At 41.5% G+C, this 122251-nt stretch overlaps 4 protein-coding genes across 5 annotated transcripts; 2 read left to right on the forward strand and 2 right to left on the reverse strand.

Annotated features, from left to right (window-relative positions):
- The first annotated feature begins 3920 nt into the window (after positions 1 to 3920).
- Positions 3921 to 10665, forward strand: LOC124136140. The gene is made up of 4 exons (XM_046501952.2): positions 3921 to 4105; positions 4837 to 4948; positions 6579 to 6723; positions 8349 to 10665. Exons 1-4 carry the CDS (start codon positions 3965 to 3967, stop codon positions 8710 to 8712), a joined length of 762 nt encoding a protein of 253 aa, XP_046357908.2. The 5' UTR covers positions 3921 to 3964; the 3' UTR covers positions 8713 to 10665.
- Positions 10666 to 13107: 2442 nt separating this feature from the next.
- LOC124136136 (digestive cysteine proteinase 1-like) lies at positions 13108 to 30113 on the reverse strand. Its single transcript, XM_046501949.2, has 9 exons — positions 29977 to 30113; positions 26886 to 27044; positions 23364 to 23533; positions 22019 to 22259; positions 19657 to 19849; positions 19055 to 19248; positions 17051 to 17142; positions 15279 to 15630; positions 13108 to 14071 (listed from the first exon to the last, which is right to left on the reverse strand). Exons 1-9 carry the CDS (start codon positions 30017 to 30019, stop codon positions 13884 to 13886), a joined length of 1632 nt encoding a protein of 543 aa, XP_046357905.2. The 5' UTR covers positions 30020 to 30113; the 3' UTR covers positions 13108 to 13883.
- A 2294-nt stretch (positions 30114 to 32407) lies between these two features.
- Positions 32408 to 38397, forward strand: LOC124136137. Its single transcript, XM_046501950.2, has 2 exons — positions 32408 to 32478; positions 35875 to 38397. Exon 2 carries the CDS (start codon positions 35875 to 35877, stop codon positions 36667 to 36669), a length of 795 nt encoding a protein of 264 aa, XP_046357906.2. The 5' UTR covers positions 32408 to 32478; the 3' UTR covers positions 36670 to 38397.
- A 16284-nt stretch (positions 38398 to 54681) lies between these two features.
- Positions 54682 to 109061, reverse strand: LOC124136135. 2 transcript variants are annotated; one of them, XM_046501947.2, is made up of 2 exons: positions 108538 to 109061; positions 54682 to 58202 (listed from the first exon to the last, which is right to left on the reverse strand). In XM_046501947.2, exons 1-2 carry the CDS (start codon positions 108836 to 108838, stop codon positions 55939 to 55941), a joined length of 2565 nt encoding a protein of 854 aa, XP_046357903.2. In that variant the 5' UTR covers positions 108839 to 109061; the 3' UTR covers positions 54682 to 55938. The 2 variants fall into 2 exon arrangements, with proteins under 2 accessions (XP_046357903.2, XP_046357904.2); XM_046501948.2 differs by lacking the exon at positions 108538 to 109061 and adding an exon at positions 58943 to 59090.
- Positions 109062 to 122251: the final 13190 nt, after the last annotated feature.

Below are 122251 nucleotides of genomic sequence, written 5' to 3' on the forward strand. Positions count from 1 at the left end.
GCACAATAATAGGACTAATAAATTTATATTTTTGGTTTTGTTATTTTGTTAAAAAGAAAAAAAGTCAAAATGTGAAGTTGTTTTAAGAATCTTCTGAGAAACTTACAAGATCTGGGAATCTAAAGAAACAATGATAAAATATGTCTCAGCACAATGTCATTCAGGCCAGTAAAATATCATAGATGGTTGTTTTCATCAGTTCAATAGTTTAAGTAAATATAGTTTAAATTGGCGTGATCATGTTCTGTGGTATGGTGCATGTACAGAAACATGTCATGACGAAATGATTGGAATTACATTGGGAAAAGTTATTTTATTGTGAAATATGTCAGAGTGCCTTGTGTCGTGTATTTTATCACATATACATATGCAATGTTTGTTAAGCTTATTTGAAAAAAAAGATTCAAGAATTCATTTAGTCACAAGGTGAGGTGAAATAGGGTTTAACATAACGTCCAAGATTATTGGACTTATATAGAAACGTTCATACAAGTGTGTGTGCGTGTGTGTGCGTGCGTGTGTGTGCGTGTCTGTGTGTGTGTGTGTCTGTGTGTGTGTGTCTGTGTGCATGTACTAGTACTAGTACTAGCCTGGACTGATGCCGATTCATAGTGCTAGCCCACTGAGAAACCATGCCACAGTTTAACATGAATACCCCACTCCGACACAGTATACTGACTCTGACCTGTCCTTGTTTTAGCCCCTTAATGCCAAGTGCCAGACAGGGTAACAACAAGTACCATATTTTAACGTCTTTTGGTATGACGCGACCAAGGATGGAACCCCGGACCTTCCACGCTCTACCATTTGACCAGGGAGCGGTCCATTTAGTCACAAGCTGTCTCAGGCTAATCAGAGACAAGGACGCTACTTTGTTGTCCATGAAATGGAATATCATTTGGACATGTGTTCCAGTTTCTGTAAATAATGAATAGTCTTATTCATTAAATATGCTTACAACTGTGCTAGTTGTCATCTCGAATGTCCAAGCAACCAGCCCTTTTAGACATGGAAGATACAACTATCCTGGGCCCACTTGCACAAAGCGGTCTTAGCACTAAGATGATCATAACTCCCATACTTTAACATAGGCTTACAATAGTCGTAGCGCTAAGATTGCTTTGTGCAAGTGGGCCCAGGTCATGTCTGGCTTCTTACATGCATCTTTTGACAATTCCTGCAGCAACACATACTGCTCTCTGTATGGAGGTAGACTAATCTTTTTCATAATTACATATACTGATGGACATAAATAAGGAAACACTTTGTTTTAGACACAGTAAAATTATATGCTATCATGGATTTCCAGCATTGTCTAACAAATACGCATTGGAAACAATGCACACAAACCCATCTCAACATTTGATTCTGACATGTGTTGAATTTGTATGCGTGCTATACAGAAAAGCTTATTTCACTATATATTTCATTGTTCCCTTATTCGTTTCCATCAGTATATCTTCAAAATAAGAAAAAATCCAAATGGAACCCAGAACAAGGCTTAATTTCAGCTGCGGCAATCTAGACTAGCCAAAGTCATCCTTGATTTGAGTTGCATTCCTTTTTACCATATTCTCAATGGTCTGGGACACAGAATAGTATGGAGATTGTATGTGGTCATAGGCATTTACTACTGTGTCAACTGTCTCAGGATCCTTATCAAAAGTCTAGTAGTATACTATAACACAGGCAGTTGGTCGGAGTTCTGTCAATCGATACATGTCGAATGTTACTAGCCTACCCAACCAAGAAGTTGTGCATAAGACGTTCTGTTACACCGACTCTTGGGTACTAGCGATTGGCTTTTAGTCCCGTTTCACCATTGAGTGTAAGAAATGAGGGTGCCAACCCCCTCCTCGAATAACATCAAATTCTTCCCTCTCGTCCTCATTGTTCACCCCGAATACTACTGAACAAAAAATGGAAAGTCATTGAGAAAATGGTTCGATTTGAAGTTCAATTACTGAACAAATAATAAACTACACTCTTCAAAAAATAAGAAACGCATAGTTGAAAAATAAGGATATTTATTAAGCGGATGTAAAGATATCTACAGAGAATATGCGTGAACACAATCAGATGAAATTAGACACAGTGATCGACAAAAGCATTGTCGTCATTGTCAGCATTAATTCAGTTCAGTCATTGCACATGTGTAGCCACAAGGGGGCGTCATGGTCAGCACCTGGTCACACCACCTCTTGCAGCCGCCACTGCTCGACATCTTTGGCACAGTCGTCGGATTTTTTCGTGGGGAATTCTTCGCCTTTCCTACTGTAAGGCGTTGGCGAGTTGTGCCAGTGTGTGGGGGACACTGGTGACGTTGACGGACGCGTCGATCAAGTTCGTCCCACAAATGTTCAATCGGGTTAAGATCAGGCGATTTGCACGGCCATGAAAGGACATTGATGTTCTCATTGACAAGGAAATTAACTGTTGCACGTGCTATGTGGGGCCGAGCGTTGTCATGTTGGAACAACTCCCTCTGGCGGTCGAGGAGGAGGTGAGGACGCAGAATTTGGTCGATGTATCGGTTTGCTGTAAGATTGCCCTGGACAACCACTAACTGTGATCTACCCGTGTCGGATATGGCTCCACACACCATGACATTCCCTCCACCAAATCGGTCCACCTGTCGAACGCAGTTCGGCGCAAAACGTTAATGTCTACGTCGGTATACACGTTGTCTTCCATCCCGTCGTTGAAGAAGAAAACGTGACTCATCGCTGTACCAAACGCGTGCCATTTCCTGAGATCCCATGCCTGTACTCTGTTGCACCACCGGACACGTCGTTGACGGTGTAGACGTCGCAAGACAGGTCCAACTTTTGGTCGTTTCGCTCGAATTCCCACTTCCATCAGACGATTTCGGATGGTTTGGTCGGAAATTCTTCGCATACCAGGCACTTGTCCTGCAGTGTCGGTTGCTGTAGCAAATCGATTCCGAAGGTGATGCAAACGGATGTACCGATCCTGAGCGGGGTGGTCACTTTTGGTCTTCCACTTCTGGGATGATCTTAAGTCGAAATAGTGCGGGTATATCGATCCCATAGTCGAGATATGGTGCTTTGGTGAACGTTGAAGTGTCTAGCAACGGCAGACTGGGACTCCCCTGCTTCCAAACATCCAATTTCGGTCAGCTGCAGTTTATGTTGGCATTTTTCGATCTCCGTTCACGTTAGAAAATTCGCAATGAACTGATGAGTTTTGTACGGTCTTTTATAGTCAGTGTCTCTACTCTTGTTTCCAACATTTTGCACGTGCATTGTGCTGAAAACATTTTCTGAAGGCAATTTCCGTGCATCATTGCATTTTTGCTGATAAACGTTTACAAAAAATATTTTGATATGTGTTTGCGCCAAATGCACAAGAAACATGACATGATTAACGGGAATCCAACATAAGAATTGTCTTTATGACGATTGCTGGGGAAAAAATATCTAATTGAAATTCTCAAAACACCTATGGGTTTCTTTTTTTGAAGAGTGTATATGATGGAATTTTTTACGTACATCTATATTTTTTTATTAAAATGTTTTGGTACTGCGTACCAAACACGATTATCTGCGTACAGCATGCCACACTCCTGAGTTCCGAATACCCTCTGAATAGACCCCCGAATCCCGAGTACCAAAAGGGGGTTGGCAGCCTTAGATATAGGCTACCCGTTTCACAAGGCGTGCACCGTCTTCATAAATATTACGGAAGGCACGGCGTAGCGCCGCGGTCAGTTTGTTGAAAGGACCACATGCTTAACTGTTTTCCAACTGGGGTGCCTTGTGAGGCCTACCATTTGTGACGTCACAGTGCTTATGACATCACAGAGCGATCCCGCCCACACAGTGTGTCACAAATGATATGATGTCACCATCGAAGTAGGATGACGTCACTCATACATTTACGTCACAAAGAACAACGACATCGCGCCAATACAAACAGACAGGGTAGAGGTCCCCAATCAAACATGCCATCTCCTGCAGTCATGGCGCCTGTTGGCACCATGGTGGGGACACAAGTCCGCCAGGACTGGATGATGGATCCGACAAGACACCCACGGCGCATGTTCAGACATTCTTTGTCCCACATCAAAGATCTTTCGACTGATGTAAGTCATGCATGTTATCTGTAGTCATGGATACGAACTTTATGTTGCCAGATAGATGTATGCTGGGATTCTATTATTATTATTTTTTAATCGATCTATCTAAATAGGCGACATTTGTTCCATTTAGAGTACTGAATTCACATACATTCTTTTTCTCTCTGAAATATATTACCTATTTTTCTTCTCAAGAATCCACAACACGAATTCTAACACATATTGGGATATACCATTTATTAATAATCTCGGGGGCACGGGTGGCCCAGTCGTCTAACGCGTTCCTTGGGCACGCCAGAAACCTATGATTGTGGGTTCGAATCCCGGTTCGCCCCAATTATGTTTCTTAGTTTGTTAGCACCATACCAGTGTTCGTGTGTTTCACCGAAGTGGTAAACGTCTGAGACCTGCATCACCTCGGACTTTCCTCCCACATTAAGCTGACACGCCGCGGTATAACTGTAATACTCTTAAAAGCGGCGTTAAACCCAACTCACTCACTCACTATTAATAATCTCAGTATTTGAAAATGCAAAATTGCCTACCGGACGGTTTTGTTAAAGAAATCCTTTCAACTAAAAATGTTCTTTCCGGGTTACCATCAACATTAGTCTGACGTAGATTTCATACCACTGGCAGAATGCAGGATTCTACAATGTCATAGTAGGGTTGGAATTAAATTGGTCCAGTCTTATGTTGAGTTGCACCCAAGACCCGTGTACTGATGCTTGCTTCAGGAGCCGGGTATGTACAAGGTGTACTGTAGGATGTGTGAAATGAAACTGCCCCGCAAACCCGTAAAGGAGGTGACGAGCCCACCAGCGCCTAAAGAGAAGGTCGAATTCAAAAGTAAGACTTGTATTCCAGGACCCGCAGTAGCGCTACGGCTGCCATAAGCCGGTGTTTAAGTATGAGAGATACGCAATCGTCTTAGCACAACGAAGGCCTCAGATTTGCACATTTCATCGTACGTGTTACGTCCACAATGTTTGATGCTACTAATATAGATTCACGCTGCAGCATGACTATTTGAAAAATGTGACGATAAAACTCAAAATATGTAGAAACATGTACTCTTGCTTGATATCGTATGTTATAATATGGTTTATAAACATTGCAAATTGGACATTAACATTGAAAAATGTTCGTAAATAGAAGTTCCATAATGGCTTTCAAGAACCTTATCCCTGACATACATCGGGACTACATTTCAACAAACACGTATTAATTTCCGTTACTATTTATTTGTTTGTTGTTCAACGCCGCACTCAGCAATATTCCAGCTATATGACGGAGGTCTGTAAATATCGAGTCTAAAGAGGTCGAATTTAAAAGTATTCGAGGTGGGGTTGGCACCCTCATATCCACTGATTGACACCATGAGCATCGATCTACGCAATTGGGATACGATTACATGCATCAACCAAGTCAGCGAGTCTGACCACCCGATCACGTTAGTCACCTCTTACGACAAGCATACTCGCCTTTTACGACATGCATGGGCTGCTTATAGACCTATTCTCTTTGGTAAGTAAAAAATACATTTACTTTCGAAAGCCGTTGTGTGAGGAGGCAAGCCCCAACCACCCCACCCCCCACTCCCAACCCCTGTTAATGTAGCGAGGCAGTTAACATTGTGGCAGAAACACTTAAGGAAGGAGATTACCAAAATGTCGGAAAATATCCGGTAAACCGCAACCTAACACCTATTAAAAATCCCCGATCCGATTTAAAAAATGGCCGCCACGGCAGCCATAGTGGGTAAGTGGTGCCGTTTACATGTCAATTTTACAGCAATTTCTGTGTGTTTCGTGCTGTATGATACGCAGCAAGTTTATTTTACGTATTTCACTGGACCGCCGTTTCCTCTGAAACTTAACGGCTAATATGAAGCTTTGAATACATTATCTTAGAGACAGGGTCGTCATCACAACTTACACATGCATTCAAGACGAAATTTACCATGTTATTTGTACAGGTGTTTCAGTGTTCGTGATGCGATCATCATAACGCTTGATAGTTGCTGAACCATTAACACGATAAATAAAATCCTGTATATATTTGAACATGATTGTGCTTCTTTACATATGTGTTTTTAAATTATTTAGAATCTAACCCTCAGGTGAACGTCGTTGGCAGGGGAGGCCAAGTCGTCGAAGGCGCCGCAATTCGATGTGCAGAGTTGCGTCCCTTGGGTACACCACAAACCCCAGTTCGCCCCGACTATGTTTCTTGGTTCACGCATGGTAAACGCATAAGACCTGCATCACTTCGGGCTTTCCTCCCACATGAAGCTGACACGCCGTGATATAACTGGAAAACTGTTCAAAGCGGCTTAAAACCCAACTCACTCACTTACTCACTCGCTCAGGTGAACTCGCTTTTGACTTTGTTTATACAGAAAGAGAGAACCAGTAAATTATCACTTTTATGTTTAATTTGTGATGATGATGATGATTATTATACTGATTATTGCCAGTGCCGGCTGCCCCAAAGCTCCCCGCTCCCCTACTTCACGACCAGCTGAAGTGTCAGTGCTACCAGAAGTCTCTGAAGGTTCTCCGTGACATCCAGCACTCCACCACGCCCCTGGGTCGGGACAGAACCAGTTGTGTGCCTGACAAGTAAGATGCCCAGCAAGGGTTTAATTCTAGACAAACATCCAACTTCAGATATACCCATAATTCATCAGAACACTTGAGTAAGGGAAATCCTCTGAATAGTCTTGTTCTGAAGTGATGAAACCTAACAGTATAACCAGCATACATCGGGGAAATCAAACACGTTGCTAAACCTTCTGTGGAGAATGTAATATTCATTAAGATAAACTCCATTGAGGTGTGTGTGTGTGTGTGTGTGTGGGGGGGGGGGGGGGGGGAAGCTGTCAAATATTTGAGTCGACACCCTCCAATATCGCCTCCTGCATAAAAATCACATTCTACATGCCGTGGGAAGAATTCAAATTTAGGTGCGCTGAGATAAGGCTTACGTCGCGTTCAAGAGTGTTGCACTTATATAGCGATTGGCATTCACGTGTGTGTGTGTGTGTGTGTGTGTGTGTGTCTGTGTGCTTGTACTAGTACTAGTGTGTGTGTGTGTGTGTGTGTGTGTGATTGTACAAGCCCGGCCTAATGCCGGTTTTATTGAGATTGACTCCGAGGTCACCAGTCCTTGTTTTATTCCCATAATGCCGAGCGCCATCAGGATAACAACAAGTACCCTCTGTTAACATCTTCTGCTATGACCCCTGGCCTTCCGCTCTCCGGGCAGATGCTCTATCCACCATACCCATCCTATCTAATTGTACGTGGTGATCGCCTAAGATCTGCATTACTTGGGTCTTTTTTCCACATCAAGCTGACACACTATGATATAAACCAAATTCATTCATTCACCGCCTCCGTGGTCTAGTTGATAGAGCGTATGCTTGGTGAGCGAAAGGTCAGGGGTTCGACGCCCGGCCTCCTCATACCAAAAGACGTTAAAAAAATGGCACTTGTTGTTGCCCTGCCTGGCGCATTATGGAACTAAAACAAGGATATGTCTGCTAAGAGTCAGTATACTGTTTCTGAGTGGGATATTCATGTTAAACTGCGGCATGGTATCTCAGTAAGCTAGCACAATAAAACCGGCATTAGTCGAGACGAGTACAAACGGACACATACGCACACCTGCGCGTGTGTGCACGTCGCAAAATACGTGTAATAATCTTTAACGCGATGTAAACCCTATTTCATCTCACCTCCACCACGATGCTCATGATGTCAATCACTAGTCATGGCATCTTTTATCATAAGAACAAAACGTCTACATGTAGGACATATGTAGGATTGTACAGAATTTCACTCAAATATGTGCATGTTAAACAATGTGACCTGACAATGTGATCATGAATTCCGTGTCACTCATCTATGTTGTTATTGTCAGCAGCTTGGAAATCCCCGTGACGTCACTGGGTAACACCCCGCTTTTTCAATCTCTAACACAAATGAGTTCTCTGTCAGAGTTACGACAGGTATCGTAACTCTGAACGATCTGCGACAGGTTTACGATAGTTTCGAAAATCTATCTTATTTTAACCTTAAAATATCTTATCTTTGAACGTATGTTGTTAAGATTTATCTTAGCTAAGATCGTTTCGAAAATCTAGGCCCTGGTCCAGACGTGATTATTTACCGCCCGTCATATAGCTGGACTATTGCTGAGTGCGGCGTTAAACAACAAACAAAAACCTCCAGCACTGTTGCAGGTTGATGAACATGTTGTGGGGCAGCTATGTGTCGAATGAGCAGACGCAGCTCCCCCTCTCCACCCTGGTAGTGCGCTGGCAGCTCCGGCGTTACATCCCCAGTTACGACATGCGCGAGCTCCACGCCATCCTGTCCTGCTTCGGCAACATCACCACCATCTACAAACAGAGTCCCAACAGCGCCATGGTCATCTTCGACGACATCTCCTCCGCGTGCCGAGTGATGCAAACGAAACAACTGGGACAGCTCCGGAACAAGATCCATTGCAGCTGGTGGCATCGTCTAATGACCAACAAGAGCTTCTATGTCGCCAAGAGGGGCGTCAGTGTTAAAATGGACCGCTATCAAAAACTGTTGAATTAGTTGGATTTTTTGCGTTGTTTGTTGTTTTGTAGGAAACAGATATATAAATTATTCATTGCTGGGCATGGACACAACTCAATACTAATGTGGGGTAGCCTAGTGGTTAAAGCGTTGGCTCGTCGCGCCGAAGACCCGGGTTCGACGCTCCTAATGGTGTGAGGACCATTTTCCAGTGTCTCCTGTCGTCATATTGCTGGAATATTGCTTAATGTGGCGCAAAACCATACTCACTCACTCACTCTTATTTATGTTGATAATTTGTGGCCCTGGTCCCGTTCGTCAAAGCGATCTTTGCGCTAGTACAGCCGTAAGTCTAAGTTAAGGTCGTCTTAGTGCTGCGATCGCTTTGTAGAACAGGGCTCTGGTTTTAACCAAAACGTCATCCTTTGGGCGATACACGCTCGTGGACGTATGCTTCAATCTCAATAACATCAGATTTTTACTCCGATGCAGTACGTCTCTCCTTTCAAGGAGAAAAAGATCTGATTTTAATGAGATTGTGTGTACATTAACACGAAAAGATGTCCCCACGTTTGTTGTTGTTTGGTGTGTGTGTGTGTGTGTGTGTGTGTGTGTGTGTGTGTGGTTAATAGTAGTTGTGCATCCATTGGTCTAGTATGAAGGTCAGAAGTGTCTGATGATCAACTGATGACGGTTCATTCGCATCTGATGATGGCTTTTTAAATCGTGACCTTTAACCGTTACGGTAGATGGATTCTAATTTACCATGTTACGGTGGTGAGGTTGTAATTTACCATGTTACGGTAGATGGATTCTAATTTTTCATCTGTGATATTCTAGTAATTTTACTGTCCTTTGTCGACAGATTTTAATGTCTATCTTTATGTATTATTAATGTACAACTTGATTTAGTCACGATATGGCTGAAATATTGCCGATGTGACTTTAAATCCTAACTCACTCACTCACTAACTTATTTTTCATGTTACGGCAGTAGGGTTGTAATTTACCATGTTATGATAGTAGGGTTGAAATTTACCATGTTACGGTAGTAGGGTTGTAATTTACCATGTGACGGCAGTGGGATTGTAATTTACCACGTTACGGTAGTTGGATTGTAATTTACAACGTTACAGTACTGAAGTTGTAATTTACCATGTGACGGCAGTAGGATTGTAATTTACTATGTTACAATAGTGAGATTGTAATTTACCATGTTACGGTAGTAGGGTTTTAATTTACCATGTTACGGCAGTAGGGTTGTAATTTACCATGTTATGATAGTAGGGTTGTAATTTACCATGTTACGGTAGATGGGTTGTAATTTACCATGTTACGGTAGATGGTTGAAATTTACCGTGTTACGGTAGTAGGGTTCTAATTTACCACGTTACGGTCGTCGGATTGTAATTTATCACGTTACGGTACTGAAGTTGTAATTTACCATGTAACAGTAGTAGGATTGTAATTTACCATGTTACATTATTTGGGACACTATTAGGCGCTATTCTTCAACAACACGATATTTTAAAACTGTTTTGGAAAGATTTGATCATTGGAGATAGAGAACCTACCCATTGAAGGTGACAAGATAATAAGTTTGCAATTATTTGATTAATATGCCCAGCTTGGAAAAAGAGATTAAGTGAAAAGTGAAGGTTAAAAGAGATAAGGTTCAGTGTTTATAACATATTTAACGATATATAACAGGATAATGCTAAAATATAGAAAATCATAGAAAAGCAATTCGGCGGTGTTTATTCAATATCCTTGATTTTTTCACGTTTCTGCTCATGTCCAATAAGTTTACGTGTATACTTTAGAAACATCACTGGAATATACACACAACATTGTTTTCGATTCTGTTGTCTTTTTTCATGAGAACGTACATGTTTATTTGTTCTACTCTGCTATCATGTATTGTGTTTATTAATATTCCATTGTATAAATCGGAGTAAGAAGTCAACTGCATAATAAAATGATTAATGGACACGTCACGTTTTTGTATGTCCCTAATTGTATAAAAGCACTGGATGAAGATGTTTTCTTGTTGAAACAGAAATATCAGTCAGTCAGTCTGTCAGTGATGACAAAGAAAGTGCCAAGGCATTGTTGCCTTGTACATTCAAAGTGAGCTGGAAGTCTTGGGCCATCATGTGAGGAAAGTGTGACTATTCTTTATCAGTGTTGGTTGGTTGGTTTGGTGTTTAACGCCGCACTCAGCAATATTCCAGCTATATGACGGCGGTATGTAAATAATCGAGTCTGGACCAGACAATCGAGTGATTGACATCATGAGCATCGATCCACACAATTGGGATACGATGACATGCATCAACCAAGTCAGCGAGCCTGACCACCCGATCCCGTTAGTCGCCTCTTACGACAAGCATAGTCGCCTTTTGCGGCAAGCATGGGTTGCTGAAGACCTATTCTACCCCGAATCTTCACGGGTCTCATTATCAGTGAGTGATTGAGAAGGCTAAATGTAACAAATGAATTGTACATGCCAAGCTAGATATGCTTTCAGCTTATATTAATCAATTCATTTACTTAACTAAAAATCTGCCAGTTTTTAATATGAAGTTTTTAATAGAATCTAAACTTTGGATTTGATCTGCTTTACTCAAATATGAATTTCCGTATAGCATTGTTTGTTAAGAGTAAGCATGTTGGAATAAATACATTTCATTTCGAAGAACATAGTAATTTGTACACACACAAAAAGAGTGTAAAGCATCTTCGGTATAATATCCACAGAAACAAATTTTAGTATCCACAATATGTATTTTATACTGATCTGTGTTAAGATCGCTGCAGTCAAGCCTGTGGGGCCTGTTTACATAATTTAAATCTCAGTGTATAGCATTATCTCCCCTTCCATGTGTAACGGTCTCTGCCCCGTTAGGTTTTCTGGTAGTGTATTCCAAAGTTGTAGCTGGTATAAATGAATCTGTATATCTTTTTGTTTTACACTTCACTGTTTGAAGATTAGCTTTATCCCTTAAGTTATAATTTGTGCTTTCGGAAACTGTATTAGAAATAAACCTACAAAGATATTCAGGTGAGAGATGATTATTCATTTTGTGAGTGAGTGAGTGAGTGAAAGAGTGAGTGAGTGAGTGAGTGAGTGAGTGAGTTGGGTTTAACGCCGCTTTAAACAGTTATATCCCGGTGTGTCAGCTTAATGTGGGAGGAAAGCCCAAAGTGATGCAGGTCTCAGACGTTTATCATTTCGGTGGAACCCACGAGCACGGATATAGTGATGATAAACCTAGAAACATAATCGGGGCGAACCGGGATTCGAACCCACAATCATAGGTTTCTGCAAGCCCAAGGGACGCAACTCTGCACAGCGAATCGCGGCGCCTTCGACGACTTTGCCACCCCTGCCCCAGTTATCTAACTGTCCGAGGAGACAACTCGGTCGTTTTTTCCTTATGGGTTTCTAACAATCTCGTTAAAATCAGATCTCAGTTCTCGCTATCGCTACACAAGATCGGGTTTCTAATGACAGACCCTATTGCTATTTTCATGTAGGCGGATCCATAAATAAAGAAACCAAACCATTAATCGCTTTATTGAGTCTGAATCAGTGGGCTGAGAGCATGTTTTGTTTGTTTATTTGTTGTTTAACGCCGCACTCAGCAATATTCCAGCTACATGACGGAGGTCGGTAAATAGTTGAGTCTGGACCAGACAATCCAGTGATTGACATCATGAGCATCAACCAAGTCATCACCCGATCCTGTAGTGGCCTCTTACGACAAGCATAGTCGCCTTTTACAGCAAGCATGGGTTGCTGAAGACCTATTCTACCCCGAATCTTCACGGGTCTCATTATCAGTGAGTGATAGAGAAAGGAAGTGGAATGGGGCAAATTGTTGCATGTCTCACACGTTTACTACTTTGGTGAGACCGGCTCGGCAATGTTCCGCATCTTTATTCAAACATATAAAGTCAGAATGAATACAAATATTAGTCATTTATAGTGTAACCATAAAGTTCTAGATATTTTTTGTCATTAAACAGTATATCACGTGATTAATCACGGGTTCGGGTAGCTCGGTGGGTACCCGGGTACCCGACCCCAGTACCCGAGTTACCCGTCCCAGCCCTACGACAAACCTGGAAACATGATAGGGGTGAACCGGATTTCGGCCCCAAAAGTTTCTGGCGTACCCATAAAGTACTGTATAAATATCAAATCCTTTTTATGTAATATGACAAATTGCTTCTAGTTTGATCATAATTGTAACAAAGTAGTGTAGCGGGTCTACATAGTGGTGACCACAGGAACAACCAGGGCTGTCAGTTATGAATCTGTTGAATTCATGACCATTTACAGCGTGAGCACAAGGGCCTTGCTCTTGAACATCTGTGTTCCAAGTAGTGGGGTGGTATGCCACACACATAACGTACAGTACACCGACAGATAAAACATATGTTTATTTTTCAATTCTACAAACTGTACAGATTAGTATAAAATAATCAATCAATTGTAAAATCAAGAGCACTACATTTTACTTTGAGCATTACAAAGATGAATGCAACTACAAAACATGTTTGAACCAATTTCTAAAGTTTTCATAAAAACTAAACTTCTGTCAGCCATTTTTTTCACCACTTTTCATCATTCATAAAAAAATCCATTATTTTTGGGCACGGATGGAATGTTATGATGGTTCTTACATTATGTACAGATATAGCAATGGCAGATAAACTGTCCAACTAGAAAATACTATGAATATCCGGACAAAACAAATTTCTGAGACAGAAAGAGTGAGTATAACCATCAGGTTTTCATGGGATCTAATTCAGAACAAGTCGCTCGTATGATAGTATACGAGGTGTGACACAGTGAGAACAGTCATCATGACTGCCCAGACATATTTCTCCAGTACCTATTGTTCTGTGATCTCAATATTCTTGCACTGATGTGGCCAATGGATAGCAATTAAAGCACAATATGGTGCTAATGGTTTTCATGAATGAAAAACAATAATATCTTGAATAATATCAGTACAGCTATTTTGTACATAAAATGTAAATGTGCCTTTTTTTCCTGAGGACATAGTTACATAGTTTTGTATTTTTACTTTTTATCACAAATTTTAAAATATCAACATAATATTAAATAGTGATGGCACTAAAAGTTGTAAAAATATATACAATGTTAATTTGTATGTACATGTGCAGTTTTGTGTGGTTTATTTGATATTGACGAATGTTGGTGCTGTTGCCACGCCGCAGTTGTTGTCTTTCTGAGCCATGAGGACATAGCCGTCGTTCCCCCAGTACGTGGACCACGAGTTCTTGATGAGCCAGTAGGCCTGGTTGTTCATCACACCATAACCCACAGCCAGGACAGAGTGATCCAGGGAATCAGGGTCGCTGCCTGCAAACACCAATACCATTAATAAGAACCTAATAATCTATTTTATATAGTGCCGAGTTCTAGCTAGGCTGTTCACAGACGCTTTAAATTATTATTACCCCGATCAATGGGGTAAATCTCAGCTCCCTGGGGATCATACAACCCATGTTGCATGTGAGGCGCTAGAAGGTAGGCCATCTCCTCCTACTGGGCAAGGGCGGGTCCAGCATTTTTAAAAGGGAGGGGTCCAAAATATCAAAATCCTCTCTCAGATAATTTACCGCCTACAACATACTACATTTGCTTTTCAAAAATGGGGGAGGGGGGACCCGGGTCCACTGGATCTGCCTATGCTGGGTACCCATTCACTGCTAGGGGAACAGACACATGTTTTGAACAAAGTAACATGCCTATGGGAGAGATTACTGGGTATGAATACTGTCCTAAGCATCGTGTTCCAAGTGTGGCTAAACTTGCATTCAGCATGTGATTTGAATAACACATCTCCCATACATTGCTTTGATAAATGGTTATGTGAAAATATGTTATGTTACCTAAACATGCTAAATAATTATCAAATTGATTTTTGTGGCATGTTTTTTTGATATGGTAATTAGGATACAACCAAGAGAAATTGGTCCCTTTTCTACCCAGGAATCCCCTTTAAAGATACAAGCATGAGTAAGGAGGATCTATTCTAAGCAGGAAACCTCAATGATAAATGAGGACCTATTCTACCCAGGAATCCACATTAGGGTACAAGCAGGAGTAATGAGGACCTGTTCTTCACATGAACCCCCTTTAAGGGTACAAGCATATGTAATGAGGACCTGTTCTACACATGAACACCCTTTAAGGGTACAAGCATATGTAATGAGGACCTGTTCTACACATGAACCCCCTTTAAGGGTACAAGCATATGTAATGAGGACCTGTTCTACACATGAACCCCATTTAAGGGTACAAGAAGGAGTAATGAGGACCTGTTCTACACATGAACCCCCTTTAAGGGTACAAGCATATGTAATGAGGACCTGTTCTACACATGAACCCCATTTAAGGGTACAAGAAGGAGTAATGAGGACCTGTTCTACACATGAACCCCATTTAAGGGTACAAGCATATGTAATGAGGACCTGTTCTACACATGAACCCCATTTAAGGGTACATGAAGGAGTAATGAGGATCTATCCTGGACACAAGGGGATGGACAAATGATAAAACTTACCACAAGCAGGTTCATAATAGACTCCATTAGCGTAGAAAGACAGGGACTTGTGGGAGGCATCAATGCTGACAGAGACTGGACCTTCATTGGCAATGGCCACTCTCAGTGCTTCTTGATCATAAGGTGTGACATTGACGTAGCCGGACAGCTGGACAACAGGTGACACTTTAGTGCCATGGCAGGTTCCATCGGCACCGAGGTAGGGGCCGTACTGCTCCTCCGAGGTGAGACCCCCTGTCTTCATGATGTACATGTAGGACCGGAAGTCCTCGCCCCCATCACAGGCATTGTTGCCCTCCCCCCAGGAACAGTCCATCAGCTCTTGCTGGGAAAGGCGCACCAGGTTGCCAGTCTGTGGGGACAGAGAAGGGGGTGAGTCACTGATAGAAGAAAAACAAGGGAGTCCTTGATGTGTATTTTGTCAGTATTTAGTTGAGTGGGTGGGTTGGTGGGTTTGAGTGAGTGAGTGAGTGAGTGAGTGAGTGAGTGAGTGAGTGAGTGAGTGAGTGAGTGAGTGAGTGAGTGAGTGAGTGAGTGAGTGAGTGAGTGAGTGAGGTTACCCTCTGTTTAGTTTTATTCCAAAGTACCACAATGGGGGACATCAAGAATGGTACATGTAGAGAACTGAAAATGCTTAGTGATGAGTCTGCCGCATAACAAGCCAACGCATGGACCAGGGAACACAAACAATCTTCAGTTCTTACATTAGGTTTGGATCAAGGACTCTTTCTGTTCCTTCATAATACCCGACCCGTGAAGATTCCGGGGTAGAATAGGTCTTCAGCAACCCATGCTTGCCGTAAAAGGTGACTATGCTTGTCGTAAAAGGCGACTAATGGGATCGGGTGGTCAGACTCGCTGACTTGGTTGATGCATGTCATCGATCCCCATTGCGTGGATCGATGCTCATGATATTAATCACTGGATTGTCTGGTCCAGACTCGATTATTTACAGACCGCCGTCATATAGCTGGAATATTGCTGAGTGCGGTGTTAAACAACAAACAAACCAACCAATCATAATACCCAACATTGAAAAGAAAGAGTTTCTACACATAGATAGATCACATGTCTGTGCTTGCACTAGTCCGGACTAATGCCGGTTTTACAGTTGCCACAAAATAAGATAGATACCCCACACAGACAGAGCAAGTATACTGACTCCGAGCAGACCTTCTTTGTTTTATCCCTTTAATGCCGAGCACCTTGCAGCGTAACAAGCACCATATTTTAACATTTGTATTGCAAAATAATGCTATACAGTGTTTGCATTGAATGAAATTCCAACTTGTCTGCTGACATTGTTGTGTTTGATTATCTAATGCCTAAATACCCAGAAAAACGTAATTTGATTTCTGTGGCCATTTTTCTCAATATTACAAAAAATTGAATATTAGTTGGCAATGACACACATGAGGTACTGGGAGACTTTTTTTTGCCCGTGTCTATACGAGTAGGCAAGTGAGGAAGTGAGGCAAGTGTTTCAGCAACACTGCAGTCAACTCAAAACAGGAAACACCAATGCAGGGTGTAACAGGATTATCATATGGGCTATTCAAGTTTTCTTGACATATTTTCCTTGTGAAAATCATGTTTCACAAAAAAATATTCTAAACTAGTTGACATCAGACAGGATCATTCTCATCACGTCAAAGGACAGATGTTCAAAATGTTTGGTCGTGTAAAAAGGAACTGAAGATGCACTGATTTGTAGTTTTCAAACTGATTATCTCCCCTTGACCATGGCTGAACCATCTCACAGTGCCCCTCACCTTCAGAAAGTTGGCACCTTCGATGGTGCCAGTTGTACCAAAACTCCAGCAGGAACCACAGACAGCCTGGTCTTTGACTGGAGTAACAGCACCTGAAGACAGAAGATGTTACATCATCATGTCAATAGTTCAACTGTGACCAGGTCGGTGGAGGTCATGCATCAAAACCTTTTGTTTGCAGATGGTAAATCTCACACTCCGTCGCAGTGGTGACTCAGCATAACACCACTGCCACAGGCTAATTTGCATATCACGTGACCGGACTTTTCTCTTGTTTGTAAACAAAAACGCTTTTTCAGAAATCAGTATAGAACGGACTAATGCAAGTATTTGGGGGCGCTTTACATATTGTTTTGCATAACTATATAGATATGCTACTACAACTGCGACAGTGAGTTGCATGACAATATATATTTATGCATCAAAGTGACAGTGTTGCTAGCTCTCCGTTGGGCTTCGATGACAGCACGTGGAGCCGTACAACTAATGTAAACATAGGATAACTACGCAAAAACAAGTAGATTTTTACGTATTTGCATACTTTCTCAATGAAAGTTAACCATTCTTTGACATTTGTTTATGAAAATGTGTAGACTTGTCAAACATGAAACGGATGAAAAGCATATGCAATATCTTGAATGGACTGTGAAAGATGTGACGAATCGTCACATGGCGCTGGCCTGTGGCAGAGGTACTATGCTAGCTGGCTGCCGGCCGCATGGAACTCTGGGTAGGAGAGTGGGTAAATCTGTGGGACTTATATATGAAACATATGTCTCTACACCTACAATGATATTCAGTTCTTCACCTTTAGTAAAACTCTCCAACAGTCATCAAAAATTGTACCAAAGTCTTAATTTTCATTCTTTTTTGTCTTAATCCTGTTTCAACATCTCTTTATGTCACCATATTTCTACATATATTTCCCCTAGCAACTACCTTTATTCTTATGTTCTGACAGTTACATAAATATATGTGAGACACCAAACGGTTAAGAATTACTTCACCTAGCTTGACTAAATCTTAGTCCATATATCGTCGAATTGGTCTTAGGTCTGTGTCATATTTTTCTGAACCCCATCCCCAATTTTTCATGCCCCCCTATAATAAAAACCTGACCCTAACTAATGTGTTAAAATTTATAACTTTTTATTTGGAAAAAATAGAAGTGCGTCACACCAAGCCCCCCGCCCACATATTATAGCTTCAGTGTCATTTTCTCATGATCCCAAAATTAACAGTCCCTAAGAACAGCCAAAAAAGACCATTTACACTCCCAATATTCTCAGGTTCATGTCAAATTACAGATATAAACAAAAAATAACACAACATTGGCAAATACTTTGCATTCATTATATGCATGATAAAAACCTGGAATACATGTAAGCATTGTTTGCTATATATTTATCTGTAATAAACGCCATTTTAAAAACATAATATCCTGTATTTTTTTCTCATGAAACACATTTGTATTTGTTCATATCTGTACAGGTGGTGAGGTGGAAATGGGTTTAATCGTCACGTCCAAGATTGTTGCCCTTACATAGTGAGGTGCATGCATAGGTGTGTGTGTGGCTGCTTGTACTTGTCCCGACTGATGCTGCTTAATAGTGCTAGCACATTGAGACACCATGCCGCAGTTTAACATGAATACCCAACTCAGACACAGTAAACTGACTCCGAGCTGACCAGTCCCTGTTTTAGCCCCTTAATGCCGAGCGCCAGACAGGGTAAAAACAAGTACCATCTTTTAACATCTTTTGGTATGACATGTCTTGGGATCAAACCCTGGACCTTACGCACTCCGGGCGGATGCTCTACCTCTAGACCACGGAGGTGATCCTCATATATTTTAAAGCCACAGCCATAGTGAAATACAGGAAGCAAAATCGTTTATCAAATGGCATGTTTCGTAACAGTTATTTGACCACCCTTTCAAATGTTTCCCCTTCTTCTTTGCGTCATGTGGTGACTCAGTACTTATAAATCTTTCCAACTTCTTACCAAACAGCCTCCAGTCCACCTGGTCGGGGACGTCCTTCAAGTTGTACTTGGTCTTGTCGAAGGGCAAGCCTCCGTGGTTGCCGGGGGTGTAGTGGTAGCCGTTCATCAGCTTCATCTCTTCATCGGTGCGATCGGCCATGTGGTTGACAGACAGGTGGTAGCTCAGGTTGTTTCGGTTCTTGGAGTAGATGAATCTGTAGACAGAGTGCGGCATGTACTGTTGTTCTCTTGCCATAACTTGAATTTATCAACACTTCTTGCTGTTAGGGTGTGATGAAAGTTTACATATTTCTGATCAATTACAACAGATTAAGTTTGGTCAGCCCATTTGAAAAACATGATCGGTTCAGTCTTTTTAAACATTTCAGATTGTTCTTCTCCCCTTTCCCTCTTCAGAGGCACCTATGGCCGAGTTGTCTTTAGTGCCGTATGTGGACTTTCATTCCATGACCCACATTAACCTGGCTCATCATGATATAAATTAATCACTGCTCAAAGCAGCGTTGAAACCAAGCTCACTCCTCACATTCTCTCCAAAACTTTAAGAATTAAAGTGATGAAATAAGTAACACATAAACTCATGTCTAAAGCAGCCCACCCACCTGACATTTTGTCTGAAGATATGTGTTCTCTGTGCATGTTCCTTGTCAGACACGTAGCTCCTCTTGTGCGTCTTCTTAAAGGTGTCAAACAGTAGATTTGTATGGCTGTCATCGTGGTGGATAAACTCCCTCATTGGGTTCATGTTGAGGTGATGACTAACTCCAGGCCCGGGGAACCCACCACAGGACAGATCTGCAGGGGAAGTGAAGCAGATACAGGACTTTACAATGAAGACTTTGTCAGCGGATAATTAGAATTGTTTGTTTGTTTGTTGTTTAACGCCGCACTCAGCAGTATTCCACCTATATGAAGGCGGTCTGTAAATAATCGAGTCTGGACCAGACAATCCAATGATTGACATCATGAGCATTGATCCACGCTATTGAGACACGATGACATGCATGAACCAAGTCAGCAAGCCTGACCACCTGATCCCGTTAGTCACCTCTTACAAGAAGCATAGTTGCCTTTTACAACAAGCATGGGTCGCTGAAGACCTATTCTACCCCGGATCTTTATGGGTACAGTTAGAGCGAGCAAGTATGGGTTACGCCGCTTTTAGCAATATTCAAGCAATATCACGGAGGGGGACACCGGAAATGGGCTTCACATATTGTACCCATGTCGGGAATCGAACCCGGGTCTTCTGTGTGATGAGTGGGTACAATATGAAATGCGAGAAGCCTGTTAAAAGTGTCTTCATATTTCTCATTGCCATGTCCCCTTCACACATGCCATCACATGGGTTACCATGGTTACAGGAGTGAGTGAGAAAGTGGATGTTGTGGCCAGAAGCCCATTATAAGTGTCTTCATATGTCTCATTGCCACGTCCCTCCTACACATGCCATCTCAAGGGTAACCATGGTTACGGGAATGAGCGGATGCTGTTTTAAGTTGTCAGCAATAATTCACCCATTTAATTACAACCTTTGAATAATCCAGTTTGGATCAGACAGAGCAGGTATACAGCAGGACCACCAATACTTGCTGTCTGGATGATGACCCACAACAAGCCAGGTTACCAACATGGGGGTGAGTTTGGTTTAACATGTTTAACATTGATCTGAACAGTATTCCAGGAATATCATGGCATGTCAGTTTGCTTTGGAAGGGAAACCTGACGCGATGCAGGTCTCAGATGTTTACCACTTCAGTGTAATCCGTGAGCACTGGTATGGTTCTGGATTTGAACCCATAATCATAGTGAGTGAGTGAGTATCGCTTTACGCCGCTTTTAGCAATATTCCAGCAATATCCCCGCGAGGATACCAGAAATGGGCTTCACACATTGTACCCATGTCGGGAATCGAACCCGGGTCTTCGGCGTGACGAGCGAACGCTTTAACCACTAGGCTACCCGACCGCCCCCATAATCATAGCTAACAGATGCAACTCCACGCAGACACCTTAGTAGTAGCTCCCTAGACGACTGGGCCACCGGAGTAGTGGCTCCCTAGACGACTGGGCCACCTGTACCCACTGCTAATATGTACCCATCACGCAAGACCAAGATATTTAGCTTGACAATCTTCAAATGATCTAATGGTTACCCCAAGCCTTCAAACAATGTGAAATAATACAAAAGAAATGGAAAATTTGGTTTGCAATATCCTACATTAAAAATGTGCGCATGCAGATTGATAATATGTTATATCCTATTTGTGAAACAGTTAATGAACATTGAAGTACTCAACATCATCCAAAAGGTGAGTTGAGTTTTATGTCGCTTTGAACAGTATTCCAGTTACCGTATTCGACGTAATAAGCGCCCAGGGCGCTCTCAAAATTAGAAACATGAAGCTCTTATATTATTTCGGTAGAAAAAACAGTGTTGAAAAATAAATTTCATGGTTTATGCTGACAGCCTGAAATGTTTATATAGAACATATATATTTTTCCAGAATTTAATTGCCTATAATTAAGGATGCATATGACACATGAGTGTGTATTATAAGCGAATAAATAAGTCTTGTGTATATTGATCTATCCGAAGGGGTGCTAATTGGGATTGTTCACTAGCCAGTATATTAGCAAATATCGCCATGGGCGCTTATTAGAGCGGGGCGCTTAGTACGTCAAATATGGTATATCATGTTATATCATCATGATCATGGCATGTCAACTTCATTTGCGATGTAGGTCTCAGATGTTTACCACTTTGGTGAAACCCATGCACTAATATGGCACTGACAAACCTAGAAACATAATTGGGGTGAACCATGATTCGAACCCACGACCATAGGTTTCTGGCATGCCCAGGGGAAGCAACTCTGCACAGCAAATTGCAGCATCTTTGACGACCGTGTGGCGTAAGAGTAACTGATGTGCCTTATTCAAGTTCCCCTTATATCAAACTTACTCTTTGGTGTCTCGAACGTAGTCTCCTGTATAGCCATTCCACCTTTGTAAGATTCATAGTCGAGGGAATATTTATCATAATGAGACCCCAGCAGAGTGTCATATCCCATCATTTCATATCTAACAGGGTATTTTGATTTGCTGTCGGTGTACATCACATACACATTCTCCTTTGTGCCGACAACAGTTCGCTTCATCCACAGGTCAACCTGTACACCGCTCAGCATTTTAGTTTCGGAGAACTGAAAGAAAACAACGTCAAAAGTTACAGGCTGAAAGGACAGACAACTTGTTCTCATGCAATGTCAAATCGGTTTGAGCTGTGACTTTCTCTTTTCAGAGTAAACGGTGTATTTCTCATGGGTTTGTGAGTAAATGTGTTTCAAGCCATATTACCATGGTTACAGCTAAAATAAAATACCAATAAAAAAAATGATGACAGCTGTCGTACTCGTTGTAATAAGGACTGTGCTCCATCAAGTGCCTCCTTACAAACATCTAGACCCATGTAGCCTCTACAAAGACTGAAAATGTGTGCAACAGTCAATATTTTTGTGTGCATATAACCAACTTATTACAAACAACTGCAGTGCAGATGGGGTATAGAAATGCCTTGTAACTATTACCGAAAAACTTTTGTGTCACCAACGTCAAAAACCAAACATAATTCATTGTGTGTGGTTATAAGCTAACAATCACCACTCCTTGTCAATTTTTTAAGCTCCCATGGCACTTACTACAGGGAATATGGTACATAACATTGATTCATAATGATCAAATCTAGGCAAGGCAGTTGTCTATAGAAACGTCCCCCACTTTCAGGTATTATTAAACAGCCATGAAACCATCCAATCCTCACTTTAGTCGTCCCTTTGACACAAACACAGGGCAACAATAGGGCATAGGGCAACAGGGTCTGGCTACATAACAGTAAACATAATTTGCGACAACATCTGTTTAAGATATCTGTTGGCTCCTAAAAACTTAAGTTTGGCTCCTCAAATATTCATGTTAGGAGCCGCTTGGCTCCCTAACACATAACAAATTTAGACTAGAGGGCTGTTTATTTTGAATCGGACACCTTGCTTGAAGAGACACGTGGGAATCAATTCAGAAAGCGTTTATATTTCTATGTCAGAACATAAAAGGTAAAAATGGTAAACACGGTAAAGGTAGCAGTGTCCTTTATCATGTCTATTGTAACTTCTAAGTCGAGTACACCACTGAACAGTGCCAAATAAATAGTAAAAATGTTAATCTTGTACAAACATAGGAACAGTGTTAATCGTCCAGCAGCAATGTGGGTAAATGGTAAACTTGTCAGGGGTGGCTTTGTGTGGGTTTACCTTGAATCCTGTGAGATCTGGCAGAATTGACTGTATTGTAGTGACAGTGTCATTGGTGCCATTAGTCTGGAAGCACATCTCTGTATTTACAGTGTAGTTGGACATTGGCGCCAGCTTGTAAGTAATGCCATACTTTCCCACATCAGCTCTCAGGATTGTGACAACACTACCTGAAATAGGGACAAGAAGTAGGGCTGGCTAAAAAAACATCAATAATTGGAATTATTGTCGATGGAAAGAAATATTAACGATAATCGATACGAAAATTGTCATTGATAATATCTAACATAAACTGTTGTGATGAAATTAACATTTTAGGTTACCTAAGCAGATTTGTTTTTGTCCATTGCCAAAGACGGAAACCAACTGATTTTGTTATACCTTAAATGTCCACAAAGTAATCCATGGGTATTATGCCATCTTTAGCAGTTTTCAAGCAATATAACGGTGGTGGTCATCAGAAATGGGCTTCACACACTGTACCCATGTGGGGAATCAAACTCAAGCCTTCAGTGTGACAGGCAAACACATTAACCACTTAGCTACCCCACCACCCTAGCTCTGACTTAGAAATCAGGGTGCAACTGTGGTAAATATTGCATTATGATATTAACAGGTTGGTATGCAATAACAAAGAATTATTCTGAATTTGTGCTCAACTTATAGTACATTTTGCATATCTAGTGTCTATCATAATATGACATATGACCTAATATTGACCTGTTTTTACAATGACGTTATCACTGAATCACCAACAGTATTTGTTTTCTGGCACTAAGTGCACTATTATAAGCATGTATACCCCATGAAGATCCGGGGTAGAATAGGTCTTCAGCAACCTATTCTTCACGCAAAAGACTTGGTTGTCATTGTATAACAATTGCGTGGATCGATGCTCATGATGTCAATCACTGGATTATCTGGTTCAGACTTGAGCTGGAATATTGCTGAGTCCAGCGTTAAACAACAAACAAACCCCTAGATTGACACCAAATCCAGCACACAATTCCATCATTAAGGTTTGTTTGGTTTGTTTGGTTTGTTGTTTTACGCCGCACTCAACAATATTCCAGCTATATGACGGAGGTCTGTAAATAATCAAGTCTGGACCAGACAATCCAGTGATTAATGTCATGAGCATCGATCCACGCCATTGGGATCCATGACATGCATCAACGAAGTCAGCGAGCCTGACCACCCGATCCCGTTAGTTGCCTTTTACGACAAGCATAGTCACCTTTTACGGCAAGCTTGGGTTGCTGAGGACCTATTCTACCCCCGGAATCTTCACGGGTCCATCATTAAGGACTGAATGAATGTTGTTTTAGGCTGTGGTCAGCCACTCTATAGTGGTATCACTAAAGCCTGTGAACAAGCCTGGATACCACAAACTAGTGGCTGACGTCATGAGCAACAACCCACCCTGTCCAGGTGTGATGCCAAATAAATAGCAAGGGCTAAAACTTTAACTACCTGAGCCATTGTCCCTGTGCACTTTAGATAATCATTAACTGTAAGATAACTACAGTCAAGTCTCGTTAATCCGACATCGTTGGTTGCACATGATTATGTCGGATTAACGAGTATGTCGGATTAACGAAATTAAGTGATTTGTGAGCGAAAATCGGACATCTTCACGATAGATAATAACCGTGTGTACCTTGTAATAAAATCATTAAAAACGAAATATTTTTATTGTTATGTTGTTTATTCATTCATTCCTTAATTTATAATTAATGACATTGCAATAATAATAATAATTTTCCTATTTATACGTAACAATAGAGACATTACTCACTGAATATATCACATCAACCACACACGTTTCCTCGTGTAAATGCAAGTGCTACTGTCTTAACAACTTGCTTCATCTACTTAAAATAGTCTGTCAGTGTTTTCTGTTTCTCACATTTTGAAGGCACATTTCTCAAAGTCCCCTGTTCGCTTGACGTCTAGGGCTTGTGGTTCTTCAGCATCAGCATTGTCGAGGTGTAATTTCATTTGCTGTTTCTTATAATAAAGCTTGAAATTTTTTATGATCCCGGCATCTAGTGGCTGAATGTGCGATGTGGTGTTTGGTGGCAAAAAGTGACATTTCACATTAGTTGTGTCGACAGTAGCATGGGATGGGGCGTTGTCCAACAGCAATACCACGTGGCGTCGCTCCAATCGCATTTGCCGATCCAAGATCAGTAGCCAGGCTTTGAATATTAATGAAGTCATCCATGCTTTCTTGTTTACATACCAGTCGACCATGTTTTATATACCTGTTCTTATTTTAAACTGGCTAGAATGCACATTTATCTGGTTTCAATCTGTAAACTACATTTGTATAGCTTTGTACATACAGGTTTGAATAGCTTTTCCTGTTAATTGTTAAAGTTAATCTCTGCAGCCAGTGCGTGTCAAAACACGGGGTTGTGTACTCGCGGGCAGATGACCACGGAGTACGCTGACCACTGTGTCGGATTAACGAGACTGATTAATGAGCGATTTCGGTAATTCGTTGCAAATTAGGTTTGTCGGAGTCGGAGTGAGAGAATGTCGGATTAACGGGACTAAATAGCACTGAATCAATCGGTTCCCATCATTTGTGTCGGATAAAGCCGAGTGTCGGATTAACGAGTGTCGGATTAACGAGACTTGACTGTATATACTATATGTATTCAACACAAGTTAACGAACACCCACAATAGGAAGGCTGTGTGTTGCAATATACGTCAGCCCTGATTAACTATAGTCATGTGAAAAAATGGGTGTCCCTTAACTTTTTTTGAGTATTTATTTGTATATATCATAAAGATTGAGTTAGGAAACAAACAAAGTAGAGTTTGAATGACTTGAAAGCCAAACACAGAACTTGAGCATCTTATCATTAACACATTTCCCACAGAAGAAGCTTTCTCAGATAAATTTTCAACAAATAGCCTTCTTTCACTATTTACAATCCTATCAGGCAGATGGTGCACACTGGAGTGACGACAACCGCATTAGTTCACCCCGCGGCTGTGTCAGTACCAGGATGTACATGATTCATATATCTGTCACATCCTGTTCAACAACACACAGGCAGGCCATCACAACAATACTGTCTACCATGCAAGACAGAAGTGTCCTGACACGAGGCAGTCAACAGAGGCAAGATCTGAACCAGCACCACCTCCCCATCATAGTGCAATGCAGGGATTGAACACGGCAATCTCCGGGGCCAATTTCAGGCCTAGACATACCATGTTATTTGCAGGAAATGTTGTAAAACATTCAAAATTTGAAAGTATTTTTTGGTTTCACCATAGCTTTTATCGCCATCACAGTACTGTCAGTATTTCCTGCCACATCGTACATTTATTGCATGTTAATACAGACAAACCAGTCAATGCCATGTTTAAAGAGAGCAAAAAAAACCAACCTGGACCAACAGACAAGAACTTTGGATGAGCTCAATATGTGTTGAAATAAGAAACAGTTAAACACATAATTGGATTTGTTCCTAGACTAGTGCCAGTCTCCTATATGACATACCTCCATAGTAGTCGATCCTGCTCCTGTTATTCTTGCTGTCAAAGTAGGCTGTGAAGGGTTCATTGATTTCAGCATACGGCAGTCGGAGGACGCCATTAATGATATAGGTGGAGTTGAATGTAGGTGGAGTGGCTTTCACATGGGCGGAGGCACAGAGGCCTAGGTATAACACAAACACATATGCAATAATATCATCACATCCAAACATGTCAGCTGCAATAATATAATATGCTAAATCTCAAACATAGAAATGTTGTGGTTTGTATTACCTGGTCAACACAATACTTAGCTTCTACCTGTTCTACATGTTCTATGGATGACTGAGAGTATAAAAAACACAGAATAAAAATATCAGACCTGCAACATATTGGAGCATGTGGAGGTTTTGCGGGTAAGAGATCCAGATAAGTGAGTGAGTGAGTGAGTTGGGTTCAATGCCGCTTTTAACATTATTCCAGTTATATCACGGTGTGTCAGCTTAATGGGGGAGGAAAGCCCGAAGTGATGCAGGTCTCAGACGTTTACCAATTCGGTGAAACCCACGAGAACAGGTATGGTGCTGACAAACCTAGAAACATAATCAGGGCGAACCGGGATTCGAACCCCAATCATAGGTTTCTGGCATGCCCAAGGGGCGCAACTCTGCACAGTGAATCATGGGGCCTTAGACAACTGGGCCACCCGTGCCCCCAGACCCAGATATGCCGTGTATAATATGCAAAATAAATCACCATTATCCAATTAATTATATTGCTCCATACAAATGCACATAAAAATATAAAAAAAACAATAGTATAACAACCCTGTGCATAATTACTCCCATGCAGTCTTTCCAGCTTGAATATCTGTGTCTTCACAGATCTACATAGCCTACATTAACTCTACTGCAGTGAATAGTGAACAAAGGCTCAGTCATCATAAAGCATCTTCCCAAGCCTGTGTCAAAGCCTAGTTTCTGGAAACAAGACATTGATAAGAAGGCTGGTGGACACTCCTGCCTTGGGAAGATGTCGTAACGTAGATGTGTACATCGCTGTTGTGAGCCAATGTGACACACTTGGGGCAGCACATGAACACATGCAAACTAGAGCCCTGCATTCTAGGCACTACCCATTGGTTAACAAATACCCCACCGACTGGACCTAAGGGAGTAAAAAGAAATTGAATACCTAAAATATAACTATCAATAGTTGAATGCATCTTCCCGAGGCAAGGGAGTTAACTGACCATAAAAGTCCAGTTTTCACCCTTGATAAACTCGGCTGGAATTCCGGAGTTTCATTTTGGCTAGTTTAATGAGTCCATGCATAGTCCAATCAAAATCATGTACAAATTAGACATCCAGGCCGTGAGCCCGATGGATTTCAACAAGTAGATTTAGGTCGACTGCAGGATTTGAAAAGCATGTGTACGGTCAACTGGGTGTCAACAGATATTTTTTTCAAATCTTTTCATGTTTTTAATTAAGGGGCTAAATTGATTGAATGCACTTCGCGAGGTAAGATCCATTTTATAACAATATAGATCTTGATTATTGATCAGATCTTCCTGACTGGGATCCGCCATTTTGTTTGAAGCAAGTGCAAGTGATATGAGAGGTGAAATCTGATTGATCAGTAGGAGGGACATAGACAATGAGTTCACACAGTAGCAGACAGTGTTACATGATCCAATCTCATTAAAATCAGAATTAGTTTTTGCTGCCGCTAAACAAAGATCTGAGGACATCCCATTACGGGTCACGTCAGAACGACCTTTCACGAACTTTGACCGACTACTGAAACGACTAACAAGAAGTTGACATCAGCCAAATAAAAAGCATCTTTCTCGAGCTTTACACTGCACTCGTTTCAACCTGTCAACTTCCACCTCAGACTATGCTTGAAATATATGTTGACACAGTTCTCGATTAAAATTTTGAAAACTGAACAAACGGACATTCCGGAATGACCAAGATATGGTTGCGATTGCATGGCAGTGCTTCCCACGTACTGTGCAACACCTCCTCTGTTCGCATGTTTATCCCAGGGAAGCGAGAGATAGACGATAAATTTGATGGAATCAGTCGTACAGGCCTTAACTGTCATTCTGAATACCCCATGTACCCCATAACGTTTTCGAGGATGCATGATTTGAATACACATTCCGACAGTCACTTTCATGATCTGGTAAGCGACGCTTTGATTGGTCGGATGAAAGGTCGTTCTGATGTGACCCGTAATGGATGTCCTCAGATCTTTGTTTAGCGATGGCAAGAACTAAGGTCTGATTTTAATGAGATTGTACATAATCCTGACTGAAACCTATACTGTGATAATGGGATGGTTGTTAATGATTCATACTACTTTGATACTGTAACTATGGTAACACAAGCATATTGCACAACTACTTCATTGTTAAATCGCTCATTGCCTGCTGGCAGTTTTAGAAATTAGTATCCACAGAGCTAGTGAGAGTAGAGGGCCACCAGCCCTGAACATGTCATGTTCCCGAGGCAAGAGAGTTAACTGACAACAAAGCAATAGTTAAGCTAGAAAACATAGTTTAGAATAATATATGAGTGAAAGCCCAACACCTGCTTCAAATTTTAACCGCAACCTTAATCCAGAGACCATATACCGATTGGTATATATGGTGTCTGCCTAACACTGAATATAAATATGTGCAATTTTGCTTGTTCCATATCGTATTTAGTAGATATTGCATAAATGATTTTTTAATACTTGCCATATTTTTTTTTTAAATATTCGCGAGATGCGTAAGAGAATGAAGTTTTACCAAGCTGCAAATCATGCGTGAATGTACAATCTGCCCCCAATTTTCATGACACAGAATGGGGATAAACACGGTCGCAAAAGTATCTGAAAACTCAACTCAAAGATGCGAAAACGACCCACCCCCATCGGGCCGGGCTTGTATAATTCCAATAGCATATATATTATACCCTCGATTATATCATTGTCACTCTCGCGTACAATTAAGGTTTTAAACATATTCTTCCAAATGATCTAGGTTTCTGTACCATAATCCAAGATACCACCACTACCAAGCAACGAATGCAGCTATAGAAACTGTACAAAATCTATCTTACCTGCGACTGCCAAAACGATCACAACCTGCAAGCTGCTCGCCATGTTGTTGAGTGAAGTCACATGACTAGTCACGTGGCCTTCGCGTTCTCGTCATGTGATGACTCACATGCCGTGGGCAATCTGAAAGGCTTGACGACTGTAATCAAATACACACAATGCTATATATCAGTGTAAACGTTTAAAATCACATATGTGAAACCGAAACCGTTTAGGACAGGAAACAAAGAAGTCTTATCTGTGCGCGCCCGAAAATCATTGTTTTAAAAGAGAACATATACACGAGGCTTGTTCACAGGACTTTTTAGCGAAATTCATGCATACCGTTTTCATCGAAAGCCTAAACCACTTCAATCTCATTAAAATCAGATCTTAGCTCCTTTGTTTAGCGGTAGCGAGAACTAAGATCTGATTTTAATGAGATTGAAACCACCTGCGTTTAGCTTAGACAAACACGAGATAGAACCATTTGTCATATCATACATGTATGTGGGTGATTCTACCAAAAGTGGCAATACTGACACACGCTTTCATCACAAATTGAGTCAATAAATGTATTTGTTTAGCATGATAATTGTAACCTATGTTAATTTGTGTTTATAAAGACAAACTCAGCTGTGAAGTTTGCTCAATATTAATCTATACAAACATGAAGAACATAAGAAATCAATATCAAATGTAATTACCACAACATATATAACTAATACCATAAATCGTAATTAGTTTGATTTAATCTCAGAATTATTTCTGCACACACTGTAAGTTGCAATCCGGTCATTTAAAGTGTGTTGATATAAAGTTTGATTATATATTCTAACCAAAGGGGAAACAAATATGAATAACTCACAAACTTTATACTGTACATGCTTCAAAAGTGTTTTGTTTTATATATAATACATATATAAATATGTTTAAAGCAAAATGAACTTTTCACTAATACCACCCAAATTAGAAACAAAATCAACAGGAACTTGAAATTATTGATGCATTATCCTGCATTTATATAGACAATTAAGAGAGACTGCAAGCATGCTGTGGTAATGGGATCGTTTTGGTAATGACAACACAGTAATTGTAATGAGAACACTGTTCAAAAAATAACTTTCAGTTTTCATTTAACATGTAGGTTGAACATTATCACTGGTTTCAGACCCGTGAAGATCCGGGGTAGAATAAGTCTTCAGCAACCCATGCATGTCGTAAAAGGCGACTATGACGGGATCGGGTGGTCTGGCTCGCTGACTTGGTTGATGCATGTCATCGATCCCAATTGCGTGGATCGATGCTCATGATATCAATCACAGGATTGTCTGGTCCAGGCTCGATGATTTACAGACCGCCGTCATATAGCTGGAATATTGCTGAGTGCGGCGTAAAACAACAAACATATACAAACAAGGGTTTCAGGTAACCCAAACCTGTATCAATATTTAGTTTTCACTGTAAATATAGACACCATATTCTGATATAATGTGATTTGTCTAATAATTTGTCGCCCCACCCCCTACGTCTCTCTCTCTCTCTCTCTCTCTTAATAAAAGAGGTTTTATCGTCTGTGCTTATTGACATTGAAGCACGTCCTATTGTTATCACATGGATATTACCCAGGTGCAGTAACCGTGTTCGTTCTATATATTGACGCCCGGTAAACTGCGGCCCGTTTTTTTTTTTAAAGTTATACACTCGTGTTCCAAAAGTTAATCGGGTACACGGCTTTCTCCGTTATTTCAGTGTGGCACAGGTCTTTTTCACATCTGCTGTTTGGCACGGGTGGCCCAGTCGTCTAAGGCGCCGCGATTCGCTGTGCAGAGTTGCATTCCTTGGGCACGCCCCAAAACCTATGATTGTGGGTTCGAATCCCGGTTCGACCCGATTATGTTTCTAGGTTTGTCAGCACCATACCGTGGCTCGTGGGTTTCACCGAAGTGGTAAACGTCTGAGACGCCGCCATATAACTGGAATAATGTTAAAAGCGGCGTTAAAATACAACTCACTCACTCACTTCATTATATAAGACGGGATGAAATGCTTCTCGCCATTGCGATACATGTAACTTTTGTTTGATGTTTCCATGCCTTCTTTTACTCCAGTTTTGAACACTCATTTTAACCCTACTGCATACCAGTTGGAAAAAAAATATATGATATTCCATACGTTTCGCGATTACATTTTGTTTTACATAACGTTCATTGTCATCATTTAAATAAAACCAAAAACAGGTACACTTTAATCTATGTCAAGTATGTAATGAGGTGGCATTGTGATGAAATGCTAAACGGTTGCAATTCGAGATCCTCCGATCCCGTAAACTTGGCCCCGTCCCTCATGTCGCAAGTTGACGTAGCGCACAGGGAGCTGGGAACCAGCTTAAGCTTTCGCCGATCTATGACGTAACGTGTCTATGACGTCATTATATTGTCGCTTCCGAGCAGAGGTTCAACATTGCGCACACGGACTTGCATAGTTAATGGTATTGTTCACGGGGATAAATCAGAGACGTAATCGTAAGTATGCACCGAGCGTGTTCCTTTCACTAGAAGTTTCTAGGGACATCACGTCGAACTCTTAATTAAAGCCATGCATCTAATGAAACCAATGTTATTGACAGCTGTACTGCCCCTTTTAAACCTTTGTAATCAGTCCAGCAGTCTGCGGTCTAGTTGTACAGTATTCGCCCTGATGTTATCTTGTCATGCCCCGATAACAGGTTACCTTTGTCGTTATCAGTAACAGACGACCTTGAGAATGAACTAACCTATTGAATCTGAATATACAATGACCGACTTTCCCTGCACATACACGTGTGTACTGGCATGGGTGTTATATACCAATTTGTTGACTTAGGCATTTATTTGTATCGATGTATTCACAGTTGATCAAAGAACGAACGCAACAAAGTGATCGTGTAGTTATGCTTGGGCGCACAAGTATATTAGAACATAAACATGCAGGAGACATATTAAGTTGTGTGACATACTCCCAAAAGACTTTGTATAACTACATCTTTTCATCAGGCTCGCTGAGTTGGTTGGTGCATGTCTTCGATCCCACTTGGGTGGATCGATGCTCATGTTATTAATCACAGGATTGTCTGGTCCAGACGCGATTATTTACAGACATCGCCGTCATATAGCTTGAATATTGCTTAGTATGGCGTTAAACAACCAACAAAAGCTACTACTACTACTTCTTCTTCTACTACTACTACTACTACTACTACTACTACTACTACTACTTCTACTACTACTCTACTGCTTCTACTACTACGTCTATTACTACACTACTACTACTCTACTCCTACAACTACTACTACTACTACAACTACTGCGGCTACTACTATTACTACTTCTAATACTACTACTGCTGTTACTACCACCACCAGTACTACTATTGCTACTACTACTACTACTACTACTACTACTCTACTACTACTACTACTACTACTACTACTACTCTACTGCTTCTACTACTACGTCTATTACTACACTACTACTACTCTACTCCTACAACTACTACTACTACTACTACTTCGGCTACTACTACTACTACTACTACTACTACTCTGGTACTTCTACTACTACTACTACTACTACTACAACTACTACTACTACTACTACTACTACTACTACTACTACTTCTACTACTACTCTACTGCTTCTACTACTACGTCTATTACTACACTACTACTACTCTACTCCTACAACTACTACTACTACTACAACTACTGCGGCTACTACTATTACTACTTCTAATACTACTACTGCTGTTACTACCACCACCAGTACTACTATTGCTACTACTACTACTACTACTACTACTACTCTACTACTACTACTACTACTACTACTCTACTGCTTCTACTACTACGCCTATTACTACACTACTACTACTCTACTCCTACAACTACTACTACTACTACTACTTCGGCTACTACTACTACTACTACTACTACTCTGGTACTTCTACTACTACTACTACTACTACTACAACTACTACTACTACTACTACTTCGGCTACTACTACTACTACTACTACTACTACTCTGGTACTTCTACAACTACTACTACTACTACTACTACTACTACTACTACTTCTACTACTACTCTACTGCTTCTACTACTACGTCTATTACTACACTACTACTACTCTACTCCTACAACTACTACTACTACTACAACTACTGCGGCTACTACTATTACTACTTCTAATACTACTACTGCTGTTACTACCACCACCAGTACTACTATTGCTACTACTACTACTACTACTACTACTACTACTCTACTACTACTACTACTACTACTACTCTACTGCTTCCACTACTACGTCTATTACTACACTACTACTACTCTACTCCTACAACTACTACTACTACTACTACTTCGGCTACTACTACTACTACTACTACTACTACTCTGGTACTTCTACTACTACTACTACTACTACTACTACTACTACTACTACTACTACTACTACTACTACTACTACTTCTACTACTACTCTACTGCTTCTACTACTACGTCTATTACTACACTACTACTACTCTACTCCTACAACTACTACTACTACTACAACTACTGCGGCTACTACTATTACTACTTCTAATACTACTACTGCTGTTACTACCACCACCAGTACTACTATTGCTACTACTACTACTACTACTACTACTACTACTACTACTACTCTACTACTACTACTACTACTACTACTCTACTGCTTCTACTACTACGTCTATTACTACACTACTACTACTCTACTCCTACAACTACTACTACTACTACTACTTCGGCTACTACTACTACTACTACTACTACTACTCTGGTACTTCTACTACTACTACTACTACAACTACTACTACTACTACTACTCTACTACTCTACTACTACTACTACTACTACTACTCTACTGCTTCTACTACTACGTCTATTACTACACTACTACTACTCTTCTCCTACTACTACTACTACTACTACTAGTAGTACTACTACAACTACTGCGGCTACTACTATTACTACTTCTAATACTACTACTGCTTCTACTACTACTTCTATTACTACACTACTACTACTCTACTACTACTACTACTACTACTACTTCGGCTACTGCTTCTACTACTACTTCTATTACTACACTACTACTACTCTACTCCTACAACTACTACTACTACTACAACTTCTGCGGCTACTACTATTACTACTTCTAATACTACTACTGCTGTTACTTCAACCACAACTACTACTAGTGCTACTACTACTACTACTACTACTCTACTACTACTACTACTACTACTACTACTACTACTACTACTACTACTACTACTTCGGCTACTCTTACTACTACTTCTATAACTACACTACTACTACTCTACTACTACTACTAGTAGTAGTAGTACTACTACAACTACTGCGGCTACTACTTCTAATACTACTACTGCTGTTACTACAACCACCACTACTACTATTGCTACTACTACTCTACTACTACTGCTGCTACTACCACCACCACCACCACTACTACTACCACTACTACTAATACTACTACTACTATCATCTTTTTGTTGTTGTTGATACATGTTATCAGTGTACACTTTATGAATATTTTCTATCACTTACCTACTACCAGAGCTACTGATGCCTATACCACATAACGATGAAGCGTGCCAGAACCTATATATAATCGTAGGTTCGAATCCCAGATTTGTTCTAATTACGTTACTTGGTTTGTCAGCGCCATTTCCGTGGTCGTGGTTTCAAGTCAGACCCACACTGCTTCGGGATTTCCCCCTTATGGGAAAATAGCACGAGTTATGCCGTGAGATAACTATGGAGTATCGCGTGGGCCATAATCAAAAGGTCTAAAAGTGACGTGTGACGAACCCCTGCATTTCTTCATTCCAGATGTTGACTGCGATAGAGACTCAGCAACGCCGGGCTAAACTCAACCGGAAGACAACGAGCACTCTGAGCGTCACCTCTCAATCTGAACTTGATAATAATAATAGCGCCCAAAACAAAAACAAAGTAAAAATTAAAAAAACAATCCAGCCTAAGGCAGTCCCTGCGAAAAAGTCAGGGAGCGCAAAAAAAGAAGTCGCAAAAGACGAGAAGAAGAAGCCAAAGAAAGAAAAGAAGAAATTTGGAAGATTCTCTGTATCACTCCCTTCGGGTGTGCCCAAAGTCATCAAAATCAAGGGGCCAGGCCTTGTCCACAGAAAGAAGAAGTACTTGAATAAGGAACTCCAGGTTGAACCAGCTCAGCCCTTCACCGAAGTCATAGGAATGGAGGAAGTGTTTGTCAACAGGGTTCATCTCTATGACGAAGAGGCAGAGAAGAAAATTCAGTTGAAATCGCCGGGGCCAAAAACACCCGAAAACTATGGCCGCAGTGTGGAGTTTTACAGGCATATCAACGAAGCGCGAGCCATCTATGTTGGAGCTGCCACTCGGTGTGGGGTCCAGCTGCTGACGGGGCGAGTAGTCGGGGACATTGATGATTGGGAGAAGTACTGTAGTGAGAAGACAGAGATGGAGAAACAGTGGAGGAGAGAATGCCGGGAACGCGACAATGCGCGGGAAAAGGAGAGTAGGAAGGTCGATGAGGGGGAGGGCACCTGCTGCTTTGCTGTGGGAAGGTGTGGACAGTGGGTGAAGGCACAGTTTAAAGATATCTTCCCCTGCTGTCTACCCGGGTGAGGGTGTGGTGGAGTGTGTGGACTACCCATGTGTTGGGAGGGCCTTGTGTCAAGTGTGTGGAACATTCTAGTGTCCAATGTCTGGGAGAGCCTTGTGTCAAGTGTGTGGAACATTCTGATGTCCAATGTCTGGGAGAGGCTTGTGTCAAGTGTGTGGAACATTCTGATGTCCAATGTCTGGGAGAGCCTTGTGTCAAGTGTGTGGAACATTCTGATGTCCAATGGCTGGGAGGGCCTTGTGTCAAGTGTGTGGAACATTCTGATGTCTAATGGCTCGGATACCATGTGTCAAGTGTGTGGAACATTCTGATGTCCAATGGTTGGGAGAGCATTGTGCCAAGTTTGTGGAATATTCAAGTGTCCAATGGTTGTGAGAGCCTTGTGTCAAGTGTGTGGAACATTCTGATGTCCAATGGTTGGGAGAGCATTGTGCCAAGTTTGTGGAATATTCAAGTGTCCAATGGTTGTGAGAGCCTTGTGTCAAGTGTGTGGAACATTCTGATGTCCAATGTCTGGGAGAGCCTTGTGTCAAGTGTGTGGAACATTCTGATGCCCAATGTCTGTGAGAGCCTTGTGTCAAGTGTGTGGAACATTCTGATGTCCAATGTCTGGGAGAGCCTTGTGTCAAGTGTGTGGAACATTCTGATGTCCAATGGTTGGGAGAGCCTTGTGTCAAGTGTGTGGAACATTCTGATGTCCAATGTCTGGGAGAGCCTTGTGTCAAGTGTGTGGAACATTCTGATGTCCAATGTCTGGGAGGGCCTTGTGTCAAGTGTGTGGAACATTCTGATGTCCAATGGTTGGGAGAGCCTTGTGTCAAGTGTGTGGAACATTCTGATGTCCAATGTCTGGGAGGGCCTTGTGTCAAGTGTGTGGAACATTCTGATGTCCAATGGTTGTGAGAGCCTTGTGTCAAGTGTGTGGAACATTCTGATGTCCAATGTCTGGGAGAGCCTTGTGTCAAGTGTGTGGAACATTCTGATGTCCAATGTCTGGGAGGGCCTTGTGTCAAGTGTGTGGAACATTCTGATGTCTAATGGCTCGGATACCATGTGTCAAGTGTGTGGAACATTCTGATGTCCAATGGTTGGGAGAGCATTGTGCCAAGTTTGTGGAATATTCAAGTGTCCAATGGTTGTGAGAGCCTTGTGTCAAGTGTGTGGAACATTCTGATGTCCAATGTCTGGGAGAGCCTTGTGTCAAGTGTGTGGAACATTCTGATGCCCAATGTCTGTGAGAGCCTTGTGTCAAGTGTGTGGAACATTCTGATGTCCAATGTCTGGGAGGGCCTTGTGTCAAGTGTGTGGAACATTCTGATGTCCAATGGTTGGGAGAGCCTTGTGTCAAGTGTGTGGAACATTCTGATGTCCAATGGTTGGGAGAGCCTTGTGCCAAGTGTGTGGAACATTCAAGTGTCCAAGACCAGTGTAAAAAGTGTGTTTACTGTGTTTTACGTATATTTAGTATGCCGTAAATTCAGGGCCCCTTGTTTGGGAGAACATATAAACGTGTCTGATATATTCAAGTATACTTAGAGTACAATGGATGGCATTTTAAACGTTACGGTTATGAAAGCTTTGATGACCGAAAATAAAACATCTGAACAGAAAGCTCTTCCTCTTTCATTGTCTCATACGTTGCATGACGTCTTAACCCTTTGCAAATAAGTCATTTCATTTAATGTTTCCTACCTATTAACTGCGAACATATGACACATATTTTAAGGTAATGGACGTTTCGTCTCATTTTTTTCAATTCACGCGCTGTGATAGCGATATTAGACTTGTACAATTCACACTTCATATATACCGTAATGTTATTTTCTTTCTAGTGTTCAGGTTACCAATGGTCGTATAAGGCAGTTCACATACAGCATTGTCCAACGCAATTACCTCCCGCTGGGTCACTTTAGGTACATGTTCATCGCACAGATATATAAACTGCCGGACAAAAGAAAGTCTATGCTGGATTTGACTAAACAGTTTACAAACGTTATCGAAACGTTACTGGGCCGAAACACAACTATGATACTCGTATGAAATACATCTCCACCGAATAACCAGTTCTTGTCTGTTTCAATTTTGCCACCATCAAAAATGGGTGTATACTTTATTTTGCCCGGCAGTGTATTGTATATAGAACTCAGTCGCATGCACCGTGAGTTGGCCAATGTTGTTTTATGTCGCCCTAAAAGCATTAAATGTATATCCCAGCCTACTTGAGAGGTTTGGGGTGGACAGGGGCAGATCCTGGCACGGCCAAGGGGGAGCAAAATGCAAAATACAGTAAACTACGGTTATAACGAACCCGCTTATAACGAACTGACGGATATAACGAACTTACTTTTTTGGTCCCGACTATTTGCTGTAGTTATGCTGTATATGTGCTTATAACGAACTACGGTTATAACGAACTAAAATTAGTAGTCCCTTTGAGTTCGCTATAACCGTACTTTATACTGTATACAGGAATATGTATACAGTTTTTACCATAAACATGTTACTGTGATGAAATGAGATTGAAATCAATATAGAGTTGTTTACGATTGGCGCAGCATCATGGCATGAAAGTGGGACTATATTTCTCATATACTTTATTTCAGAAAACGTAATCAATTGTTTCATGGTGTCACTACAGTCTATAATGACGTCATGGATTCTACAAAGTATTGATATTCCTCTCTTGTCCCCGTAGTGTCTCTTTTTCAGAAATCGGATCTACCATTACCATTACCCTAAGACGATTAAACGCGCCAGGAAGAATTATTATAATTATTTAACTGTACTCAGACTGAATCTGTCAAAGACAAACAAGTGGTCGATATCATGATAGTATAAAACCTAAAGCAGTCTCGCGACCATACCGTATGCTGTTTCCTGTGTAGTGAAATACTTCTCATTTTGGGTCCAGATATATAGGGGCTATGCTGTATTAATATTCGCTGAAATCCTCTGTATGCTGAAGGTGATTACACTTATCTGTTAGGTATATCATGACATTTTGCTACTGTGTTCGAAATTGCCTCTGCCCACAATTCCGAACAGAAGATGTTGGTGCAAACTTTCTTGCAACAAACAGAATTGGTTTCGAGAACCCAAGGAAGCCGAGAATACAATCTGATTTCTGATTCGTCGACCGATAATAGTTTAGTGCCGTGTACATGTTAGTGGGCGTGGTAGAGCGCTGCATAAATACGCCGCTAGTTTGTTGTTTTTCGACTTAGTAGGTAATATTCCTGATATATCAGGGCGCCAGATAGGATAACAACAAGTACCATCTTTTAACGTCTTTTGGTATGACGCGGCTTGGGATCGAACCCCGGACCTTCCGCTCGCCTGGCGGACTCTCTACCAAGAGACCACGGAGGCGGTCTGTTGATGATGATAATAATCCATACAGATACTTATTATCACCCCAATGTTGTTGTTGATGATGGTGATGTCGATGATGATGATGGAGGAAATCAGATCACAGGATGAAACAAAGAGTCATGTGATTGTTCCACCGTACGGGATTAAACTACATATATATCTAGTGAAGTCCACTCCGTGAGTCACGCGCCCATACACTCTATCGTGTTACTGATGAACATATCTTTGTAGGATAATGCCCTGATACACATCAGCTGACTCGCTGTTCTGCCGCTGTTGTCGAATCACGTCCAGGGCTTGTAGATGTATACATCAATCTGTCTGGCTTATGCGGGCTATTTCAGTCACACAAATCCTATTATATCAAAACTCTGACGTTGCAGAATTTACATGGTTATGTACATACAATCGTGAATGAAGCGTATACGGGCATGGGTTAATACAAAGAGGGTTTATTGGTGGTTGACACTGTTGCCTGTACCGTAATTCCTCTATTAGAAGCCCGGGCGTCTATCAATTTCGCGCAAGCAGTTGACCCGGCGTTTATCAAAGACATGCGTCTATTAGCGGTCCAGCGTCTATTCTGTTTAATGCGCACACAGTGGCAACTCAATACCCCACCGAATACAAAGTGTACATAGTCAGTGTGGGATAATTAAATTCATCCAATGGCCCAGGCTTATATTTGTTGGACCAGGCTTATAGTTTTGGGACAGAGCGTATGACTCGGCGTCAATTAGAGGCCGGCTTGCGTCTGAGGCCAGGCGTCTAATAGAGGAAAAACGGTATGTGAATGACTTTACAAGTGGAGTGAGTAAGCCGCGAGCGTTTGCACATGTGTTACTCGTGACTTTATAGGATAATAGGATTAGCATTGTCATTAAAGTGAGGCTCGCCAAGTCGATTAAAGTCGGTTCAGTTCCACGTGAGGGACATGTATATTTCCTTCAATAACAACAGTGTACGCTGTCATAATATTATTCTCCATTTTAAGCAAAGGCTCAAAGATAATTTACAGCAACTCTGGAGTGCTTCTGTAAACTCTTCTCCAAAATGTGATCTTTATAAGCATTTTAAATCCATGTTAAATGTTGAAAGGTACTTGTCATGTCAACTCCCTACGCATTTAAGAATTGTTTTTACTAAATTCAGATGTTCAAATTTTAAAATAGCTTTAGAAACTGGCAGATATAGTAAAACAGACTGTTCACTCAGATTCTGTAACTATTGTAGTAGTAAGGGAGATAATGTCATTGAGGATGAATTTCATGTACTCTTTGATTGTAATTTATATTCTGCCCTATGACAAAACTTCCTTGTTAATCTTCCTATGCCTACTCATTACAGTAATTCTCATGTAATAAATATTCTTAGTAATTATAATGAGCAAACATTATTTCTAGTTTGTAAATTCTTATACTATGCTCACAAAATAATTAATGATAAATTCTGTGCCCTGTAAATGTCATGCTCACATGTCTGTATTTTGGGCCATTGGCCTTTTACTGAATAAACATGTCTGTCTGTCTGTCTGTCTGTAATAACGGTGTATATCCACTTTCTGACAATATCGTGAGAAATGGTTAAACTAGTCGGATATGTCCACTTTAGCTCAACGATAGTCGGGGCACGGGTGTCCCAGTCGCCTAAGTCGCCGCACGTCGCTGTGCAGAGTTGCGTCCCTTTGATCGTGGGGTCGAATCCCGGTCAGCCCCGATTATGTTTATAGGTTTTTCAGCACTATACCATCGTCGTGGGTTTTACACGAAAGAGATAAACGTCTAAGACCTGCATCACTTCGGGCTTTCCTCCCATATTAACCTGACATGCCGTGATATAACTGGGATACTTTCCAAAGCGGCATAAAACCCAACTCACTCACTCACTAACTCCACGACAGTCTTATACGGTTAATAATTGGCTATTGAAGCGAGTGGTTGTTGTTAAACGCCGCATCAACACTCTTTCAGCTACTCGCGGCGAGATTGAAATACAAATGCAAAACGTCAACGGCATGTTGAAGGGAAAGAAATCCTGTTGAACCCAGCCATCACCTCATCCTCAAAATAACAAATGGATCCCTAAAACACACGTGCCCCGCCTTTAAATGACCCCAGATCCGCTTTATTCAAATGCCGAGTTGAGTAGTGTATAGGTTACACACGACGTGTCAGATTAGCGGGGGAAACGTCCAACCATTCATAACAGGTAAATATGAGATCCAGCCCTGCGGATTCTTGGTACTAAGGGATGCGTCTGTGACACCAAAACAATCAAATATATTAAAAATGCATGACCTTCATTTTGATAGTAAATATCCATTGTAGGAGAAACACGTTTGGACATAACAGGGATGAACGCTAACAACGTTCACCCATCTGCGTCCCCATCACTGTTCGTTGTGTGTGGATTGAAACATACCATCTAACATGATCAATATGTAATATCGTATGCGGTATTAATAATAAAAGAATATATTGAGTCCCTATAACATATGCACATGTGTGCCTGCCTTTCTAACAGCTGGCAGAATCAAATATTCTAAAGGCAGGATAGTCATACTGCTGATATAAAGAAAAGAATGATTCAATATATCAACGACGTGCGCATACGTTTGCTGCACCAACCAGACATGGAACACTCTGAACAGACACGCCAGATGATCAAACACCAGCTGGGCCCACTTGCACAAAGCGTTCTTAGCGCCAAGATGATCGTAACTCCCATACTTTAACATAGGCTTACAATAGTCTTAGCGCTAAGATCACTTTGTGCAAGTGGGCCAAGCTGGTGTTTGATCATCTGGCGTGTCTGTTCAGAGTGTTCCATGTCTGGTTTGTGCAGCAAACGTATGCGCACGTCGTTGATATATTGAATAGTCTTAGCGCTAAGATCACTTTGTGCAAGTGGGCCCTGGTTTCATACGGACAACACCCATCAGACCTAACTTGGTTTTAGTATAGATGAAAAAAAACCCAACCCAATTTACAAGCCACGTTTTTTAAACTATTATTTGATATGGAACAACAGTCGTATAAATCTGGTATTTTCACTCGTTTTCAATCAATCTATCTGCACTTTTGTATCTTTTAGTCCAACACACAAACACACGGGGTTTTGTCAAATGATTTCATTTAATGATTTTCGTCATGTCACTATAGTAGACCGTCACATCTCGTTGTGACGAATTGAGTCCCTTAGCCGTGCCAGGATCCGTTACTCGTGGGTTCAAGTCCAGGATTCGCCCCATTTATTACCCTTTGTGACCATCCTATACGGTACTCTGTATTTTAATAACGCGCAAAACGTCTTTGGACTTTCCTTCTACGTAAGGCGAATGCCATGTATACTACATATATGGGTGAAATCCTGTCCAGAACGATGTAAACCAAACTTAAACACTCACAGGTATTCCACAACTCTGAATTCTAGGAGATTAACTAGGCCAACAGGACCTTCATTGTACCTTCATTTTTATACGACAGTTTTCTCATGTCAAGCAGTTCGAATGTTTGGCCGAGTTATTTCCCCTTACACATCGCGGAGACAGTCAAGCGCCAGGGTGTTGGCCCGAAAAGCATATTTTACGACCGCATCAAACAACTCATACCATGAAATTATCAAATTGAGCTCAAATACCCAGCGTGTGATTCAGCCTCGGCATTACTTCAGACATATTTCGATAGTTTACCTTTAAGTACTTCTACCACCACTACAACTACTCCTGCTACCACCATGATACTGCTTCAACTGTTATTACGACTATGTAGTACTACCCGTAGTATTAGCCGACTCCATAAGTGCTGATCGCGAACTCAATACATATGAAACATGGTGACATTTTTTTCATCGTTATATCTTTGAATATTTCTCCAACATCAAGAATACCATTCAGTCAAACACTCGACGGTTGGATGCACAGTCTTCAATTTGCCTTAGTTGTCAATGTTGCTGAATGCGGTAGAAAACAACATTCACCCATCCGGACGCTTTCTGATATCAGTGAGTGAGTGAGTGAGTGAGTGGGTATGGTTTTACGCCGCTTTTAGCAATATTCCAGCAATATCACGGCGGGGGACACCAGAAATGGGCTTCACACATTGTACCCATGTCGGGAATCGAACCCGGGTCTAAGGCGTGACGAGCTAACGCTTTAACCACTAGGCTACCCGACCGCCCCCTTTCTGATATCAAACTAAAGAGAGCTACTATCATTGTTCCCACACAACTATGAAACAACTACAGGCTCTGTTTGAATGGTCCGAGTATATAGACAGGCTGTAAACAAGCGGTCGTAATTTCTGTTTAGCTAGGGTACACAAGTGACTCAGTCCCATCTTCCCGAGGCAAGGGTGTTATCTGACGGAAACTGGAATTCTGTAGTCAGTTAACTCCCTTGCCCCGGGAGGATGGCCAGTCGTTGAAGGCACCACAATTCGGTGTGCGCATGATCTTGGATTCGAATCCTTCAATATTCGACTTGAATATATATATATATGTTTGTCAGCACCACATCCGTGCTCGTGGGTTACATTAAAGTCGTGAGTTTTCCTTTAACGTCAAGATGACACGCGGTGATGTATTTGAATTACGGTTCAAAGCGGAGTTAAACTCACTCACTCACTCTGTTCACTTATAAAACGTTTGCTTACGTGCACTTTTTGAAGTAACATGTTCATTATACGTCAGCAACATTACATTAAATGCTGATAACACTAAATATGTCCAGTTGCCGCCTTTTCATATGTTATGTATTAATAAATCGCTCATCGCTAACATGGACCGCCTCCGTGGCCTTGTGGTAAAACGCGCGCCCGGAGAGCGGAAGGTCCGGGGTACGATCCCTGCCCGCGTCATACCGAAAGACGTTAAAAGATGGTACTTGTTGTTACCCTGTCTGGCGCTCGGTATTAAGGGGCTAAAACAAGGACTGGTCGGCTCGGAGTCAGTATACTGTGTCCGAGTTGGGTATTCATGTTAAAATGTGGAATGGTATCTCAGTGGGCTAGGACTATAAACCGGCATCAGTCCGGACTAGTACAAGCAGCCACACACAAACAGGTGCATGCACGTCGCTATAATCTTGGACGCGGCGTTAAACCACACCTCACCTCACCTCATCGCTTATACTTTGAGCAACATCATGGAGAATTCGGAGATTAAATGAGATTCTAGTGATCCAGCCTGGAACAGCAGCAATGTTCAATTGAAGCAGGTATATAAATATTGATCGAATGTGTTCTGAGAGGTGTGGTTAGGTGGGACAGGGTTTCAACCAAGATACTGTTTGTTAATTTCTTCTTTCTAAATCTCCCCAAAGGATATTTTAGGAACGTTCGTTGACATATGTGAGAAACTTCGTGATTTGGTGGCGCAGCGTTGCCAGCAAACATACACTGATTCAAGTGTACGCAAATTGTGAAAAAACCCATTTTAATCTGTTTTTTAAAGCGGGGTTGCTTGTTGCGAAGCGTTGCTAGCACACATACACTGATTCAAGTGTACGCACAGTTGTAACCAAAAAAACCCGTTTAAATCTGTCTTTTAAGCGGGGCTGCCTGTGGCGAAGCTAACATTTAGACAATAACATTAGTCTAACGGTGAGCTGTGAGCACGCTCACGGATGTGTCTACCTAGGCCGACAACTGTGATGACTCAAACCGAATCAGTTGCTACAGCAGGAGACTATAAACATGACAAATCTTGCTCTGAAATCGGAGTTGTGATGATGAGGCGGAATTTGGTTAAATCTTATTTTTGTAAAACGTAGCGCCCAGTAATGAAATCGACAAGGAGACGGTATCCAGTATCCTTTGTTAGCCTGTATGTGTGTTACATAACGGTTCTGTAGGTGTGTGATATAACGGTTCTGTAGGTGTGTCACATAACGGTTCTGTAGGTGTGTCATGTAACGGTTCTGTAGGTGTGTCATGTAACGGTTCTATAGGTGTGTCATATAACGGTTCTGTAGGTGTTTCATACAACGGTTCTGTAGGTGTGTCATGTAACGGTTCTGTAGGTGTGTCATATAACGGTTCTGTAGGTGTGTCATATAACGGTCCTGTAGGAGTGTCATATAACGGTTCTGTAGGTGTGTGATATAAGGGCTCTGTAGGTGTGTCATGTAACGGTTCTGTAGGTGTGTCATGTAACGGTTCTGTAGGTGTGTCATGTTACGGTTTTGTAGGTGTGTCATGTAACGGTTCTGTAGGTGTGTCATATAAGGGCTCTGTAGGTGTGTCAAATAACGGTTCTGTAGGTGTGTCATATAAGGGCTCTGTAGGTGTGTCATATAAAAAAGGGCTCTGTAGGTGTGTCATATAACGGCTCTGTAGGTGTGTCATATAACGGTTCTGTAGGTGTGTCATATAACGGTTCTGTAGGTGTTTCATATAACGGTTCTGTAGGTGTTTCATACAACGGTTCTGTAGGTGTGTCATATAAGGGCTCTGTAGGTGTGTCATATAACGGCTCTGTAGGTGTGTCATATAACGGTTCTGTAGGTGTGTCATATAACGGTTCTGTAGGTGTTTCATATAACGGTTCTGTAGGTGTTTCATACAATGGTTCTGTAGGTGTGTCATATAAGGGCTCTGTAGGTGTGTCATATAACGGTTCTGTAGGTGTGTCATATAACGGTTCTGTAGGTGTTTCATATAACGGTTCTGTAGGTGTTTCATACAACGGTTCTGTAGGTGTGTCATATAAGGGCTCTGTAGGTGTGTCATATAACGGCTCTGTAGGTGTGTCATATAACGGTTCTGTAGGTGTGTCATATAACGGTTCTGTAGGTGTTTCATATAACGGTTCTGTAGGTGTTTCATACAATGGTTCTGTAGGTGTGTCATATAAGGGCTCTGTAGGTGTGTCATATAACGGTTCTGTAGGTGTGTCATATAAGGGCTCTGTAGGTGTTTCATATAAAAAAAGGGCTCTGTAGGTGTGTCATATAACGGTTCTGTAGGTGTGTCATATAACGGTTCTGTAGGTGTGTCATATAAGGGCTCTGTAGGTGTGTCATATAAGGGTTCTGTAGGTGTGTCATATAACGGCTTTGTAGGCGTGTCATGTAACGGCTCTGTATGTGTCATATAACGGTTCTGTAGGTGTCATATAACGGTTCTGTAGGTGTGTCATATAACGGTTCTGTAGGTGTGTCATATAACATTTCTGTAGGTGTCATATAACGGTTCTGTGGGTGTGTCATATAATCCATGCAGTGATTAATATCATAAGCATCGATCCACGCAATTGGGATACGTTGACATGCATGAACCAAATCAGCGAGCCTGACCACCCGATCACGTTGGTCGCGTCGTACGACAAGCATGGGTTGCTGAAGACCTATTCTACCCAGGATCTCCACGGGTATTAAATTGCATGCGTATGCGTGTGCGTGTAGACTAGGTCTTCAGCAACCGATGAAATTGCATGCGTGTGCGTGGGCGAAGCCCAATGATCTGTGCTACTTTCACGAATACCAGTTGAAAAGTGTGATGGTCTATATGAACGTAGAGATATATAGTCGTTGCAGGCGTAAACTGACCTCCTTTTTCTTAAAAACCAATTACCTTTCATGTTTACTTAGAGCAATAAACTGTAACTTGGGGGTAAAGGTACATGTGGAACTACCCCACGTCCTGTCAAGTCAACATGGCCGCCACCGTGATAGGTTCAAGGGTCATGGAGCGCTCCACGTCAAACCACAAGACAGAAACAAGTTCGTCTATATTCCTGTGAAAAGTAAATCATTAAAATAAAATTGTACATACTTTTTGTCACAATTAAACACTCGGAGCTAAGTTTCATCTCAGCGCCATCTGTACTCCCCGCCTTATGTATATTTGCCTGTCTTACTTTCACTGCAAATACAGCTTGGCTTGGTGAACATACATACAGTGAACGCATCGTTGGAAGTGGTGATGGTTGATACGTCTTCATCTGCAAAGTACGTACTAACGTGCTGACCAGTTTGACTTTGGTTGGAACAGTCACACTTGAGGGTAGCAGCAACCAGCTGAGGAAAACCGAGGGAAAAACCCAGGTGTTTCTAACCCGATCCCTGTTATCCGACCGAGGTGTGTTTTATCCAGCCCAGGGGACATCGACAAATAAGTGTCAGAGTAAATTTAAATAAAAAAAGTCATAATATTTTATCGAGCGAAAACAAGAACCAGCGGGTACCTGCAACCCCCTCCAATGCAGAAGTGGACTCGGCCGGCACCTGGTGAAGTTCGCACATTCAAAACATGTTTCTCATGACAACAACGAGTATCCATCTCATTATGTAAAATACACGGATAATGACCGATATTTTATAAAGCAATTGCGCATTTCAGTGCTTAGACAATTTACATGAACGTGAAACAAATATATTTTCTTACATATTCCAAATTATAATTTGAACATATGGCCTCAAAAGACCTTTCCTTGTAACTTAGTGGAAGCGAGCTCGGGATCAACAACAAATTCCACGGGGTATGCACTTACAACGTATAAGATGGTATACAGGTGGAAGGTATACAGGACCGAACGTACACATATACCATATCTATGGCGTATTTCCAGCCGAGGTCTGAAGGCAGGGCGGAAATTACTTCTACTGTACAAGCAGAATGTTGTCGATAGCAGCTCCCCGCGCTGTACCACCATTTCTCTTCATGAAACAAAAACATTAATACATTGACTGAGAAGTCGTATCCCCCTACTCTCACATGTACGGTTATATTGCTGCGGCTGCCGGTGCTGCTGGCGCTCCTACAATTGCTGCGGCTACATCGGTGCTACTACAGATGCTGCCACGTCGATTATGATCACACAGCTGGTGGAGCTACGTCGGTCTAATAATACAGTAACTTTTTGTTGTTGCTGCTACGACGGTACCAATCATTCAGCAGTTGTTCTCTGTTTCGGTTCCAATCATACAGTTTGTGCTTCTACGTCGATTCTAAACCAAGCTGTTGCTGCTAAGTCGGTTCTAATCATAGCTGTTGCTGCTAAGTCGGTTCTAATCATAGCTGTTGCTGCTAAGTCGGTTCTAATCATAACTGTTGCTGCTAAGTCGGTTCTAATCATAGCTGTTGCTGCTAAGTCGGTTCTAATCATACAGTTTGTGCTGCTACGTCGAATCTAAACAAAGATGTTGCTGCTAAGTCGGTTCTAATCATACAGTTGTTTCTGTTTCGCTTCTAATCATACAGTTTGTGCTGCTACGCCGATTCTAATCATAGCTGTGTTGCTTAGTCGGTTCTAATCATACAGTATTTTCTGTTTCGGTTCTAATCACACAGTTTGTGCTGCTACGTCGATTCTAAACATAGTTGTTGCTACTAAGTCGGTTCTAATCATACAGTATTTTCTGTTTCGGTTCTAATCACACAGTTTGTGCTGCTACGCCGATTCTAATCATAGCTGGGCTGCTAAGTCGGATCTAATCATAGAGTATTTTCTGTTTCGGTTCTAGTCACACAGTTTGTGCTGCTACGTCGATTCTAAACATAGCTGTTGTTACTAAGTCGGTTCTAATCATACAGTTGTTTATATGTCGGTTCTAATGATACAGGTTTTTCTGCTTTGTCGATTCGAATCAAACGTGTTGCTGCTACGTCGGTTCTAATCATAAAGGACTGCCTTCGTGGTCTAGTGGTAGAGCGTCCGCCCGGAGAGTGGAAGGTCCGGGGTTCGATCCCGGCCGCGTCACTCAAAAAGACTTTTAAAGATAGTTCTTGTTGTTACCCTGCCCGCTCGACATTTACTGGTCGACTCGGAGTCAGTATACTGTGTCTGAGTGGGGTATTCATGTTAAACCGTTAAACCTTAAAAGGTTCCGGGTTCGATTCCCGGCCGCGTCATACCAAAATACGTTAAAAGATGGTACTTGTTGTTACCCTGTCTGGCGCTCGGCATTAAGGGGCTAAGACAAGGACTGGTCGGCTCGGAGTCGGTATTCTGTGTCTGAGTGGGGGTATTCATGTTAAACTGCGGCATGGTATCTCAGGAGGCTTGCACTATAAATCGGCATCTGTCGGGACTAGAACAAGCAGCCACCCATACACGTGCATGCACGTTGCTATATAAATGCAATAATCTTTGACCCGATGTTAAACCCCATTTCACGTCAATTATCATATAGTTGTTGCTGCGTCGGTTCTAATTATATGTGTTGCTGCTACGTCGGTTCTAATCATACCGTTGTTGCTGCGTCCACTACGATCTTCAACCAAACTACGATCTGCAACTACCACTACGATCTGCAACTACCACTTCGATCTGCAACTACCACTACGATCTGCAACTACCACTACGGTCGGTAAGCATTTAAACAGTAAAAAAATGTTTACCGCTGCCAGACTTCAACCCTACCTACCATAGACTTGAACTGATTCATCAACGAATCTCCAAATTTAAACTTTTCACGTCCCCATGGTCGTCCCACTGTGGTCAGGCATCTTCCCGAGGCAAGGGAGTTAACTGACAATAACAGTCCAGCTTCCACCCTTGCCGAACTAGGCTGGAGTTGTGGTTTGATTGGACTAACGAGTCTATGCATAGTCCAATGGAAACCGCGTGACGAAATCGACACATGGTTCGCAAACAATATGGCGATTGCGGTCGATTGCAGGATTTGCAGAGCTTGTATTCCCTCACCTGAGCGTCAAAATCTCTTCAAGTTTTTAATCAAGGTTCTCAAGTGGTTTCATGTACGAGGGTCGTTTAATGAGTTTTGTAACTTCTATATAGACCAAGTTTTGCACCTCTATTTTTCAATATAATCTCCATTCACCTCAATACACTTATTCCATTTGTCCTGCAAGCTTTTAATACCACTTTTATAGAAATCCGCAGATTGGCCCTCTAACCACACCTCTGTGACAGCCTTTATGTCCTCGTCATGCTGGAAGCGTCTTCGACGTAGGGCAGATTTCATTTGCCGGAACAGGAAATAGTCACTGGGGGCTAATTCTGGGCTGTAGGGTGGGTGATTTAACTGTTCGAAATCACATTCACATATGGCGGCCTGTGCAATTCTCGACTTGTGAACCGGGGCGTTGTCATGCAAAAGTAGAATACCACGTGTTAACATCCCACGGCGTTTCTGGCGAATAGATTTTCGCAATTCTTTCATTACATTAGCATAATACTGCCCATTGATTGTAGTTTTTGGTGGCATGTAATCAATCAGTAAAATGCCTCTTCCATCCCAAAAGGGGCGGTCGGGTAGCCTAGTGGTTAAAGCGTTCGCTTGTCACGCCGAAGACCCGGGTTCGAATACCGACATGGGTGCAATGTGTGAAGCCCATTTCTGGTGTCCCCCGCCGTGATATTGCTTGAATATTGCTAAAAGCGGCGTAAAACCAAACTCACTCACTCCAACCCAAAATATGTTGGCATTACCTTGCCAGCCGATGGCTGAGTGCGAAACTTCCTCGGAGGTGGATAATTGGGGTGCTTCCACTGCATGGATTCCAATTTAGTTTCTGGGTCCCAGTGGTGGATCCATGTTTCATCACCTGTCACTGGACGAGAAAGAAATCCGGCTTCATCAGCAGTACAGAGATCCAGGAGGTCTCGGCAACTTTCAGTTCTCTGATGGCGATCTTGAGCACTGATGTTTCTAGGTACCCATCTTGCAGATGCCTTGGACATACCAAGATGCTCATGAATAATGGTTCCAACAGTTCCAACTGATATTTGGAATTCCCTAAAAAGTTCAGATATTTTCACTCCTCTTTCTATAGCAGCGATGGTTTCCGGTTGGGTGGCATCTGAAGGCCTGTCTGACCTTGGATCATCGTTTCCCTACCCCTTTTAAACTGTAGAGACCATCGGCAAACTGTGGATTAGTCAGGAGCATCCTTACCCATCACTTTACACATGCGATCATAGATTTCTCTTGCTTTGCATCTCTCTTTGGTAAGGAACTTTATTACAGCGCGTTGTTCATGTTTGAGAGAATCCATGATTGTGACCACCCTTAGGTGAATGAAGCCATCACATCTAACTTATTGTTGTGTCTGGAACTTGTTATGACAGGTGCCAGCCTGATGTTATGACTAGTGTCACAACTGCCACAAGTTGACATTGTTTGTGTAAACACAAATGCCCAAGTTGCAAAACTTATTGAACGCCCCTCGTACGTCTCGAGGTCAGACCCATATTATTCCAATAAAGATGTTGATTATCGATCAGATCGTCTTGACTGGGCGCCACCATTTTGTTTGAAGCAAATGTAAGTGACATGAGGGGTGGAATCTGATTGGTCAGTAGGAGGGATATAGAAGGGACGTAACCCGTAATCGCCACGATCGCTACGATCGAGCCTGGAAATTCCACCCTCGTTCGGCAAGGGTGGAAATTGGACATTTACAGCCAACTCCCTTGCCTAGGGAAGATGGGGTCTGACGACACGAACACACAGGCGCCAGTTCTGGCATTACAGCTCAATGCTCATTACGGTCCAATGATTTTAACGCCCGCCAATATTAGCAACTTGTGTCGCCAGTCAATACATCTGATCAGTGCAACGATCACCGTCTATCAATACATTTAATCAAAGTGCCTGCCACAGCATGGTAGCCATTTGGCCATATCCCCTTCGTTATTTGAGGGGGCAATTCTAGACGGACGTCAAGCTAATCGTGTCCGACTGATTGACCAATGTTTTAACGGCCATTTACCTCGCACCTCTGGTATCGATCAGCTATTGTACAGAGAGGGTGATATCTAATCCTTTGATCACAGGGTGTATTTTTAACCTATCTATTGATGAAAAAAGGAAATAATAGTGATAATAATAAGGTGACGTGAAATGGGGTTCAACGTCGCGTTCAAGACGGTTGCACTAGTCTTATAAAGCGACGTGCATGCACGTGTGTGCGTGCGTGCGTGCGTGAGTGTGTGTGTCTCTGCTTGTACTGGTCTGGACTAATGCCGATTTTATTGTGCTATCCCACAAAGATACCATCCCGCAGTATTGCTTGACTGTGTGGACTTTGCAATTGCAAGGGATTCACATGATCAAACAGTAAATCTGAAATATTTCTTTTCCCGTGTAAGCGGGCATCAAATCTTGAGCTACTTGAAAGAAATTGGGTTTGTATAATAAATTTTAAATATGTATGTGAATACTAGTAATTAATTGCTTGTTTTTAAATTTGGTGTGATGCTTTTATCAACAAAGATTATACAAGGTGGCGGTCTGATAATAATCAAATGTTTAAATAACAAAGTATATTCTATTTTCATCCTCCTATCCGTAACTTGCAACAAAACAAAACGGTGTATTTAAGTATATGAAATGTACAGAAAGCAGGGGGACCGAGGCTAAGGGGTCTTCTGTGTGAATCGAATATGTACCGTGGTGTGTCTGTGCCAATTTTGCACCGTGGGTGGGGGTTCAAGGTCGATTTAAGGAACTTGATTCAACTGCAATTTAACTTGTTGACATGAAAACCAAGTTGCACCAAACAAAACCAGGTCTCACCCCGGTCCTTTAAATTTATCAAAGGTGAAACATAGGCCGGCATGCTGCAAGTGTCACATATATTAACGATGCATTGCTGTAAGACGTAATAGAACCGTGCACATAATCTTAAGTACCCACATTTTGATGACGTCAAGCCTAAGAAAGCATAGCAAATTACACGTAACACTGGGATTAGGGATGTAGTGCAGCAAATATACTTTAGAGTTATTTAGCGTGTTCAAAGATCGATTTTGTGTGATCAAGTGAGGGTGATTCACTCACAAATTTGATTTTTTTATGCACTTGGTGCATGCAGACGTAAATATTTGGTTGCACTTGTGCATGTTTTATATAGTTAAATCGAGCCCCGGGGTTCTACTCTAGATCCTGACCTGGCTGTGTTTTCACCCTATTTCATGGTCAACCATCCTCGACGAATCAAATGCAGGTTGCCTTCATAGCTTGCAAAAACAGTTGCTTCAGCGACAAAACCAACGCCGGGTTCAGAGCGTCAATTTAGCTAGTATTGTATATCCCGCCGTTATATGGCTGCAATACCTTTGCTTGCTCACTTCACTTCCCCAAAATCCCGTGAAGAGCGGGTTGATAATTGGTCGTAAGAGGCGGCTAACGGGATCGGGTGGTCCGGTTGGGCGACTTGGTTGATGCATGTCATCGTATCCTAACAGTTCGAGGCTTATAACGATCACTGGATTGTCTGATCCAGATTTGATTATTAACATACCGCCGCCATGTAGCAGGATAATTGATGTGTGCGGCGTTAAAACAACAAACAAACACCCACGAAGTCGGAACTGGTAAAATAACGCAAGTCCTTTAGATTCTGCTTTTACTTCTTTATCATTCTAAGTGATTTCAACTGTTGCAACTCCCGGGTCAGTGGCTGGAAAATGAAAGGTCTGAAGAGCCTTGCAGATTGTGTTTCACCTTCCTCGATCGTTGCTCATGCTGTCAACCACTGGATTGCATGCCAAGTCTCGAACTTTCAGAGCCCCATGATATAGCTGGAGTATTACTGACCGGGCGTAAAACAACATTCACACTGACACATTGACGCGATTTCCCCACGTTAACCACTGGTCATGTACGCCAAGTGCGCCTACGGTATTGTTCGCTGTGCTCGCGACTTTCAATATTTAAACACCAAAAACATCACTAAACGGACACAATGTTTATTAACACTGCACATGATATCAATACTCGTTTCATATAGACAGGTCGTGTATTGCTGGACAGGCCATGAGGGATTTTGAAATTTTGGCATAAATTACATTTTTTTCTAAACAATACGATCATTTTAAAACATAAGATACAAAAATAGAGATTCAACAGGATTCGGAGAATAATTGTGTTTACAAAAGAAGTATGAATTTCAGCTAAATCGTATTGTGCAATGCCGTTTTGAATAGATCTTCCATCATCGACCTGCGTCAATAAATTAACAATATATATACAAACTTTACACGGGTTAACAATATTTTACAGTGTACTATACATATTTTCTTCCATAACAGTTTGTAAGTTTCAACACCAAATTAACAATTACATACTGTACATTTAACTGTTTTATCTATATCATTTGTGGAAATAATCTAACAAACTATCATTTATCATACATCATGGTGTAAATGCCGCATACCTTTGTACCAGACAACACACCTTTCCTTAAATGCATCATTCTGTGCAGGCCTTCCACACAGCACTCACTGTATTGCTAATGTTCTTCTCAAGGTGCCTTTATATATGCCTAGTTCCTTATATGTATATGAGACTCGCAAACGTCCGGAACTGACCACGTCCTACATTGTCCTTGGCAGTGGTCAGTTGAAGGTCAATCCACACGTGTACTTCACTTCGTTGTGCGTTTATTGAAAATGTCATTTAAACACAAATACCTCGCAGTACTTCCAAACAAACTTAAGAAAACTAACAACTTGACATTGAACCCGGATCTACAGAATCCGCGCAGTCCACACCAACAGCAGGGGTGGACGGTTTGCGGTTGCCGAGTCGACGTGACGCTTGAATACGCGTGTTGCGTGAACTCCACGTGCACTGTCACACTCCAAATGGGTTCTTCTGTTGCACTCGGGATGTCCCAAAACGGTGTTCACATAGATTTTTATTAAGTTTGTTTAGCAGTAAATACGTCAAACACGAATGTTTCTCACCCTGACCCTTCACTCACTTGAACAACATGGGCACCGAGAAATAAGACTCCTTTCTCTGTACACGAAAAGAAAGGGATTGCCAAACAGAAAGGAACCAGTGAGCCTTGCATGTAATTACATTACCTGATTTTATGTTTTACTGCGCTTTCATGTTCAAACCTTTACTGCAATTTTACACGTCATATCGGCCCATGACATTCTCGGTAACCATGGAGAATTTGTGAGTTGTAGTGAAAGGTTCATCACGCTTTCTTAGGCCTCCACCCGCCAATAAAGTCTAATATTTTCTTAATTTCCAGAGCATTGAGTTCCGGGAAGCCTTCCTTCAGAAGCTTCTTGTCCAGTCTCCCCAACATTTCCCCATCAATTTGCTCGTTGGAGAATCTCAACACGACACGGTCCTTCATTCCTATATAGCGGAGACATTTCGACACCTCTTTCACAGTGAGATGTTCGGTCTCACCCGGGGGGATGTAATTCTCATCCTCCGGTTCTCCGTACTCGGAATAGCTGTAATCGCTGCCATTAGGATACCCATAGTCTCCTCTGGACCCCATCGATATGGCGGAGTCATCACCTTGTTTGAGGTAAGGATCGCTAAGTCCCGAAACTGAGGCGGAGCGATGGTATTTTCTGTAAGGCGACTCGTTCTCTATGTAATGCCCATGCCCATGCCCGCTACCCGGGTAGTAGATGGCGCTGGGGTCATGGGTCATGCCGTATGGGGTCTCGAAATGGCGCCGGTGGAACTCCTCTGGTGAAGGGGGCGGTTCCCCACCCCTGAGATCCCTAAACGAGTCGCTGAAATGAAACACCTCCATCACATTCCTCATCTTACGAAGGTTATGGCTACGAATTGTAGCGTTGGGGTCCATGTGGAGATTTCGCTGAGATTTCGATTTGAATTTGGCTGGAGTACCTGTCCTCTGTCTTGTTTCGATGTCCTGGTCGTCAAAGAAACGGGGATCGTAGCTGTGGGGTATATGTGCTCGCCACGGAGGCGGTTTCCCTTTATTGTTCGACCCATACAATTGGGACGTGCTGACGTTGTAACGGCTGTTGATGGTACCGTAAGGCTTGTCTTTGGACTCTTGGGAATAAGCGAAACTAAACAGATCGTCAATGTCAAAAGGGCAGTTGTCATGAAAGTCTTCCTCGCCGTGACAGGGGATGTCACTTCTAGCTTTCCGTGCGCGCGCATACTTCATAGAGTCACGTGGTGCGGTAGGGGGCTTTCTTCGGAGAATGGCGTCAGTGCCTTCACTGTAAGCGGTATCAAAATCGCCTTTCAAGTTCATGGGCACCATGTAGCCGTCATCCTCATCTTCCTCCTGCATACGAGTCAGGTCGGAGAAGGACCGGCTTGGTGGCTTAGGAGCCGGGGGAAGATGTTCATAGATTGAATCTTTGGAGATATTGTGATCACCGCGACTCCCTATATGCCCTTTGTCATCAGGCGGGATCGGCGGAAGATCTCGGTTCTGTATATGAGACTTATGGATTTTGCCATAGGTGTCCTCTTTCGATGTTGAATTCTTATTTGGTTCACTCTCGGGACTCTTAGACTTGTTCCTTTCACTGTTTTCCTTGTCTTCTTCATTGCTGTTCAGTCCATTGAAAAACTCCTCATAACTCACATCGTTCTTACTCAATCTCCTTGAAAACACATCGTCTCCTTTCATAGCCTTTAATTTTGCACGCTCTTTTTTCGTCCTTCGGACACTGAGTTTGTCAAGGAGAGCGGACGTCTTGGATTTTTTGGCTTCTTTATCGGCACGTTTGGGTAGTTCAATGTTCGACGTCGCCTCTACCTTGGTCTCCTCACTAGGAGCTGGATGCTTGGGATCGGAGTCTTTCTTAGCAAGTCTCTTCTTGGCTTCTCTGAAGAAAGTCACCTCCCCGTCCATAGGAAGCTCCACTTGGGTAGGTTCACATTCTGATTCCTCCTCAGAGGGGATCTTCGTAACAATGGCGTACTCTTCCTCTCGTGTGCTCTCAAACTTGACAGTTCCATTTGGACAAATAGCCTTTTCGGAGGCCCCGGAGTATATGATCTGGGCGTTGACGGGCAAGCCAAACGCCATGATCAAGTCCTGAAGTTCATACACAGCATCATAGTTAGCAACGGTAGCATCCCCTACTGGACTGAATACTCCGGACATGATGAGAGGTATCATGATCTCTTTACCCTCACTGTCATAGCATTGCAGATATTTCATATCCTGCTCCTTCTTGGAGTTTTTGTTGGATTTGAGTAGCTTCTTGAAGATGTTCTTTGAAACGGACTTGGTTTTCTTGTTATCCATGTAGATCATGCCAGTCGTTAATACTTCCCCGGACTTTATTTCACAGGGCATCCAGCAACTGACACCGTCTTCAATGCTGAGCTGGTAGCCCACGGTTGATGTCCGAACCAGAAACCGCCGAGGCTTTACGCTGGTGATACCGTGGATTGTGTCAAAATACTCAACTGGTCTTCCATCGTCTGGGACAACCTCAAACCAACCTGGAAGAAGAAATATGACCATGAATACATAGAAATCATTAGGTTCGTAGTGTTATGATTTGAGGAAATAAACATTTATTACACTGAGCAATTCATACACAAGCAACGTAAATATTATCCATTGTTATCAATACAATGTAGCAATCGTTAGACAACAATGCTAATTTGATGACGTCTGCATAAAATACATAGGTGACATGAACTTTGAAATATGAATCAGTCGCTTGTACCAGAAGGTTTGGAGGAACGTCTTACTAGTCGCACAGTATTCTAGACGTCAATAAAAACGACAAAGCCCTTTCGATAGCCAGAAGAAATATCTGCTAAAACCAGAGTCGAGTGTACGATTTCGACAATGTTCGTAAAAAAGAACGTAACGTCTTCATAAAACCATAAACGACATAGCTTCCGAATACAGAAATAACACTATTTCCCATCAAGAAATCACAATAGAAACGGTTACCTACCACTACCCTTCTTATCCCCATGGAGTAAGGAGTAACTCTGAAACCCCAACTCAAATGCATGGTACACTATCAACAATGAAGTCACGTCATTTGTTTTTCGTCATCACTGCATACATTCTGTCCTGACCGATATCTCTCCCCACAGACACACAATTAACTGAAATCATTAATTCGGCGTCCCCGACTCCCAAGAAAACATACACTGAAAATGTCACTCAGGACTTCCAATAAAACACACAGTGTTCCCACAAACAGGCCCACATACTTACATACCTCGTATCGTTACTCAGCCAATAGCATCGTCATCACACTCTACGACAACCAGAAACACACATTAAATCCTATGACCGACACATTAAACTGGTACTCTCACTAACACCACAGTCGTTTCACTCGGCCAGAGCAGTGACTAACTATCCGGGCACCTGTTATGAGTGAATGTTCCCGCTGCACTCACGGACGTCAAACCAAATATACCGGTTGTAGTTCAAACACGTTTCTGAATAGAATTACGTAGGTTTTCCCCCAGACGCGTCCATATCCCTCCTACCTTGCTTACGCATCCCTTGCACAATTCGGCATTACGTAATTGTCAACATGGTGCGAATCTGCGTTCCTTCTGTGGGACTCATAAATATGCAACATAGGTTCTGGAAACGTGTGGAAGCGAAAGAAGGCAGTTTGATAAGTCGACCTTTCAAGGGTAAGGGCAGCAAAGCGTGATGAGTATGTTTGATGTCTTGCATAATGAAAGGGGTGGATTTCTCTGCATCTCTAAACGATCAACTGGTTTTTTTGGTCGCAAAGAAAAATCGAAATCAAGGTCATGATCAAAGGAATGCTGGTCGGTAATGGTCTGTGAATACCCTTTGGAGTAGTAACAATGTACGAATTAACGAGTCAAGGCATTCTTTCCCCACATATATCGTTGAAATAAATTCGGACATAAGAGCATATCACCACCATCGCCATCATTATCATCCTTATTACTACAAAACTTTGAATACGTTTTATTTCAAAGTTAAGATACCTTGTTGGTCATTGGCACCAACAAGGTATCTTCCTGGTAAAAAGTATTGCCAAAGACATTTTGTCGTCGCCGTAACGTTATATTGTTTGATGCGTTGCTGGTTAATATACCACTGTTGGGCCCTTCTACATGTGGTTCAAACCCAACATGTATCAGCCTACCATTTCTTAATTAAAATGAATCACAGGACTTTGTATCAGGATAGGGATAATTCCCCGATACCTGATTCCATATATATAAACATTATAGAATGTAAGATCACAGCCTAAAAGAGCTGAGTATAATTATAATAATGAGTGTTTTTTATGACTACACTTCAGTTTATGTATTATACCTTAAACCAAGTAAAACTTGACCATATGTCATACTAGTGACAGTGAGTGGATAATACAAAACACGTGCAGTCAGGGCTATCTCTCAATATAAAGTCGCCATGCTGTGACCTCAGTACGTTGACATCCCCGGCTTGTGGGAGAAGGCAGCCCCACCCGGGTCTCGCATGTTGTGGAGGGATCTGACATCCCCTTCTCACACGACGTGTATTTTCCAGGTACAGGGGAGCTGCAACGCGTCACGGGACAAGGTGACCGACCGGTGCTATTTGTCTACAGCTCTATAGCCCCTGCATGGTATGTTGCAATTATTTGACAACTGTGATCATGGCGACAGAGACTTTCGCGACCTTTCTCACAGAGTTGAAACGTTGGTTTGAGTGGGAAAATGTTGTATGTATATTTTGAATGTCGAAATGGGTTTATGTGGTATGTAGGTTGATAAAATAATATCGATTTTCGGTAATCGTGCTGCCTTTGTTTCTCTTGGTGTCCGTGCCATTACGTTCATTAAATAAATAACCACATAACCTATTTCTTTGATTTGAAATGTGCTCTATCACGACGCTCAATAATATAACGTGTTTGTTAGCGAGTGGGTGATTTGGGCCCAAGATGTTTTTTAATTGTCAAAGGGGGTCAGAACTGTCGTGCGTCGTAATTACTGCCAACCTATATCATCTAGTATATTATACCTTTCTAGTATGATAAATAGTATGGCTGCTTGTAGTTAGTCCGAACTGACGCCGATTTATAGTGCTAGCCCACTGAGATACCATGCCGCAGTATAACATGGATACCCCAATCAGACACAGTATACTGCCTCCGAGCCGACCAGTCCTTGCTTTAGCCCCTCAATGCCGAGCGCCAGGCAGGGTAACAACATGTGTCATCTTTTAACGTCTTTTGGGATGACGTTGCCGGGAATCGAACCCCGAACCTTCTGCCCTCCGGGTGAACGCTTTACCATTAGGCCACGGAGGTGGTCTAGAATAAATGGACCTGGTGAAGTCACGTTCGAAACGAATGGGTCCAGTGTAGGTATCAGAATAGAATGGAGGTAGGATACACTGGACAGAGGGTCATAATTGGGATGAATACGGGATTCGAACCAATATTAAGTAAGTCGCCCGTTGGTACATGTATTAAACAACAGCTGAATGTAAAGTTAGGTTGTATTTGTATAATGGATGGGTGAGTGAGTGAGCAGCCACTAGCGTCACCTGGACAATGGTCCTTGTACTGTCGACATTGCAGACGGTGGTCGTGCGTTCCTACCAGATGTGTGAATACATGCATATGTCTCATCACTCTGTCAGCCATGTTAGTACAGACATTACGACACCCCTGAATCAGCTCTAACAAGGTCGAGTTGAAATCATATATAGTTACTGAAAACTACTTGAAACAATATTCTCTCCACGAATTTCAAACATATCTAGGAGTGTCAGCTTAATGTTGAAGGAAAGTCCAAAACGACGCAGGTCCCAACCAACGAGCATGGGTATGCCATGTGGTCTTGATAGAACCAGGGGCGAATTTGGGATTCGACCACACTACCATCGGATCCTATCAGGTAAGGTAAGCAACTCTGCACTCATGACCTGACCCTGAGAATGGAGCGTGCAGGACTCATGGTACACACACGAAAACTCGCCTCTTGTAATCATCTCCAGGTCACGCTACCCTCACGCATGTCGCGGAACAAAGACAAGCTTCCCGAGGACCAATGAACGCTTTTTTTTCTTGTTTTTGTCAAGTTCACTGAAAGTTAATTAAACGAACAACCGTGTCCCTGACTGACAGAGACAATCCTAGTCCAGACACATATTCAACCATCCTACATCAAAGGCAAACCCACGGTCTGGGAATAACATGTACACCTACTTGACTATACTCTCCCTGGCCATTGATAAGGACACGTGGCATTGATAAAGTAGCATGTGTCAACTGTACCGCAATCCTCAGTATAGGGTACAAGGACTCTAGCCTCTCAAGACTGACAATATACAGTGTTTTGAATGATATATAGTCCAACCAGTTCAATGTCGCTAGTGTCACGGCTACAGTTACCAAGTTGGGGACATGGTGTTATTCACCGTTGCCCCGATTTAGTGAGGTATCTCGCGACTTTACAAGTAACAGTAGGGAATTTGTGAAGGACTACACCTTATTAAGATATGCTTACACTTGTTTGGGCATATGTTTGCCCAATTCACTTGCGTTTTGAAATGCGATCCTTTATTATTTTTGCTTTCAAATACTGTCTTGGTTCAATCACGTTAACGAATCTCCAAATTCAAAATTTAATTCTAACTCATTACTGAACGCTCTGGCTGAAGTTGTGCAAAAAATAATAATTTCGGAAATTAATCATATTTGCATTTACAGAATGAAACCATAACGTTCTTGTTCTTCCCATACACGTTTTCCTATTCTGGAGAGACGGGAAGTCCTGTAACGTGTTTGATTGTTGGGATGGGAGATCGGAGATGGCTTGTTGAACTATCAGACATGGCGTGGGCAGCTGTAGGCATCAACTGTAATCCTACGTGTTAACCATGCTTCCCATTAAGCACAAATAGCACCGACAAAGACACCCCAAACAGCAGTTGGCTCGCAATACGTGCCTCCTCAACAAACACGATAGACCGCTTTGTCACCTGAGCCAGAATAAAAGTTGGATTTTATCCCAAATACATATTTCCATAGTCATTCAATGTCCATTTTCGTCACTATATGCCCAATTGTGTGAGACAACATACACATGTTTATCTTACATTATCATTCATACCATGAGTCAGTGAGTTTGTGTGGTTTTACGCCGCATTTTGCATTATTTCCGTTTTTAACGATGAGGACTCCAGTAATTGGTTTGATTTGATTGTGATCCAGTGATTTATATCATGAACATCGATCCATGCAATTGGGATACGATGACATGCATCAACCAAGTCAGCGAGCCTGACCAACCCGATCCCATTAGTCGCCTCTTAAGACAAGCATAGTCGCCTTTTACGGCAAGCATGGGTCGCTGAAGACCTATTCTAACCCGGATCTTCACGGGTGGAATTGGCTTGAATCCATGTGGAGAATAGAACTCAGCGTGACGAGACAACGCTTTAACCACAAGGCCACGACCCAAGACCCTTAAGACAACCAGAGTTTCCACCAAGTCATTTGTAAAATGTTATGCAACACCCTATCTATCGCTAATTACATGCAAAGAACCATCCTAGCGTCAGCACAAGCCAGGAGCTTTCTCCCCAAGCCAAGCCCTGTGTGACTGAAGGCCACTTCAACTTAACATTGCACTGTATTACAGCATCTACAGACGTAGATAAATAAGTGAGGTATTAAATCTCTCAACCGTGATCCGCTTAGGACTGAGACAAGGTAAACTGCTGGCTCGGGCATCAATTAGCTGCACCGTTTAATGTTGCCTTGTAGCGTACCCAGAAAAAGGGTTGTCAGATAGATCGACTGCAGGCAAACACCGTCCATTAGTACAGTCAATACATCGTTTGTGTGTGTAAATACTGCTTGGTTCAAATTGCTATTGGTAGATTACTCCACCCTGGAGAAGCTCACCAGTCATCAACTGTTTCAGTGAAGTTGTTTTATCGGATAGGTGTGTATGATCATCCTTGCAGTCACTGTCCATTAACTGTAGTAACTCAATAGTTCACAAAAACATATTTATCGTTATTTGACCATGAGGCGTTAACATGGAAAAGTAACCTTATTAGTTAACGATAATTAACCTGCCTTCTAAGAACCATTTACATCTTTGAGTGAAGTAAATAACATTATGGCTCAAAGGAAAAACAATTAAACAGAAGAAAACATGTCTACAAAATCTTGTACCATCCCTTTAAGTGTACGACCTTCAAGGTATGTTAAGTACATGACCTGATTAACTAAAACTCCCTCATCCAAGACCGACGTTCACTGGTCCAAAGCCAACACAACCATAACTGTCGCTTTCATTTCAGGATTTATAGTCCTGTCCTACCTCTTTACAGAAACATTAGGCCACGAATCAATGAATTTATATACTTTCTGTGTTTGTTGTGGAGAGAATAAAGAGAGAGGTAGTTTGTTTATTTCATTGTTTACCCATGATATGGTCACAGCTCAATGCACACAGTTTTACAAACAAATATGATCATTAAAATCAAATACAATCTGTGTCGGTTAAAACTGGATGTGATATTGTATGTCGAATTGCAAATATATGTTATTAAGATATGAAATATTATTTATTATAAGCCAGATACATTGTCTTATTTGAGACACACGTATGTAATAAATAATATCCATTCATCATCTTCTTTCTCACCGGTGGAGCATTTCTTGAAATATTTTGTTAATTTGCACCGTAAACATAAACAGCGTTGATCGCTATGGTTTGAACATGCAAAGATAGAGGAGAAACATCGTCAATTAATGCGGCGCATTTCTGCTGGGTTCAACCCAGTGTATCGGTAATTAGATCAACTGATAGATGAGACATATACATGTACGTTCATATATCTTCCTGCTGTATATTGTCACGACTACAGTCAAAGTTTGAGAAGGACCCCAGTTATTTTATTGCTCTTTTAATGACAAAATACAAGCGATTCCTTACAAGATCTGACACATTAAAGGATGTTTTATAATCAATTTAGAGAACTTAATGTTGCTTTTTTTAACAGCTTCAGCTATAAGGACATGTCAGAACCATTCTTGTTTCCCATCACTTTCTGTGTTAAGTTGTGGAACGACGGAAGTCTTATTGTTAGATAATAATCCTCCGGAAACAGCATGATTTATGTGTTTGTGACATGTGCCGTTCGATGGGGCAGGTAACGTTCACCTTTTCGCGACCACCTTGTGTCAGCCCTAGCTGATACAGATTCATAAACACATGCTTATGATATAGTCGGTAACGAACAATGCATTCTGTTTCCGCAGAGATTTCTTATGATTGTGGAAAGAGCATTGTAGATTAAATTTATAACGCCAGTTTGAACCACTAGCCCCCTTCTTAAAATAAACTGGTGGCCGTCAGTAGCCTTTTGACCTCTACCTTAACCCATGCTAAAGTCAGTGGTTTGTCTGGTCAAAACTGAATTATTAGTTTTACAAACTGCCACAACAATGATGTAATAGTGGTGACTGTGGCAAAAGACAACATTCACTCACGGCGTACACTTGGTGGTATAACTTTAAATACACATCAAGCCCCTCCACGGGGCAACGCAATGGTTTCATGTTCTGCAGTCACGCTGGTGTAGTTTAACCCTCAATACAAGAGCGTGTGAACCACAATGTATACCGTCAGGGGTAACGCGCGACTGACTCTCGCGACCTTGTACCCGGCTGGCGCCTACCTTTATAAACCATAGAGCGTTAGAAAGAGTCTCTGTATGAGGAAACACTACACAGTAAGGATAGATTTTAAAGAAGATGCTTTGTTCATTGCAAACACATCTCTCTGACGGTATGACCCGTGTTAGCTGTGCACATGAGGTTACGATCTGTGATTTTACAAATGAATGGTTAAGGAATAACGTACAAAGAAGTATTCGGAGATCTAGATCAACCTATTCAAAACAACGGTTTTAGTTTGAAGATTGTCATCAATACAACGACTCCTAGAGCAAAAGCTCAAATTTGATTTACTTTCCCAAGCAAGTGAATCAGTCCGTCTGTGATAAAATATTGTGCAAGAGAGTATTGTGTCAGAATTAAGTTCCTCTTTCGAAACATCGCGTGCATGACTTCAACAATACATAGATTCTGGTTTGATCATGACACTGGCAATTGTACACATTGCTTTCTCTGTCTCATCATTAAGTGGACCCGTGAAGATCCGGGTTAGAATTGGTCGTCAGCAACCCATGCTTGTCGTGGCGAGGATCGGGTGGCCAGGCTCGCTGACATGGTTGATGCATATCATCGTATTCCAATTGTGTAGATCGATGCTCGTGATGCCAGTCACTGGATTGTCAGGCCCAGACTCTATTATTTACAGACCACCGGCATATAGCTGGAATATTGCTGAGTGTGGCGTTAAACAACAAACAAACAAACACACAAACTTAATTTAGTCAACTGATACCTCTATACAAACACAAGCCCAGTTTTTCGTTGCGACACCTATCCAGAATGTCTGCTTCTCAAAAGTCCCCACTTTAAACTTTTGTTTGGAGATTTGGGAGTCAGGATAATCAAAACAATGATACCAAACAATGAAAACCAAAGCAAATGTCTACATACATCACAACAAAGCCGACATGCTGACTCCGACTGTGTCGTTACTGTTGCAGCTGCCGCTTCCTGTTTAGCCCCTGTAATCTATCACCTCGCGTGGGCTTGATGTTTATTTCCAATGTCGGTGTCAAGGTGGAAGGCATTATACGCCAGCTGACTGCGCCAACAAGGACACATTTCTCATAGAGGGAAGTCACATATTACACGATTATCACGGTATTTCGAAATTGGCAACAAACCTTTAAAATCGGAAACCAATTGAAAGTTTATTTGCGATCGCTGCCAATGTTTCAATGCCCACATCAAAGATGTCATGCCGATGGTTCCTGGTCACAAAACCATCTTCATCATCGACGTCTTACGTTTTAATAAAACAATTCTAATCACAAATACTTCTCATAAAAATTATTTCAAAAGTCATATACCATTGGCGGAAATGAGTTAAAGCGTGTGATGTCATATCTGTTGATTTAGTTGGAGCAAACTCCGTGCTTTTAAAAGACAAGCGGCGGTATTGGTTTCAAGGAATGACAAACAAATTTGAACACCCAATTTTATAAGGCACAGACAGCATTTGCAAATTATTCGTGGCGGGATTCCTTGCCAACGATGTTCACACATCGAGATTTGTTGACCTGTGTGATTGTCTTCACAAACAGGCTATTTCTTAAACACACATGCTCGAAAAGATTACGAAAATATAGCAAGGTTGTCCTAAACCTGCTTGGAGAATCACGTCCTTGACTTCATATCAAAGAAGTCGAAGTACGTTTTTGATTGACATAGCTCAAGGAACTTTCTTCATATATATGCATACCCTCTGCCATAATGGTCGCTGAAACCGGAAGTGGACACAAGGTCATCAAAGAAAAACAAGGTCAACGTCTTCCACTACACCAAATGGTTTTGCTTGAAGCTTAAGTCGGACAAAAGGTGTCTATCTGTGCATAATTCGCTCAAATACCCCTTAACTAGCTTGTCCACAGCTGAACCGCCAATCGTCACGTCTAATCATGACGAGCGCAAATAGTCCCACCCTCTCGGTAATGTTAGCTCAGAGTGAACTCTGCTTGGGATACAAACTAACCACGCCAGGCTCTTTTGTTTGTCTCGAGCATCAGTTGAATCGGAAGACCAACACCTTCTTCTCAATGTATTGGAGAAAATAACACTTGGACAGGCTTCTGTGAATGGAGATGACCTACTTGACAGTCGGGGTCACCACATTACCCCTAAGGAGATTATGTTTACCTCTTAGTGGATCCCTCACAGTCGTTTGATTTGCTTGTTAAGATTGCGCTAGGCTTTCATGGTACAACAAAAGAATTAATTGAAAAAAATACACGATTCGTGAGTGAGTGGTTGGGTTTACATCGTAAACGGTTCTGCTTCGGCTACATCAACATATCCCGTAGTCCGAGATCGAACCTGGACTAAACACACCATTAACGCTAGAGTTAGCATCATCCATACTGTCGGGGTGCGATGACACACTAGGTGAACGAATCCACGTCTTGGAATTGATAAAATGATCACTGATCAAATTATGCTACGAACTCCACAGATATTGTGACCACCCGATCTTTACTACGATGTCGTCAGATATGAAAACTATTCAACCAAGTAATTCGACTTCTAAATTGGTCTATCCTTCACCATGAGACAAACCGTCATCACCTACAAAATGTAAGTATGACGAACGTTGAAAGACATCAGTTAAACACCGTGTCACGTTATGACAAAGGCATTATTGCAAACACTGAAAAATTATACCCACACCTTTGAAACACGTGGACTTCAATCAAATCTTAAAATAGTCTCACCGAATAAATCATGAATACAGAGATTAACAATTCCCACACCATATATAAAACAGTCACACAGTCAACCAATAATTAAGTGCTGTGAACTATCTGCGACTCGCCCTCTTGGGGTAGGTAGGTACTTATTATGTCTATATTGAATTCGGTCACGGTGTCTTATTGGTATTGAACGATCATAGCCAGGTGACTATTGTGGTCAATAACCAGGCGACCCCACACTGAGATACCAGGCCAATCTACCTGGATATATGATGCGGAAATGACTGTAATTGTTATTGATTGTCAGTCCCGATGACTTGACAAGAAAGTTATTGAAGAATATTGGTAGGGAATGCTATATAGTATTAAGGCCATAACAAACTGATATTTGTTCTTCAGAATCGTATCCACATATACTTTTCGGGGCGGTGGGGAAGACTAGCGGTTAAAGCGTTCGCTCGTCACGCCGAAGGCCCGGGTTCGATTTCGCACATAGGTACAATGCCTGAAGCCCATTTCTGGTGTTTCCCCATGTGATATTGATAAAAGCGGCATAAACCATACTCACTCACTTTTCTAAGATTGTTTTGGGGGCAATTTTACTATTAAGCTCAAATGACTACATCAAGTTACAAACTTACTTCCGAAAAAATGCATACAAAAATGCATAGGAAAAACATAAATCTGTAAATCCTTATTTATCTCATTAGAGATTTCAGTCAGACTGAAAATGGTAATGAAATAAAAGATTTGAAACATAATCGGGGCGAACCGGGATTCGAACCAACCATCATAGGTTTCTGACGACAACCCAGCTGTCGACAGTGTGAACATCGACCCGTAATGTCGGAGTACGATGATACACCAACGCAACTGGGAGGCAACATCCCTAATTAATTTCCTTTGACATTCAAGCACGGTGACTGAGAACGCATTCTTCTCAACAATCGCCACCGGTTTTGAGTTAAGAACACCTTACCTTCCAATGTACGCGCCAGTCAGTGGGACATCACATTCACTGCTGGCTACTACAAACAGACCCAACTGCCCACTCATGTTTATCGACCTGCCTTGCTGCATTAGTACTGACAGATAACATGGAGACGTCACACACAGGCACACAATGTCAAGCAGTCACACCGCCCTTTCACAAATAAGAACATTAATATTAACATACGTTCATACCTACAGGCAAGCTAAGTGTCATTGACTTTGAGGAGTGCTGTATGTGCTACTTTCAGGCTTAATTGGACAGGTTAGTAGCATCGCAGTAAAACGATCAAACTTTTATAACTGAATCATGCTTATGGAAAAATGTGAACTTGATATAGTTGAAATATCGTCGTTGATATATACACTCTTTTCACCTCCCTTAGCCAGTCTTTGACAGTTTACCAAACGCAGGTGGTACTTGAACCGTAGGAGCCAAGTATACGTTCTAGTATTAACAGCAGGTGGTAATATACGCTAACGTTCTGTGCGATTTGTTTGCAGGGTTTTTGTTTTCGTCATAAATTTCCAAAGGTTGATGTCTTGAGAGGATGAGAGTTGTTTTACGCGGCTTTTAGCACTATTTCCGATCCGTGAAGATCCGGGGAAGAATAGGTCTTCAGCAATCCATGCTTGCCGCAAAGGGCGACGATGCTTGTCGTAGGAGGCGACTAACGGGATCGGGTGGTCATGCCCGCTTACTTTGTTGATGCATGTCGTCGTATGCCAGCTGCATGGATCGATGTTCATGATGTCAATCACTAGAGTGTCTGGTCAAGACTCGATTATTTACAGACCGCCGTCATATAGCTGGAATATTGCTCAGTGCGGTGTTAAACAACAAACAAACAAACAAACAAACAAACAAGCAATATTCCAGCCAAGGCGGGGGACACAATGAATGGACATCTCAAATTGTGCATTTTAGAAATAGACCTCTGATCTGCGGCCGGATGAGGGAATGCTCCCACGACCAGATTATCCCGCCGACCCTGTCTACCCTAGAGTGTATACTCCGTGGGTTTCCTTTCAGAGTTACATGTACTTTTGGAAAATATAAGAAACTCATCCAAAACTTCTACAGGAGATGATGCTTGGGTGGAATCGAGCGATGTTTCCTTGGTGATATCGCTGCATTGAAACTACATCATACTGCCTTGCAGACCATCGGTTGCTCTGAGTTCACAATCAAATGACAACTCTGGTTAGCTGTACTATATACAGTCAAGACAAGGTTGCAACTGCCTAAAAAAGTTAGAAAAAATTGAAGAATGATTTAGACCGCAAGCTTCGTAGTTTTTAACTTCTATCGACTTATGTTCATATATTTGATGTTACAAGACACAAGAGTGAGATTCTTTATCAACATGTGATAGATACAGATGCGTCCCAAGACAAAAAAACAACAACTCATGTTATTTATTCACAAAGTCAATCTTAGGTTCTGGCAAGGTATTCGTCCAGATCTTGAACTTCAAAAGGGTAAGCCTCTCTGGGCAGCATGTGATGTCTGAAGTGGCCACATGGCCTGTCCACAGTAATGGTGCTAATTCACCCACAAACATCCCCTAATCCAACCTTGCTATTCAGTCTACGCTGGACACGACCGTTCTACAGTAATGTGGTTAAGACTGGACAAATACGGCTTAACTGGACATTTGGACAGTGGGGTCTTGAGAATATTCTGGACTCTGGAGCTTGTCTAAATGTCACACGGGTGTCCGAAGACCCCTTGGTTGTTGTTCACACCAGAATAAACGCGAGAAAACAGTTTCAGCGTTGACCGACGATTTGGACGTTGGGTGAGGAGACTCTTACAGTTTGAAGTAAACACAATCATTGGATTCCATGGTAACACGGTTCGGGTGATTGGGCGTACAAAAAAGGCCTGGGTTCTAATACGTGTTTTGTAGAATCTATCCATGTGGTTTTACGATAAGCATTCTCCATTTTGCATGTTAACACCTTGCTGCAATGTAATGTTTGTTGAGGACATTGTTTCTTCAGTCTGAGCATAATGATTTTTTCAAGCATTCACAGGGACAATTTGAACAATTTCTTTTTCGATAAAATCCCAATCCCAATCCCCAACCCCAATCACACCCATCTCCCAATGGTCGCTTCCACATTAACGACGTTCTTAATCGTTACATGCGACAACGGTATGTTCCGAGTGAAATGAAAGAAGGGCAAACACAATCGTTGTTGTTCCAGATATACTGTTACCGACAACAGGTAATGAAAGCTGCTCAATACACTACAGTTAGAATAGTGAGTGAGTACGGTTTTACGCCGCTTTTAACAACATTCCTGAAATATCACGGGGGACACCAGATATTGGCTTCACACATTTGCCCATATCTTGAATCTAACCCGAGTCTTCGGCGAGACGAGCGAACGCTTTAACCACTAGGCTACCCCACCGCCCCTACAGTTAGAATAAGACATTTAGGTTCAATGAGAATCGAAAACGGTCCGCTGGAATTAAAATAGTAGATAGCTTCTTAACATGTTAGTTTGGTTGTTGTTTAACGCCGCACTCAGCAATATTCCAGCTATATGACGGCGGTCTGTAAATAATCCAGTCTGGACCAGACAATTTTAGTGATTGATATCATGAGCATCGATCCATGCACATGGGATACAATGACATGCATCAACCAAGTAAGCGAGCTTGACCACCTGATCCCGTTTTTCGCCTCTTATGACAATTATAGTCGCGTGGGTTCTGAAGACATATTCTAACCCGGATCTTCACGTACCGCTTCTTAGCATGAAAACTACTGTAGCGAATACAGTGATATAGCATAGAGTGAGCACAATGTAAAATAAAAATTATTCCTGACAAAGATAATCTACGAAACGTACTGGATTCCCTCGAACTGAACTGAGATGGAAAGATATTTTAAAGAGAACTACGGTTTTGTTGAACAGAGTAAGAACGAGACATTCCTATGGGAATAATGACAAATACGGTTCTCTGCAACTGAATTTATTTGTTACACGTGTCACCAGTTTAGCGGGGTGACCGCCATCGGACTTTGAGCATGATAACTCGATGCGAGCAGAATCATCTGTGACGTGACAACCATGTGACGTCACATCAAACATTATGAATATGAACTACGAAAAACAAATAAAATCCCCTAAACCAGAGTTAAAACAAGATAAATAAAAATATTCTCAAAGAAAATATCATAAACGAAGACGACCAGCACGAAAAGTGTAAGAACTGGACACATTCCTCGCCAAGTACAGAGCAAGAAAAAATATAATATATAATGTTCACAATATCAATCAAAATATCAAAACGATCCACCAGCGTCCGATATCAGCCCTACAAGTCGTTATCCGCGATGTTGGTGCAACGAATATACGAATATGAACACTTCTTGGATGTTTGAAACCGTTTAAAATTATCCAAAACAAAAAAACTTACGTGGGTGTTGTTTTTTCCCCGTCGATTTAAGCAAAGCGCTCCCCTTTGCCCCCATCCTTGTGAAAACAACCGCCAAGTCTCCCACAGGAACACGCTAAATGACCCCTGGTATTTACCGTATACTACCCACCTGGTCAGTGATGATATGTCGGATATGTATGTAATTACCAAACTAACAACGCCTGGACGTGAACTTGCCGCCAGGTGAACGCTGATTACGTCACACCTATAGGTAGAGGTTAGGCGAAAGGGTCGGAATGTGTCTCTCATCAGCTCATTAATTTGAAACGTGACAGAGCACGGAGAGGGTTGTGATAATGCCTTTACGAACGAATGAGTAACTGTCGATATTGATGGTAATAGCCTCTATTCTTCTGGCCTATTTTGCAGTCATATTCTATTCTGCATCAAGAGGTTGCGGGACTCAAATATTCCACTAACACTTAATATTCATGCCACCACAGATGCTGAGACATCCTATACGTCAATCAAGGCAATCCTGTATCATTTACCCACTCAACAGATTATATGTTCCTATACATGTGCAGGGAAGCCCTTATAATCCTGACCGCACCGCCCCCAAGGGAAAACACTGGATTAGCATATTACTGGATTAACGAATACCCGGTGGGGACTAATGTACATTCATGTTTCCCAGCAGTTACCGCCAGCGGGCGGATTCCAGGACTAGTCCAGACTAAAGAGGTTTCACTTTTTGCAGGGCACAGAGTGATGACGCGATGACGTGATGACGTGATGAGCTATCAGTAATCAGCATAGTAAAAGGTTCCTGGCCATAGAGTCACTACCACAAAAAATAACGCATTTCGATTTCGACCAAGAAATAATCAATATGTTCTGGCCTAATAAAAATTCAGTTTGAAATATTTTGTTCATGTTGATGAATGCATGCCATTTGGTTTGCTTTTCGTCACCAAGAAGCTGTTTGTGAGTGAGTGAATTATGGTTTATGACGCTTTTAGAAATATGCAAGGAATATCACGAGGGAACCAATAATCGGTACATTGTACCAATGTCATGACCAAACCCGAGCCAACGCTCCAACCACTACGTTACCGCTTAAAACGGTACGGTACAAGTCCAACGCCATTCCACATACATTTAGCGAAAACGTTGATTCCACAACTGAGGACTTTCAGAGATCTTACAAAAAACCTACACAGATTTACACATACGTTCCACTTCCTTGTGTATCAAAAGAGACAGTTTTGAAAAAAAAATGGCGTGGAGCTGTGACTGTTTAGGTTTCTTCAAACCCTGGTCCTGTAAGCAAGCAGATCGTGTTCACTGAAGTAATCGCTTAAACCTAAATACAACTCAAGTAGCGCGGCTGCTTCTATATCTGGACACTGGCTAATTCAAGGTCAGATGTGTGGCCTGCCAGAGTGCATTTACTGACGCACCAAAATTACCCTCTTGTTTGAGTGTCCAAAGTGAAATTATTTTAGAAATGTAACAAACAATGAGAAAGTGAGTGAGTGAGTGAGTGAGTAAGGTTTACGCTGCTCTCGCCAATACTGCAGTGGTCCTAAACGTTGGGAGTTCATCAACAATTGTCCCGGTTAGTCCTTCTCCCAGAGTACGTTTCATGACGCACCAACATCGTCCATATAGTTTTAAAGGTCACAATGAAATTATTTGAGAAATATGAAAAAGTCAAAAAGTTAGCAAGCAGTTCTGCTAAAGAAACGAATCAGGTCCAAATAAATGCTTTAACCATCGACCTTGGTTCAATTGTATCATATATGTCAATCGGCAACATTAATATCAACACCTATCCAGCCAAGTGTCCCAGTCGAGAAGGAACACGTTGCTTCACCTTCTAGAAATGTTGACTGTATGACGTGATTCATTGCTCACTGGGGCGGTCGGGTAGTCTGGTGATTAAAGCGTTCGCTCGTCACGCCGTGATATTGCTGGAATATTGCTAAAAGCGGCGTAAAACTCACTCACTCACTCACTCATTGCTCACTTGTAAATTAACATATGCAATTCTCCACCACCTAATGACATCAAGGTATCTCAAAAACAAGCTTTGCTGTGTGGGCCATCTATGTATGTTCTCACTGTATTGAACGTTCTCTCTCCCTTAATCCTCATGGTCGTACAATAGAAAAGTAAGAAGCGGAAAACGCGAACAAGCATTATCTGTTGTAACTATGCTCTAAATAACATATATGTACATTTACATCTACTGTTATCAGAGGAATCTGTAAATAAAGGCGACAAAACCATTTCTATATTCATAACAAATATCTGCTAAAAGCAGCGTCCGTTGTACGATTCCGACTATATCGTGAGCATGTGCATATGAATCACTATCAAATAATGATGATACCAGGTATTTGTGACAAGGTGAACGGTGCTTTATTAACCCTAACATACAAAAACTACTGTTTTTTTCGTACGAACTAGCCTGGCCACGCTCTGATGCGATGCCTGTTGGGTGTTATCATCAAGATCATGTACAAATGGAATAAAGATAGCCGGTTTTCACTAGAAGTGTGTGCTTGATCAATCTATTCGTCAAATGTTGGCTAGTTTGGGTACACCTCTTCTGTAAATGTTTCCCATTGACGGTATACCTGACAACACCTGTGTGTATAGACACGGATCGACCAATCGCTCATACATCATTACCCACAGCAATACTGAGTGAGCGCTCCTGGTGACAATGTAGACGTAAATTCGATGAACTAACGTGATTGATTATGATCATTATGGTAAATCGATCTCTAATCAATCTAAGATCTGAAGCATAATGTCACGCAATATGGTTAATATTTAACACCATATGATCGAATATTAATTTCTAATAATGCAACACACACATACTTTTTTCCACTCATTATTCGAGAGGAACTGTGGTACTGAACATATTTATAATATAGAACGCTTGTGTCGCATCTTTAGCAGTTTTGAAAAACAAAAATGTAGCTATTTAGGATAAAACTAGAATGAGCAATAAAAACTTATTCACCATTCGATTTATTTTTTAAACAAATTAAAATCAATGTCATTGTATGACTTTCTCAATATGCGTGCAATCAAGTGATCACAAACGATTGAAACGAGTATGAGTTTGAGTAATGGCCATATTTTACATACTTGCCATTATGTGGAAAACATTCACATTAGTCAAAGTAGCTTTTAGGTTTTTAACTTCTGTAAAATAATGCCTCAGATTACCAGTCAGATTGTTCGATACAATACGCCCGTTTTCACAATGAGTGTAGTCACTTACTATAAATATTTAGGTCTTATGTTCTCCTCTCGATTGCCATGGTCTATGGCATGTAAGCAATCAGCTGTTCAGGCGTCGAAAGCCATTATGCCTCTTTAAGCTCTGATTAAAACCTCAAACAAGGCAATCCTTGGTGAAACAGGCCGTAGTAATATTTTTGTAGCCAGCCAATTAAGGATAATTGGATCAAATCACTTAGAATGATACCTGATAGATAGATACCCATATCAGTGTTACAAAATGTACTTGATGATAATGGTAAAAATCAGTTGGGTTTCAGATGTGAGAAATCTATTATTTGTTAGTGGTTTTTCATATGTATGGCTTTCCCAAGATGTGGGAGATCCGCAGTTATTTTTATATTCATTTAAGCAAAGACTAAAGGATATATTTTGTCAACAGTGGCACCAAAGTATTTCTGAATCACTTTATCTTAGCAATTACAGCAAAGTATTATCATTGTTACAAACTGAAAGATATTTAACTTGTTTAAATGATAAAAGTTTAATCAGAGCTTATTGTATAATTTTAATGTAAATGTATGTCGCAGGTCCAAAGACGGTGATATTGTGAATTCTATTTGTACAAACTGTTCATCCGGAGAAGTAGGGGATGAATACCATGTCTTACTTATATGCGAAACGTATTCCCATTTAAGGGATAAATTTCTCCCCATGGTGCAAGGTATTTTAAAAAGACCGCCAGTTAATGATAAATCTGCTACACTCTGAAAATCCTGATATGATCCATGCTGTTTCTGTATTCTTGAAACATGTCTTCATAATGAGGAATGTGTAACTGCATTTAAAATATAATCATGTACATCACGTGACAAATGTTAATATCCAATCTGCATTGTACTATGGGCCTTGATGCCTAAATTACTAAATAAACTGTCTGTTTTCACAATGACGACATACCATTAAGTTCTCTCAATTTACCACAGGCATTGTTAATACTTGTCTGGTAAAGAATATTTAGCATGCTCAAATGTCTTTCGATATTACCACTCAACAATTTTTTCATAAACATTTCGAATTTTACGATGCATTGTAAACAGACTTAGTTTAACGCTTTTATTAACATGTATAGGAGTATGTTTAAACATGCTTTAACTCGAAACGTTTTATGGTGAATAAATACCATGACATATCTGTTCTACACCGTCATTCACAGGGAATAATAGAGACGTTGTAATCTTACAACTGTATTACAACATCTATCTAAAAGTATGGCAAAACCTGGAGACGAGTCACTCGATACAGAAGACCCGTGAAGATCCGGGGTAGAATAAGCCTTCAGCAACCAATGCTAGCCGGAAAAGGCGACTATGCTTGCTGGTAAAGGCGACTATGCTTGCCGGTAAAGGCGACTATGCTAGCCGGAATAGGCGACTATGCTTGTGGTAAGACGCGACTAACGGGATCGGGTGGTCAGTCCAGCTAACTTGGTTGATACATGCCACCGTATCCCAGATGCTCATGATATCAGATTGTCCGGTGCAGACACGATTATTTACAGACCGCTGTCATATAGCTGGAATATTCCTGTGTTCGGCGTTAAAGAACAAACAAGCACACATTACAGGGGTGGGATGAAAAGGGAATACCTTTTAGAGTGTACCGAAATGAGAAAAAGAACTCTTATTGCCTATTCTATACACAGCCGACCATCCAAACCTCATTTTGCTTAATAAAACAATACTTATATTCTTTGCTTGTTATAATCACCTTACAATGAAATGTCCACTCATAACCACAACTAAGTTATTTATCTCAATGAGACCCCCACAAGTCATATTTCTGGTGGCTTTGATTCTCCCCGACTTAGATAACAAACGACCGCTCTCTCACACGACATATTATTTCTCTCCAGAAACATATGGTGTCAAAAGATATATGATTAATCATGAAGACTTTCATCTGTCTGTAGAAAGTACTCTCATATAAAGACAGCTAACATGTCTATACGTCACGTGGACATGAAAATGGTGCTATATCCCAAATATGCTACGTAACCAAGGAGAGGGTGGTTGTCACCGCGGTCACCAACATGTCATCGTCTCAATCAGCGAGTGACATGTTTACTGCTCCGATGCGTTGTCAGGGTGTCTATATCACAGAGTAGAACCAACAGCGACAGTGACTGACAGGTGCGTGTCTATTACAAGATGTCAACAAGAAGAAAGCGAGATCAATACATAAGTCATGTCTACATGTATATATTACGATATTTTGGAACAGTGTTGTTATGTAAAACGATCGTACTGCTGTCATTGTAGTTCATACGTTAATATTTAATGTGGTTTGTTGTAATAAAAAGATAGTTTATTTATAGTGAATAGGCGCATAATAATTGTTGTAATGTTGTTATATTGTACATTTAAATACTACTCAAAAGAAGTTAAGAACATTCGATATTTTTCATATAACTATAGTTTATCTGTCATGGCATTTTCAGATTAACTATAGGCATATAAAAGAATCGGGTATTCATTAACTTCTCTGAGTAGTACACAAGACAATCTTACCGTAGTTATTGCACAGGAAGTATTTTATATGCTTTCTCGTAGAGAACGTAATACACTTATTGTTTAGGTTCTATCGTAATTTAATATATTAAGGAATGATTTTGAAACCCTATTTTGTGATATTTGTGAAAGGTAACACAACTTTAAGTTAACACAAAACACACATCTTATAAATAGATCTTGGGAATTCACCTTGGTGAGGAGTGAATATCAGTAATAATATAGCCCTATCATAGCAGCATGTGAACAATTGAGGCTGGATCCGGAAAAAAACAGTGACTGACAGCATGAACACCGATCCCGCCCGTCGGGGTACGAGGACATGCATTTCAACAACACAATCCTCGTTTGTCGGCAGTTACATCAAGCATGGGCACTAGGACCTATTCTGCCTTGATAAAATATTGTATACAAAATGGAAAACTCGCCTTGCCTGACAATTGCATAAGGATCTATACCGATTCGTCGTCTTTACAGCAAAATAAAGAAGTTGTTATACCTAAATTGTGTCTACTTTGTCATCCGTCAACTTCTAAGTAACGCCTTTCAAACAATTCAAACAATTAATCGGTCCTCTATAAAAACAATCTCTTTTGAATCACTGGAAACAGTTCTGTACAACATGAATGTGAACGTAGAATGATATGATAGTGCATGACATGAAGTTTATCTAAAATAACTTTGTTTATCAACAATAGGTAAAATATCATCAAGTGGATGCTTACACTTATGCGAAAAGAGAAAAATATAATTGTAAATTTTAATCTGTATCATTTTACCAAATAAGATATAGATATAACCCACTCTCACCTTTAGAAAGACGAAATGATAACTGGAGAGACAAAGAGCTCTGTCCCAAGTTACGACACCTATGTCAGACTGTGGTACCTGGTTGTATATTTGACATGGGGCTGCGTCAGGAGATGTCTATTTCGTTCAGTTGGAATTTCCCGAGGAATTTCTGTTCCAGAATTTAAATTTCTTTACATCACCTAACTAATATTTTTCTTCACATTGTGGTTCTGTGCGTTGACGTTTGTATTTGTCCCCCGCGAATTGCAATATTTTTTTACATTCTGAATCTCCCTCTTGAAAACCAAATATAGAAAAACGAACACAAATACTAAAATACTTTGCAGCAGGTTCGGGTTTAAAGGTAGCATTACGGTACGTTTTTTTTATTCAATATTGAACCAAGAAGCAACATAAAAAGCGAAATTTAAATCCAAAACATCTATGACATTCATTCAATATTTATCAAGCTTATATGATGAAATACGACCGAGAAGAAAACACGAATCTCCACACACAGTCCATTGTCCTTAAAGTCAATAGGCCAAGGGTCACCCGGAGCAAACACACGTTCTGGCGCGTGTCTGAATGTCAAAGTCATCTTCGTGATCCCTACGCATGCCAGCGACCTATGACTCATTGATGGCTATAAAATGATTCCACTGTGTAGAGAACAATTCAAATATACACGTTGTATAATGATATTTGTAGTTGGACAAAGGTCCAGGGGGTCGGGAGCACAAACTGACCACCGGTATATATCAACAACTGGACAGTGGTAAAGAGGTTGTATGCAAACCGTGTCAACATTTGGAGAGCTAGGCTAATAGTAAGAAGGGAATTTGAAAGGACTAAGTATTAATTAGGTGATGTATAAGAAGAAGGGTCATCGTATCTGACCTTCTCAAAAGACCAGTATGTCATGTTGATTCTTCTGAAATTCGGTCAACGGTCATCAAAGAGCAACACGTACAGCGAGGTAAAGAGAACATTAATTCCATCGGCGAGAAGTTTATCCACGACAATAATTATAACACAAGGAAACCCAAATTTGTTTAAGAGGTTGTAACGGTATGACCTAGCAGAAAATTATCATTATATTAGTACTACGGTTATCCATGACTTTGAATAAACGAAGTTTAAGTATAATACCAATTGAATATGGCTAATATCTCTTTCAACATGTTTAATCAAGGGGTGACTTTAACATCGAAAATGTGTCAATGAAAATTAAAATACCGATAGTCATGATTTCAAAGTGATGCGCTTCAATACTGCAATGCAGCATTTGGGGGGTGTACTGTCAGGGAGCATCCATTTCGGGGAGTGGGCGGCGTAGGGTGATTTTAGTTGAACATCAGTACTTGCTTCAAATGTTTAGGAGCTCAATTATTGTTTCCGACATAACAGGTGCTCAATTTATTTTTGAATATTGTTCCCTCCTTGTATGGCAGTTAGGAAATACCAATACTCAACGACCAAAATACAAATTTATGTTAAGTAATAGAATACGTGTTGCTGTATACACACCATTCTCTCTTTGCACAGGTGATAACCGTTCTTGGGTTCATACTCAATGGTTAACATACGAGTACACACTTTGGCCTTCCGGTTGCGCCAATGACTCCATGGTCGAACGCCCACACCATGTTTTAGGCATTATCTCTGTGTATATAGTAAAGTTTGAGAAAGAACACAAAACTACCGTAATTGGTTTTTGAATGAGTTAAGTCAACCTTGTTGGGACTTTCAAATCCTTTCGTCGCTCAGCCCTTACAAAGATTCGTTCGAACAACTCCACCAAGAGTACGTGGCTATTGCAAAACTGCGTTCAATGGATTTGTCCTGATAACATTCTTTGAATGTATAATAACATTAACATTTTCTTTTAAAACCGAGATAGTGTGAGTTACGTGACATGGCAGCAGTTTTGAATATCTGAGAGAATCATTCAATCACATACCGTATAAGGCAACATATCCCGAACACATGCAGGTAACACGTTTAAATACTGGCGAACAAGACGAATCTCATACTTGAAAAAAGTGATGAAATCTAATATTATGAAAAAGGTCACAATGTAAACATTGACACATTCCATGCTGAACATACAAAGATATTTCCTTTTTAACACTTTGTCGGAAGAAAATCTATTTGAGGGTTTTCAAACATATTTCCTTTTTAACACCTTGCAGGGAGACAACATATTTCAGGATTTTCAAAAAGTGCTTCAATTTTTTAATAAACTTACAAGTCGATGTTATTGTTATGTCCTTGTCTTTCCCATTCTTATCGAACATTTTGTCTGAAGCTACACAAATAGAAATGCCTTACGTGGTCAAGTCAGATCACCGCAAGCGTTACAATCACAATACTATGAAACACTGTATGAGAGATGTTTAATATAATTAAAACGTAAAATCTCTCCACAATTTGGTTTCAATGATAGCAATGTTGTTGCACGTTGATAGAACCAAGCGGTTGAATTGGATTTGAATGTGTAGGGTCAAGTAACCGGTTCCATTGGTTTATGACTCGGTCACCCGTCATTCGTAACCTCAGCGAGTTCGTACTAGTATGTTTGCATCAGTGCTGTTCACAATAGTGACTCCACAGTGTGTCCCATTGGTCAACAGGACTATTGTCATCACATGTGAGGAGACTGTTGTAACTGTAGCAACTACTACACGGTGTCATGTACGGTAAACTGACCCCTGTCTGTCTGGACTGAAATCAACAAGACCCTCTGGACAATGGCCATCTGACGGCCAAGTAAATATTTTAAAATGACGTCTGGCCAAAGTCAAAGTCAAGTCTATTAACTTTACATGAGGTCAATGCCAATGTCACCGTCGATCATTGGACAATTCTCTGGCGAGGCCCAAACAAAGAAAACATGGTCGTTGGAGACCATCTTACCCAAATATATTTTTTGTTCAGTCTGAAGATGCAGGGATTACATAAAAATACAACACCTTCCTGTGGGCAAAGTGCACTCTTCCATTGACATTTGGGAGTATATAAAATATTATTAGTAGACGAGGGACAAATATTGCTGTAGCCATTATTTAATATCACGAACTGAAACGTGAGTACAAAGTTGCACGGGTCCTCGACTTTTACCATTTGGCCAGGAGGACTGAAGGACCTGAATCAGGGCGAGTCTTGCCTCATGTTGGTAATGCAGGAGATGACACAATGACTCACACCCATCTGCCACTGAACATGAATAAATAAAGTGCGAATATCCTACACAGTGTTTAACTGATACTGTTTAATTGAAAACAGTGACAAAAATCGAGTGTGTTCAAAGCTTACCCACGTCGCTATATAAGTGCAATAATCTTGGACGCGACGTTAAACCCCATTTCACCTCACCTCAAAGCTCACCACTGACAAAAGATACCATAAACAAAATTGGAATATTAATTAAGGGCGGCAATATGTTATGTTACAATTCAACAACATTTTGAATAAAAGGTAGTGAGTTCGAAGTGAGTGAGTGAGTGAGTGAGTATGGTTATACGCCGCTTTTAGCAATATTCCAGAAATATCACGGCGGGGGACACCAGAAATGGGCTTCACACATTGTACCCATGTCGGGAATCGAACCCGGGTCTTCGGCGTGACGAGCGAACGCTTTAACCACTAGGCTAAACGACCGCCCCAGTGAGTGAGTGAGGTAGCGAAGGTTTTGCCAAATGAAATATATCAATAATATGATGGACATCGCGATTGTTTCCCACGAACCCTTTGATAAGGAGACTGCTCTACCAACCTCGATGTGCTTCCGTTGAACACAGGATCATCAGCGTGTAATGTGACCAAACACATCATTTGGACAGCAAATGTCGGCTAATTCAGCCCACAACAAACATGAACACATCCCTTGGCGGTTCACCTTCTCAGGTAATAGAATAAAAATACACAACAAAAATTTATAAAACCTGTCTGGTTAACAAGTGTCGACAAATTACGCTAATTACTGCCTTCCGCCGTCAATGAGTCATCACGTTCACCACACTCGTCTCACCAAAGGTGCCGGCACCGTCTTCCTGTGTGAACAGACATTCCGACATGGGCTATTTCGAAACCATTAGCACGACTTCGGGTCATCTTCATTGAGAAATATGTTTTTTGTTTGTTCTTGTTGTTTAACCTCTGTAATTATGTCAGACCGACCAGCGTTTAGAATAGACTCACTCACAGAACACGGCTTGTGGGAGAGCGAGTTTGTGCTGAGCCAAGTTCCAAAGGTTGTTCAAATATTGACAAGCAGACGCTTGGAACATAGTCACCCCTATCCTGGAATAGACGTTTTTGTGAGCCGGTATTAAGCTCTTCGAACGCATGGTCAACACGGAGGCTATAGTTTTTCAAATGAGCTCGGAGAATGGGAATGTTGTTATGGAAGGTTACAGGCATGTTGACGAGCAGATGCTAGGTGCTGGGACAAGACAAGAAGCCAAGGATGTGTTATGTTAGATATTAATGGAAGGTGTACGGACGTGCTGGCGGTATGGGCCTTTTGACAAGGTGCATGGGACTATCAACATTTATCTAAAAGACTTGATGCTTTTCAAACAAATCAGAGCCGCGATATCAAGGACGAGTAGAGATGTAAGCGATTTATTTATCAAAACATGTCAATTGGCAAATGTTATAATCTTGTTGTAAAACTGTCGAAGTAAAACAAATAAGGGGAAGATAGACACGCCTCTAAGTCGAAGAAGAAATATTACGAAAATAGGATACATAATTCTACATGTTAACACAAATAATAAATGTGATATTTTGCAAAGGGTTGAGTGCAGGAACAGAGATCTGGGTGATTCTTTGCAGGCTCAATGACGAAAGTATATTTGGCTAAAAATATGGTCTGTTAGTTTACACATCACACATCGCTAAGTACCTACACTAACACCGTTAAGAGCCTCACTAAATCGGGGCAGCTAACATTAAAGTGGTGAGGTGAAATGGGGTTTAACGTCGCGTCCAAGATTATTGCACTTATATAGCGACGTGCATGTACGTGTGTGTGTTTGTGTGTTTTTTGTACCAGTCCGGACTGATGCCGATTTATAGTGCTACCTAACTGAGATACCATGCCGCAGTTTAACATGAATACCTCACTCAGACACAGTATACTGACTCCGAGCCGACCAGTCCTTGTTTTAGCCCCTTCATGCCGAGCGCCAGACAGGGTAACAACAAGTACCATCTTTTAACGTCTTTTGGTATGACGCGGCCGGGGATCGAACCCCGGACCTTCCGCTGCTAACATTAAAATTTAAAAGGTGAGGGAGGGGGCATGCTTCACTGTCATATGCCAATTTCCCGTCTAGGCCTAGATGTTTTACTTAGGGTCATGTCAATTATGATTGTAACTAGGGTAGCCTTAACTGCTGGATTGTCTTATCGTGTCACTGGATTGTCAATTTAAGATTCCATTTTTAACAGGCCGCCGTCGTATAGCAGGAATACTGCTTTGCGGTGTTCACGGCGGGGGACACCAGAAATGGGCTTCACACATTGTACCCATGTCGGGAATCGAACCCGGGTCTTCGGCGTGACTAGCGAACGCTTTAACCACTAGGCTACCCGACCGCGCCTCAACTCATAGAAGAAAGGCCACAATGAACATGATCTGCAGTGCTCAGTACCAATGTCAATGGTCACAGGCACCTTGATTTGGGGTTATGTACTGAGGCATGCATAAATCATAAACGCAATTCTAAAATACTTATAAGTTTCTTAAAAAAACCATCGATCGTCTGTTCCTTTGTTGTTTTTAAACTGGAAAACCTACAAGATATCGGTGCAGTTTACACAAGGTAGTATATAAAGAAATGTATGTGCATGTTAAACCAACTTTCAACATCCTGGCGTTTTAGACTTCTAAAAAGCACAACATATTTTCCGTATACAAGTGTAGAAACTGAGTAGTGTACAAACATGCAAGGTACGTGTAGTATAGATCATCGATACTCTAGAGTCAACATCCAGGTGTACACAGGTACTTGCAGATGGTGATCAATACCGGGTGGTCACGCTGACATCCAAAGTTGGCAATAACAAGGGTTGGCATCGATGTGTCAGTCCCTGCTTCAAGCCGGCAGGTCTTAGTTGTGTTCTCCAACATTTGTAACGGATAGGGCCAAGCTTGCAGACACATACAGTAACTACATGAAAGAATGTTGCAATACGTGGGTCAACGGGTATACTGTCTGAAACAGATGTGATATGTTATCAGCGATATGACAACCTTTAGTTTCACATCAGTAGTGTGTGCAACAAGGATCGCATTAGTTTAGACCTCGTTGGTCACTACCCCGTTAGAGAAGCCATCGTTAATCTGAACCACGTTAGTCGTCGTTCGTCTGGACCACGTTAGAATGGGTAACGTCAGACCGGTCCTCGTTAGTCTGGACTACCTTAGTCTTGGCCATTTTTGTCTGGACCGCGTTATACCGGACCTCGTTAGTCTGAACAGCTTTAGACACTACCAAGTTAATCTGAAAACATTAGTCTCTACTAAGTTCACTTGGACCTCATTAGGTTCTACCAAGTTCACCTGGACCTCATTAGGTTCTACCAAGTTCACCTGGACCTCATTAGGTTCTACCAAGTTCACCTGGACCTCATTAGGTTCTACCAAGTTCACCTGGACCTTATTAGTCTCTACAAAGTTAACCTTGGCCTCGTTAGTCTGGACCACGTTAGTCTGGACATTGATAGTCTGAATTTTCTTACTTTGACTTTGTTAGTCTCGATCCCGATTTAAGAAGTTTCCACCTCTGTGGTCCAGGCGACGTTTGTCTGTACCACGTTAGTCAGGAAATCGTCAGTCTTGTTATAAATCTGTACCACGTTAGTCAGGAAATCGTCAGTCCTGTTCTAAATCTGTACCACGTTAGTCAGGAAATCGTCAGTCTTGTTATAAATCTGTACCACGTTAGTCAGGAAATCGTCAGTCCTGTTCTAAATCAGTACCACGTTAGTCAGGAAATCGTCAGTCTTGTTATAAATCTGTGCCACGTTAGTCAGGAAATCGTCAGTCTTGTTATAAATCTGTACCACGTTCGTCAGGAAATCGTCAGTCTTGTTATAAATCTGTACCACGTTAGTCAGGAAATCGTCAGTCCTGTTCTAAATCTGTACCACGTTAGTCAGGAAATCGTCAGTCCTGTTCTAAATCTGTACCACGGTAGTCAGGAAATCGTCATTCTTGTTATAAATCTGTACCACGTTGGTCAGGAAATCGTCAGTCCTGTTCTAAATCTGTACCACGTTTGTCAGGAAATCGTTAGTCTTGTTATAAATCTGTACCACGTTAGTCAGTAATCGTTAGTCCTGTTCTAAATCTGTACCACGTTGGTCAGGAAATCGTTAGTCTTGTTATAAATCTGTACCACGTTGGTCAGGAAATCGTCAGTCCTGTTCTAAATCTGTACCACGTTGGTCAGGAAATCGTTAGTCCTGTTCTAAATCTGTACCACGTTTGTCAGGAAATCGTTAGTCTTGTTCTAAATCTGTACCACGTTAGTCAGGAAATCGTCAGTCCTGTTCTAAATCTGTACCACGTTGGTCAGGAAATCGTTAGTCCTGTATCTGTACCACGTTTGTCAGGAAATCGTTAGTCTTGTTCTAAATCTGTACCACGTTAGTCAGGAAATCGTCAGTCGTGTTATAAATCTGTACCACGTTAGTCAGGAAATCGTCAGTCTTGTTATAAATCTGTACCACGTTCGTCAGGAAATCGTCAGTCTTGTTCTAAATCTGTACCACGTTTGTCAGGAAATCGTTAGTCTTGTTCTAAATCTGTACCACGTTCGTCAGGAAATCGTCAGTCTTGTTATAAATCTGTACCACGTTAGTCAGGAAATCGTCAGTCTTGTTCTAAATCTGTACCACGTTCGTCAGGAAATCGTTAGTCTTGTTCTAAATCTGTTCCACGTTAGTCAGGAAATCGTCAGTCTTGTTATAAATCTGTACCACGTTCGTCAGGAAATCGTTAGTCCTGTTCTAAATCTGTTCCACGTTCGTCAGGAAATCGTCAGTCTTGTTATAAATCTGTACCACGTTCGTCAGGAAATCGTTAGTCGTGTTATAAATCTGTACCACGTTCGTCAGGAAATCGTCAGTCTTGTTATAAATCCGTACCACGTTATTCAGGAAATCATCAGTCTTGTTATAAATCTGTTCCACGTTCGTCAGGAAATCGATAGACTGTACCTCCTGGCTTACAACTCGGTTGTCTGGATCACAAAGCTCCATAGTCCACATATCACTCCAACCCAGGTATTTTCCGTAGAACTAACATGATCACTCGACCCCTATTTCTTCGCCTATTTCAATAAGTCGCATGACAACTAAAGCGCCTCAGTACCCCTATAGGTACATGAAATGAGAAATTATGTATGGCCAGTCATCTCGAACATGAATACATTTAGGTATACCCTCATATGCTTTCGTAGATTTTACACACAACAAGGCGTTTAACGACGTATGGAATAATAAAGTATATATATGATGTTGATCTAAAATGAAATAACATCATTGTTCCGCTAATGATAATTACCTGTCTCCCCATTCCGATGTATAATACTATATCCACGAGATCTGCTTCAGTAAACGTCAATGAACTGATACAAATGCACATAAGAAACCAACTGTTTACAAGTCCACTTACTTCCGACAGCAAACCAATTTCTGAACTTTGCAAAGTTCAAATTTACTTTAAGCATCAAGAATATTTACCAATATCCATTTTAAAATAGAACACAGCTTACCTGAAAGCGGCGCCACAAACACCTGCCCAGACCGAGTCTACCCCCGTCTACCGAGATTATCAGCTTTAATATGGATCAGAATTGTCCCAAAGAGTCCCAAGGAACTTTCCCACCCCGACCCTACACCTAGTCACCCCGAGTTCGTATGTTGCAAAATGTTAATCTGTTACTATTTTCACGCACCGATCTGCATCTTAAAAACCATCTTCCGCGCACTGACCAAAATACCTCAGCGGGTCTGCAATTTCAAAACTGTCCTCGGTGCTCATCTTCCGTCAATGTGTAATGCTGCTTCCTCCTCCTTCACACCTGACCCTCCGCTGCCATCCCCTGCCTGACACATGGGGAACAAAATCCCCATCAGCCGTCTGGATAACACACCGGAACGACACAGGAGCCGTCCGTTCTTTGATAAACACGACGTATTTACGGGTTTCTTAAGTTCACATGTTTGAAACTTTTAAGGAAACTTTTACATCAGCATTCGATGACGTTCTTTAATACGATCAATCCGGGAAGGGAGATCATGGTGTTTATTCGAACAGATACGATACAGGATGGATCTAGTGCATGTAGCGAAGAGTGATGTGTGTCTTTAAAGAGTGCATCAATTTTTTGACTCGTAAAGGGAGTTCGTATGGACGTACAAGGTGGTACGGAGAATAATTCTTGAATGTTGACTATGCTCACCGTCAACACAGTGAGTGAGTATGGTTTTACGCCGCTTTTAGCAATATTCCAGCAATATCACGGCGGGGGACACCAGAAATGGGCTTAACACATTGTACCCATGTCGGGAATCGAACCCGGGTCTTCGGCGTGACGAGCGAACGCTTTAACCACTAGGCTACCCGACCGCACCCACCGTAAAAAAACACGAACCATAGAAACATATTGAAAAGTATGTACGTTAAGAAGAGATTTTCCAATGTGTACCACTTAATGACCAAACTAACAATCACTCAAATGTACCACAAAGTGTCTTTATTCTTATCATGATATGCTGCACGTGATTTCCAAACTTTACACGCTAATCCTGCACGAGACAAATGGTGCATCTCAAGTCACGTATCTATGACGTCACATGTGATGCGTCCACACAACATACCAGTATGTGCGTTTGTGCATCGAACGAATTTAATGTCTCTTGAATATGAGAATGTCAACCAACATGTATGGTATTCGCGTAATTGGCGGTGAGTATATTAGGACCAATATTGTGATAGTATCAGTTGGAATAGTATTATTAGGAGCACCACTACCAAACTACTGTGTATGTCCTGCCTATTCCATCACTTGAGTGTCTGGTTTGTGTACAGTTCGCCCTCACAGCAGTACTGCTGTGCTACGTCAGGCAACAAACACAAAGTCTTTTTATGCAATTGTGTGAGCTGCGGGTGAAACATGTAGGGCAGGACATGCCTACACATTTCGCGAACACCTGGTGTCATCACTGATTTTCAGAGATCCATTCATATAATTTTCACCGCTAGTTTGCCTTTTATGCCAAATGGAATCTGTTTCGGCGGATAATCGAGGCTGATTGTTCTCTGACGTTCACGTTTTATTGTCGCTCGATATGGTGGTTTGCCCTTGTCTGCTATTTCTTGGCTATGGCAGGGTGAGTTGTTATTGGTTTAAAGGAGGAAGCGCTTAAAAGCTGAAGTAAAACTTTACGTTTATAAATAGGTTGATGTCACATGGTGTATTGTTACAGTTTGTTTTGTTTGTTTGTTGTTTATCGCTGCACTCAGCAATATTACAGCCACATGACGACAGTCTGTAAAAAATCGAGTCTGGACCAGACAATCAGGTAATTGACATCATGGGCATCGATCTACGCAATTGGGATACGATGACATGCATCAACCAAGTCAGCGAGCCTGACCACCCGATCCCGTTAGTCTCGTCTTACGACAAGCATAATCGCCTTCTACGGCATGCATGGGATGCTGAAGACCTATTCTACCCCAGATCGTCACGGGTCCCCTGTAATCCAATATATCCATTGGAGGTGTTGAACATCAGTATTTTATTAACATTTTATTAAATAAGATAATGTGGTATCGAGTAAGTATACCGAATAGCCATTAAGGTACATCTTAATATTATCATTCCATTTCAGCATGTAGTTGTGATAGATTTGTTGGAAAGTGATTTTGGATTTGATATGTAATGCGTCGATTTTGTGACAAATATGCATGTTACGTCACAGGTAAGTCTCGAATATGTCAAGATGACCTACAATAGGTTCAGGGCAGACATTGTAACTGGCGTCCCATACTGCAGGTGAAACGTCAACGAAAAACCCCAGAATCCTTTTAAGTCAGATTCCAAGCTTTTTCAACCAGTAGGCTCGTCAGACATTTTCTATGAACTAATTCACAGTCACACCCGCAGTGAATATTCATTTAAATATATCTACACCACTCTCTCTGGAACATACCTAGCGGAGGTGCAAATCAATTAAGCATTCGTTTCTTAAAGCCTACAAGGCTATTTCTTGGTTATTTTTCATGAATAATACACTTGAACAATCAACATGCCAGCAGACGTTTACAGGAAGCTATCTTTAATAATCCAGATGCCATTCTTTTATTGTCTGAGACCTGTTGACAAATTCACATGAATCTATTGGAATTCTACACCGATCCCATCCCACACGTACATCACACGTAAAACGCCCATACTCAATTCGATGCAGAACTCGTGTGTACTTGATAAGGCCAAAAACAAAATGTGTGTTTACTGTTTCAGCCTATCCAAAATCGGATAGGTACATTGGGTTTCATTTAAAAAAATAAATATATTTGAAAAACGAAAATTTGCAACTTTGTCAGTAAAATCCTGCTATTTATTGATAATTAAGTAGACATATGGAAGATAATGACTTGTTTATTATCTATAGTGAAGCGCAACAAGTTTACGCTAGTAGCCTGAAATTCAGAAGAGCTGTGGTTCAAATTGAGAAAAATAATGCTTCAGGGTTGGGGGATTTATTTTGAAACATATTTTTTTGCGGCGACGAGTTCTAAAACTGATTTCTATCTATACAAATACCTCTACAAGAATAGGTATTTTCTCTGTCGGTAACAACTCCCCTGCGTCAATCGAAAACCATACATCTTATCGACATGGAGCATAATCTACTTCTCTTATCTAACGAATATCCGTTCTCAAACACACAGACACGGACAGTGTAAGAGGGGCGACAACTGAAGACTTAATCAATCTGGCGCGGCTCCAAATAAGTAAGTGAAAATGACAATAGGCAAGGTAAGAGGCTAGCGAGGGGGTACGAGGGAGGATATAGGTATGCTTTGTGGACTATCCCGTGCTTACGAATCAATCACGTTATAGACGATCGATATCACGACGGTGGTCTTAAAGGCACGCTGTCAGTTCGTGTTTGTTTTGTTTTGGAGTTAGGTTTTGGGTATGAGTGCGTGGATGTTTGGCGTTGTCCGCCTTCTTTCAGTGATATCATGGGTGCGTCTAACTATTTAATTGGTCTGGGGCGGGTTAACATGGATGTGATCAAAGTAAATCCCAAAGCACAGCGTCAAACAAATTTAGATAAGTTATTTTTAGTAAGAAGTTTTGGTTTGATAATAAACATGTCAATTATTTCACTGAAATTAATTGTCGAGAGATGATATGGTTAATAAATTTGGATACCTCATCGTTCAATTTGTGATTCAAATCTATCTTATTAAAAAGTACGATATTTGTTTACGATTTACAGTAATGGTATCAAAATCGACCTTTTCCCACAAATAATAACTCTATCATCTGTTTCGGCGGATAATCGAAATGTTCTTCCCTGACGTTGGCGTATGATATACAGCACAAGGAACGCGCTATGGTAGACTCATTCAAGTGCATTGATTTTTAATGTCTGATACATCTTTGATTTCTGATATATTCTTTCTCAGTCGTAAGGTCCCTGGCCGCATGCGGCCGAACTAGCGTCTTACACCTTAAAATCCAAAAATAAAGTTATATGACAGAGACCTGTTGCCAATGGAACAGGAATCAGATAACCCAGTGGGCGACAGCATGAGCAATAATCGTGCATCATGACACATTTGGCCAGGTTAAGTCTGAGCGTACTCATCCGATCACTATCGGATTACGTCCCTTTGGCGACCCAGGAGGCAATGATTGTGGCTTCGAATCCCATATTCACACGGATCACTTGTCTAGGTTGGTCAGCACTATTTATTAGTATGCCAGTGGACTTTGGACTCACCAAAGGGGTACATGTCTAAGACATGCATCAGTTCGCGGTTTCCATCCACATCACGCTGGCACACCTTGATGTAATCAAGCGGCGTAAAACCATTCTCACTCACCCTAATATCACGTCAAGTGAATTTACAAACACACATTGTGTAAATCGGCATTTAAGCAAACTCATTCATTAAAAAGTATTACTTTCGCGTTACTTACATGTGTCTGCTTGTACTAGTCCGGACTAATGACTAATTATTAATAGTGCTAGCCCATTGAAATACCATGCCGCGGGTTAACATGAATAGCCCACTCACTATATTCGTGGACAAAATATACTGACTCTGAGCCGGCCAGTCATTGTCTTATTCCCTTAATGTCGAGTGCCAGGGACGAAACAAGGACCATATTTTAACCTCAATTAGGGATCAAACCACCGACATTCCGCTCTCCGGCAGACTCTCTATCCACTACACCACGGAGGCGGCCAACTCACTTCTAAACATGTAGTAAGAGTGCATTTTAAGCCTCATTACATTCTGCTAACATTGGTCCTCTGTGTCATTGTTCCCTAACAATATTCATCGCGCATTCGCCCACTGACTACGAACCAGTAAACAACCCGCCTCCCTTTAAGACCGACGCTGTGGAATCAATCAGGTTATCAGAGGTCGATAAGATCAATACGGGTCAGCGTCGGTTTTCCAATACCTGGTCGACCAATACACGATCTGTGACCTTTATCAAACAGGTGTCGAGTTTCCAGACAAGAATGTGCCACGGGGTTGATAAGACTTATACTGAATCCGGCAAGAAATCAAACAACTACCGTTTCTCTTCTCCCGCGTATTCATTATCTGAAATATATTGTTCTCATGCTAAGCTCCCACTGAAGAATGTAATAAGACCATGTGGTTCAGCCCTTGCAAGGTTATGGGACAATCCTTTGTGGGTTGCACTAAATACCTGCCCAGAATCATTTATTGTTGGGCGATGGTCGGTATTTGCACACTGTGGCTTGTGTTAGTTGCTAAGCGTGTGTTATGAGGCTGGTTCATGCACCGTTTGAGACCTTTACCGTCGAGTAGAAAAAAATTAGCGTCAGCATACCATGACGTGTATATACTCAGTATACAATATCTATCTTCAACTTGTTTATTAGCTGCAGTGTAGTTTAAAATATGAAATAATGTTGTGTGACATTCTTGTCAGTTCTTATACACATGCAGTTCGTTGTTTCCTACATTTCACAACCTTTGAGCTACAATCGAGCAGGTTCTTTCTTCGAAGATTTCAAGGAGCGCCAAAGGACGCTTGCTAAAACTTGTTTGAGAAGGGTTACAACTTACAATGGCTCAGTAAAGCTTTCAAAAAGTTTTATGTGGAGGACATTCAAAATTTGACGCATAGTGACCAAAACGAAATCAGGTGCAACTCCCTATTTTGACCTGTACCATAGTTCCATAGTGAACAATTGACTTGCCTGTGCATGTGTTTGCGAGGGGTGTCACCGGTGGGCAGGATGCGTTCACCTTTTCGCGAACACCTGGTCTGCTCTTTGATAGTGAATCATTGACACATGCTCATGATATAGTCTCAATTGTACACTGGACTCTGCTTGCAGCAGAGAATTCTTAAGATTATGGAAAAGGTTTTGTCGCTTATATTTCACTCATGAACCCATTCTGGACTCCAGGACAGAACAGGGGGTTACCCAAGCTTGTAGGAACCGACACAAATGTGGATTGGGTGGTCATCGACAGACTGGTGTCATTGTACCCTGACTCGTTGGTCATGATATCCCCGACCGATTTCCACCTGACTCAATCGGATGGGAGTGGCTCTCTTCTTGCTCTTCAATTACTAGTTTATTTATTTAATTCTTATATCAGATCAATGTTATTTTGCCTTGGAATTATTTTGTTTTGGCATCACAAAGGCCACGCTATTGTTCAACATATTTTATCTTTAACCTAGTATTCATAAAGTGTATATGCAAACTCCGACTTCCGACTTCCCACAATTCCAATACGTTCGTAAATATTAAACATCGGATTAAAATATTTCAAACGCCGCGACATTATCAAAAACGCCTTCCGGATTTCAATATTTTTAGCAGATTAAAATCCTTCATAAATCCATTAAGTCACGATACACAATGCAATCAGTACAACTTTTCAAAATTTTGAAAATTCATACACATATTCGCATTTACCGATACGCCCATATTTACTGAAATAAACCCTCTTGCTCAGTCAACAACGACATCAGACAACGGCGTTAGCAACTCGCCAACATCAGACGAGGCGGGGAGGCTACACAAACAAGAACATACCACCATGACTGTTAGTGTCTGACCGGTGGGACTCACGCGCTAATTTTAGAATTCCAGGAACTGGGAAGAACCGATGCTGTGTCAAAAACGGATTAAAAGCTTTAAAACGCAAATCTCCCACACCAATGGGTTTTTCAAGATAATGGGCGTGGGTCGATTGATGCTTTCAGATATGTCTGAAGTTTGAAGAGTTGTTAGGAAAGTAATACTGTTGGATGTTTTTTCTCTTTGTTCTAATGAATCTGGGCGTTGTTTTTTACAGCGTTTTGAACAAGGATGCAAGAATTAGCGACCTTGCCCTTTCATGTAAATAACTGGAGGTTTTAAAAAATAAAATTGTATCAACTTTTATATTTATACCAATATTTAAATAAAGTTAGATACGAAATTCGATTTGTTTAAGCAGCAATACTGGCTTAATAACAATTAGGACGTCACATGTTGCATATTATTGTCAAACAAAAGTAAAAAAATCAATGAATCTTACAACTTTGTATGGCGGATGGCGTTATTACAAGCACCTGTTTTCAGAAAGATAGTCCTGCTCATAGTTTAATATAGTAAATATAGATTTGATCCAAGGAAGTAAACACAATAAACAAAGGAATGTATCGTAAATCGTGATGGTTGTCGATATGTTTTCTTGCGTTAATGCACTAAAGTTCATGCACTGAATCTTGAGCTAATGCCTATTATCTGAACTCGATGAATCACAGATAAACGCCGAAATGTGGAGACTTGAACTATTTTCAATTGTGGTAATTATACGGACTGTCAGCTGACAGCACAACCACGAGACGACACAGGGTGGTTTTAAAGTAGTATTAAAATACTAAAATTCGAATGACAGGGCACAAGTCATCAATGGAAATTTGCCAGTGGAAAGTAAAGCAGCGATACGTCAACATTGACATCCCATGGGAAATAATGCCAATGACAGATGCTGCAATTCTTTTTTAAGGGTACTGGTTAGTATCTGCAATATTCAATCCAATACATGGTGACCATGCCGAATCTGTGGATGCCTGCTGAATGACTCAGGGTCATAACGTTGTAATGAACAATTCAAATAACATTGATAAAACGTCTTCCTTTAGGGCAAACGATTGGGAAGCGTGCTAGCGGTATCTGATGTGTTGGGTTTTAGGGAATTTTTCCTCAAATCACTGTAATATGTATATCGCCTAAAGGCTCAGCCATCTGGAAGCAGTGATCCATTTCAAATATATTTTTGAGTGCAAACAAGTCACGAATCTATCCCAAATGTGTCATAAACTTAAGAATTATATATTGTAAGTTGGCGAAAGTTGATGAGAAGCATTTTTTAAAAGTCCCCGACACGACACCAATATTTGAAAGGCTAATCTTTAAATAATCACAATCACACACTATCTGAGTGAGTGTTTGTTTGCTTGTAAGGTGGTTGCTTAACGCCGCACTCAGCAATATTCCAGCGGTCTGTAAATAATCGAGACAATCTAGTTATTGACATCATGAGCGTCCATGCAGTTAGGATCCGATGACACGCAATCAACCAAGCTACCGAGCCTGAGCACCCGATCCCTTAAGTGGCCTCCCACGACCAGCATAGGTTGCTGGGGGCCTACATAGGCAGATCCAGAGGGGGGTCTGGGGCGGGGGTCGGGGGGTCAGTACTCCACCGCCCTCTCCCCAATGTACCCAGTGAAGTATGTAAAAGGGAAAATTTTTAATATTTTGGACCACTCCCCTTTGTTAAAGCTGTCCTTGGCCTACATTCTTACCTTGAAGCCTTACGGGTTATGAGTGATTGAATACGGAACTGGAACGGACGCGGGTCTTATACGTTTACCACGACCATACATATGGTGCTGGCAGACCACACAAAATCTAGGATTCCAACCCACAATAAGCAGAACCTAGCGGCGCCACACTGTAGTGTGGTTTTAACGATGTTGACGACACTTTCAGAACAAAGGTTCCAAATCACAACACTGGGGATACACAAGAAACCCGACGTACAAATAACATGGCACCCGACTGACTTCCAGTGAAGGGGATATTGTTTCAAAATACATTGAAATATTGTCAGATTACACAATTTGTGTATAAATAACACATGTCAGAATGTCCACACAGGCAATATGTTAGCCAAATATGTCCGTGTATTTATTCATTGCTACAACTCACGCTCATGTCGAGCTAAACAATCGCGCAGCGGAATTCGACACCGTTCTCCGGAAAATACCAGCCAACAATCCGCTGCCAAATATTCGTTTGTATGTTTGAATAATTTACATGTTTGTACACTAACTTTTCCGAAGCAAAATTATTGATTGTTCTGCAGGTGTATGGAGAAAATGAATGGTAGCGTTTTGTGTTGAGTAAACTAGGAGGATGTTTTGAAGACATTTTAGCACGACAGGGACAGTGGATCACATCCATATTTTGGTACACATGGTCAAAATATCAACAGGTATTGTTGACACTCATTATTATTTGTTTGTCGATTAACGCTGCAGTCAACAATATTCCAGATATTTAACGGCGGTGGGTAAACAATCGACCAAGGACAAGAAAATTGGCAGCCATTATGTCCACTGACCACAGCCACTACAGGCACCTCTGAGGCGTCCGCTTTTAACATTTTTAAAGTCATGTCATTTTACTAATGTGGAGGAATTGAACCGCGTCTTCGGTGTGACGAGTATACGCTTCAAGCACAACCGCTCCAAACACATATAAAGAACAAGGGACAACGGCTATTGTGGGACAGCAATGATAATATGATTTAAACGTGAAGGTCACACGGAAATTAAACCTCCATTGCCTCTATACGAATCATACAGTAGCAACTGTGTTCGTTAATGACCTATAGTTCCCCTTCAGGCCATTGTGTGCCGATAAGGTGGTCGTCTTTGTTCACGACTCCATTTAAACGCTCACAAGCAATTACATCACACAAGTCCGTGTCCAAAGAACATTGACCATTCCCCAGAGATCAGTCAGGTTGAAAAACTCTATTCTGGCAACAAATAAACTTAGGTAACCACGATATGGGCTGATGTGATATCTGCATGGGCCCGGGTTGAGGCTGTTAACTATTGTCAAACAATAAGAGGATTTATATCCACGTCGCTTGACCGACCGGCCAACCCTGTAATGTGACAGCGGCAAACTGGTTCTTTGGCTGGTTTACGATATAACGTTGTGCTCACACCTTTAGAAGGACCTCGGTCAGTTAATATCCTGCAAACGCAGGGGGTAGTTTTCCGACCGTTGATAGGATAATGATTGGGATCAATTATTGAATCGATCTGATGGTAATATTTGACCCCGATAAGCGACGCTTAACCAGGACAATAGGAGTGATGGCTTCCCAGGGATATAGGAATATACCCGGACTATTGTGCTTCCACGCCTGACGCTTCAGGAATGAAATGTTAGGACGATAGTGAGTGGGAAACTTTATATCTGCTTTTACTAAGAACCACGCAATATTTCAAACATATTGCGCATGCAGTGCTAGTGTTGTGGCTCAGCGCTGGCTCGTCACCCCGAAAGCTCGTGTCCGACTCCCTACATGAGTACAATTCGTGAAGCCCAGTCCTGGTGCCCTCCGATGTTATATCGGATAAAGATTGTTAAAAGCGGCTTAAAACCATACTCTCTCACTCACTCAAGCAACAGAGAGAGTGAGTGAGTTGGGTTTAACGCCGCTTTTAACAGTATTCCAGTTATATCACGGCGTGTCAGCTTAATGTGGGATTAAAGCCCCAAGTGATGCAGGTCTCGGATGTTTACCATTTCGGTGAAACCCACGAGCACAGGTATGGTGATACAAACTTAGTGGATTCGATACCACGATCATAGGTTTCTGGCGTGCCCCAGGGACGCAACTTTGCACATCGAATCGCGACACCTTAGATGACTGGTCCACCCGTGCCCACAAGCAACAGAGAATGCAGTTATTAACAATTATTCAGTCACCGACAAAAGAAACGTGAATACTAGGCATGTTGGTCAATACAGGAAGACGTACAGTAACTCATATTCAAGAGATATTAGATTGGTTCGATGCACAAACTAACACATGGGTATGTTGTGTCAGCCGACGTTCATGAACGCATCACATGTGACGTCAAAGATGACTCGAGATGCACCATTTATCTCGTGCAGGAGGTGAGGTGAAATGGGGTTTAACGTCGCGTCCAAGATTATTGAACTTTTATAGTCCGGACTGATGCCGATTTATAGTGCTAGCCAACTGAGATACCATGCCGCAGTTTAACATGAATACCCCACTCAGACACAGTATACTGACGCCGAGCCGACCAGTCCTTGTTTTAGCCCCTTAATGCCGAGCGCCAGGCAGGGTAACAACAAGTACCATCTTTTAACGTCTTTTGGTATGACGCGGTCGGGGATCGAACCCCGGACCTTCCGCTCTCCGGGCGCACGCTCTACCACTAGACCACGGAGGCGGTCCATCTCGTGCAGGATTAGCGTGTCAAATTTGGAAATCACGCGCAGCATATCGTGATAAGAATAAAGACACTCTGTGGTAACACTTGACTGATTGTGAGTGTTGTCATTAAGTGGTACACATTGGATCTCTTCTTAACGTAAATAATTCTCTTTATGTTTCTATTGTGCGCGTTTCTCTTGGCGGTAAGTATATAATATAAGTGAGGGTTCCGAGGCAGTATCGCTCCCCGGTATAAATGTTTGTCGTACCAGTGGAAATATTGATCACGTGATAACAACGTGAGACCAAGGTTACTGAATATAATCGTACAGCTTGGATCGTTGCTCCTTCTGTCAATCACTGGTTTGCCTGGTCTAGACAAGACTATGTGTATGCGGCGTATTACAGCTGGAATGTTCCTGTGCGTGTCAGGCATACTTATTGCTTCACTCCAAAAGCATCTACCAAGATAAGTTATTGCGAGTAGCAATGGGTGGCTCAGTGGTTAAAGTATCGACTAAGAATGTGGTTCGATTCCCAACGTACACTGCGTGAAGCTCATTCATGTCCCCGTCGTTGTATAGCTGGAACATTGTTACAAGCGGCTTCAAAACCAATTCATATGCCCACTTATGAATGGCGACCGCAATAACCCAATGTTCCCGAACACACTACGAAATCGTCTTATTAATAAACCAATACGTGAAGCTAACTTTACCAAGAAAACAAGAAAAAAACATGTTACACTTAAAACAAGGTGTCAGGTGATTCATTTCACGTGTTAATATGTATACAATAGTTGATGCGTATTACGTGTATACAGAACGTGTGTGTGTGTACGACATGGGGCAAACATTAGGGTTTTTTTACATTTTGGTACACATTCAATCTTAAAGCCATTAAACAAATTTATAACATTCCTCTGTAGAAATAAAAAAACATATGAGCATGTGACAGACCTCGTGTTTAACACCACAAGCACTTTAACTAATCCCTTTATCAAATACAAACAAATTGGGTTTTTTAAAAGAAAAAAAACACAAATGCAATGAATTGGTTGTGACCGGTGTGTATTTCATGATGAATGTAACGGTTTAAAAACTGGTCAATAATCGTACTGGTACGAACGTCCATCGTTGTTCGTCATATTAGAACTTCATTCTTTGATTTTCGTTTAAACAAGTTCTACATCCATAACGCAAGCTGACATAATTCCTGTGCGTGTTCTAATTGGGAGAGATGACAGGACTGCGTTGGGTCGATACCAATGTGAGCCCGGCAAATAGGTGAACAAATGATTGTTCACAATCGTAAACGTGAAACACAAACAAAATGGCAGTTGATGGACCCCCGAGATAAGCAGGTTCGTTACTCACGTTTTGAGGGGGGTGACAGACACGTTATGGGTAGTAGCATTGCAGATTTGCTTTGTTTGTTGGGGAATCAAAACGAGAGATATTTTCCAAGTGGGGATTTAATCTATCATCCTTGAAAAAACAATCGGTCTCTGTTAGACTCGTTTCAACTTATTTTTTACGTGCAAAAGCGACTGATAATTATGTGGAATAAATGTTTATGTACAATTATGTTTAGAATCTCTTAGATCCAAACATGTGTGGCTTGTTCGATACACGAAGAGTATTATGACGTTTTGTTTGTTTGTTGTTTAACGCCGCACTCACCAATATTCTAGCTACAGGATGGCAGTGTGTAAATACTCGAGTCTGGCCAGACAGTCCACTTTTGGACATAATGAGCATCGATCGACGCAATTTGGATGCGATAACATGCATCAACTAAGTCAGAGAGCCTGACAACCCGATACCGTTAGTCGCCTCTTACGACAAGCATAGGTTGCTGTAGGCCAGTTCTAACCCGGATCTTCACGGGTCGTGTCCTAAAGTACAATCCGTGTTTATAAAAAACCCACCTTGATCATGTGCTATACTGCCATCCTTCAACATAAAAAATCTGCAGATATAATTACAACAATTACTGTATCGAATATGATTCGTTAAAATTTTAAAGATAAAAGATTGACGACGTGAATCATTTCACACAAGAACATTATCGGGGGACTGAGTGAGTTGGGTTTAACAAGCTTTGAAAAGTACTTTGGTAATATGTTGTGTACGTTTAATGCAGGAAGCTGAAGTGATGCAGGTAATCGGCGATTACCGCTTTGGTGAAAACCACGAGCAGATATGGTGCAGACAAACCAAGAATCATTATCGGGGCAAATCTGGGAGTAGAACTAACGCTCACAGGATCCTGCACGCCTAACGGACGCAACTTCGACTATTGGGCCACCCGTGCCCGAATATTAGTGAAATGGTTAGACAAAAAAGCCTTTCCATAATCACAAGAAATCTCTGCTGTACACAAAAGCTGAATACCTCTTATGAAAACCCAGTGATGTAATGGGCTTGCCATGGGAGGCACCATGGGAGGTTTAAATGGTGACATGTCAGTAACGCAACACCCTTACCTCAAGGCAAGTCTGGTACAATCCGAGATTAGACTGTCAGCGCGAAATTCCATGATGTTCACCTCAAAGGCTATGAGACAACTCTGGAGATGTTTAACACAGACTCTCATATAAACTTTCGGAATGGCGACCTGGCAAGCTAATATTGCCCACGTAGCATATAGGGCATTAATGCCGTGATTTTTGTCTAAACAGTGTCTACGAAAATAACCTACGTGACAGTACTTACTGCACCGGTCCCTAAAAAGCAACAAGCAAAACGAAAACAATAGACAAGCATGTAGGTATGCATGCTGCCATTTTTATTTCGGGCGCCTTCAAAGACGAGTGACAGTGAACTTGGAGTCCTAGTTGAAGTGCAGATTTTAACGAATCTCGACCTTGTCGCATCCAACAAGGGACAAATTCTCCGGGGGTGAATCGGAGAGAGTCACTATTGTGTTGGGGGCCGGTACCCCCCTGGCGTTAAATACATCTGGATATTTTTACCTGGGGGCCTCTAGCCCGGGGGTCTGAGAAGCGTGTCACCAAGTACAGAACGCGCGACAGGGGGTCTTCGTTGTAACAGAGCCTTGTTTCTCTCGGAGTAAAACGTGACAGAGGTCCGTTTGTCCAGCAACTGGGCATATCATGCGATTATCGTATTTGAAGAAAGGGGTTTCAGTTTTCGCATTCGTAACGGCAATGAGCGAAAACTGAATTTGACAGCCATCGTACTGACCAGCTGGTGTACAGTATTACATTAATATTGATCATTATTACAGCCAGGTTATTTTCTGCATCACTAATATCGGTTCTATGTAAAGTTTCAATGGGAAGATTGTATGAAACAGGCTATTTTGCTCCAGAACATTTTTCTGTGTGTGGAGTAAAACAATTTCTTACATTATTTTATCAGAACATCCAACTTCTAAAGTGAACAATTTATCTTTTTTGGACATGTTATGTTCATCGAACATTTTCCGGAAGGGAATGTGAATGTGAAATCACTGTTTCATGTTTTCTGTCAGAGGTTTCAAGGACGTCTGTCGTGTGCCCTTAAGAAGAAAGGCTAAGCTAAATGTCACAACGATGAATACTGAAGGGCAAATCTAAATCTGAGAACATAGTGAAATATTAAGCTCTCTTTATATTGATATATACACTTAAAACACATTATTGAATACAGACATTAATATTTTAGTTCTGGTGGTTTTCTGAAAAAGTTTGAAAATTGTTGTCAACGTTTTGTGAGGTGAGATGACGTGGAATTGGGTTTAACGTTGCGTCCAAGATTTTTGCACTTTAATAGCGACGTGTGTGTGTGATATTGTACTAGTCCGGACTGATGCTGATTTATAGTGCCAGCTCACTGAGATACCATGCTGCATGTTACCCATATCAGACACAGTATACCCACCAGTCCTTGTTTCAGACTCTTAATGCCGAGCGCCAGACAGAGTAACAAGTACCATCTTTCAATGTCTTTTGGTATGACGCGGCCGGGGATCGAACCCCAAACCTTCCGCTCTCCGGGCGGACGCTCTACCACTAGACCACGAGTCAACGTTTTGTCTTAATGTTAAGTTCACACCAAAACATAATATCGCAAACAGATGAAAGTAATGCTCCCTCGCTTCAGCGTAACAGGGGTAGACACCACTGGTCATATCCAACTAGTTTGAAGCTAATTTCGGACCAGTGGTTATGTCTGCCATCTATTCAGAACGCTCGATGACTACCTCTAAATCTCTGAAGAAGCAGTCCCGTTTCACTAATGATGAGCTGATGGGCTCTCAAGTCCGACCGGTTCACCCTTGGACCAGCGAAGATGAGGGACATTGAGAGAGTAGAATGTGTAAGTGTCTCTTTATCAGGACTGCCTAGGGTGACATGTCATGTTCTTTATCAACGTCACGATGTTCTTTGGAGATAGGGTGTTCCAGCTACTGTCATGTTTATTGTCCGTATAGGCCATCTCAAGGCTGCAAAACCACCTGTAGATATCTCATGGTCACTAAGTTGTGCTGTCATCTCTTTCAGTCAACTCCCAGTTGTAGTTGACAAAGAAAGGTGAGTGAATAACTGGGCCAGGCAAACCTGTGGCTGATAGCTTTGTGTGTTGTTTAACGCCTCCCTCGGCAATATTCCAGCATTATGAAGGCGGTCTGTAAATTATCGAGTCTGGACAAGACATTCCAGAGATTGACATCATGAGCCTCGATCCATGCAATTGGGATACGATGACATGCATCGACCAAGTCAGCGAGCCTGACCACCCGACCCCTTTAGTCGCCTTTTACGGCAAGCATGGGTTGCTGAAGACCTATTCTACCCCGGATGTTCACGGGTCCGTGGAAGCACTGCAACGGTACACCGGGCAGGATTCACACAATCAATGATCCACTGATCCACATTTCCCCCACTCCGACGACAATCACAGGATCTGGTCCTCAAAAAGAAGGCTGTTGTTTTCCAGAACAGTCACACATTCATCTGTTTCACACTAAGAAATATCACAGCATCTGAAAGTCCAAGCATCAATCCAGACCGTTTGGGTACGAATACACACTAACACATCCAGGTCCTGTGGTCACAATCCACCCACGACCCACACTCATCAGCCATTGTGTTCATCCCATCCTAAATTATCTATCTATAGCACAGGGACCTCTGTGAGTCAGAACCTAGCCGACTTATGTCTTTGTCAGATGGCTGTATAGAACAGCTACCCGTTGTATACGGACTATGGGCACGGGTGGCCCAGTAGTCTAAGGTGACTCAATTTGCTGTGCAGAGTGACGTCCCTTGGGCACGCCACCTATGATCGTGGGTTCGAATCCCGGTTCGCTCCGATTATGCGTCTAGGTTCACCAGCACCATACCCGTGCTCGTGGGTTTCATCAAAGTGGTAAACGTCTGAGACCTGCATCACTTAAGGCTTTCCTCCCACAAAAAGCTGGCACGCCCTGATAGAACTGGAATACTGTTGCGAGCGGCGTTAACCCAAATCACTCACTCGTATACGCACTCTTTACTGTCCTAAATACCAACAAGGACAGTGCAGACATTAACCACTAACCAGAGATCACCGTGCACATATATTTGCTATCAATCACGCTTCCCATGTATCCAGATTGCCTGATCTCACACGTTGATCAGATAAACGTCGGTTCGTGGTGTTATAATTATAACTAATCGGTGCTGAGATATGAATATCTTGACATAATTGTGATTAATTGGTAAGTCTGGGGATATGTATTGATCAAAGCAGCGTGGTTTCGACTAAGACATGTAATGGCGGTTGATTTTCTTAATGGCCCATGTGGCATATTATGGAATAGAAATACAATCACGTATTGTGTTTCAACGTCAGGGGGGTCTGGATGCAGGGCTATCCATGTATGGTCTGTTGCTATCGTGTGTGTAAGCAGGACAAACACCATGGTGTGCAACAAAGCTATGGGAACAATTTGTAGTAGGGCAAATATTTGCCCTCCCGTCAATGCTTTACAATAACTTTACAATATCTGTAGTCATATATCGACAAGAGGAAGATGTGTGTGTGTGTGTGTGTGTGTGTGTGTGTGTGTGTGTGTGTGTGTGTGTGTGTGTGTGTGTGTGTGTGTGTCACTGTTTCATGTTTTCTGTCAGAGGTTTCAAGGACGTCTGTCGTGTGCCCTTAAGAAGAAAGGCTAAGCTAAATGTCACAACGATGAATGCTGAAGGGCAAATCTAAATCTGAGAACAAAGTGAAATATTAAGCTCTCTTTATATTGATATATACACTTAAAATACATTATTGAAAACCAACAGTAATATTTCAGTTCTGATGGGTTTCTTAAATAGTTTGAAATTTGTTTTGTGAGGTGAGGTGAAACTGGGTTTAACGTCGCGTCCAAGATAATTGCACCTATATAGCGACGTGCATGCACGTGTGTGTGTGTGTGTGTGCGAGTGTGCGTGTGTGCGTGTGTGTGTGTGTGTTGGTGCTTAAACACGTACTCAGCAATATTATGGGTATACGACGGCGGCCTGTAAATAATCGAGAGGAACGGACAATCCAGTGATTGATAATGTGAGCAACGAGCCATTAAGTCGCCTCGTACGACCAGCATAAGTTGTTATGGATCGGGTCTATTTCGGAATTCCAATGGGGTAGTAAGATGTACATTAACTTGATCCTTCTAATACAAGGAAAAACGACAGTAGCATATCTCCATCACCATCACTCATATAAGCCAGATCGTTATTTAGTGTGCCGGGAGGTTGTTGTCGGTTCTTCGGTTCTCAGGGTGGGCCAGAGGTCATAAGTGTTTACGTGGCTTTTAGGCAGCATTGCGACAAACAAAACGTATTCTTTTACAAAAACACATACTTTTTACATTTGCAGATATTTTATGTAATACACCAGTATATATGAATTACAGCTTTATGTACTCAATCGTTAAAGGATCTTTGTAAGCGAATGAGTAAGGTTTTATGCCACTTTTAACTATAGTCCGGCAATATCACGGTAGGGACAGTAGTATGGACTCTACGCATCTAACCAATCTAACCATCTAACCACAAGGCTACGCAACCGCCCTTTTTAAAAAGTACCCAGATGCCTTGAGCTGCACCAGAGAAAAACGTTGTGTTATTCTCGTCATATTCGTGTTTCTTACTCTGGTAAAGGCATCTTGTACGTATAGTATATATACTTACTGAACAATGTATTTGTTGTTTATCACAAAACGAAAGCCAAACTAAGTATATCAAAGACCTTACACAGTTTTGACATTCAACCGAAGGGACGTCAATAACGAAATCTAACATAACATCTAATCTATTAACGCCTCAATCAATCCACCAGACCGTTAAGCACAAGCACCTACCTCAAGGCAAATCTATTCACACACTGGCGTAACCATTAGATTGCTTTGACTATGATCAACAAACATCTCCAGTCAAGCAATGGCCGTGTTCCGCAACACGAATTTTAAAGACCTTCAATAATCTTCTAAATTACAAATCCATTAAGTAAGAAGGTTGTATTAATTAAGACGATATGAACCTGAGATATATAGTTATTATGAAGAAATAAATACTTAAATGTGGAATTAGGGTGTCATTGTGTGGGGTTAACCTAATTCGCTTAGCTGCATTCGAAACGTTTTGGGGTTATCGCCTCGTCCATGTGAATCGGACCAGATGGGAGTTTGGGGATTACTGAGCCAAGTTGAGTGTTGCTGGTTTCAAGTGTAGCTTGTATTTACGACTTCATTTGATGACTAAACTTCCCACTTGCGATGAATCGTTCGTCCTTGAGGTGACATATTTTGCAAACTCATACTGCAATTGTGTCAATGAAAGGCCTTCGGCTCATTTGAAATCTAATCGGTGTTTTCCCGTCTATGCCTGACTAAGCTAAATAAAACAGCCCTCACCTTCAAGTGTTCAGCCTTAGAGTTTGCATTTGTGTTTTTAACTTTACGATCATTCCCAACAATCCTCGACATTCATCAAAGTGTGTTTACTTTCGCGGGTCTCACTGTGACAGAATATGCCAATTATTTCTTTTCATTTTGAAACAGTGTTAGCTACAAGTCGATACAATTGAGCGTGTGTCCTAATCGATTTGGACATATACGCTCAGTAATAATATCATTGGAGTTAAGCAGACATTAGACTGTGAGCCAATATTGATTTACTTTAATCACGATTTACTATCAAAGTAGCATTGCTATACTAGATTCAAAAGAGCATGTGTTCATGTGGTGATATTAAATTTTCTATCCATTTCAGATTGACACAATTTGATATGACCAAACAATCTCAAATAAGTGAAATGCAAACAGTAAATAGGAAATCTATTTTCAATCGACCTACCCTTGAACAATAATCCTGGATCATCTAGTAATTTACGTTTTTGTGAACGGGATGAAAGAGTTTTTCGGCAACCCTGAATCACGTGCAGCACGAGATTAACATGTTATGAAACGCATGGCTTTTAACATGTTATGAAACGCATGGATTTATGATTGGCAGTGTAGATTTCAACTTGGCTTAGCTAATGCCTGCATTTCATGTAGCACGGGTTGAACGACCAGCCGACCGAGTGATTGATGTAATACTCAGTAACATGGGATATATATTCATATCAGTGGGAATTCCTGAACATGTGATATTACTCGTATAATTAGGAATGTGTACATTTATATTGTACTTTTATTTCATGTCGTATATGAAGATCAGTATATCATATTGCTACTGATTTTAACAATTATTGATCTTAAACAATGCAATTTGTTTATGACATTTATGAATGATATATTTATTAAAGAATGTATATATGTTCATGGTTGTGTATTCATGTGCCACTGTGGATGGTGTTAACAGAATAAAAACCTTTGAATAAATTATATAGGCTATGTTTTCCATGATCACGAAGCTAGTCGTGACACTTACTTGAACATGCAGAGCGCAAGCATTAATTGTCATGTTTTAATATCGTGTCATCTTCATTTATCTAATTGCCTGCGTCTAAACCGTGATGTGTCTCGTCTCATACAGATCAGGTTGGTATAGGAAACAATTATCAACTACAGGAAACCACAAAAGGAAACGTTTTTTGATGTATTCTCATACATGCTTCTTTGTAATTTCCAGCTGTGTTTTTTCAGTATGTCGTAAGATATATCAGTGATCAACTCTGTTGTTTTCTGCCTTACCTAACGCACATACGACATCCAGCACAGGCCAAGATTAGACTATTTGATTTGAAATTATATATATGATGATGACACTGTTGTAGATGCGTGAATTTTTTTTCCAAATAAAAATGGCACGTTGTGATAAAGCAAACTGCTAGCAACGAGAGCAAGACCGACCAACTCCACACAACAACAAACACGTTTACAGCCCGCTAGCAACGCATTTCCACAATGTATCCATGAAAAAAATCCCTCTTTAGTGAGACTGTTTATATAGTCCTGAAAAGACTCTTGCCTAATATACGTCCACTTACAACAAGCAACGGTAATATTTTTCTTCATTGAGGCAATCACGTCTGAGAACTTAGAACAGTTTCGTCACAGTTGCACCATGTTTCTTATGTTTGTGATCGTCTGCTTTCATCGTCTCTACGTGGAAAACACCAAATCTCACTTACCTTTGAAAGAAGCCGGTATGTCCAACTGATCCCCAGTCACCGTGTAATCATTGGCTCTTTTCTCCCACTGAAGTCGTCTGCCTAAAACAATTTTCCTCCGCCGAACTTCCAACACATGCAGAACGTCATTTTGTTCACTTGACCCAGGTATATATTTTGACAGATCTCCTTTGTGAGCTTTAACATAAAAAGGCAGACGACAGTTCGACACTATTTGCCGTAAAGTCCTCGGTCGATCGTCCCACACCATGTCTTTAGGCGTATGTTTAGAAACACTGTCAAGCTCGCTTTCGTCCGCCATGTTGAATCAGCTTGACAACAGAACGCAGATACGTCCCATAGGTAAAATATGATCCGCCAGCGATCTCAGCTCGGTTGCGGTGCCCGGGTCATTGTTCACTGGCTCCTAGCGGGATGAACAGAACAGACCGTCTCACCGTGACCTGCAAGGAGAATACGAGTGGCCCACACTGTCCAACGGCGCGTGCCCGCCTGGGAGATTGTCAATATTCGCTAAGCACCTGACAGCCAACCAAATCAAAGGACCAGGTAAAAATAGCGAGCCGAGACTTGCAACTTCAACCGCGAACCGGTTTGTGTCGTCTGCTCGCTGGATATGCCATACCAGTTTACATACATGAAAAAGCAGTTTGAATTATTTATTCGATTGATCAAAACCATACCCGTATTTACATAAGCGCTTGTTAATTTTCTCGTAACATATTATAGATTTGACACTGCAAACGTAATATGAATTACTGTACAAGCTAGATTATAAATACATCCACCTTTGATTGGGCTTTTTTCCTGTTTCCATGATACACAAGATTGATTCTCATAATGTCAATATATATTTATTAATAAATAGAACGGCATATATGATTATCCCTTTCAAATAATGAGTAGTATATATTATTCGAGAATACCGATAGTGGATGTTTACATAGATAGTGTTTAAGTGTAATTAAACATCGTATAATGGCCTAATTAGGTGCCTTGTCCATGCGCTCGCTTGTCACGCTAATTCGGGTTCAGTTCTCTGCATGGGGACAACTGTAAAGTCATGCCTACCCATCGTGTTATAATCAGTTTATTGCTAAACTGTAAATGAAATAGCTCAATTATCAGTGCTATAAACACCGCTTATATATTCAAAGGTGCGCGTTTACAAGTTAGGGTCACAGTGACATTTGGTATTATGTCATCCACTGAGTATAAACACTTAAGCCTTCTGTTCTGTGGCAGTGATTTATCGTATTGTTCGTTATTAGGAGTTTATATCCTGGCAAGGACGTATTACTTACATAGTTCTCTAATAAATTACTTTCTATGTAATCTCTACTCCGTTTCTTGAGGAGGGGTATACGTCCAGTTTATCGCTGAACGTGGGAAGATGGGTACGATAGCGTCTAAAGTAGCCTGAGGTAGCCTACCCTCCACCGTCACCCGATCATTGCAACACCCTCGGGTGTCTACACGTGGAGGGGAGTTGGAAAGATTAACGTGGATGGAGCGTCAGATAAGTACGTCCAATTAAGGAGAGAGGGCGAGGAATGTGTACGATTTGGAGTTTGCTTTTAGAAATATTCCAGCAATATCACGGCGGGGACACCAGAAAATTGGCTTCACACATTGTACCCATGTGGGGAATCGAACCTGGGCCTTCGGTGTGAAGAGCGAACGCTTTGACCACTTGGCCACCCCAGCGCTCCTGGAGAGGAAGAAGGAAAGAGAGAAGAACATGTATGTTCAGCAATATATCAGTCTTAAAGAGAGAAAAAGGGCATATGAAGAGGGAAGGGAAGGAGAGAGAGATGGGGAAGGGCGAGAAGGAAGAGGGAGGGGCGGGGGAAGACGGATGAATCCTCATACACAGATAATAAAGCATTTACGTTTATAACAAATTGATATATACCTGTATGCGTCTGCCTACCATCGTGGTTTTGATGCATGTCCTCGCGTATAGCAATGCTCATGATGTCGATCACTGGATTGTATGGTCCAGACGCAATATGTACAGACCGCCGTCATACAGCTGGAATATTCAGGAATATACTGAAATATTAAGTGCAGCGTTAAACAAAACAAAAACCCAAGAAAACAACCGTTCTTAATCGATCTCAGGTGAGGGAGACGTGATTTCGGATATCGAGAAGGAATCATTATAAACAACAGAAGCCATTGATTGTAGAGCCCCCTTCAGAGCACACCTCCCCTCCGTACCAGGGGGTCCCACGCCCTAATCACCCTCACACCTGCAGCTATCATTCAGGTAAATGTTTATGTCCCTACTTAAGACGCTATCCCCACTGGTCACCGTGTTCAACGGGCCTCCTTGACCACAGGGCAGTCATCCCTTCATGGAGGTCATGATCTGACGCGGCGACCAGTGCTACCTGCGGCCACTGTCCGATTCCGGCCGGACCTCACACACACCGACAACCTACATATTCTACTTGTAAGACTTAGGGTTAACAGGTGAACACGTTGTTGTGAGAATGTTGGGCCGGAATTAACACACGTGGTCATAATTGAAATGTCTGTGTGCTCGAAGAAATTCAGAGGTCAGGGATAGTCATTCAACATGATTCTTAATATAAGATGTGATATATTTTATTAATTGCAGAATTGTTAAGACTTGAAAATATGTTACAGTTCCGATTCCATTGTTTAAGACATTTGGTAGGTTGTGAAGCATACATTACTTAGATACATGACATGGTGTGTATTTAATATGTATATACTTCATATACTGCGCCACTCTTAAAAAGTCACCCTTGTATTCAGTCGATGAGTGAGTGTGTGAGTGAGTATGGTTTTACGCCGCTTTTAGCAATATTCCAGCAATATCACGGCCGGGGACACCAGAAATGGGCTTCACACATTGAACCCATGTCGGGAATCGAACCCAGGTCTTCGGCGTGACGTGCGAACGCTTTAACCACTGGACTACCCGACCGCCCCCACTCGATGAGATAAAAGTGGTATTTGACCAAAAAATGGGATATCTCTATATTTCCGTAGAAACTCTGGCCGAAGAGAGTAGTGTATGTCATGTACTTGATAAATATTTTCAGTGAGGGGGTTTACATTAGGTCAATAAAACTTTATTGAAAATGGGTGTGAATTAATTAATACGTTAAATTTAATTACTATATAAAAATTATGTGAAAATATCAATTTCCGAATCATATTTATACATTTTTGACATTCCTGTATTATACATATGTACATATTCACACGGTTATATGTTTTGTTATTTCACCTCTAATTACGTTATAATTATGTAATCCAATATTACTACCACATTGCTGCTGAGGGGCGGTCGGGTAGCCAAGTGTTTAAAGCGTTCGCTCGTCACGCCGAAGACCCGGGTTCGATTCCCGACATGGGTACAATGTGTGAAGCCCATTTCTGGTGTCCCCCGACGTGATATTGCTGGAATAGTGCTAAAGGCGGCGTAAAACCGCACGCACACACACACACACACACACACACACACACACTGCACGGAATTGTTTTTATGGCACGTCGATACAGTGAGGTTATCCGATAGTTACACCCTGTGGATATACTATAATTAGAAATAACATTCAATAATGTTTTTAAAATTCGATTTTATTCAGAAAAACGGGAGAAAAATAGACTATAGGTGACACTTTGCATATCTAGTATTAAAGTTAATTCCTAAAAAAAAAAACCATTGGAGATTTATCAAAACAGCTGTACACATGGCCATCGTGTATTTGTCGTTTAGTGTAGACACTATGTTTGCAGAGTGCTTGAACACTACATGCCTTTCCGGGGCACGGGTGGCCCAGTCGTCTAAGGCGCCGCGATCGCTGTGCAGAGTTGCGTCCCTTAGGCACGCCAGAAACCTATGATTGTGGGTTCGAATCCCGGTTCGCCCTGCTTATGTTTCTAGGTTTTTCAGCACCATACCCCTGCTCGTGGGTTTCACCGAAATGGTAAACGTCTGAGACCTGCATCACTTCGGGCTTTCCTCCCACTTTAAGCTAACACGCCGTGATATAACTGGAATAATGTTAAAAGCGGCGTTAAACCCAACTCACTCACATATGCCTTTCCAACATCATCTTACTTTATCCTTTCACGAGACAGGTACATGATCACAGTTCGTTACGTCAATCAAGGGATGTGATCATTATTTAAAGAAATGTATTTATCATTAATTATGTACAGGAAGCTGCTTGATGGGATGACCTTCTGACATATTATTTGAAGACATCCAGACGGATACCCAGAGAAAGAGAAATATCAAATGGCTACGTTAAATATTTAAAGGCGCACATCCACCTACAAAGAGCGGCATACCAGGTGCGATTTATATGTGTTACGCATTACTGGGCGTGGTCTCCTCGGAATTATTGTCACCCACCGTGGCATAAAGTATTGATGAAGTTATGTGAATGTGATGGCGATGTGTTCGGGATCAAGTTCCAATGGGAACGCCATGTTTAGTTTTGAATTCAGTGTTGATATGGTGTAATCGATGCACGTGTGTGCTAGCGCTGTGTGCTGACACCCGTCTACAGTGTCACTTGCCATCTTCGTGTGGAGCTCTATCTGTTCCCCTAATGTCTCCGTGTGTTATTTTCTGTCACTCCACTTTTCTCGTTATTGTCGGTTGCCTGTCCTTTTGCTTTTTTTTAATTGTCTCCTTTTCACTTTTTTATCGTCAATTTCTCGTTTCTTCCACTCTGGCTGATTGTCTCATTTTCTCTGTCTTTGTCGCTATACGTCTCCTTTTCTCTCCCCCTCCCCCATCAACCGTCTCCTTTTACTTTTCGTTGTCAATCAGTGTCTCCTTTTGTTTTTCGCCATTTTTCTCTGCTTTACTGTTATGTGTTTTAGCCGTTTATGTTATTCTTCTCAGCTTGTTTGGTTACAAAAGACAACCGAGCGTACATCAAGGTGCTCTTCCAATCTCCCGTCAACGAATTCATCTCGGAAACTGTTTTGATATGTAAGACGTTTCTGACAATAAAGGGGTTTCTTGTCTATTAATAGCATTACAATTAAAGATACGTTCCTATTTTAATATTAAAAATAACAATAATTCAAATTGCATGAACTTTCTTCGGAAGCTATATAACAAGTTTAGGTCTAAATTTGGCCATGTTTACACCATGGTATGTAAATTCTGCTTATAATTTGATGAATTTAAAGTTACCAAATTGGCAATTTAAATCCCATGAGGTAAGTCAGGGTATATTATGGCATGGTTTGAGCCAGGTGAGCTACAGCCGCCCAGGTCGTGTTTATTGTGTTTCCTGTACTTTTCGTTGTCACTTTTGCTGACTTCTGTTTAACTCAGGTCACGGCCCTAGCAGGTAGAAACATTACACGTAGAATGATTAGGAAGACCACATAGTGCATGGTGTATGCATAATGTCCTTGTCAGGGTCAGAGTTCACACAGTGTCATGATAGGTCAGTAGCGTAAAGGTCATTTTGAATGCATTACTAAGAGCTTATCATCCAATACATTACAATGTTAATGTGACCACAAACCTCACGAACTGTTCATGTAGTTGGGGTTTACACCCTGCCGTTTCATGTATTTAGACCTTGTAAATATGACGTAGCTTTTCTTCGTAATGACGTTTGTTGTATGAAAATAGTGCATGGCAAAATTATGGACAATGGACATCGTGGCAGTTTAGTTTTACGGACAAACTATTTTCAGCTCTCAATGGACACTAATGAACTCTGTCTGCTCGCTACGAATGATTGTTGATGCTGTGTAGAACGCCCTAAGACGCGAAATCCTTGGGGTTTAACAAATCGATTTGAAAGAAATTTGCTTCCAACCTCAACAGTGATGCTATATATCAGTTAAATGTTAGTTACGTGGTTTGGAATTAACAATCACCTTATTATCGAAAGGAGAAGACGAAGTATAAGGCAACTAAAACTGACATTTGTGAGTATTTTATCTTGTAACGGGACATGACTATAACATGGAGAAATAACTATACCTATATGCACGTCAGTGGCCTTTAAACAACATACTACCAGTCCTAGTTATCCGATCTTAAAACGTAAGTATGAAAACAGAATGATTGAAACTTTCAATCATATCTACACTTTCACGTATTCGTTGCATTTCTGAAAGTATTCCCCGTTCTTTAAAGTTCTAGTTGACCAGGATGGATTTATATTTTCGGTAATGTCATCTGGATGACATTCTTCCAATATACACTGTCGGGCAAAGGAATATACACTTGAATATTGGATTTACCTCAAAATTATAAAGGTTATCAAAACGATACTGGGCTGAAAACAGTTGTCGAAAGACTGCAAACTTAAAGTCCAAACACAGCTGCCATACCCGTATGAAATACATCACCATCGAATAGCCATTTGTTGTTTGTTTTCAGTTTTAGTCACTATCAAACATGGGCGTATACTTTCGTTTGTCCGGCAGTTTATACGCATATACGAATAGGTCAATGGGCATATTTGCAGACCAAATAGATCCTGTTGTGATACAAACATCATTACGAGATTTACAATCACGAAAATGTGTGAATAATACCCTTGTATCCGAATCAGTTGTAAGAAATAACAGTAAAATTCAATAAACATATAGTTGTGCAAAATCTCTCCAATTCAAACGTTAGGTATGTTTGATTTCAATTTGCTTAATTTCTCACACCATCAATAAACAAATTGCGGTGCCTTCACATCGACCCGCTGAGTCGACCTCAACGAAATGTCAAACTAAGAAAAACAACTACAAATACACTATAATCATTGAGCGGATGACTCCCGACCAGGTTTTCACTGTGATGAAGAAGTACATTGAATGATGTCACTCACAAGATATATTTACATCCCATCCCACCTCAAGTGTCAATTTGTCCCCATTTTTAAATACTAGCGTTCACCGCCTTTGCTTGAGATGTGCAAATAACGGTTAACTGTCGCCATGTCTCCCCCGCGATCAACGTGGTGTTTCTACGACTTTGATTGCTACAGCATTGCCAACTGTTGAGCATGCGCCAGCTGTTCTTGGTGTCTGTTGCTAGTGTTAACTGTAAATAGGCGATATACAGTGAACACCTTTAATCCCATTAATCTTGTAAAACTGTGTGGATTAACAAAGGACGGGATTTGATACGAGGTCGTTTTTGTCAACTTGAACTGGTAAATTTGAGAAATGATTAAACATCTTTGACATTTTTATAAATGTCATTTGAATGTTTGTGTGACCGTGAACTAGCATTTTGTCTTTTTAACACAGTGACTGTTTTTAACACGTATTTGCTGTTTCGTAATCTTTGAACTTGAGGTAGTCTTCACAAAAGCCGATCCGATGAAACGTAAAGACAGAAGAACAAACACACGGGGAAACAAAGGGCCCAAGCTGTTCTCTTGAAGTTCTAAACATCAGCCTGTTCTCACACTTTAGCCGTACGCCTGTATGTCTGTCAAAAGTTTCGTTTATTGTTTAACGCCGTACTCAGAAATAGTCTAGCTACAGCTACATGTATATGGCGGCAGTCTGTAAATAAAATTAGTCTTGATAAGACAATCAAGTGATGACATCAAGAGCATCAATCTGCGTAATTAGAATACGATGAAATGTATCAAACAAGTCAGCGAGCCTGACCAGCCGATCCCGTCAGTCGCCTCTTACGTGAGTGAGTGAGTGAGTTGGGTTTACGCCGCTTTTAACAGTATTCCAGTTATATCGCGGCGTGTCAGCTTAATGTGGGAGGAAAGCCCGAAGTGATGCAGGTCTCAGACGTTTACCACTTCGGTGAAACCAACGTTAACGAGCACGGGTATGGTGCTGACAAACCTAGAAACATAATCGGGGCGAACCGGGATTCGAACCCACAATCATAGGTTTCTGGCGTGCCCAAGGGACGCAACTCTGCACAGCGAATCGCGGCGCCTTAGACGACTGGGCCACCCGTGCCCCCCGGCCTCTTACGACAAGCATGAACGTGGCCTTAAGAGGCGACTCAAAAGAATCGCGTGGTCAGACTTGGCGAATCGGTTGACTGCGTGTCATCATACCCCGACGTCAACTACACTGGACATGTTATCATGATATCAACCACTGGTTTTTCTGGTCCATCCAAATGTCGGATTTTTGTTTTAATATGTTTGTCGTGACTTACATAGTTTGCCCCAAAAGGCCGATTTCTTGCAGAACCCTTTACGGATAAACGGATCAGGTCTACGGAATAATATCCAAAGTATATAAGACGTCCACGTCCTCGACCTCATCCTCGTCCACGTCATCGTCCTCGGCCACGTCCTCGTCCTCGCCCACGCCCTCGCCCTCGTCCACGTCCTCGCCCTCGCCCTCGCCCTCGCCCACGTCCTCGTCCTCGTCCACTTCCTCGTCCACGTCCTCGTCCACATCCTCGTCCTCGTCCTCGTCCTCGTCCTCGTCCTCGTCCACGTACTCGTCCACATCCTCGCCCTCGCTCACGTCCACGTCCTCGTCCTCCCCCTCGCTCTCGCCTACGTCCACGTCCTCGACCTAATCCTCGTCCTCGCCCTCGTCCACGTCCACGATTCATTGCGCTCCGTTGTATTGACAGCGCAACACGTGAATAGCGTTTCATCAACCATGTTAATCTCATATACACATTAGCAACTTAAGTGATTAATGCCACTGTGTTGATAGGATTAAACAATAAAGCTGATTTTATTTGAGCACATCACCATGTGTTGACTTAAAGACATGTCAAGAATATTTTTTAAGAATTAACGTCATGCTTACACGGCAAGAAATTGTGATAAGGGATCAATACATTGACTATTGTTTTAGGTAATATAACCCTTTTTATCCTCTCAAACTGGCTTCCACAGGAGATATCGCTTGGATGGGATCAAGCTATATCTCCTAGATGATCGTTACAATGAATTGCATCACAAACAATGTTTTGCAGACCATCGGTGACCATGACCTTACAATTAACTGACGTCACATCTCTCTGCAGCTGAAGGTGGTTATAGCTCTACTCTTTACACCAAAGGCACTGGTTATTACTGTTTAAAGGGTTGGAAAGAATGATTTTGTTCGATAAATAGAATCTCACCCTTGTGTCTTTTGATACGCATACAGACATATAGACAGGCATGGTTTATTAAACGTGTCACATGAAGGGTATTGTTAGATATATGATACATAAAATCCCATTTTAACCAGCCTATATTGGGCTTATGTGAAATAGTATTATTTAATCATAAACCATGTATCTAAATCATCCTCTCGCGTTTTGATATCAAATGTCACAACTGAGATTTTCTATTTGTCAGTTGTGAAGTCAAGAGGATGATACCACTGAGAAAGTGAGCACAAAATTAAATTCAAGGAATGTTACATAATCATGACTTGTCACCATACAACAATGAACTGTTTTTGTATTGTTAATGGCGGGCGGAAATGACGTAATACTAATCGTGATGCCATGAGGCGATGCAGTGGCTGCTGCCCCATCACCTGCTGCCTTCTGTACCACCACCTGTTGACCGTGAAGGGAATACTGTAACACAATGTAACCAAACGTAACATTGAGGACATGATGTCATGGTCCAGTAACAGCTCGGTGACCTAGGTACATCACAGTCAGAGTTCACGGGCGCGCCCGCCCTTTACAACAGCTTATGTTAACATTCTGGTGATCTGCATTGAAGAGACTACCAGTGTATGTTGAAAGTATAAAACAATTGCAGAAATATAATTACTTTGTATGAATGCATTAGAGTGAGTGAGTGAGTGAGTGAGTGAGTTGGGTTTAACGCCGCTTTTAACATTATTCCAGTTATATCACGGCGTTGAATGCATTAGAGATTGTAGAGGAGTTATTTCCTGATTAAAATCACAGAATTGAGTAACGTCGTTTGTGTAGATATTGAAACATGCTACACTTTATTATTTGAATCTGTTCAGGAATAGTGAGTGAGTTAAAAGTTAACGTCGCATCGGCACTATCGCAGCCATATAGCGACGAGACCAAGTTAATATATTTACAATTTAGTCATTAATGCAAAGTTTTGTTTCAGGAATAGATCATAGAACGTGAGGTACCGTACTGACGGAATTAGTCTTAAGATTGTAATACACGAGAAGTTCAAACAGCCATTTTTACGATCGGAATGTTTGTTTGTTGTTTGACGCCGCACTCACAATATTCCAGCTGTTTGATGGCGGTCTGTAAATAATCGAATCTGGATCAGACAATCGAGTAATTGATATCCTGTGCATCGATCTACGCAATTTGGAGACGATGACATGCATCAACCATGTCAGCGAGCCTGACCACCCGATCCTGTTAGTCGCCTCTTACGACAAGTATAGTCGCTTTTTACGACAAGCACGGGTTGCTGAAGACATATTCTACCCCGGATCTTCACGGGTCTCGATAGGAATGAGATCACTTACAAACATCTTTAAACACAAGACCTTGTACAGTTGCATCAATAAGGTTATTGTGTGCACGTGGATGAGCCATGGGAACATGTGGAGTCTTGAATAGCCTTGATAGCTGACGTGATCACTTATACTGACCAAAAGTCAGTATATCGATATCGTCATACTGTAAATCATTAGTTTGTCTGGTCCGTGACTGAAGGGTATATACCCACTCACCTTTTGTTATAATAATATGTGAGATTATTTAATTGAATTAAAAATATTTAGGGTTGAGTGCAAAATATGCAAGCCTCTGTTGCTTATATCAATCTTACCAGTAACTACATGTAAGTACTTGACCATGAAGATACCATGAAGATGCCATGAAGATGCTATGATACGAAACACGGTGTCTCTGTAGTAAATCTAACATAATATTTTGTATTTTCATAAATCTGTCTGACAAATACCAAATCCTTTCACTCTTAAAAATACATGATGCTTTTACTGAAAACTATATTTTCATCCTCTTCATTTTTTATGGAAAACCTCGAAAGAAATCGATACTCTTGTTAGGTTTAAGCTGAGTGTTTGAACTGAAGCATAACAGAGGGGCACAATTTGGCTTTTATTTGCTGATTCCCCCTCGCATGAATAACACTTATCGTATCATAAATATCACCTCACGCCACATAAACACTTCCAGCGTGAACGACAGCCCACCTCCTACTCAGAAAGCCACAAACTTTGTTTGTTTTTAACATCGGATTACAACAAGGCGTGTAAATCTTACGGGACTTGTCAAAGAGTGACTGGTAGTTTTAACAGGCGATCAGTGGTGGTACAGGTTTTACGGTATCAGAGGACTCTAATCCGATGAATCGATAAAACGATGCATGTGCATCGAGTGTGAGGTCGTTCTTTTAGAAGTAGCAGTCTTCGTTCGTAGTAGGAGAGGTAGAAGCGGTATAGTAGTAGTGGTAACAGTGGTAGGAGTACTAGTACTAGTAGAAGCAGCAGTAGACGTGGTAGTGGTATAAGTAGTTGTTGAAGTAGAAGTAGCAGCAATAGAGTGAGTGAGTAAGTGAATATGGTTTTACGCCGCTTTTAGCAATATTCGAGCAATATCACGGCGGGGGACACCGGAAATGGGATTCACACATTTTACCCATGTCGGGAATCGAACCCGGGTCTTCGGCGTGACGAGCGAACGCTTTAACCACTAGGCTACCCGACCGCCCCTCAGCAGTAGAAGTAGAAGTAGTAGTGGTGGTGGGAGTACTGCGTCAATAGTTGTATTATTATTATTATTATTATTAGTAGTAGTAGTAGTAGTAGTAGTAGTGGTAGTGGTGGTAGTAATACTAGTAGAAGTGATAGTGTCAGCAGTATAAATAGTATTAGTAGTGGTACTAGCATCAGTAGTAGCAGCAGTAGTAGTAATAACTGCAGCAGTAGTACTATTGTTTGTTGTTGTTGATATTAGGCCGACTTGGAACAGACAAATGCCTTTTTGCGCCCAAAACTACCACTCAAGCATCGATACCGCCGTCGGCAGATCATACCCACACTATGTTAGTTATGTTTCTCGGAGCCCCTTATTCTAGAGTTGTCCACCTCAGCAGTCGTCAACACTTGGTGATGTTAGCCGGCCCCTGATAATGATGATATCGTGGGACATTGTGATGCACACAAATATATTCATGATTATTTACATCGTGCGTTATATTCTACATTTGACCTTTTTCCATCTGAAATTGTCTAATTTCCACTCTCATGCCCTGGACCCGACACAATGTCAGATGTATACAAGGGTATTATTGACCTAAATCAGTTTGTTTTGTTTATCCAATTAAGGTAACTAGGTCAGTTTTACAGCTAACCATATGTACATAGCGGTGTTCTGGGGCAATGGCAGACATTTGACTCTAGGCTCTATATACATGCAAGCTTAAGCATGTACACTGCTTGACAGGGGAGCCACGAGTATCTATTATTCTTTCCCTTTCGCTTAACATATGGGTTAAGCACCGACACGGAGCTCTGATGATACGGGTTCGGTTCATCACATGGTACTATCATCCTAGGCGAACACCCTTGACCAATTCACCACCATAGCTTGGTTTGGAGTCCGATTCGAATGACACGACGCTATATTAGCTGTAATGGCGAATGGGTCCAAGGTATTCAATACGTAGATGGGAAGTAACTCTCCATTCCTTTAAAGTAAGGGAGCCGAGGACCACTATTTTTTAACGAATGGAGAGTTGCGAGGATATTCCCCAACTTAAAACACACCTCTGCTCTTACACTTTGACAAAACATTCTAAAGATTTTGATTTGTTTGTTTGTTTGTTTGTTGTTTAACGCCGCACTCAGCAATATTCCAGCTATATGACTGCGGTCTGTAAAATAATCGAGTCTGGACCAGACAATCCAATGATTGACATCATGAGCATCGATCCACGCAATTGGGATCGATGCCATGTATCAAACCAAGTCAGCGAGCCGGACCACCCGATCCCGTTAGTCGCCTTTTACGACAAGCATAGTCGCCTTTTACGGCAAGCATGGGTTGGTGAAGACCTATTCTACCCCGGAATCTTCACGGGTCACGAACGATAAAACACCCAGTGTAAAGATCAGTTCGTGACGGAGCACGTGCAACAGCGGCCGAGAACACAGCCAACTCTCCATTCCCTAAAAATAATGGAGCCCTCAAACAATAGAAAGACGTTACATATGTGTTTTAAAATAGAATGTCAAGATCACACACCGGATAATTGCGAATGGGGTACAGTATTAAAATCATCATTTTTTTCGCGAGCATGGGTGTCCCAGGAGCGTAAGGCGTCAGGCGTGCCCAAAACCTATTATCAAGGGTTCGAATCCCGGTTCGACCTGATTATGTTGCAACGTTTGTAAGGAAAATGCCCGGGTTTCACCATATAGCAACCATCTACGTCCAGCATTACTTCGGGATTTCCTCCCTCACTAATCGTACCCGTGGTGCTATAACTGTAGGATTCAAAGCGGCGTTGAACCAAATTCACTCACTTATAGATATAGCGGTAGGCATGTGGTACATTTGTCGGCTTTTCTGCGTCCATGTCCCGAGTTAATTTCTTCATAGAACTGAAGATTGGAATAAGTTTTTAACTTAGGGGATCCAGAAGGAATGGTGATGTGGGTGGTGGAGTCTGGTTGTCAGGTAGAACTGTGGAACTTGTGCTCGCGTGCAGGGTCCGTATCTGAATATGTATAACTGATTATTTTATATATCGGGTGTCTCAAAATGTATGCAAAGTTGCTG

The sequence above is a fragment of the Haliotis rufescens genome, unplaced genomic scaffold, assembly GCF_023055435.1.
Source record: "Haliotis rufescens isolate VD_foot unplaced genomic scaffold, xgHalRufe1.0.p SCAF_2, whole genome shotgun sequence".
NCBI classification, from domain to species: Eukaryota; Metazoa; Mollusca; class Gastropoda; order Lepetellida; family Haliotidae; genus Haliotis; species Haliotis rufescens.

Excerpts from the sequence above, each read along its gene's own strand:
- LOC124136140 (XM_046501952.2), top strand. The coding sequence starts at position 3,965 with ATGCCATCTCCTGCAGTCATGGCGCCTGTTGGCACCATGGTGGGGACA. Across the intron at positions 4,106-4,836 it reads TCAAAGATCTTTCGACTGAT|GAGCCGGGTATGTACAAGGT; the intron begins GTAAGTCATGCA and ends TGCTTGCTTCAG. Across the intron at positions 6,724-8,348 it reads ACCAGTTGTGTGCCTGACAA|GTTGATGAACATGTTGTGGG; the intron begins GTAAGATGCCCA and ends GCACTGTTGCAG.
- LOC124136136 (XM_046501949.2), bottom strand. The coding sequence starts at position 30,019 with ATGGCGAGCAGCTTGCAGGTTGTGATCGTTTTGGCAGTCGCAG. Across the intron at positions 27,045-29,976 it reads GATCGTTTTGGCAGTCGCAG|GCCTCTGTGCCTCCGCCCAT; the intron begins GTAAGATAGATT and ends TGTTATACCTAG. Across the intron at positions 19,850-22,018 it reads TACGTTCGAGACACCAAAGA|ATCTGTCCTGTGGTGGGTTC; the intron begins GTAAGTTTGATA and ends CTTCCCCTGCAG.
- LOC124136137 (XM_046501950.2), top strand. The coding sequence starts at position 35,875 with ATGTTGACTGCGATAGAGACTCAGCAACGCCGGGCTAAACTCAACCGG.
- LOC124136135 (XM_046501947.2), bottom strand. The coding sequence starts at position 108,838 with ATGGCGGACGAAAGCGAGCTTGACAGTGTTTCTAAACATACGCCTAAA. Across the intron at positions 58,203-108,537 it reads CATACCGGCTTCTTTCAAAG|GTTGGTTTGAGGTTGTCCCA; the intron begins GTAAGTGAGATT and ends TTCTTCTTCCAG.